At 37.7% G+C, this 144,179-nt stretch overlaps 2 protein-coding genes and 1 pseudogene across 2 annotated transcripts; 2 read left to right on the forward strand and 1 right to left on the reverse strand.

Annotated features, from left to right (window-relative positions):
* Positions 1-5,924: 5,924 nt before the first annotated feature.
* Positions 5,925-7,116, forward strand: LOC136123241 (periodic tryptophan protein 1 homolog pseudogene; annotated as a pseudogene).
* A 5,650-nt stretch (positions 7,117-12,766) lies between these two features.
* ZGRF1 (zinc finger GRF-type containing 1) lies at positions 12,767-78,295 on the reverse strand. Its single transcript, XM_065877273.1, has 27 exons — positions 78,275-78,295; positions 77,069-77,149; positions 70,674-70,733; positions 68,131-68,316; positions 65,607-67,818; positions 56,092-56,165; positions 54,285-54,335; positions 52,409-52,492; positions 50,107-50,292; positions 37,412-37,556; positions 36,134-36,789; positions 35,276-35,414; positions 34,604-34,788; positions 32,773-32,969; positions 31,433-31,572; positions 29,533-29,676; positions 28,144-28,258; positions 26,463-26,722; positions 24,603-24,762; positions 21,270-21,347; positions 20,926-21,073; positions 19,176-19,303; positions 17,167-17,290; positions 14,329-14,505; positions 14,061-14,195; positions 13,088-13,349; positions 12,767-12,912 (listed from the first exon to the last, which is right to left on the reverse strand). Exons 1-27 carry the CDS (start codon positions 78,293-78,295, stop codon positions 12,767-12,769), a joined length of 6,294 nt encoding a protein of 2,097 aa, XP_065733345.1.
* Positions 78,296-82,117: 3,822 nt separating this feature from the next.
* On the forward strand, positions 82,118-101,918 carry LARP7 (La ribonucleoprotein 7, transcriptional regulator). The gene is made up of 13 exons (XM_065877547.1): positions 82,118-82,267; positions 88,248-88,451; positions 88,939-89,039; positions 89,112-89,195; positions 89,329-89,493; positions 89,572-89,665; positions 89,740-90,087; positions 90,171-90,315; positions 92,198-92,349; positions 93,147-93,265; positions 96,615-96,774; positions 97,022-97,113; positions 101,255-101,918. The coding sequence occupies exons 2-13, from the start codon at positions 88,250-88,252 to the stop codon at positions 101,333-101,335; spliced, it is 1,743 nt and encodes a 580-aa protein (XP_065733619.1). The 5' UTR covers positions 82,118-82,267; positions 88,248-88,249; the 3' UTR covers positions 101,336-101,918.
* The last annotated feature ends 42,261 nt before the right edge of the window (positions 101,919-144,179 follow it).

Consider the following 144,179-nt stretch of genomic DNA (forward strand, 5'->3'; position numbering starts at 1 on the left):
AGATGAATGGCTAAAGAAGATGTGGTACATGTATACAATGGAATATTACTCAGCCATAAAAAAGAAGTAAGTAATGACATTTGCAGCAACGTGGATGGACCTAGAGATTGTCATACTGAGTGAAGTAAGTCAGAAAAGGACAAATATCACTTATATGTGAAATCGAAAAAAATGGTACAAATGAACTTATTTACAAAACAGAAATAGAGTCACCACAGTCTTATGGTTACCAGGGGGGAAAGGGCAGAGGGATAATTGGGAGATTGGGATTGACATATACACGTTACTATATATAAAATAGACAACTAATAAGGACCTACTGTATAGCACAGGGAACTCTACTCAATACTCCATAAAGACATGGGAAAAGAATCTTAAAGAGCATATATAGGTATATGTATAACTGATTCACTTTGCTGTACAGCAGAAGGTAACACAACGTTGAAATCAACTATACTCCAATAAAAATTTTTATAAAAGAATTAAACACAAATCTCTGGCAGAGGCAAGGTTATTGCATTGTAGTGTTGAATAAAATTATTTAAAAAATAAAGTATATGGTAGGATGTACATAGGTTATATGCAGTACTACACAATTTTATAGAAGAGACTTGAGCATCCATGGATTTGTAATCCAGTGGGAGTTTTGGAACCAGCCTCCCTCGGATACCAAAGGATGACTGTGTATATACAATGGAATATTATTCAGCCATTAAAAAAAAAGGAAATCTTGCCATTTACGACACCATCAATGAACCCTGAGGACATTATGCTAACTGAAACAAGTCAGACAGAGAAAGACAAATACCATATTGTCTCTCTTATATGTGGAATCTAAAAAACAAAAATAACAAAGCAAAAAATCTCATAGAACAGAGAACAGATCAGTGTTGAGATGGGGGGCTGGGGTGGGAGAAATGGGTGAAGGGGGTCAAGAGGTAAAAAGAAAAAAAAATGGAATGTCAACTTATCAAAAAAAAAGTATTGCCATTAAGGAAAAAAATATATATATATACTATAAATTAGAGAAAAAATTAGGTATGTAATTATAAGATATAGCTACCCCTTAGCAAAAGTAGAATACCGTATACTATACTATCAATCTCTTAACCACCTACTATACCTATTAACATTTATACCTATTATTATGTTCTATATAAGAATATTGCTAAATGAATCGGAAGTTCTTCTAAAGATTTTGATGTGCTCCTGTTTAAAAGGTTTCAGTAGTCTCTGTCACATTAAAATAACTGTGAAGACACATAAGATAAGTATTTGACACTCATAGCTGACCTAATCTCAGAAGTTGGGAGGAAGAGTCATGAGCTATAAGGATGACAGCACTGGACTGGGAACATGCCTGGTGGACTACCTATATAATGTCATTAGAAATGGGCAGGCACGCCTACCTAAAAATAAAAAGATTCTCCGCTCTCCTTTATTAACTGTTGCCTGGATCAAAAATACAAGAGGGACACCAACCAGGAAATGGGGCAGCCATACTTCTAAGTGCAGCTTCCTCTTTCGGAGACAGCTGGGATGCTGGGCCCACTCTACATCAGGATATTTGGCAATGGCTGGAGACTTTTTTAGTTGTCACAGCGTGTGGGGAAGGTGGAACTGGCATCTAAGGGGCAGGGGCCAGAGATGCTGCCAAACATCCTATGAGGCACAGGACAGCCCCCCACAGCAAAGAATTATCTACCCCCGCATGTCAAGAGCGCCAAAGTTGAGAGATCCTGCTGTACACCATCAAGACCTCTTTCTACATCGTTGCAGAAATCAAAATTTCTTGAAAACTGACAAAATGAGACTGGATGTGGGAACTAATGGTAGCATGAGCACAGGTGGGGAAGACTGTATCAAAGTCTTTGAGTAGTATTAGATGAAAACCAGTAGGAATTAGACTACGAGCTGTGTGACATCAACCTGCCATCTAGGTGTAGATCTGAGATGGAAAGTCAACTGTCATCCAAATGAATAGGAAGTGAGTCCAAGGGCAATTCCCATGGTGTTTAGATAGCTCTCATAAGTATATGTAACAAAAATATATCCTCAGGTATACCATGCCTCAAAAGTTATGTCATTTATACACTCTTCTCGGAAAAAAAAATTACTTGAGACCTAGCTCCAGATGGCCAAGAATGGATTGACTCAAGAAATGAAAAATAGGGCTTCTCTGCTGGTGCAGTGGTTGAGAGTCCGCCTGCCGATGCAGGGGACACGGGTTCGTGCCCCTGTCCGGGAAGATCCTACATGCCGCAGAGCGGCTGGGCCCCGTGAGCCATGGCCGCTGAGCCTGCGCGTCCGGAGCCTCTGCACCGCAATGGGAGAGGCCGTGTACCGCAACCAAAAAAAAAAAAAAAAAAGAAAGAAATGAAAAATAGGGGAAGTTTGGGTAGCAAAACTCAGGAATAAAGTTTAAATATGTGTTGTCAAATTGTACAGCTCAGAGGTAAAGCGTGGCTCTGTAATACTTCCTTTAACTATTCCTTACCCAATGTAAGGAACTGTTGAGAATCACATCTCCCTCCCTCCCTCCCTCCCTCCCTTCCTTCCTTTGTATAGTTCATTTACAATGTTGTGTTAGTTTCAGGACAGCAAAGTGATTCAGTTATACATACATAAATATCTATTTTTTTCAGGTTCTTTTTCCTTATAGGTTATTACAAAACATTGAGTATAGTTCCCTGTGCTATACAGTAGGTTCTTGTTGGTTATCTATTTTATATATAGTAGTGTGTATATGTTAATCCCAAACTCCTAATTTGTCCCTCCTCCCCCTTTTCCCCTTTGGTAACCATAAGTTTGTTTTCTGTGTCTGTGGGTCTATTTCTGTTTTGTATATAAGTTCATTTGTATCATTTTTTAATATAGATTCCACATATAAGCGATATGATATTTGTCTTTCTTTGTCTGGTTTACTTCACTTAGGATGATAATCTTTAGGTCCATCTGTGTTGCTGCAAATGACATTATTTCATTCTCTTTTATGGCTGAGTAATACCCATTATATAAATATACCACATCTTCTTTATCCATTCCTCTGGCAATGACATTTAGGTTGTTCCCACATCTTGGCTATTGTAAATAGTGATACTATGAACATTGGGGTGCACATATCTCTTTGAATTATGGCTTTCTCTGAGTATATGTCCAGGAGTGGGATTGCAGGATCATATGGTAACTCTGTTAGTTTTTTCAGGAACATCTATAGTGTTCTCCATAGTGGTGTACCAATTTACATTCCCACCAACAGTGTAGGAGGGTTCCTTTTTCTCCACACCCTCTCCAGCAATTATTATTTGTAGATGTTCTCATGATGGCCATTCTGACCGGTGTGACGTGATACCTCGTTGTAGTTTTGAGTTGCATTTCTCTAATAATCAGCAATGTTGAACATTTTTTCATGTGCCTGTGGGCCATCTGTATGTCTTCTTTGGAGAAATGTGTATCTAGATCCTCTGCCCATTTTTTGATTGGGTTGTTTGTATTTTTGATATTGAGTTGTATTCTTTTTTTGGTATATTTTGGAGATTAATCTCTTGTCAGTCACATCATTTGCAAATATTTTCTCCCATTCTGTATGTTGTCTTTTTGTTTTACGGTTTCCTTTGCTGTGCAAAAGCTCTTAAGTTTATTAGGTCCCATTTGTTTATTTTTGTTTTTATTCCCATTACTCTAGGTGACACATCCAAAAAGACATTGCTGTGATTTATGTCAAAGAATGTTCTGCCTATGTTTTCCTCTAGGAGTTTTATAGTATGTGGTCTTACATTTAGGACTTTAATCCATTTTGAGTTTGTTTTGTATGTGGTGTTAGAGAATGTTCTAATTTCATTCTTTTACATGTAGCTGTCCAATTTTCCCAGCACCACCTATTGAAGAGACTGTCTTTTCTTCACTGTATACTCTTGCCACCTTTGTCATAGATTAATTGACCATAGGTGTATGGATTTATTTCTGGGCTTTCTATGCTATTCCATTAATCTGTATTTCTGTTTTTGTGCAAGTACTATATTGTTTTGATGACTATGGCTTTGTAGTATAGTCTGAAGTCAGGGAGCCTGATTCCTCCAGCTCTTTTTTTGTTTCTCAAGATTGCTTTGACTATTTGGGGTCTTTCGTGTTTCCATACAAATTTAAAAAGTATTTGTTCTAGTTCTGTGAAAAATGCCATTGGTAATTTGATAGGGATTGCCTTGAATCTGTAGATTGCTCTGGGTACTATTGTCATTTTGACAACATTGATTGTTCCAGTCCAAGAACACGGTACATCTTTCCATCTGTTTGTGTCATCTTCAGTTTCTTTTATTAGCTTCTTATAGTTTTCAGAGTACAGGTCTTCTGCCTCCTTAGGTAGGTTTATTCCTAGGTATTTTATTCTTTTTGATGTGATGGTAAATGGGATTGTTTCCCTAATTTCCCTTTTCTGATCTTTCATTGTTAGTGTATAGAAATGCAACAGATTTCTGTGTATTAATTTTGTATCCTGCGACTTACTGAATTCATGGATGAGCTCTAGTAGTTTTCTGGTAGCGTCTGTAGGATTTTCTATGTGTATTACCATGTCATCTGCAAACAGTGACAGTTTTACTACTTCTTTTCCAATTTGGATTCCTTTTATTTCTTTTTCTTCTCTGATTGCCATGGCTAGGACTTCCAGAAATGTGTTGAATAAAAGTCACAAGAGTGGACATCCTTGTCTTGTTCCTGGTCTTAGAGGAAATGGTTTCAGCTTTTCACCACTGAGTATGATGTTAGTTGTGGGTTTGTCATATATGGCCTTTATTATGTTGAGGTAGGTTCCCTGTATGCCCACTTTCTGGAGAGTATTTATCATAAATGGGTGTTGAATTTTATCAAAAGCTTTTTCTGCGTCTATTTAGATGATCTTATGGTTTTTATTCTTCAATTTGTTAATGTGGTGCCTCACACTGATTGATTTGCAGATATTGAAAAGTCCTTGCTCTGTACTTCCACTGCAGGGGGCACAGGTTCAATCCCTGGTCAGGGAACTAAGATCCCTCAAGCTGGGCAGCATGGCCAAAAAAAATTAAAAATAAAAATAAATAAATTTTAAAAGTCCTTGCATCCCTGGGATAAATCCCACTCAGCATGGTGCATGACTCTTTTAATGTATTGTTGAATTCGGTTTGCTAGTATTTTGTTGAGGATTTTTGCGTCTATGTTCATCAGTGATATTGGCCTGTAATTTTCTTTTTTGGGATATCTTTGTCTGATTTGGTATCAGGGTGACTGACGCTGGCCTCGTAGAATGAGTTCAGAAGTGTTCCTTCCTCTGCCATTTTTTGGAATAGTTTCAGAAGGATAGGTGTTAACTGTTGTCTAAATGTTTGGTAGAATTCGTTTGTGAAGCTGTCTGGTCCTGGATTTTCATTTGCTGGGAGTTTTTAAATCACAGATTCAATTTCAGTACTTGTAATTAGTCTGTTCATATTTTCTATTTCTTCCTGGTTAAGTCTCGGGAGATTGTACCTCTCTAAGAATCTTTCCATTTCTTTTTTTTTTTTTTTTAATTATTACTAGGTTACTTTACACTCTTTTCTTACTAAGATTTTTTTTTTTTGGCTGTGTCGTGTCTTTGTTGCTGCACAGGGGCTTTCTCTAGTTGTGGCGAGTGGGGACTGCTCTTTGTTCTGGTGTGCGGGCTTCTCACTGCGGTGTCCTCTCCTGCTGCAGAGCATCGGCTCTAGGCCCGCGAGCTTCAGTAGTTGTGGCCTGCGGGCTTCAGAGTGCAGGCTCAGTAGTTGTGGCGCGTGGGCTTAGTTGCTCCGTGGCATGTGGGATCCTCCCGGACTGGGGCTCAAACCCGTGTCCCCTGGATTGGCAGGCAAATTCTTAACCACTGTGGCACCAGGGAAGCCCCTGTCCATTTCTTCTACCTAGAATAATCTGTAGAGCTTAGTGAAAAGGAAGTGAAACGTCTTATTCCTGAAGCAAAGGAAAAATTACAAGAAAAAGGTGGCAGTGATGAAGAGGAGACAGGTGATCCTTCAGAAGATGGCATGCAGGGTGCCTGTACCCAGGCCCGACCTCGGGAGCCCCTGGAGGATGGTGACCCAGAGGATGACAGGACGCTGGATGATGATGAGCTGGCTGAGTATGACTTAGATAAATATAATGAAGAAGGTGACCCAGATACTGAAACTCTTGGTGAATCTCTTTTGGGTCTTACAGTCTATGGGAGTAATGATCAAGATCCTTATGTTACTCTGAAAGATACAGAGCAGTACGAATGTGAAGTTTTCTTGATTAAGCCCAATGACATTCTCATAGTTTGTGGCAGAGCCGAACAGGACCAATGCAATTTAGAGGTACATGTTTATAATCAATAAGAAGATTCTTTTTATGTCCACCATGATATCCTGTTGTCTGCATACCCTTTGAGTGTGGAATGGCTGAATTTTGATCCTAGCCCAGATGATTCAACTGGAAATTACATTGCTGTGGGAAACATGACCCCCATCATTGAAGTGTGGGATTTCGATATAGTGGAACTCTTTAGAGCCAGTCTTTACATTTAGAAATAAGCTATCAAAAAAGAAGAAAAAGAAAGGAAAGATGAATTCTTCAGCAGATGGGCATACCGATGCTGTCCTTGACCTTTCTTGGAATAAGCTGATCAGAAATGTGCTGGCCAGGCCAGTGCATCAGCTGATAACACTGTTATTCTGTGGGATACATCCTTGGGGAAACCAGCAGCCAGCCTTGCCATACATACAGACAAGATCCAGACTCTCCAGTTTCATCCATTTGAAACACAGACTCTGATTTCTGGATCATATGATAAGTCAGTGGCTTTGTATGACTGCCGAAGTCCAGAGGAAAGCCATCAAATGTGGCGATTCAGTGGGCAGATTGAGAGTGACTTGGAATCACTTTTCACCTTGTCATTTTTTGGCCAGTACAGATGACGGTTTTGTATATAATTTGGATGCACACTCAGATAAGCCAGTTTTTACACTTAATGCACACAATGATGAAATTTCTCGTCTTGATCTAAGCAGTCAAATCAAGGGCTGTCTTGTGACTGCATCAGCAGACAAGTATGTGAAAAATCTGTCCATTTTATTGGAATATAGTTTTTCGTAGTAGACTCTTATGATCCTTGGTATTTCTGTAGTGCCGGTCGTGACTTCTCCTTTTTCATTTCTGATTCAGGCCCTCTCCCTTTTTTTCTTGATGAGTTTGGCTTAAGGTTTATCAATTTTGTTTATCTTTTCAAGGAATCAGTTTTCGTTTCATTGATCTTTTCTATGGTGCTCTTCATCTCTATTTCACTTATTTCTGCTCTGATCTTTATGATTTCTTTCCTTTAACTAACTTTGGGTTTTGTTTGTTCTTCTTTCTCTAGTTGCTTTAGGTGTAAGGTTGTTTGAGATTTTTCTTGTTTCCTGAGGTAAGCTTGTATTGCTATACACATCCCTCTTAGAACTGCTTTTAGAATTGCTGCATCCCATAGGTTTTGGATCACTGTGTTTTCATTTTCATTTATCTCTAGATATTTTTTGAGTTCTTTGATTTCTTCAATGATCCATGGGTTGTGTAGTAGCATATTGTTTAGCCTCCATGTGTTTGTTTTCTGCAGTTTTTTTCTTGTAGTTGATTTCTAATTTCATAGTGTTGTGGTCAGAAAAGATGCTTGATATGATTTCAGTTTTCTTAAATTTACCGAGGCTTACTTTGTGGCCCAGCATGTGATCTATCCTGGAGAATGTTCCACCTGCACTTTAAAAGAATGTATATTCTGCTGCTTTTGGATGGAATGCTCTATAGATATCAATTAAGTCCATCTGGTCTAATGTGTCATTTAAGGCCTGTGTTTTCTTATTGATTTTCTGTCTTGATGATCTGTCCATTGATGAAAATGGGTTGTTAAAGTTCCCCACTATTATTGTATAAGTGTCAATTTCTCCTTTTATGTCTGTTAACATTTGCCTTATATATTGAGGTGCTCCTATGTTGAGTGCATGTTATTTGGAATTGTTATATCTTCTTGGATTGATCCCTTGATCATTATGTAGTGTCCTTCTTTGTCTCTTGTAACAGTCTTTATTTTAAAGTCTGTCTGATATGAGTATTGCTACTCCAGGTGTCTTTTGATTTCTATTTGCATGGAATACCTTTTTTTATCCCCTCATTTTCAGTCTGTATGTGTGTCTCTAGATCTGAAGTGCCTCTCTTGTAGACAGCATATATACAGGTCTTGTTTTTGTATCCATTCAGCCGGTCTTTGTCTTTTGGTTGGAGCATTTAATCCATTTACATTTGAGGTAATTATCGATATGTATATTCTTATTGCCATTTTGTTAATTGTTTTGGATTTGTTTTTGTAGGTCTTTTTTATTCCTTTCCTCTTTTATTCTCTTATCCTGTGATTTGATGACTATCTTTAGTATTGTGTTTGGATTCCTTTTTCTTTTGTGTGTGGTGGTATATCTATTATAGATTTTTGGTTTGTGGTCACCATGAGGTTTTGATATAGAAGTCTGTATATATATATGATTGTTTTAAGTTGCCGGTCTCTTTTTCTTAACATTTATTTATTTATTTGGCTGCGCCAAGTCTTAGTTGTGGCACACAGCATCTTCGTTGCGGCATGCAGGATCTTTAGTCACAGCATGTGGGATCTTTATTTGCAGCATGCGGGCTCTTAGTTGCAGCATGTGGGATCTAGTTCCCTGACCAGGGATTGAACCTGGGCCCTCCTGCATTGGGAGCATGGAGTCTTAACTACTGGACCACCAGGGAGGTCCCAAATTGCTGGTCTCTTAATTTCAGATATCCTGCATTTGCACTCTTCTCCTCATGATTACTGGTTTAGATGTTATATTTGTATGTGAATGATTTCCTACCTTTACTATATGTTTGCCTTTACTAGTTACCTTTCCCAATTTGTAGGTTTTGTGTTTCTAGTTGTGGCCTTTTCTGCCTAGAGAAGTTCTTTTAGCATTTGTTATATAGCTGGTTTGGTGGTGCTGAATTCTTTTAGCTTCTGCTTATCTGTAAAGCTTTTGATTTCTCCATCAAATCTGAGAACCTTGCTGGGTAGAGTATTCTTGGTTGTAGGTTTTTCCCTTTCATCACTTTAAATGTTTTGTGCCATCCCCTCTGGCCTGCAGAGTTTCTGCTGAAAAATTAGCTGATAACCTTATGGGGATTCCATTACATGTTATCTGCTGGTTTCCCTGGCTGCTTTTAATATTTTCTCTTTATCTTTAATTTTCATCAGTTTGATTACTATGTGTCTCAGCATGTCCCTCCTTGGGTTAATCCTATATGAGACTCTCTGCACTTCCTGGACTTGGGTGACTGTTTCCTTTCTGTTGTTAGGGAAGTTTTCAGCTATTATCTCAGGCTCTTTCTTTCTCTTCTCCTTCTGGGACCCCTATAATGTGAATGTTGGTGCATTTGATGTTGTCCCAGAGGTCTCTTAAACTGTCCTCATTTCTTTTTCTTTATTCTGTTCCATGGCAGTGATTACCACCATTCTGTCTTCCAGCTCACTTATCCATTCTTCTGCCTCATATATTCTGCTATTGATTCCTTCTAGTGTGTTTTTCATTGCAGTTATTGTATTCTTCAACTCTGGCTGTTCTTTATGTTTTCTAACTCTTTGTTAAAAACTTCTTGTAGCTTATCGCTCTGTGCATCCATTCTTTCCCTGAGTTCTTGGATCATCATTATGATCACTACTCTGAACTCTTCCTCAGGTAGATAGCCTATCTCTATGCCACTTAGTTGTTCTTCTGGGGTTTTGACTTGTTCTTTTGTCTGGAACATATTCCTTTGCTATCTCATTTTGTCTACATTTATATTTTTATATATATGGAAGGTTAGTTATGTTTCTCAACCTTGGATAAGGGGCCCTCTATGGGAGGTGTCCTATGAGTCCCAGCAGTACACTTGCCTCTTGTCACCCAAGGGCCAGGGACCAGGTGGTCCCAGGGTAGGTTATGATCTGTGTCTGCTGACTTGGTTCCACAGGCTGCCGGATCTTAGTTTTCGTGCTTCTGGTGTCTGCCCCTGGTGGATGAGGCCGGTCTAGAGGCTTGTGCAGGCTTCCTGGTGGGAGGGGCCAGTGCCTGGGCACTGGTGGGTGGAGCTGGGTCTTGGCCCTCTGGTGGGTGGGGCCATGTCTAGGGGCGTGTCAAGAGGTGGCTGTGGGCCCAGGACGTTGTTAGGCAGCCTGTCTGCTGATGGGTGGGGCTGTGTTCCTGCCCTATTGTTTGGCCTGAGGCGTCCCAGCACTGGAGTCCACAGGCTTTTGGGGTGGGCCAGGTCTTGGTCCCAAAATGGCAGTCTCCAGGACAGTTCACACTGATGGATGCTCCCCAGTAGGCCCACCACTGGTGTCCTTATCCTCACAGTGAGCCACAGCTGCCCTCCACCTTCCCAGGAGACCCTCTAAGACCAGCAGGTAGGTCTGGCCCAGGCTCCTATGAAGTCACTGCTTTTGCCCTGGGTCCTGGTGCGCATGAGACCTTGTGTGTACCCTCCCAGAGTGGAGTCTGTTTCCCCCAGTCCTGTGGAGCTCCTGCACTCAAGTGCTGCTGGCCTTCAAAGCCAAATGCTCTGGGGGCTCCTCCTCCTGATGCCAGACCCCCAGGCTGAGGAGCCCGACGACGGGCTCAGAACTCTCCTGTGGTAGAACTTTTGTCATATAATTGTTCCCCAGTTTGTGGGTTGCCGACCCAGGAGTTATGAGATTTGATTATATCGTGTGTGTCCCTCCTACCATCTTGTTGGGTTTCTTCTTTATGTCTTTGGATGTAGAACATCTTTTTTGGTAGGTTCCAGTCTTTTTAATTTTTTTTTTCAGTCTTTTTCATTTTTAATCTCCTCGTAAGAGAAGATGAGCTCAAGGTCCTTCTGTTCTGCCATCTTGTGTTTTGTGAAATTGTGGCTCCTTTCTTGTCCATGTAATTGACATAAGGTGGCACTCAAGTTTGCATTCTCAGTAGAGTTGGGAAGTAAACTGGTCCATTAAGGTTACTCCTTTTCTTCTGGTTGTAAGACACACAATTCCAGGGTAGAAAAGTAACTTCCAACTAAGCAAGGCCTCTTTGGGGTAATGGCAGATTGTTAAAGGCTTCTCTCCCCTCCTGCTTCCCCAGATGGTGATGCAGAGCTCAGCTGGGGCACCCACCCTGTCTAGACTACAGGTGGCATCTCACATCAGGCCTGGGTCTCTGTCCTAGTGAATCTACTGAGGATGTGCTGGGCTCAAGGGGCTTTTGGACCCCACCAGGGTCCCCAAGGGGCAATGAGTAATTTCTGAGGTGTCTCCTATTCAGTCAGGCATTGCCTGGAACTCGAGAGTCACATTTTTCACTTACATTAAAAGAGCAAATGCTGTCGCAATCACTAACACATTGTGGACAAGGCTTGGAGAATTACAACTTTTGTTTCTTCATTAAATTTATTTTTCTCCCAAACAAAAGAAGAGTTTCATAGAGGTAGACTGGTCATTTTTTACAGTGAAGTAATTCAAGTAAGCAATTTTCTGCATCTTTAAAATAAATGTCGGGCTTCCCTGGTGGCGCAGTGGTTGAGAGTCCGCCTGCCGATGCAGGGGACACGGGTTCATGCCCCGGTCTGGGAGGATCCCACATGCCACAGAGCGGCTGGGCCCGTGGGCCATGGCTGCTGGGCCTGCGCATCTGGAGCCTGTGCTCCGTGGCGGGAGAGGCCACAGCAGTGAGAGGCCCGTGTACCGCAAAAAAAAAAAGAAAAAAAAAATTGACTCGAATCACTCATAAAAAATATGAGTTTTTAATTGGTAAAGACAAATATTTCATTGGTATTAATTATAATCAAGCCCTTGCCATTTTTCCATGTAGGATAAGTAAATGTTCCTTTGTTAATAATGGCTAAAAATCATACAACAAATGGTTTATTTACATATGGAATATAAGGATAGAAAAAAGACTGAAGCAATATGTTAGCAATTATTATCTCTGGGTAGTGAATCTCCAGGTGCTTTTTATTTTCTATTGTATACTCTTCTGTATTTTGCAGATTTTCTATAAGGGGAATGTATTCTTTTTATAATATTTTAAAATCCATTATATACTATATATACCAATAACTACTATGCAAATAAATGCACAGGAAAAAGACTATAGAATGAAATGAGCCAAAGGAAGTCTTTCATCCATCCATTCATTCATTCATCCAACAGATACTTATTGAGCACCTACTATACCAGGGTCATGGCAAGTTTTGAGCACTGCTGTCTTCAGGAATGAACTTTTAGTTCATTTCTCTTCTTTCTTTTGTACTGCTTAAAAGTTTTATTGTGAATATGTTTTTACTTATAAAATGACAGGGCATTATAATTATTTTTAAAAGATTCAGCTAGAGCTGTAGTTCAGAAAGGAGTGTGTTGGTATAACTGTGTAGACATGTTTTCACAGATGAGCTTTTGAGATATTCACTTATTTTTGAAGTAACATTGGTATTCCCCATAAAGGCTTTTTCTTGCTCCTTGTAAAATTAATTTCTTTAGCAAACAGAAGCCATAATTTTTAGAAAAAAATTATTTTTATTAGTGAGATTTTATATTACTTTCAACATCTGCCTATCTTAATATAAGTAACTATACTTTTTCTGAAGAGCAAAATTTTACATGTTTATTTACTTTTGTTTAAATGTCTTTTTTATTTCAATAATGGGTTTGGGGTAATAAAAATATACAAATGTATAATGTAAAATGAATTTGAAATTATATAAATACAAACTATATCATGTCTTTTTGCAAATAAGATTTATCTTTTTCATTCTTTTTCTTCTGTTTTTCTTCTGCTTGTTTTTCAAAATAATCTTTAAGGAGATGGTTCAGCTGTGGTTCATACTGGCTTGCGTGTTGCAATCCATCTTCCCTCCCTTAGAAAGATACAAAACATGAGACAACTATACTTTACAGTAGTTTCCATATTATCATTTCACTCATCTCCCATAGTGGCAAATTCAGAGCTGTTCCTACCAGAACCACCCCAAGCACTAACCCAAAAGTCTGTTTTAATTCAAAATGCTTGAATTAAATACATTTTTATTTTACCTTCACAGTGTTGGATCACACGCCCCCATAGTCGATTTTTCCTCAGACAGGCTAAATTTCCGACAATCAACAAATGCCTCCTTCCTCTGGTCAATGCAACATTCATTCTTTTTTCTGAATCAATAAATCCTACTTGTCTGGTCCTTACGCAGGACAGAATAATGATCTCCTTTTCAGCTCCCTGAAAAGCATCTACTGTGGACACCTGCACAGCTTTCATATCAGGATGGTCAAAGTCCACAGCACTGAGTAAATGACAGAGCTGTGGAGGAAAGAAGACAAGGTTCATGCGGTGCAGACGTCATGAAGAACCTACGCCTCTCAACCTACCCACAGCAGCTGTCATCATTTAACTAATGGTGGGTAATTTTCATTTTCTTTTTTATTACAGAGATTTGGCTAATTTCTGAAATGATAAATAACTAATGATAATGTAAGTTATGAAACAAAATCAAAGTGATGATTTATCTTTTGCTAGGAAACGTATTTAGATATGCTAATTTAGGGCTGATAAACTAAATGAAACATGAAAAATACTAAAAATAAATATAAATGAAAACTAGTTAGAAGTAACTGGCTTGTGTGTAGATTAATATCTGGTATCTATCTTTGATTTACTGATAAAATGTAATAATAATGAAAGAACATTTTGGAAAACAGACTCAATCCCATCTGTCCCAAAACACAAAGCATATACCATATTTCCTTCCCTCTAATTTGTTTATTTGCATTTTTGCCCCAACAGCTGTAAACTGAATTTAATTAACCCTTGTTAGGTTTACATTTAATTATACAGAAAAAAAGCCAGACTAGACAAAAGTCTGAATGCTGTTTTAATATAGTAACTACAGTCCCCAAAGTTTTTCTAGCACCAAACCAACACAAACCAAACTACTACAAATGTAATATAAAATATTATAATATGAAATTATAATATTTAATAATGGTAAATATCATAATAGGTAATACAAACCTTGTACATTTGGGATTTGTATAATGTTATCACCCCAATCATAGAGCCCGCTATTCCACTTGCAATCAGTGACTGGATGAGCTTGAGTGTGAAAGCAGCTTCTGCCACATTATGAAAGCTGTTATCTCTTTCAATCTGGAATAAGAAACAGAACCTAAATTACATTTCCCAGAAACACTACGGAAAGACCATGAAAAGCATGCAAACAACAACAATAAAATTAAAACAGGAAACTGTGTTGACTCTTATCAACACTAATGTCATTTACCTGTTCCAGTCCTTTAACATTATAGAAACACAGCGTTGGGAGCCATTCCAGTAAAGGGCTCCTCTCTGTTTCTGAAACACCATTCATGAGGTTTCCTTCATAAAACAGATCATTAGCAATAGCACTGATTGTAGGGTGACAACGGTACTGGGTTCTCAATAGAACTGGTTTGTGACCCTAAGAAATTTAAATGCAGAAAAATAAAGAATTAAAACAGCATTTTTTTTCTTAGTGGAAAAAAAAATCCACAATAATATTTTAAAGTTTAAAAATACTGCCATATTGTGCTCTTAGTAAATTACAGCCATGATAAAATGAATAAAAAGAATTTTTTTGAATTTACTAAAAATATTTTTATAGTAAACTTTTTATACCAGAAAATTATAAAATATAAACAAACCTTAGACTATCTAATAAGTATGGTACCTAACATCATGCTTTCATAATCTATATGGAATTGGCCTAACACTAAATTGAAAATAAATCTTTAAAAAAATTAGAAACTGTTGTTGATAACTCATTAACTATCCTCCTTAGGTACAAGCCATTTTTCATTTTGAATCTTCAAAGACGTTTCCAATTTTCTTTTTTTTTTTTTTTTTTTTTGCGGTACGCGGGCCTCTCACTGTTGTGGCCTCTCCCGTTGCGGAGCAACAGGCTCCGGATGCGCAGGCTCAGCGGCCATGGCTCACGGGCCTAGCCACTCCGCGGCATGTGGGATCTTCCCGGACCGGGGCACGAACCCGTGTCCCCTGCATCAGCAGGCGGACTCTCAACCACTGCGCCACCAGGGAAGCCCCCTCCAATTTTCTTAATACATCATAAACCAACTCCCATCTACTTCAGGGCTTTCCTTGAGTATGTTCTTTATTTGCAAAATGTTCTGTAATATTGTTTGAACATTTTGAATAGTTACAAGGCACTCTAATAATATGTAATAAAATGCAGGATTAGTGATCACATGGACAAAGGATCTTCTATGAGGGAGAAATATGTGAGGAAAAAAATCAATCCCCAATACTCTTTTAGGGCATAAATATGTGAAAAGACAACCCACCAAATGGAAGAAAATATTTGCAAATCATATCTGATAAGGGATTAATATCCAAAATATATAAAGAACTCCTACAACTCAACAACACAACAAACAATCCAATTCAAAAATAGGCAAAGGGCGTGAATAGGCATTTTTCCAAAGATAAGTGCATGAAAAGATGCTCAACATGATTAGACATTAGGGAAACCACAATGAGATACCACTTTATACCCATTAAGATAGCTGTTATTTTAAAAAATGAAAAATAACAAGTGTTGGTGAAGATGTGGAGAAATTAGAACCCTTGTACATTGCTGTTGGGAATGTAAAATGGAGCAGCAGCGATGGAAAAGAGTTTGGCAGTTTCTCAAAAGTTAAACATAGAATTACCATCAGATCCAGCAGTTGCACTTCTGGGTGTGTACTCAAAACAACTGAAAGCAGAGACTTGAACAGATAATTGATACCAATTTTCCTAACAGCATTATTCACAATAGCTGAAGGGCGGAAAGAACCCCAATGTCCATCAACAGATGAGTGGATAAATAAAATGTGGTGTACACATAAAACGATGGACTACTAGTTAGCCTTAACAAGGAATAAAATTCTGACACATACTGAAACATGGACAAACTGAAAACATTATGCTCAGTAAATAAAGCCAGACACAAAAGGGAAAATATTGTATGATTCTACTTACTTGAAGCACCTGTAAAAGGCAAATATAGAGACCAAAAGTAGAATAGGGGTCACCAGGGGCTCAGGGGAGAGGGGAGTGAGGAATTATTGTTTAATAGGTACAAAGTTTCTGTTGGGTTGATGAAAATGTTCTGGAAAAGGATGGGGTAATGGTTGCACTACACTGTAAATGTACTTAAAAAAAAAGTAAAAGTACTGTTACATGCCGCCAGTGTGGATAAACCTCAAAAATGTCGTGCTAAGTGAAAGAAGCCAGACACAAAAGGTCACATATTGTATGATTTCAAGCTGAATGATACGAAAATTGTTAAGACCGTATGATATGAAATACAGAAAAGATAAATCCATACAGACTGAAAGCAGACTGGTGCTTGCCAGGGGCTGGAGGGAGGGAATAGAGAGTGACTGCTAAATGGGTACAGTTTTATTTTGGGGGGATGAAAATGTTTTGGAACTAGACAGAGGTAGTGGTTGCACAGCACTGTGGATGTACTAAAGTGCCACTGAATTATTCATTTAAAATGGTTAATTTGGGGGGGGGATGATTTGTGAAATTTATTGTTATGATTGCTTTCCACATTTAAATATATATTCACTTTTGAATTTTAATTTTTGCATCATTGAAAGTGAACTTCCAAAATGTATAAACCCAGGCCCCCCAAATCTGCATCCATCCCAGTGAAAAAAAAATGGAAGAATGAGCCTCCAAATGACAGCAATTATAAAATGGTTGATTTTACGTTACGTGAATGTCACCTCAGCTTAGGGCTATATTAATCATTTTTAAATTAAAAAAAATGTGAAGTAGAGCTCTACAACAGCTCTACAATAGGGGACATGGATAACAGAGACATATAGATTTTTTTTTATTTTACAGCAAAATCAATATACTTACTACCCACTACGAAAGTACACAGGGAAAAGATTCATTTCATTCTTAAATTATTAGGGTTCAACTTATCTTTAAGATGAGTACTTTCTAAATAATTCCAATTAACGTAATTTTAGGGCAAGGACTTGTTCTTCTAATGTTTTCACTTTCTATCAACCTACACAGTGTATAATCAACAAATGATAGTTCTGTATGAACTTGGCAGTAGTACCATTAAGCAAAGTCGATCAAAAAGCGTTTGTTCCAATCCATTTTCATGAGCTGCATCAGAACCCTGAATAGTAGGAGGGAGCTGTTTGGGATCTCCAACCAGAATCAGCTTTTCACACTCAAACCTAAAAACAGAATTCTAAAAATTAATCTAAGCAATGAGAGAAACATGCATTAACATCATTTACTGCACTATTTTCTAAAATGTATTTCAAAGAATTTGAATACCATGACACGTTCTCAGAACTAACAAGGCTTAACAGTGATAAGTGTATTAAAAGGCTTTAAAAAGTTGTGCAGTAAAGAATCCTTGGGCTTCCCTGGTGGCGCAGTGGTTGAGAGTCCGCCTGCCGATGCAGGGGACACGGGTTCGTGCCCCGGTCTGGGAGGATCCCACATGCCGCGGAGCGGCTGGGCCCATGAGCCATGGCCCCTGAGCCTGCGCATCCGGAGCCTGTGCTCCACGGCGGGGTAGGCCACAGTGGCGAGAGGCCCGTGTACCGCAAAAAAAAAAAAAAAAAAGAGTCCTTTACATAACTTTACTTTTTTCCACATAAAACCTAGTAAGTGTCCCCTGCCTCTGCAAGGACTTAGTATTTCACAGAACACACTTTGAGAAACAATGATTTTTAGAATCTACAAACTTAGAAACATTCTTAGAAGTCATCTGCCTTAAACTCTTGTTTTAGAGATGAAGCAAATTAGGCTCTCAGGGGTAAAATGTCTTTCTAAATAGGAATAGAATATAGTGGGGAAAAGTCCAAGTTTTGAAGAAAAACCTATATCCAAATTTTAGCTCTGTTATATTGTGTGGACACAGCAAGTTATTTAATCTCTACAGCTTCACTATTCTTATCAGTAATCCTGATATAATAATACCATGCATGGCTGTTGTAAGGACTTTATAAAGTATGTAATGTGTTTAGTAGACAGTAGGTGCTCCACAGTATTAACCCTCCACCCTCTCATGCAGGGCGTTACTTTCTCCATCCCTGGCTCCTGAGTAGGGTGACCAACTCATTCTGGTTTGCCCAGGACTGTCCCAGTTTAAACACTGAAGACCCCATGATGCCGGAACCTCCCAAGTCCCAGGCAGATCGTGACAGTTGATGCCCTACTCCCTCATCCTTACACCTGGGAAAAAAGAACTGTAAATTCACCAAAATAATTGTGTGCTTTATTTTACAGTGGTTGTTAATGTTACATCCCCATTTTTTAAGGGGAAGAAAACATACTTTTGGTTATGACGTGTGGAGATTTATTGCCATATATATTGAATCAAAATATATTAACATAAAAGTACTTGTGAAGTAAAATCTTTCTTGTGCGTTTTCAACACTTACAAACTGGAAATCAGAAGATTAAATATTTACTATAAAAAAGAAAGAAAACGAAACAACAAGGGGGACAGAACAAGGCCTAGGACTGAAGCCTACTGAGTCTGGTCTAGTACTCCTTCCACTACCTTTAGGATTCCTCAGTAAGAGATGCTTTGAAAGCACAGTGTTTCAATTGGCTGAGACAGCTTAGAAGATTTCATAGTTTCCTAAATTTTAGTAGACAAATTTTCATTTTCAACTTATTTTTCTTTATCTACTTTCATAATCTAAAAAATATTTTTGGAACCTAAACACTGGAATTATATCAAGGTAAGGAACTAAAGAACATTCTTCAGTAGAGTTAGGTTCTTAAACTATGACTAAAGAGGCACCTTTAGTCTGGTTGAGAAGCCTGCAACGTTCTAGTAGAATCCTAGCACTTGAACGTTCAAGGCTTTAAGAATGTCTAAACTGTGATCCAAGTAGTGATCCAACTGCCTCAACGGTGATCTAACAAAATTTTGATACATTAACCCCTCCCTCAAATTTCCCTCTGGATTCTTTCAAAAAATCAGTTTAGTACTTGCGTTGCTAGGAATTTTCACAAAAGTCTGGGAAGAGTTTGAACTGAGGAAATGTTTGAAATAATTGTAACATCTGAGCATCTTTGGAAAAGAACTTTTTAGGTTACCTTGCAATGGGAAGGAGGGAAGCCGGTTCTGTGATTTGACTACACTCATCCAGGACAGCCACAGGAAATTTAAGATCATTCATGCATGGGAATGGGCAGGCTGCACAGGTAGCTCCAACTACTCGGACCTTTATTACAGGAAGAATGTTATTCATTAATAACTATTAAACAAATTAAGAGAATATATTTACCAAAGAACTTACAGGCTAAAATCAGAAATGAGCAGGTCCTAATTTAATCACTGGCAATCAGAAATCATAGGCCACTTTATATTCTCATTATTCCCACATAAGAAATGGAAATTCCTCTAAGAGTTTTATTTATGAACAGGTGATACCAATGAGCAATAGTTTATAGTAAACCGGGCTTTCACTTGGAAAGGTATCAAAGAAACCATTAATAATTATTCTTACATATCAATATGCTGGATAAGGATGTAAAACGGTAAGTAGTTTACATAAATGACTCATTTGCATTCATTGAATGTAGTCAAACTAAGCCCCTCTGGATTTGGTTGGGGAGAAGGGAGGAAACGTAAGTCTATAACTCAGATAATAAAAAGCTGGTCTGAAGGCTTCTGAGGACTTCTAGAACCCAAACTTGTTGTAGATTGATTATTATTTACCATTCCCTCCTTCCCCGTGACAGTATTACTCATCCACACCCTTTGCTGCGTGCCTCTGCAGTGTCTCCCACCAGAGAAGTAGGTGGAGTATACTTCCCTGCCCCCTGATGTCGGGCTTGGCCATATGACCTGTTATAGCAATGGAATGTTAGCTGACATGCTGGGAACAGAAGCTTTACACGTATTTGTACGATCTTGCCTGCCCTCTTGCACTTCTGCAGTCTGTCAGGAGAGGGGCATCATGCCACAGACAACTGTTCTCAGAACGAGAGGCTTGACCCACACCAAATGACCTGTAGAGTTGTTAAGTTTGTTGTCTTAAATTACTGAGATTCTGTTTAAGCAACATGATTTCAGCAATAGCTGACCAAAACAGGGTCCCAAACAGGTTGACTGTCCCAAATCTCTCGCAGAAAAAGTGGACCCATGTCCACATTGTCCAACAAGCCAACAACCCTCTTTTCCTCCACTCCCTTTTCTTCCCCCCAGCCTCTCCTTTCACAGGAGAAAGCTACTAAATGACTTCTTTCTCTCCTCCCAGCTGACACCCAGACTGGCCTGGATCAGAACTTGATGAAGGAGATGATGCTACTTGTTGCAGCCGGAGACCCTATGTGTCCAGTGTTGGTTCCCAATACCTGGGATTAAGTGTCTGAGCCTCCTAGATTCTTAGGATAGATTTCAGACAGACCCTGCAAGGACTGGTTTGGTTTCTAAGAAAGCACCAAAGATAAAAATGAACTTGGATATTTTGCCTAGTGTCAGACTTTCTCTTCCTCTGTTTCTCCTAGAAAAAAGCCACGTTTCGTTTAACTTCCCAGGAATCTATTCCCACCTCTTCACTTTCCCCTTACGCCTATAAAAAGATATACATATAGGGAGAAAGAGAAAAGATGACTCTGTCATGGAGAGTTGGATGTGTTCACAAATTTGAAGAATGCTTTGCAATAAAACGTGCACTGGATAGACAGGCACACTTCAGTTGGATCCGAGCTATCACAGTCATTTGTTTTATTTAAGGGAAATAAATAGGAATAATACTCCTATCAACAGGAATAAAAGGGATCTGAATCGTATATATAAATTAAATAAACAAACAGACAAACTGAAGCTGTTTCCCCTCACCTGCTTCAGCAAGGTTTTATTGGTCCCCAGTTTATGCTGCTCAATACTTTTCCTCACATAGACTCTTTCCACAGGAGTCAGGTCTTCCTTCATGAGTGCATGTAGTTCTTTCAATTGTTCACTTTCATTTTCTGAGCCAGCATGCAAACTTAAAAAAGAATTACATAAAAGAATACCCTTTGATTCCATTTTCACAGCATCACAAAAAAGTAAAATACAGATTTCCTAAAATAACACCAAGAAAAAGATACAGCTTTCTCTCCAGAAACCAGATTTAAGGTAAGACTTATATAAAATTATACTTCTGTGAACATCCTGTGACTTTTGGAATTTAGCGTTCTTACCTGTAAGGTAAAACTGGCTTGGCAATCTTCCTGACACTCCCAACCCTGACAAACTTTTCAAATCCAAGACTAAGAAGCCTTTAAAGAAAACAGGGTAAAATAGATTCTGATTATTTAGAAAATGGAATCTTAAAGTTTCACATAATATTTACATTATTAAAATTAACTTTGCATAACAGTATATTTTATATTATGTAGTTCAATGTGAAATGGCTAACCTCAAAGTAAATATAATGTAGTTGAAAGACTTTTTTATAAAATGTGTTTCAGAGAATTTAAAAAAATGTATTATCTTTTTTTTTAAAGCATGCCTTTATTTTCTTTTATTTTAACTTTATTTATTTATTTTTGTCTGCATTGGGTCTTCATTGCTGCGCACGGGCCCTCCTCAGCTGCGGCGAGCAGGGGCCACTCCTTGCCGCAGTGCGCGGGCCTCTCACTGTGGTGGCCTCGCCCATAGCGGAGCACGGGCTCTAGGCGTGCGGGCTTCAGCAGTTGTGGCATGTGGGCTCAGTAGTTATGGCTCGCGGGATCCAGAACACCAGCTCAGTAGTTGTGGCCCATGGGCCCATTTGCTCCACAGCATGTGGAATCTTCCCGGACCAGGGCTCGAACCTGTATCCCCTGTATTGGTAGGTGGATTCCTAACCGCTGCACCACCAGGGAAGCCCAAAAATATGTATCATCTTATGTTGAGGGCTCATGAAACGTTCATAAAATATTTATGTTAGAATTTATCACAAGTAAAATTGCCCTGGGAATTCCCTGGTGGTCCTGTGATTAGGACTTGGCTCACTGCTGTGGCCCAGGTTCAATCCCTGGTCAGGGAACTAAGATCCCAAAAGCCACGCGGCCAAAAAGAAAAACAAAATCTACAAAAAAACAGGGCTTCCCTGGTGGCGCAGTGGTTGGGAGTCTACTTATTAGCTATGTGGCCTCAGCAAAATACCTGACTTGAGTTTCAGTTCCTCATCTCTAACATAAGATATTGTGCAGAGCTGTAATGAGTATTAAACAAGATAAGGTATGTTAAAAAGCTAACACTCTTCCTACTAAATCTCGATGCTAAATATATGGTAGCTATTGCTTTCCATAGTATTATGTCTTTAGGGGCAACTTTGTTTTTTTGTAGTTTTTTTTTTTTTGCAGTACGCAGGCTTCTCACTGTTGTGGCCTCTCCCGTTGCGGAGCACAGGCTCCGGACGCGCAGGCTCAGCGGCCATGGCTCACGGGCCTAGCCTCTCTGCGGCACATGGGATCTTCCCGGACCGGGGCACAAACCTGTGTCCCCTGCATCGGCAGGTGGACTCTCAACCACTGCGCCACCAGGGAAGCCCTAAAGAATCTCTTCTACATGTTTTCTGTTACTTTTCAGTAGTTAGTACTTACTCTTCTAGCTTCTTGATTTTTCTTTTATAACAGTCTACAGTTAAATTTTAATCTTAGGCTAAGCAATCTGAAGTTCTTTGCTGTTTAGTCTCCAGGTAACTTGTCATTATCTTGAATCAGAAAATGTCCTCAGCCACTGTTTTCGATTACTCAGGAGAAAGAGTACACACAGGTAGAACCTTCCTGGAGGGCAATCTTGCAAAGTATATTAAGAAGCTTAAAAATGTTCATATCTTTTATTCTAGGCCTAGGACATTTTCTTCAGGAAAGAATAAGAAATGGATACCAAGATTTATGTTTAAGGAACTTGGTTGCAATATTATTTATAATGGCAAAAATCTGGTAAGAACTTACTGATCAAAAATTGCTTATCGTATAAGAAAATCATTGCATTTAATAGAGCTATGAAAAATTTTGGTTTCTAAGCTTTAATACCATAGAGAAATAATCACTGAGTAAAAAAAAGCAGGACAGGGCTTCCCTGGTGGCGCAGTGGTTGAGAGTCCGCCTGCCGATGCAGGGGACACAGGTTCGTGCCCCGGTCCAGGAAGATCCCACATGCCGCAGAGCATCTGGGCCCGTGAGCTATAACCACTGAGCCTGTGTGTCCGGAGCCTGCGCTCTGCAACAGGAGAGGCCACAACAGTGAGAGGCCCACGTACCGCAAAAAAAAAAAAAAAAGCAGGACCCAAAACAATATATACTGTTGAATCCTAAGTTTGGAAAACAAAATGAGTGTGTGTATATGTATTAAAAGTCTGTAAAGAAATACAATAAAATATTATCTGTACTGTCTTGCATATTTTCTGCCATAAGCATTAACTTATATAATTATAAAAGTTAATTTTTAAAAAGTCTACACTTACAAATAACGGATTATTTCTCCTAATCAAACTTTATCATTTGTGTGAAATTCAGATCATTAAACATTGGAATATTGGTAAAACATTACATAATACTTTCTTTGCTTTTGTCTTTGGCCACACTGCGGCATGAAGAATCTTAGTTCCCCAACCAGGGATCAAACCCGCCCCATGCAGTGGAAGCATCAAGTCTTAACCACTGGACCACCAAGAAAGTCCCAATTTTTAATAAAATTTACACAAAAATTTTACACCTGTAAAACAGATTGTGCTATTGCCTTCCATGAAACAGCAACCGGCTAACTTATTAGTCTGTAAGTAGGATAAAATCAAATACAAAACCTGACAATTTTGGTACAGGGATGGGATAAAGGTAAAACTAAAGGTAGATCTCTCTTATTGAAACCAAAAACATAGTTTAATCAAACTGTTCAGCTATTTTACTATTATTTGTTCATATAGGCAGGTGGATAAGAGAATAACGCATGACTTGGTTTTGCAAGTTTAGCCTACTTCCAAGGTAACAACCCAAAGCTCCTGGGTCAGAGACAAAGGACTTTTACTTATGGCACAGGAAGCAGCATAAGCACCAACATATCTTCTATGGTTTCCCTTGGTCCCCTTGTCCTATGAGGAGACACAGAGAATCCAAATGGATGCCTGCACTGCAGTGGATTGAGTTGTAGGAAAGGAACACTGAGCTTGGGAATCCACTATTTTTATAACAAGCAGTAAGTAACCCTGCTCTTTGTCTGGGAGGGAGATACTACCTCATCAGTCAAGGTTGCTCACTGCAGACACAACCCTACGAAATGTGCTGAGTAAGAGTGGTCAGGGCCTTGCACGGTAGATTCCTCCCCCAACAATACACGTTCTGGGCTGGACTCAAATTTTTACACGAGCAACTAATAAGTTAGCCTGTTACTGTTTCATGGATGCTGGTTCTTGAGTCAGAGATAAAGGCCTTGCATGTCTGGCATACCCAGGAAAAATGTGCATGGACACTCAGGGCCTATGGTGATCTACCTCTCTCAACAATAACCTAAAACATTAGGTACTGAAATATACCTGTGATACCTACCCAAGAAGTACTCTGTCAACAGCTACATTAGTAGAAGAAGAAATCAAAACTTTCCATGGTCTTGCATTTCCAACGGTAAGAGCTTCACTCTTTTCAAATAGCTGCACAAAAAACAAAATCACCACTGCCAGCAAATAACTCTTTCCTGCTCCAAAAACACCTAATTATTTTGAAAGGGAAAAAAATAAAGGCAATATCATAAATAAATTTCTGAAAAGCACAAGAAATATTTCATCCATCTCCCTCTCTCCTTCATTTAAGTAATTTATTGAAAAATATTAACTGAGTGCTCACTATGTGCTTAATTAGGACAAGGGATAAATACATAGATAATTATTCAAAAGACCTCCATATTTAATGAGACCATAGTCTACTTAGGAAGACAGACAAGCAAAGAACAATGATAAAACAATATGGTAAGTAACATTGTTGGTATCAGAGAAAGAACATCTCTCTTTGCTTTGGTGGAGTTGGGAATGCTTCCTAAAAATAAAAAGAGTAACAGAACTAAATCTTCCAGGATAAGATATCCTGTTAAAGAGAGGGTCATTCTAGGCAGAGGCATGACAAAGCACACAGCTGACAAGTATTTCCATACAGCCTACAGCAAATAGGCAAGAGATGAGGCTGTCTGACAAGGTAGGCAAGGGGATAAATCACAAGAGTTCTGCTTGCTATGGCTAAAAGTTTGAATTTTATCTTAAAGACCAGGGGAAATCAACGAAGGATTTTAAGTAATGGAACTAAATCAGATTTTTTTTTTTAGAAAAACTACTTGAGGGAAAATATGAAGAAGGGTAAAACTAAAGGTAGGTCAATTAGAAAGCTGTGTGAGGTGATCATAACAATAATACATGCCAACTTTACTAAGTGCTTCCCATGTGCCAGACACCACTCTAAGCCCTTTATTTATGTTAACTCATTTAATCCTCCAAACCTATGAGACAGATGCTATTATCAAACTCCATTTTACAAGGTAGTCTCACCAACTAGGCTATACGGAGGCATGATGAAGGCTTGGATTGAGGAGGTGCAAATGAACTGGCGAGGAGAGAATCAATATGAAAAGTGGGTACAAACAAGAAGGGACATCTCAGTGACTGATCTGATGAGGGGAGAGAAACAGCAAGATGGAGGAGTGTTAAGAGAAAGTCACTTAATCTAGGGAGAAAAATAATCTAGGATGACTCCCAAGTGTCTAGCTTGGTCAACAGAGTGGATGTGAAGCAAATCCTCAAAATAGGACGAAAAGTAGCATCAGCTTCAGGGAAAAGGTCTGTGAGAGGAAATGAGTTAAAGATGGAACAGATTCCAGATAAAAGTAGTAGCTCTGAAGAGGAGAAAGTAAAGCTCCTTCACTGAGACAGAACCAGAAGAGTAAGAATAGGTCCATACTTAGGTAAGTTGGAAAAGGAAGGCAGGACATTGAAAGGAGTTTCTGTTATGACCTCCATTTCCTATTTTAGAAGCAAAATCAATTTCAGAGAGAGAGAGTGGGGCAGGGGCAAGGATGGTATTATGGGAAGGATGAAGGTTTGGAATAGCTACTATGAAGGATGAAGGGTGAGCGGACTAGGAATTAATTAATAGAGAGCAACACGTAGATGTCTAGATCAAATCTGGATACTTTGATAATGAGAGTATAATGCTACCCACTCATCAGATATGCTGCCTATTCTCCCTTTTAGGGTGGTCAGTTCTGCTCTCATCTAATAGTTTACTAAAATGGGTCCAGATTTGAAAAATGTAGAGTTATTCTGGAATCTTGTCTGACTAGGAAATTACAAGCGAGCTGATTGAGTTACAAAAGCTTATATGACAATGCATTTACTAGAACCGTTTTCTTTTCTTGCTTCTTACCATGTATGATCGTGATAGGGAGGGTATGAATTCCCAGTTCCTTCACTTCACCACTTTCACGTGATGCCATCATTTGAGCTATCTGAATTAGAGCTGTAGCTTGATCCTTGTTTAACTTGTGTGCCTGAATTAACTCACTAGCTAACTGCAATGTTGCTCCTATACTGAGTAGTTCCAATTTTGTGCTGATATTCGAGAAGGCTGGTGCGATAAATTTTCTCTTATTGACTCTTTTGTTGCTCATTGTAGTTGATGAAGACCTATGCAAATGAAAATTTTTTTAAATGAGAGGCTTTTGAAATAGGTGAGTAGACCTAGTCATAACTTAGCCTTCACTTTATAAGCATCACAGCGAACATTTTTTTGGAGACACAAATAAACATATACCCCAATTTGGAGGAGGGTGGAAGAGAACTAACATTTGTTGAAAACCTACTATGTGCTGGCATTATACTAAGCATTTTACATGTTACTTGATGCAATCTTCACAACAGTACTATGTAGTTAATTATCCCAAATAGAGATACAGAAATATTAACATTTTTCCCCCAAAGCACACAGCTAATAAGTCATATACTGACTTAAAAGCCCATGTTCTATTAAATAAAACCGACTTAGGTAATTAATATAGCCTCCGTTTAAGGTAAAACTGCAATAAACTGGTTTTATTTCTATTAAGACTGAATTCCTGGGCTTTGCTGGTGGCGCGGTGGTTAAGAATCCACCTGCCAATGCAGGGAACAAGGGTTCGAGCCCTGGTCTGGGAAGATCCCACATGCCGCGGAGCAACTAAGCCCATGCGCCACAACTACTGAGCCTGCACTCTAGAGCCCGCGAACCACAACCACTGAGCCCGTGAGCCACAACCACTGAAGCCCGCGTGCCTAGAGCCCGTGCTCTGCAACAAGAGAAGCCACTGCGATGAGATGCCCACACACCGCAACAAAGAGTAGCCCCCGCTTACGCAACTAGAGAAAGCCCGCACACAGCAATGAAGACCCAAAGCAGCCAAAAATAAAATTAATTAAAAAAAAAATACATTCCTTTCAAAGTAGATAAATGACATAATGGATAAGGATATTTATTTTTCTTACCTAGGACTTTATTATGGTGAAAAAAATGAAATACCACAAGTTAGATCATAATATTACAAATTAGAAACTAGACTTTTTCTATCATTTTAGTGAATTCAATATAATGTCGCTCCCAATTTTTAAAAAAGGGGCACGGTGCTTGAGAAATTAAAAATGAGATATAGGTTATGTCAAGAATAAAATTAGTATCAATATATATACTGGATTCAAGCTGTAAAATGTTACATAATTTAAATGTTTTAAATGTTAAATAATTTGTAGCATAAAAGTACAGATAAATAAATAAAAACACTCAAAAGATCCTCAGGAAATTATTCCTTGACCAAGGAAAAAGATTTGCAGTAACCCTTACTAGACTCTACCACAATAAATAAATAAACAGATAGATGAATGGGTGGATTGTTGGGAAATGATGTGTATTCCCCTTTCTCTTTTGAACCACTGACAAACAGTAACCTCATAATCACTGAAAGAAAATTAACACTTTGTTGGCAAAAATTTATGTAATGTACTTTTATAACATTTTCATATTTACAATTAGTCATCATTTTTTAATACCAATGACCCAAAGGTAAACAATGACTTACATTGTTAACAGGTACTGTGTTAGAGGTAGAGTAGCTGGATTAAAGTTGTCCTGAATATTTTTCAAAGTGGTCAGCTCTGTGCTAGCATTACAAGCCAATAATGCATGGACCACTGCTGTAGACAGAATGCAGAAAATTAACATTAATGTAAATGAAATGAACCATTAAAAAAACTCTATTAAATGTACACATAACTCAGAGTTCAGCTACTGAATTAATCACACAACATAAACGCTTAAGTACATGCAGAGGTCCTTTTATCCATTAAACTACTATACTACATGCTCATTCATACTTTATAAATTGCATAACTTAACATCAAATTTGGACTTCCATATGTCAGTTAATGAGTAAGAATAACTGTTTTGAGTTCGGGTGTGGTGACACTGCTTAACAGCCAGTTCGATTTAATCAGCATACATTGTACAGTAGTGTTTATGGAATTTGTTAACATTTTCTTGCATTTCTTCCTCAATTATTTTATAGGAATATATGGAAAGCAGAAAATTAGAATGCTTTTATTGGTGAGGAAACAACTGCAACAAATATGAAAATATGCATTCAAAAAATGACAAACGTTCACTTAATTAGGCTCTTATTGAACTCAAGCTGGTTGACTAGGTTTATTCAGTTCTAAAAGAAAAAAAATCAAGTTAAAAATGTCTATGAAATATTTGAAATGGGTCGTTAAATGCTGTGTCTTAATTAGATATGGACCAAATTCGACCATCAGAAATTACTCCAGAGATCAAAATGTATAGAGAAGTATACAGATTCATAGAACTGGATAGGGATTCAGCTTACTAAAGCTTCCTTTATTAAAAGAAAAGTAAGGCTCAGAGCCTACTGTCTTATTAAGAATTTCTCAAGGCAGATGATAAAATAGCCTCAAATGAAAATCATACCCTCTTGCTCAACTGCTCACGAAATCTCTTGCAAAATCTACAAGACCTTCTCAATGTAAAAATAAATGATTTGTTTACTAAATGTATACTACTAGAATAATAAACCAAGAGGATTAAATAAATCAAGAACTGGAACTTGATATAAGAAATTATTTAAGAAAATTCTTATTTATATGTTTAATATTTATATTTTTAGAAATCAGGTATATACCATGTAAAATTCAACTTTAACAAAATACTTAAGTGAGGGGTCAAGATTTTATTATATTGTTAGCCCTCTAGGACTTGAGCTGCAGAAATATTTAGATATTCAACTTTCATACACATTTCAAGAATACTGTACACAATAATAGGTAGTAGAGGTGGATGCTTTTTGTTGGCTTTAATCAAACAATCCCACACAAAGTTAGCATTCTTGCTCACAGTCATCACATGTCTTCCATTCTTTTTTAATACAAATTAATATGGGCATAATAATACTTACTGTTAGTGGGCCAATTCGAAGGGAAATAACCTTTCAAAGGTAGTAGCTCTACCTCATTGATAGATGATGGACCAAAGAAAGCACTACATGCAATAAAAGTATCCAATTCAAAGTCTAGGGTTTTTGAAACCACCCAAAGATCATCTGAAAAGACAAACACTTTTAAAGGATTCAGAACTATGCTCCATCCAAAGCTACCTTGGATTTCTTTGATGCTTAGTCCTACATTATTTCTCAAAAAAACAAACTTGGTTATTATCACCAACAAGATTCCACCCAGACACATAACATTTCATTCCCATGTTTTTAACTCAATTAGTTTAATGTTTTTAAAGTTACTTTATAATTTAAAAAAAAATGTAAATAAAGCAAAGATAACATCTAACTCATTTTTCTCTTATAGCTACATTTGATTTTCCCAAGGTAGGGTATTAGTCTAAAAAGATGCTCCACCATGTAAAGGTTTCTATGCTCAAATAAAGTTGGCAATCCATGGATAGAATACAAGTTCTCTTAACAGACTTCCACTTAACATATGTTCCAGATTAATTAACGTTCTCCTTTCTTCTCCATAGTACACTGAGCACTCATAGCTAGTAGGCTGCTTTCCAGAATATCTATGCACTATTTCTACCATCAGTGGAGTTTACAAAGAGTCAACTGCATTTATTCTAAAACTTATTTATACTAGTTGTATTTGCTATTATAATTATATAACTTAATCACATATTATTTGACCCATTATGAGTATGAAGGAAAAAACTTGTTGTTTAAAGAAAACTACATTCCGGCCTTACCTGGTGGCACAGTGGTTAAGAATCCACCTGCCAATGCAGGGGACACAGGTTCAAGCCCTGGTCCAGGAAGATCCCATATGCTGTGGAGCAACTTAAGCCTGTTTGCCACAACTACTGAGCCCATGCGCCTAGAGCCTGTGCTCCGCAACAAGAGAAGCCACCGCAGTGAGAAGCCCGTGCACTGCAACTAAGACCCAATGCAGCCATAAATAAATAAATAAATGTATTTTTTTTAAAATGTAGGTAGCTATAAGGTACTAGATTTAGCTTTGCTTTGTTGATTCAAAGTTTCTTATATCATTTAAAATAACTAATCAAATAACAAAAGCAAGCTAGGTTAGGATCAATGACAAGCGTAGGTCATGAAACCAAAGATAAAAATTAACCCAACTTAGGGACTTCCCTGGTGGCGTGGTGGTTAAGAATCTGCCTGCCAAGGCAGGGGACAAGGGTTTGAGCCCTGGTTCAGGAAGATCCCACATGCTGCAGAACAACTAAGCCCGAGCACCACAGCTACTGGAGCCTGCGCACCTAGAGCCCGTGCTCTGCAACAAGAGAAGCCACCGCAATGAGAAGCCCGCACACTGCAATGAAGACTAGCCCCCACTCACTGCAACTAGAGAAAGCCCGTGCGCAGCAACAAAGACCAAACGCAGCCAAAAAAAGAAAAAAATTTTTAAGGATTTTATTTCCAAATATACAAAATTTGGGGTCCAGGGTTGTCATATTGTGCAGCAATGACAGAAGTATCAATAAACTCATTACATTTTCAGCTTATTTTTTATATTAGGTTCAGGATACAGTTCATTCAGTATACTTACGATGCCAAGAGCTTGGTGTGACTCTTTAACCAAAATTAAACAGTTTTTGGTAGCCTATAATAAAGCTTTTAAAAAAACTAAAATTTAAAATATGCTTTTTAGGGGTGGGGGAATAAAATAAAATATGCTTTTTAGAAATGGTCTAATTTATTGTACAATAATTCACAATATGTACTATGAAACTGTACTCTTAAAAATCTCTTTAATATAAAGAATTTACAGGGCTGTATGTAAGTGAGATACAAGGCTAGACGCAGCCACAACATAATCAGATCAACTTACCTTTGCTGTAAGTCGAAGAACTTTCCTTCCGACTCAGCTTAAGATAAAGTTTGCTCTTAGGTTCATTATAAAATTCAGGATCTACAGTAGTAAACTTCTTTAGTTTACCATACTGTTTTCTTTGAAAATCAAACCCTTTTCTGCAAAATGAGTAAAAGACAAAAGTGAATTTGAATATTAAGGTATGATTTTTTTTTTGAGATATAACTGACATATAACATTATATTAGTTTCAGGTGTACAACATAATGATTTGATATATGTATATACTGTGAAATTATCAGCATAAGTCTGGTTAACATCCATTGCCACACAAAGTTTTTTTCTTGTGAAGAAAATGGATGAAGTTTTTATTTTTAAATAAATTGAATTTTTTAAAAAAGCACTGAAGAACTCATTGCGTGTATAAAATTTTTTTCAAATAAAAATTTTTTCTTGTAATGAGCTCTTACTCTCTCACCACTTTTCAAATACACAGTAAAGTAATATTAACTATAGTCACCATGCTATACATTACATCTGCAGGACTTATTTATTTTATAACTGGAAGTTTGAAGGTACAAATTTTTTTTAAAAATCTTTAAAATACAGTATGAAGAGGCAAGAACCAGGGATGTGTATGTTTATATACTTTCATACATATATACACAATAAAAATACATTGTGTCAAAGGAAGAAAATAGCAAGCCTCACAGAAACATCATTAGTTTTAAAAGATTGAGATAGGAATAGTATCTAAAAGACAGGGTACTTCAGTTTCTATAACTGTAAAAATGGAATAATAAATTATCAAATTACTATTTCTTATAAATTATGATGATTAAATGAAATAATACATGCAAAGTGCTTAGAAGAGTGCCTGGCATGTACAAACTCCCAATAAATGCTGTTATTATTAAATTACCATGCAAATGCTCATTATATTTACTTTTTGGGTAATCCAACTTTTGTAAGACATGTTTCCAAAAAGTAGCATTCTATCATCCTATAAACTATGTAGTTCAGGCTTGTGAATGACCAATATGTATTATCCTGTGATGATAAAAATTATTCTTGTGATTTTTTTGATAGGGTTTCCCTTAGAATTATGATTATATGTAAAAATGCTTAGAAAAATGGCATTCCCGCCAGTAATCCTGATATTGCTGACACTGCTCAATGTTTAGAGGGGGCCAAAAATAGCTTTAGGGAATTATTGCCATTTTATAGTCATAAAAAATGAGGTACTCTATCTTTTAGACATTCTTCCTATCTCAATCTCTTTGAAAACTGATCATAATTCTGTGAGGTTACTATTTTCTGATATAATTAGAGGCAATTACTTGGCACCATAAAACATACCTCACCAAAAGCTGGCATTCCTCATAGAGGGGTATCTTTTGACTTCTTAAGTACAAGCCAATACTTTTTATATCATTTAAAACCATGCTAGGTAGAGATTTTTCCTGTGTTAAATATCCTGGGGTCACTTCTTCAAGCCACTTGAAAAATTTACATCGGTCAGCTCTGGGTCCATCGCAGGTATAAAAGAGACGACCCTAAGGGGAAAAAGATATTGAAACTTTAGTGAGAAAAATAATGTTTTTATTTTTATTTTTTTTACTGTTTTTGTACTATGTTTGTCAAGACTTTTATAAAGACTGCTTGGCATTAATGTACTCCAATAAATTAGCCGCTATACAACTTAATCTTTTTATTAATTTAAACAATAAATTAAAACTTAAAACCACCTACTTTTCATTTATTACTTTTTATCAAAAATTACACTATTCTGAAAACTCAATCTTATTTGAAAAATAATATTTATTGATCTCTGACTTAACATGTTCACTATAGAAAACCTGAAAGCTGCCCCAAAACAACTATAGGGAACATCTTGTGCATTTCTTCTTTTTCTTTTTATCATTTACTCTTTTTTTAAAAATTTTATTTAGTTTTGGCTGCATTGGGTCTCTGTCGCTATGCGTGGACTCTCTCCAGCTGCGGTGAGTGGGGGCTACTCTTCACTGCAGTGTGCGGGCCCCTCATTGCCGTGGCCTCTCTTGTTGCGGAGCACCGGCTCTAGGCGCCCGGGCTTCAGGAGTTGTGGCTCGCGGGCTCTGGAGCGCAGGCTCAGCAGTTGTGGCGCACAGGCCTAGCTGCTCCGTGGCATGTGGGAATCCTCCCGGACCAGGGCTCGAACCCACGTCCCCTGCATTGGCAGGCGGACTCCCAACCACTGCACCACCAGGGAAGCCCCTCGTGCATTTCTTTCCAGACTTTTTTCTCACTCACGTAAGTGCAAGCATGCACACACACACACAAGGATACACACATGTATATTGTTTTAATAAAACTCAGATAACAACACATTTTCTAGTCTATAACCTAACTCTTATACCCAACAACATACTATGAGCATGACAACCATGTCATCAAATAATCTTAAAAAGAAAAAAAAAAAACACTTTTAGTGGCTCTATAATATTTTATTCTATGGTTATAATATTTTTATGAATCCTTGCTTTTGAAAACTAAATTTAAAACCAAATTTACATACTCAACTAATGATGAAGTGGAATATGCAAGCAATGGAGGAAAGTTGTATTATTATGAGTGAAAGCACAGTCTTATGAGTACAGAACATCGGTCAATATTACAAACATTTTACTAACTTAACTTCTTCCATAATAATGTTATCAGCAGTATAAATTAAATCAATATGCTTTTCTATTCCCCTGGCCTTATCAGTTACGTTACTCATACTAGGGATCACATAGTAGACCAGCTTTAACCTTTACTTCCTTCAGGCTCATCTCTGCATTCTCTAAGCCCTCAGGTTGGGACATATTCCCTTCTCAGTGCTCTCACTGTAATTTGGGCATATCCCTCCTACTTTATCAATTACAGTATTATATAAAATTTCCTTTTATATATCTCTCTCCATCCACTACTGTGCAACAAGTTCCTAAGCAACTTGAAGGTTGATTTTAACTCATATTTTTGTATCGTCGAATGCAAATCATCTTTCAGGAAAAATGTATTGAGAGTTTACTATATGTTCGTTACTAATGTCTCAAGCAGAAGGCTCCCAGTCAAGACTTACTCTTTAAGCTTGTTGTAAAGCAATAGGTACCTAAGCCTTTTATGAGACTTACTTGTCTCATAAAAGGAGGGGAAGAGGGAACAATACCTTATTTGGACCTTCCTTTTTAACCATGACAAGTTTTGCAGGCTGATGATGATGGCAGGATGGCACATTATTTTCTACATTTTTCAGTTTGTCTCTGTTTGATGATGTGTAAAACGATATGTCAACTTTTGAAAGAGCTCTGTGCAACCTTTGTGCCAACCCAAACAGCAATATATTTAAATGTTCTACAAAAAAATTTTTCAAGATAATTTTAAAAAATACATAGGTACAGATGAAAATTAAATACAAAATAATTTCACATTTGTATCAGATATGTATTAGCTAAACTTGAAAATAGCCTTTTGACAGTAAACTATAACCTAATACTAACATCCATTTTTTAAGTCCAGTTTTACTCTTGAACGAAACAAACTATGCACCATACTTAAAATTTCCTACATAACAAAACCATCTGTAACAGTTCCAGTTAAAAAAAATTTTTTAAACTACACCTTGAAAAAGATAATGCTGTCATTTCCCACTCAAAACTCAACTTTGATCTGAAATTAAAATACAACTTGCTGTCAAAAACTGGATTAAATATATAGAAAATAACAAATCTCAAGGAGACGATTTAATGTAAAAATTCATAAAAGATACACTTTCTTACAGCTAAACTATTTACATTAAGCAGCAATCAATCATAATAAAATAAAAAGATAACAGTCATACCTATGAGACAAGATGTAAAAATTTGCTTATAATGAGCAGGAGACTGAAAAACAGCTGGTATGTGAATTTGCCTTTGGGGAAGATATGCAGATTTTATTTTCTGCCCACTTGGGAAGCATAGCTCGGAGTCATTTATCTCCTGAAATGGAATAATTCAAGTTATTATAACAACTCCAGAAAAATACTGTTTACTAATAAGCAAATTCCATAGATATGTTAAAGGAAATAAACAAATTTTTCTTTTGACTTCCAGAATCCATGAAAACCATTTTCTAATTTTAAATGAGAAACTAAGTATAGCAAGAAAGGCTATGCCATGGCACTTTTAATGATAAATAAGACTAACTTTTCTTGTCTGCCCCTTAATAAGTTTTTAAATATTTTTGCTAGGAAAAACTTAACTGATGTGAGTGAATCATTATGTATCTCTATTTCTGGTTACAACTATAGTAAGAATTGTTCGTAACCAATGTATAATAAGATGTATCTTTACCCTAATAATGATCTGATCAGCAAAACTGAGCTGAGAGTGAAAAATGAAAACAATCATAGTAACTGTAGTAGTGGAAGCGATGGTAGAAACAGAGCTATAATTTAGTAAGTATCTATTACGTGCCAGATACTGCACCAGATACTTTCAAATATATAATTTCATTTAACGTCCACAAACTCTAGGAAAGATCTTAAGTCAAAGAAAATGCGAGTGTAGCAAGAGTTTTGGAAAACTCTAAAAAATAAACAAAGCCATTGGCTCCGAGACTAAAATCATTGCACCTACATGATTTTGGTAATTCTTTTGTTGAAATTCAGATAATAACTACTGGAAAAAAGATGCAAAACACGGGTACATTTCCTCACCTGAAAATCTCCTGTTACACTGCAGTTGTAGCAGGCATACTCTCTTAACACATTTTGAATTTCCTCAGTCTTAGAAGTCTGCTTTAAATTCAAAGAAAACGCTTTCTTTCTGGAAACCAAATCTTGACTGCTAAAATCCTGCTGCTGTTGCTGAAGCATGTGTTTCATGATTTGCAAATGCCCAGAGTCTACAGAACTTTCATTCACAGCACCACTCTGTCCTTCACCCGTGTCACTAACATGCATCCCAGAAACAGCCTCAGCAAAGAAGCCATCTGTTACTTTCTGATCAACTCTGTCTGGAGTAGTCAAGTTGCACTGGAGTATGTTTTGATATTTCAGCCACTTGCTTTGAGTAGATATATTATCAAAAAGTGAAACGTCCCTCGGAGTCACTTCCTTAGATTCTTTAGAGATAGAAGTTTCGCTCTGGTCCTCTGACCCAAAGCTAAAAGAAGGAACTTCTGACTCTTCACAAAAGTTGAATATTGGAGAACCAGAAGACCCTTGCCTGTCACAGTCGATCACATATGAACAAGAATCTACATCAGGTGGCCCACTGGCAGGTGGCAAAGTAATAAGTGGAACTCGGGTTCCACTTACTAATGAAAGCCTTTGAAGGTTCTTATCCTCCAGAGAACTCGATTTTTTCATTACTAAAGAAAAAAAAAGCTAGTTAAATAAAAATGTATTACGGACATCACCCAATCTCTAGAAAACAGTGGGTATCCATACAAAAAAGCAAAAAGTACCAACATGCCTTGTACCAAAACAAACAAAAATATCACATTTCCTTTAAAAAACTTTAATGGTTTTAGTCTCCAAAAAATAAAGAAACTTTTCCAAGGTTGATAAACTTGAAATCTTTCTCTTTTTCTTTTCCCTCTTAGCTAAGGATTTCCACTCACCAGCGCCCCACCAATTACTACATTATATTTACATAACACTGAAGTTTTCAAAGTATTTTACAGCCGAGAAGGGATTCATCATTCTCATTTTATAGATAAGATTGCAACAAGGCCTAGAGGTAACATGACTACCAATTGGCAGAGTTAAGACAAGAACCCAGAACTAGTTTTTTGTTCTCAACTTTATATTCTCCAGAGACTGAAGTTCAAGGTTTATTTATCGATGTGTTGCAACTTCCTTTATATATTTATTACATTCACAGACTTTACAAGTCTGTGAATGAAAGATTATTTTTAGTTTAGTAACAGTCTCTCAAATAAAAAACTTCACTTTACATGGACAGACAGATTACAGCCATATGGTAGCAACTGTCTAAGTTGAGAAAGTGAAAATCACCAGGTAAAGTTCTTGCTTTCAGGGACTCCTCAGAGAATTCCAGTGTGAAGTCTTCTGAGTTCAAAGGTAAAGTAGAAACAGGGCTTAATGTGGAGATCTTTTGTTCTGGTGACGTCACCTATCCAGAAAGAAGAGACAAAACTACAGATCAAAATCTTTTCCCCTATAGTTTGAATGAATTCTAATAACTATTGTAAAAATAATGCTTTCAAGCACATTGTGTAGAGCTATAGTGGGGCAAAGCTTCCTCCAAAAGGGGCAGGACAGAATAAACTCACTACAATAAACAAGAATAATAGAAAGTGAAATACAGAACATAAAACCTGTTGGATTTACTTGAAATGGGTCAGATTCTGATTTGGATTGATCTGGGTTATGGGGATTTGGTTGTGAAGATCAGTTTCCAGTCTAAGGGTCTCAGGCTTAATCAGATCTTATGTTTGGAGCTGTGAAGGTAAAACTTCCTGAAAACCCAAGGACAGCTTTCTCTTAGGTCCTCAGGTCTAGGAGGACTTTTTTGATATATTCCACATCTGAACAGTCATATTATTCTCTATGTTATTCTCCTTAGAACAGTATTTAATTTTGTTGCTGCTTCCAGAAATTAATCACCCTAAAAATCTAATACTAATTGAACAGACAAAACTGGGGCTTGGGCCTCACAGGCAGCTGGAATCAGGGCTTACACTGCTGTCACTAACTCCGTCTCTTTCTCTGAAAGTCTGCTTCTCTTTCCCTGTAGACCAGATTCCTCCACATGGCAGGAAGCACAGCCCACTGAAAACTTCCTAAACTTTACACCATTAACCACTGTAGCAGACGCTGCTGCTGTCCTGGCCATGTCTCCTTGGCCCATCTATGAGGTCATCTACAGTTGGGGAATTGCTCCCCTACCTGTCCCAGGCTTCCTACCTCTAGCATCTGCATCATTCTGCCTGAGGACAGTGGCTGGGGGAGTGCGCTGGGACAGCAGGTAGGGCAGACCAGAAGTGCCAGGTGGTTAATATGCCCAGGAGTAATCTTCAGCCAAAGAGGGGTGGGAATTGGTGCATAAATACCTTACTTTCCTCATTCTTTGGGAGGACAATTCTGAGTTTTGTTTTATAGGTCTTAGAGGGTTCCCAGCTGGACTCAACACCTTTTATTATTGCTTTCTTCCTTTCCCTGTCCCCCAGTGTGACTGTATTTGGAGACAGGGCCTTTAAGAGGTAATAAAGGCTAAATGAGGTCATGAGAGTGATGCCCTAACCTGACAGAATTAGCGTCCTTATAACAAGAGAGTTCTCACTCGCTGTGCTCTCTCTTGCTCTCTCTCTCTCTCTATGTGCACATACCAAGGAAGGACATGTGAGGACATAGTGAGAGGGCATAGTGAAAAGTAGCCATCTGTAAGCCAGGAATAGTTCTCACCAGAAACTTGATCTTGAACTTCTACCTTCCAGAACTGTTACAAAATAAATTTCTGTTGTTTAAGCCACTTATCCTGTGGTATTTTGTTACAGCAACCCTAGCCAACTAAGAGTCCTGCATCTTACTCCACTCAGTAAAGCCCACCTCAGTCCACGCTGTTAAGTCAAAAAAGCCAGGAGTCTTTCTCCTGCCCTTCCTTCATCCTACTCTCTACATCCAATCCAGCAACAACCATGCTTCTAACTCAAAAATTTATCTTAAATCTCTTTATCAACTGCTCTACACTTTCACTGCCACAATCTCTACTTCAAGTCACTATCGTCTACGGCTCCTCTTGACTGGTTCCCTGGCTTCCACCACAGTGCCCATCACATGCATCTTCCACCCAGCAGCCAGCAAGATCTCTTAAAAATGTAAATGTAATGGGTGTTCTGCTGAAAACCCTTCAGTGATTTCCCCGGGGAACACAGAGCAATATCAAAGTTCTTAACCTGACCTGCAAGGCTTTGTATGTCTGGTCCTGCTCCCTTTCCCAATTTCATTTAATTACCACTTTCCCTGTCACTTTCCACAATCCAGCTACTTTGATCCCCTTTCACATTCTTGAACCCACCCAACTCTTTTCAATCGCAGGGTATGTACACTTGCTGTTTCTGTACGTGGTATGTTCTTCCCCCTACTGCTGCCCCAGCTGGAGAAGCCTTCCTAATCATCTATAAAGTAGATTCCCCTATAATTTCAGAGTATCTTCATAACTTTTCTGTATAGCGGTTATCTCAGTTTGTTTGTTCTCTTGAGTAACATCTCTCTCCCCTGCTGGCCTTTAAAATCAGACATCATTCCTGTTTTGTCCACCACTCTATATCCAAGTCTTACAAGTTCCTGACCTACAGAAGGCATTCAGTAAACACTGCTGACTTCCTATTTATTCATGAATTGTATATTTCACAGTAAAATTTCAGTGCTCATTTCACACGTGTTCCACACATTTCCAATTAAGATCATGCCTAGGCACTTCATTGCATATCATTTGTTACTACTCTTGGGACTCTTTTTCTGGTATATTTTCTACTTGGTTTAAGAAAGCTATTAACTTTTCAAGTTTATCTTATCTTCAGCTCCTTTACAAAATTATTTTTAAACCTCTCTTTTTTTTTTTTTGTGGTACGCGGGCCTCTCACTATTGTGACCTCTCCCGCTGCGGAGCTCCGGACGCGCAGGCTCAGCGGCCATGGCTCATGGGCCCAGCCGCTTCGCGGCACGTGGAATCCTCCTGGACCAGGGCACGAACCCATGTCCCCTGAATCAGCAGGTGGACTCTCAACCACTGCGCCACCAGGGAAGCACTCATTTTTAATTGATTCATCTAATTCTATTTTTTCCTTTCTAATTATGTATGCCTCGCATTTCATGTCACATTGCAAAAAATAAAACATCTGAATAACAAAGAAGATAGCAGTAATCCACATTTTGTTATTTATTCTAACAAAAATTATACTGTGCTGTTTCATTACTAAAATAATCATGGTTGGTTGTTCATAAACTTTCTTGATCATGTTAAAAAAATCATCTAGTCTTAAGATTTTTATCATTTTAGTTTTTAGTAGAGTCATTTCTTATAAGACCACAAACATTTTTTACTCACAACTGTTAAAACTTTGTTTAGGGAATTCCCTGGTGGGCCAATGGTTAGGACTCAGCACTTTCACTGTTGGGGTCTGGGTTCAATCCCTGGTCAGGGAACGAAGATCCCATAATCCGCAGGGTGCAGGCAACAAAATCAACAAAAAAACCTTTGTTTACATTATACCTTATTTGCTTCCCACGAAGTCCTCTCTGTTGATTTAAAATTATAATCCAAATAATTATATAAATGTTCTGAATCTTTAGGAGGGAAATCTAAAATTGCTGTGGGGGGAAAAAAAAGCATGGATCTTTATATAGTTTGTTCAATGTCAAATAACTTCTTAATGTTACATTTTATTTATAATTTACTTACAATCATTTTCAACTGAGTCCTTATTAGACTCAGCTGTCACTTGAAAATTCTCTTCAATATTAAAGCTAGTACCTCCTTTTGGAAAGTTTTCTTCATCTGGGAACTAGAAAATAGAGATCTACTTATCAGTTCAGAAAAAATGTGTGTGCATATCCATATATTTACCTATCTCTCTCTACACATATAGTTTATAGTTATAACTTGAGACATAGACAAACAGAAAGAAATATGTTATAAAGCCAGTTCCATTCCGGAAAAGCAGGGTACATTATATTTCATCAATTCTTATGACTCAAGTTTCTTACATCTTAACAACTTTGAAATAGGGATGCACCTCAAAAATGACATTTTTACATCTCTAATAGCACAGGCAACATCTGTGACATAGTTGTCTTTGCCTGTGCAAGTGCAACTATATGCAAAGTAGTAATACTATTCAAATAATGATGACTTAAATATGACTTTGTGCATTGTTAACATTAGACATATTAAGCAATTCTGCTGTTTAAATGCCTTCAGAAAGATCACACTAGGATTTAGCATTGAAAAAAATGTACTGTGGGGACTTCCCTGGTGACACAGTGGTTAGGAATCCACCTGCTAACGCAGGGGACATGGGTTTGAGCCCTGGTCTGGGAAGATCACACATGCTATGGAGCGACTAAGCCTGTGCGTCACAACTACTGAGCCTGCTCTCTAGAGCTCACGAGCCACAACTGTTGAAGCCCACGAGCCACAACTACAGAGCCCGTGTGCCACAACTACTGAAGCCCGGTGCCTAGAGCCCATGCTCTGCAAAGAGAAGCCACAACGAGAAGCCTGGGCATCGCAACGAAGAGTAGCCCCCACTGACCGCAACTAGAGAAAGCCCATGTGCGGCAAGGGAGACCCAATAAAGCCAAAAATAAAGATTAATAAAGAGCAGAAACTAACACAACATTGTAAAGCAACTATACTCCAATTAAAAACAAAAAAAGGTATTCATGGATAGCTTCTATTTGTCAGGCACAGAGTGAGGCACTGGAAATACAACAAACAAGAAGCCACTGACGGTGCCTTCACAAAAGCTGATACTTTTGGTGGGAGAAAATTAAGGATGAAGCAAAATTTGCGGCCCTGAACCAAGATGGCGGAGTAGAAGGACGTGCTCTCACTCCCTCTTGTGAGAACACCAGAATCACAACTAGCTGCTGGACAATCATCGACAGGAAGACACGGGAACTCACCAAAAAAGATACCCCACATCCAAAGACAAAGGAGACGCCACAATGAGATGGTAGGAAGGGCGCAATCACAGTAAAATCAAATCCCATAACTGCTGGGTGGGTGACTCACAGACTGGAGAACACTTATACCACAGAAGTCCACCCACTGGAGTGAAGGTTCTGAGGCCCACGTCAGGTTCCCAACTTGGGGGTCCGGCAACAGGAGGAGGAATTCCTAGAGAATCAGACTTTGAAGGCTAGTGGGATTTGATTGCAGGACTTCGACAGGACTGGGGGAAACAGAGACTCCACTCTTGGAGGGCACACACAAAGTAGTGTGAGCATCGGGACCCAGGGGAAGGAGCAGTGACCCCAGGGGAGACTGAACCAGACCTACCTGCTAGTGTTGGAGGGTCTCCTGCAGAGGCGGGTGGTGGCTGTGGCTCACCGTGGGGACAAGGACACTGGCAGCAGAAGTTCTGGGAAGTACTCCTCGGCATGAGCCCTCCCAGAGTCAGCCATTAGCCCCACCAAAGAGCCCGGGTAGGCTCCAGGGTTGGGTTGCCTCAGGCCAAACAACCAACAGGGATGGAACCCAGCCCCACCCATCAGCAGTCAAGCAGATTGAAGTTTTACTGAGCTCTGCCCACCAGAGCAACAGTCAGCTCTACCCACCACCAGTGCCTCCCATCAGGAAACTTGCACAAATCTCTTAGTTACCCTCATCCACCAGAGGGCAGACAGCAGAAGCAAGAAGAACTACAATCCTGCAGCCTGTGGAACAAAACCCACATTCACAGAAAGATGAACAAGATGAAAAGGCAGAGGGCTATGTACCAGATAAATGAATAAAATAAAACCCCAGAAAAACAACTAAATGAAGTGGAGATAGGCAACCTTCCAGAAAAAGAATTCAGAAAAATGATAGGGAAGATGATCCAGGACCTCGGACAAAGAATGGAGGCAAAGATCAAGAAGATGCAAAAATGTTTTAAAAAGACCTAGAAGAATTAAAGAACAAACAAACAGAGATGCACGATACAATAACTGAAATGAAAACTACACTAGAAGGAATTAATAGCAGAATAACTGAGGCAGAAGAATGGATAAGTGAACTGGAAGACAGAATGGTGGAATTCACTTCTGCAGAACAGAATAAAAAAAGAATGAAAAGAAATGATGATAGCCTAAGACACCTCTGGGACAACATTAAACACAACAACATTTGCATTATATAGGTCCTAGAAGGAGAAGAGAGAGAGAAAGGACCTGAGAAAATATTTGAAGAGATTATAGTCGAAAACTTCCCTCACATGCGAAAGGAAATAGCCACCCAAGCCCAGGAAGCACAGCGAGTCCAATACAGGATAAACCCAAGGAGAAACAAGCCGAGACACATAGTAATCAAACAGGCAAAAATTAAAGACAAAGAAAAATTCTTGAAAGCAGCAAGGGAAAAACAACAAATAACATACAAGAGAACTCCCATAAGGTTAACAGCTGATTTCTCAGCAGAAACTCTACAAGCCAGAAGGGAGTGGCATGATATACTTAAAGTGATGAAAGGGAAGAACCTACAACCAAGACTACTCTACCTAGCAAGGATCTCATTCAGATTCGATGGAGAAATCAAAAGCTTTACAGACAAGCAAAGCTAAGAGAATTCAGCACCACCAAACCAGCTCTACAACAAATGCTAAAGGAAGTTCTCTAAGGGGGAAACACAAGAGAAGAAAAGGGCCTACAAAAACAAATCCAAAACAATTAACAAAATGGTAATAGGAACATACATATCGATAATTACCTTAAACATGAATGGATTAAGTGTTCCAACCAAAAGACACAGGCTTGCTGAATGGATACAATAACAAGACCCATATATATGCTGTCTACAAGAGACCCACTTCAGACCTAGGGACACATACAGACTGAAAGTGAGGGGATGGAAAAATATATTCCATGCAAATGGGAACCAAAAGAAATCTGGAGTAGCAATACTCATATCAGATAAAATAGACATTAAAATAAAGAATGTTATGAGACAAGGAAGGACACTACACAATGATCATGGGATCAATCCAAAAAGAAGATATAACAATTATAAATATATATGCACCCAACATAGGAGCACCTCAATATATAAGGCAACTGTTAACAGCTCTAAAAGAGGAAATCGACAGTAACACAATAATAGTGGGGGACTTTAACACCTCACTTACATGGACAGATCATCCAAACAGAAAATTAATAAGGAAACACAAGCTTTAAATGACACAATAGACCAGATAGATTGAATTGATATTTAAAGGACATTCCAACCAGAATCAGCAGATTACACTTTCTTCTCAGGTGTGCACGGATCATTCTCCAGGATAGATCACATCTTGGATCATAAATCAAGCCTCAGTAAAATTAAGAAAATTGAAATCATATCAAGCTTCTTTTTTGACCCCAACACTTTGACATTAGAAATGAATAACAGGGAAAAAAACGTAAAAGACAGAAACACATGGAGGCTAAACAATACGTTACTAAATAATCAAGAGATCACTGAAGAAATAAAAGAGGAAATCAAAAAATACCTAGAGACAAATGACAATGAAAACACGATGATCCAAAACCTATGGCAGGAAGCAAAAGCAGTTCTAAGAGGGAAGTTTATAGCTATACAAGCCTACCTCAAGAAACAAGAAAAATCGCAAGTAAACAATCTAACCTTACACCTAAAGGAACTAGAGAAAGAAGAACAAACAAAACCCAAAGTTAGCAGAAGGAAAAAAATCATATAAAGATGAGAGCAGAAATAAATGAAATAGAAACAAAAAAAACAATAGTAAAGATCAATAAAACTAAAAGCTGGTTCTTTGAGAAGATAAACAAAATTGATAAACCATCAGCCAGACTCATCAAGAAAAAGAGGGAGAGGACTCAAATCAATAAAATGAGAAAGGAAAAAGGAGAAGTTACAACAGACACCACAGAAATGCAAAGCATCCGAAGAGACTACTACAAGCAACTCTATGCCAATAAAATGGACAATCTGGAAGAAATGGACAAATTCTTAGAAAGGTATAAGCTTCAAAGACTGAACCAGGAAGAAATAGAAAATATGAACAGACCAATCACAAGGAATGAAATTGAAACTGTGATTAAAAATCTTCCAACAAACCAAAGTCCAAGACCAGATGGCTTCACAGGTGAATACTATCAAACATTTAGAGAAGAGCTAACACCCAACCTTCTCAAACTCTTCCAAAAATTGCAGAGGAAGGAACACTCCCAAACTCATTCTATGAGGCCACCATCACCCTGATACCAAAACCAGACAAAGATACTACAAATAAAGAAAATTACAGACCAATATCACTGATGAATATAGATGCAAAAATCCTCAACAAAGTACTAGCAAACAGAATCCAACAGCACATTAAAAGCATCATACACCATGATTATGTGGGATTTATCCCAGGGATATGAGGATTGTTCAATAGATGGAAATCAATCAATGTGATATACCATATTAACAAACTGAAAAATAAAAACCATTATGACCATCTCAATAGATGCAGAAAAAGCTTTTGACAAAATTCAACACCATTTATGATAAAAACTCTCCAGAAAGTGGGCATAGAGGGAACCTACCTCAACATAATAAAGGTCATATATGACAAACCCATAGCAAACATCATTCTCAATGGTGAAAAACTGAAAGCATTTCCTCTCAGATCAGGAATGAGACAAGGATGTCCACTATCACCACCAGTATTCAACATAGTTTTAGAAGTCCTAGCCACGGCAATCACAGAAGAAAAAGAAATAAAAGGAATACAAATTGGAAAAGAAGAAGTAAAACTGTCACTGTTTCCAGATGACATGATACTATACATAGAGAATCCTAAAGATGCCACAAGAAAACCACTAGAGCTAATCAATGAATCTGGTAAAGTTGCAGGATACAAAATGAATGCACAGAAATCTCTTGCATTCCTATACACTAATGATAAAAAATCTGAAAAGAGAAATTAAGGAAACACTCCCATTTACCATTGCAACAAAAATAATAAAATACCTATGAATAAACCTACCTAGGGAGACAAAAGACCTGTATGCAGAAAACTGTAAGACACTGATGTAAGAAATTAAAGATGATACCAACACATGGAGAGATATACCATGTTCTTGGATTGGAAGAATCAATATTGTGAAAATGACTATACTACCCAAAGCAATCTACAGATTCAATGCAATTCCTATCAAATTACCAATGGCATTTTTTACAGAGCTAGAACAAAAAATCTTAAAATTTGTATGGAGACACAAAAGACTCCAAAGAGCCAAAGCAGTCTTGAAGGAAAAAAACAGAGCTGGAGGAATCAGACTCCCTGACTTCAGACTATACTACAAAGCTACAGTAATCAAGACAATATGGTACTGGCACAAAAACAGAAACATAGATCAATGGAACAAGATAGAAAGCCCAGAGATAAACCCACACACCTATGGTCAACTAATCTATCACAAAGGAGGCAAGGATATACAATGGAGAAAAGACAGTCTCTTCAGTAAGTGGTGCTGGGAAAACTGGACAGCAACATGTAAAAGAATGAAATCAGAACACTCCCTAACACCATACACAAAAATAAACTCAAAATGGATTCGAGACCTAAATGTAAGACCGGGTCCTATAAAACTCTTAGAGGAAAACATAGGAAGAACACTCTTTGACATAAATTACAGCAGGATCTTTTTTGATCCACCTCCTAGAGTAATGGAAATAAAAATAAACAAATGGGACCTAATGAAACTTCAAAGCTTTTGCACAGCAAAGGAAACCATAAACAGGATGAAAAGACAACCCTCAGAATGGGAGAAAATATTTGAAAACGAATCAACAGACAAAGGATTAATATCCAAAATATATAAACAGCTCAGGCAGCTCAATATTAAAAAAACAAACAACCCAATCTAAAAATGGGCAGAAGACCTAAATAGACATTTCTCCAAAGAAGACATACAGATGGCCACGAAGCACATGAAAAGCTGCTCAACATCACTAATTATTAGAGAAATGCAAATCAAAACTACAATGAGGTTATCACCTCACACCAGTTAGAATGGGCATCATCAGAAAATCTACAAAGAACAAATGCTGGAGAGGGTGTGGAGTAGAGGGAACCCTCTTGCACTGTTGGTGGGAATGAAAATTGATACAGCCACTATGGAGAACAGTATGGAAGTTCCTTAAAAAACTAAAAATAGAATTACCATATGATCCAGCAATCCCACTACTGGGCTTATATCTAGAGAAAATCATAGTTTAAAAAGACACATGCACCCCAATGTTCATTGCAGCACTATTTACAATAGCCAGGACATGGAAGCAACCTAAATGCCCATCAACAGATGAATGGATAAAGAAGATGTGGTACATATATGCAATGGAATATTACTGAGCCATAAAAAGGAACGAAATTGGATCATTTGTTGAGACGTGGATGGATCTACAGACTGTCATACAGCGTGAAGTAAGTCAGAAAGAGAAAAACAAATATTGTATATTAACGCATATACGTGGAACCTAGAAAAATGGTACAGATGAACCGGTTTGCAGGGCATAAGTTGAGACACAGATGTAGAGAACAAATGTATGGACACCAAGAGGGGAATGCCATGGGGGGGCTGGGGTGGGATGAATTAGGCGATTGGGATTGACATGTACATACTGATGTGTATAAAATTGATGACTAATAAGAACCTGCTGTATAAAAAAATTAAATTAAATTAAAAAATTTAAAAAGGTTAACAAAAAGTATTGTGTTCACAGAAAGACAAGAAAACAAAACAGTATGATATACAATAAAACACTATGCTCAAATAAATATAAAAGAATATTCCACTAAACATAACATTAAAAATCCAAGTGAAGGGCTTCCCTGGTGGTGCAGTGGTTAGGAGTCCGCCTGCCAATGCAGGGGACATGGGTTCATGCCCTGGTCCGGGAAGATCCCACATGCCGCAGAGCGGCTGGGCCCGTGAGCCATGGCCGCTGAGCCTGCACGTCCAGAGCCTGTGCTCCGCAACGGAAGAGGCCACAACAGTGAGAGGCCCGCGTACCGCAAAAAAAAAAAAAAAAAAAAAATCAATTATAGGTGAATTACAGATCAAAATGTGAAAGGCAAAATAATAAAGCTTCTACAAGATAACAGAGTATCTTTATGACCTTAGGGTAGAGAAAGACTTCTAAAATAAGACAAAAAAGCAATAATCAGAAAGGAAACAACAGATAAACTGTATTGTATTGAAAATTATAAACTTCCATTCATCAAAGGCATCATTAAGAATGAAAGATAAGTCAGAGTCAGGGAAGGTAAGCACGCCAATTAAAAACTGAGGAAGAAAGCTTAACAAACACTTCATGAGAGAGGATACAGAGAAGGCTAATAATATACAAAAAGGTCCTAACCTCATTATTAGGCAGGAAAATGCAAATTAAAACCACAATGAAATAACACTACATACCCACCAGAATAGCTAAAATTCAAAACAAAAAACTGTCAGCACCAAGTGTTAATGAAGATATAGAGTGATGGGGACCCTCATACATTCCTGATAGAAAATATAAACTCTAATAACCATTTTGGAAAGCAGTTTGGCATTACCTACTAAAAGTAAAGACATGCATATCTAGTGACTCAATAATCACACTTCTAGGTAGTGTAAATAAAAGAAGCATGTCATGTGTATACACATTCATGATATATCACAGCAGTACATGATTATTCACAGCAGTATTACCTGTGATAACCTCCAAAGGCAAACGACCTAAACAACTGAAGAATGTATTGGGGTGTATTTACACAGTGGAATCCTACACCAGCAACGAAAATGAATACACTACAGCGACAAGCAACAACATGGATGAATTTCAAAACTGCAATGCTGAACAAAACAAGGCAGACACACACAAAAAACACTGTGTATTACTCTATTTAAAGTTTTAAAAGCGAAACTAATATATGGTATTATAAGTCAAAATGGTGGTTATCTTTGGGGAGAATGGAAGGGGTAGTGATTGAAAGGGGGCAGAAGGGGTACTTCTGAGATGCTGGTAATGCTCTATTTCTTAAGGGTGGAGGTTACATGGGTGTGTTCACTTAGTGGTAATTATTGGGCTGAGCACTTACAATCTGTGCACTTATTTTGTATGTGCATTATGCTTTAATAAAAAAGGGAAAAGTTTAAAAAAGTCTCTTTAACAGTTACTGTTTCAAATATATGCATACATCCTTTCTCCATAACCTTTTCTATTTGGGTAGCAATGAGAGGTACTTGGTGTCCTACTTAGTGGGGAGAGGGGTGGATATTAGAAGGAAAAAAAAATCTGCTAGCTGTTAAATATATTTTCTATATGTAATCTGCCTATCTGTTCTTGTCATAAATTTCTACTATTGTCTGAAGTGAAAAGTAATCCTTCAAATTCCTGATCCTAAAAAGGCAGTAAATCTTTCAAATATTTTTGTCTTATTTAGTTTGATTTAAGATATGATATTTCTTGTCAATTTACTAAACTTTTTTTTAACTTACAACTGTACAAAGATTTAAATATACTCTCTTTACAAAATTTAGTATTGACATAAAGAAAATGATTTGGCAAGATGCAGCTATAAAAATATTTTTAAGGGCTTCCCTGGTGGTGCAGTGGTTAAGAATCCACCTGCCAGTGCAGGGGACACAGGTTCGAGCCCTGGTCCGGGAAGATCCCACATGCCACGGAGCAACTAAGCCCGTGTGCCACAACTACTGAGCCTGCGCTCTACAGCCCGTGAGTCACAGCTACTGAGCCCACGTGCCACAACTACTGAAACCCGCGTGCCTAGAGCTCATGCTCCGCAACAAGGGAAGCCACCACAATGAGAAGCCCACGCACTGCAACGAACAGTAGCCCCCACTCGCTGCAACTAGAGAAAGCCCATGCATAGCAACTGAAGACCCAATGCAGCCAAAAATAAATAAATAAAATAAATTTTAAATATATATATATATATTTTTTTTACCTGAAAGAAGTCAATCTGCATACAAGTGCTAGGCAACTCTGGTGTCAAAAAACAACTGTTTGTCGTGCAGTTTTCATACACAATGCTATCTGGAAACTGACTGCATTCAAGCTGTGAGCTGTGTCCTCTCACTATCACAGCACTAGCAGCTGATCCTTTCACTTGATGCCCTTGAAATTCAACAGGCTATAGTAAATTATTAAAAATGAGTATTACATAAGTATACATATTTACAATACACACATACAAAGAAAATAATGCATAATTCGGCTTTCTATTGAATATTAGTTAATGTAAATAATTGCTAAGAGACTAATACTGAAAACCAGGAAATATTCCTATTATCCTAAAATATGTTAAAGGTAGACTAATTTAAAGTGCAGTGATTGGGGCTTCTCTGGTGGCACAGTGATTAAGAATCCGCCTGCCAATGCAGAGGACATGGGTTTCAGTCCTGGTCCGGGAAAATCCCACATGCTGCGGAGCAACTAAGCCCATGTGCCACAACTACTGAGCCTGTGCGCTAAAGCCCACAAGCCACAACTACTGAGCCTGCATGCCACAACTACAGAAGCCCACGCGCCTAGAGCCCATGCTCTGCAATAAGAGAAGCCACTGCAATGAGAAGCCAGAGCACCACAGCGAAGAGCAGCCCCTGCTAGTGGCAACTAGAAGAAAGCCCGCGCACAGCAACACAAAGATAAATAAATAAAAATAAATAAAACATTAAAAAATAAATAAAGTGCAGTGATTTAACTGCATTCAAGGTCAACATTAATAAGTATGATTTTTTTTTGTCTTTTTACAAACACAAGGAGTGTATTGATAATGGGTTGATTAAGCCAGAAAGACACAGGTGCTCCTTCCTCTATGCTTCCACTATACATCACACAACATTTTTGGTTTTTTATTTTTGTTTTGGCCACACTGCATGGCTTGTGGAGTCTTAGTTCCCTGACCAGGGATCAAACCCGGGCCCTTCGCAGTGAAAGCGTGGAGTCCTAACCACTGGACTGCCAGGGAATTCCCCACAACTTTCCATTATAGACATCACATTACACTACAATGAAGTTTCTTCTTATCTGTATACTAACTGTACTGCAAGCTCCTTGAGGGCAAAGACTCTTCTGCTTGCTTCATCAGGATATCACCTGCATTTAATACCATGCTTGGAATACAGGAGGCAATCAATAAACACATGATAATAGGAAGGGAAGAGAGAAGGAACAGAGGAAGCATTTTCCTTTAAGCGTTTTGTAAACTATCAGGCTATTAGCAAGAGGGATGCTGGGTTCCCAGCTTCCCAGATGATCTGATCCTATAGCTCTGAGAACAAAGGCCTAAGAGTACCAAGACAGACATGTACCTCAGAGGGGTGTTTTCACCCCCTCAGAGACTTGGTCTGCTTTCAGACTTCAGATGGCTTTCTCTGCTGCCCCATTGAGGGTTCTAGGATTTTTACTCTGTGCAGGGTGACAAAGCCTACCCAGCATGTGGAAAAATAAGAGTATGTAGAGTCAAAGGAATGTACATAAAGAATGAATTTATTTCTAACTGATAAATTAATAGAATGACAAAAATACATAATCTGAATATTCTCTTATTTAAAAATGAGGATTCTAAATCACACATTTGAAAGGAACTAAATTGCCTCTGAAACAAGAGTTTTGTTGAAAACATTATTCTGAATTTTAAAACATAACATATATCAATAAAAAAAGTCTAAACCTTTAAAGACTGTATATTTCTGCTTTGTTTCATGTGGAATACAAATTCTCTACAAGCAAACAGGTGCCTTGCTTTCTTTGATGCTATGTAGATCCTTTCCAGAGATCTGTTGAGTTTTAAGAATAGAATCACTATTTACAAAACCCAACCATTTATATGCTGTTGTCTCTATCAATTTTTGCTGTGGAGTGGGTAGCATTACTCAGAGCTTGGGTTATATATACTTCTATCCCTTCAGCCTGAAGTAAAAGTGGTGGAGTAAACTATAATGAATTAAAAGTTATAAACATCTTCACTTTGTTCTACACAGAACATTCATTAACTGTACTTTACATATCTTTGTGCCCAATCCCTAGGATATCCTATGCATACATAATGCATTATTAGTTCATTAGTAACAGAGAGAGGGCTCAAGACCAAAAAAAGGGGTAGGAGTCATTAGTGTCTCTTGTTCTTAAAACCAGGTTAATTCATTTTGCTCACTAATCTTCTGCTTATGAAAACTCTGATAGTTGTGTAAAAAAACAGCAGGAAAACACTGTGGCTTAGAAAATCAATTCTTCACAAATTTTACCTTGGGGTCAGAGGTTTCTCTCTCCATTTGTTTAGGAATAACAGCTAGAAAAGCAGTCTCTTCTTCACTGCCCAAGGAAAAGAACTAGGATAAAATATCAATAAGTATGTTAGCTAAAATAGTTTTGTAGGTGTTTATGAGTTTGATGGGAAAATATTGCTCAAACTTAAAGTTAAGTCTGCCCTTTCAAAATGATGATACTTGTCATCTCCATCTTGCTTCTCTATATACATACATACAATAAGCAACCCCTGGCAAAGGAGTGCTCTAGCAGAGAAAGTACTATACTAGTTAATTTAAAAACTCAGCATATTAGAAAATTGGAATTCTAAACTTTTAATTGAATTCTTTTTTAACATTGCTGGGTATGTTATAAATCCCATACTAATATTTATGTTAATGTAGATTATTTAATTCAAAAATTAGTGTAAAATTAAAGAAGTGTAATAGTTTATTTAAAGAGAGAATCATCTTCTAGCCACCATAAAACACAAGATACAGACAACAGCAACTAGTCATTTTTAGTTCATCAAGTAACTATATAAAATAGCCATAATTTCTAATATGAACTACAGACTCAGAAAATGAACTCAACTGTAGAAGTAATTTCTTTATGTTTAACAAATATGGAGAAAAAATTTGCCACTAAAAGAGGTAAAATAGTGTATTTATTCAAATAATAGTCACTTTCCTTTTATAACAATATACATAAGCACAACTGCCAATCAGGTAGATCTTAAAAACATTCAACTCATATTTTAGAACTAGCATTTTTGAATATAGTGAGTTTAAAAAATTAGTTAGCATATTGTATCTTCTAACTCCTTTGCTTTGTGTGACTAATCACACTTACAGAAATAAGGTGAAGGTGGCATTAAATATTAAGAGCACCCTAATTTTAAGTTTTGAAAGTTCCTTCTATCACTAGGTGTGTATGAAGAGTTTGATTCAGAGAGTTGTAGCAAGAAAGCTATTATAAAAACACAAATGTACTTTGATATTAATGCTAAAAAGATTAAATTTTTTTTTTGCAAAAAATTCTAAGACCTTTTTCATTATTGTGAGATTATAAAATATTTTGCTTTAAAAATATATGACATTTATTTAAATGGCAACTCATCCTGGGGGGAAAACAGTGATAGTGTTAATTTGCAATTTATACTTTGTGATAATTATACTTGAAAAAGTTTAAAACGTTTTCTTTTGTTTTTCTGTTTTTGTTTTTGTTTTTTGCGGTACACGGGCCTCTCACCGTTGTGGCCTCTCCTGCTGCGGAGCAGAGGCTCCGGACGCGCAGGCTCAGTGGCCATGGCTCACGGGCCCAGCCGCTCCACAGCATGTGGGATCCTCCCAGACCGGGGCACGAACCCATGTCCCCTGCATCAGCAGGCGGACTCTCAACCACTGCACCACCAGGGAAGCCCTAAACCGTATTTTTTTCAAGTGAAAAAAACCCAGTAAGAATGTGATCATTTGTAAGCAGCTGCTGACTGTTCATTATTTTATACTTGATCTTGTAATATAAGGGTGAAAAATGATTGAGTCACCACAATGGATTTTGTTTTATTTTGTACTGTTCTAGGCAACAGAGCCTGCAGATGCAGTTGTAATTGTCAATGACAATTCTTGGATTAGGTAATGCTTGCAAGTTTGAAAAATTAGCTTTATGATAAAATATTTGTTATTTACCCAAATTCTACTGACTACACAGGACACTTATACAAGACAGTAGACTCATCTAAATGAGTATAAAAGGGTAACTAATTACAAATAAATTTGAAAACTGGCAATATAGAATACAAACGTATAACTACATGCCATACCTATATATATGAATACAATTTCTGGCTATGTTACATTTTAAAAGTTAACTCACCTGCAAAGACTGAAGTGATTTACTTGGTTCAACTTCATTTTCTTTTATCATCTTAGGAATAGAACATTAATATAAGATAAGCTAAAAGGTAATAGTAACTTAGAAAATAAAATACAGATTTTTTTAGACATAATAAATATAAGGTCACCATTACTAATAATCAAAGAAATAAAAACTAAGTGTCGATTAAATACTATTTCACTTAGGAAGAATTTAAAAAGATCTCCGTACTGGTAAATATGAAATGAAACAAATATCCATATTGTAAAACATTGAGATATTTTGATTTGACTTATATCAACAATCTAAGAAAGTTGTTCTTGGCCTCTCAAATTATCAGTTCCATTTCTAAGAATCAAATCTAAGGAAATAACTAAACGTAAACAATAATTTATGTGCAAAAACATCTACTAAAGTTTTATTTACAAAAGCAAAATGCTGGAAATGATCTAAATGTCCAAAATAGGGAACTGTTTGTCCAAAGCATAGGATATCCACGAGATGAAATGATAAGTAACCTTTAAAAGGTATGTGTAAGTGTTCTTAATAATGTGAGAAAATACAATATGATATTAAGGAGAAAGGATATAAAACTATTTGTACCCATCAATCTGACCATATTTTTAAAATTAGGCCAAAAATGCTGGAAATGTTAATAGTAATTATCTCCAGGTGGTGTGGTAAGTTTTATTTTTTCTTTACCTTTTTCTGTATTTAAAAAAAAAAGGAGGAAAAAATTGATATTATTAAAAAAACAGTAACATGGAAAATAGAATATGATACAAACTGGGGGTAAATGAAACAAGGAAAGAACCGTCTTTTCAAAAGTGCTAAAAGCATCTTCACTGAGAAACACTAATCTAGATAACTTGTTGTAGAATTTCATTTCATCCTAATTAGTACTATTATTTTTTATATTATTTCCATGGTTCCCAAACTGCTGTAACAAGGTACTTTGGGGTGCCACAGTGAACTCAACAGAGGCTCCACAAGATATTTTAAATTTGAGGGAAACACAGTGTCATTAGACATCTGTCAGAAATGGAACAAACTGCAAACTCAAGGTAGTTCAGTTTCAACATCAGATTTCACGTCATTTCTGTCAGTGACATCATATCTTTGTGACTGGGTTTTAGGAAATGGCTATGATAAAAATCAACTGCCATACAAAAATCAATGTGGACCCAGAAACTGAATCTATTCCAAGCTTTGAGAAGTTGCACAGTACCCAACAAGTGCATGCATTCCATTAGTAACTGTGTTTATTTAAAAATAAAATGCTTAGGGCTTCCCTGGTGGCGCAGTGGTTGAGAGCCTGCCTGCCGATGCAGGGGACACGGGTTCGTGCCCCGGTCTGGGAAGATCCCACATCCCACATGCCGCGGAGCGGCTGAGCCTGCGCGTCTGGAGCCTGTGCTCCGCAACAGTGAGAGGCCCGCGTACCGCAAAAAAAAAATAAAATAAAATAAAATGCTTATCATAACCATTTCACAGTATATGCATATATCAAATCATTATGTTGTACATCTTAAACTAATACAATGTTATATGGTCAATTATATCTCAATAACACTGGAAAAAAAAGACAAAATGCTTACCAAATTACTAAGTTTTTAATACTACTAACTAAATAAATGGAACTGCTAGGTTTCTTTTGGCCAAGCAATGCAATAAAAAAAAAATCACTAAGATACAGGAGAGGTCATGAACCAACATAGCTTCAGACCCCTGTATTTCTATAGTATCATTACAAATTACAGAACATTCTATATCAAAATAATAAATATACTGACAGAAAAAAATGTACCTGTTGAGGATCCTGGTTCAGATGAGGAGACTTTGGTATAGCTTGTGAAACTACTGCAGTCAATGGTTTCCTAGCTAGAATGGACAAAATCCAATGATCTTATTCATCATAAATATAGTAGTGCTCTAAAGATTTTAAAAACTTATTTCTAAAACTGAGTGAAACAAGGAATATAACAATTATTTTCAAAATACAGTATGCCAGGCACTGGGGAAACAGCAGTGAACAAAACAAACATGATCCCTTGAAAATAAAGGGACACAGAAGATAAATAAATTCAGATCGTGATACAAAAAGGTTTCATAACACAGGGTGAAATGAGAGAGTAACGTTAGCAGGATGACCTGAAGAGATCTCTCACAGGAAGTAACATTTATGCTGAAACCTGAAGACAAGAAAAAAGCAGCTATGCAGGGGTAAAGGTGTTCAGGCGAAAGGCAGAACAAGTGTAAAGACTCTGAGACAGAAAAAGCTGGCAAGCCTGCAGAATGGAAAGGAGGATGGGGGGATCTCAGCCGGCTTGAGAACGAAGAAGAGCGTTCTGAGAAAGGTCTCAGAAAATATTGGGAGATTAGTCGAAAACTTCCCGAACATGGGAAACGAAATAGTCAATCAAGTCCAGGAAGCAGAGAGTACCACCCACAGGATACACCCAAAGAGAAACACACCGAGACACATATTAATGAAACTATCAAAAATTAAATACAAAGAAAAAATATTAAAAGCAGAAAGGGAAAAGCAACAAATAACATACAGGAATCCCCATAAGATTAACAGCTGATCTTTCAGCAGAAACTCTGCAAGCCAGAAGGGACTGGCAGGACATATTTAAAGTGATGAAGGAGAAAAACCTGCAACCAAGCTTACTCTACCCAGCAAGGATCTCATTCAGAGAAATTAAAACTTTTACAGATAAGCAAAAGTTATTAGAATTCAGCACCACCAAACCAGCTTTACAACAAATGCTAAAGGAACTTCTCTAGGCAGGAAATACAAGAGAAGGAAAAGATCTACAAAAACAAACCCAAAACAATTAAGAAAATGGTAATAGGAACATACATATCAATAATTACCTTAAATGTAAATGGATTAAATGCTCCAACCAAAAGACATAGATTGGCTGGATGGACACAGAAACAAGACCCATATATATGCTTGTCTACAAAAGACCCACTTCAGACCTAGGGACACATACTGACTGAAAGTGAGGGGATGGAAAAAGATATTCCATGCAAATGGGAATCAAAAGAAAGCTGGAGTAGCAATACTCATATCAGATAAAATAGACTTTAAAATAAAGAATGTTACAAGAGACAAGGAAGGACACTACACAATGATCAGGGGATCAATCCAAGAAGAAGATATAACAATTATAAATATATATGCACCCAACATAGGAGTACCTCAATACATAAGGCAAATGCTAACAGCCATAAAAGGGGAAATCGACTGTGACACAATAATAGTAGGGGACTTTCACACCTCACTTTCACGAATGGACAGATCATCCAAAATGAAAATAAATAAGGAAACACAAGCTTTAAATGACACATTAAACAAGATGGATGTAATTGATATTTATAGGACATTCCATCCAAAAACAACAGAATACACTTTCTTCTCAAGTGCTCATGGAACATTCTCCAGGACAGACCATATTCTGGGTCACAAATCAAGCCTTACTAAATTTAAGAAAACTGAAATCATATTAAGTATCTTTCCCAACCACATCGCTATGAGACTAGATATCAATTACAGGAAAAAAAACTGTAAAAAATACAAACACATGAAGGCTAAACAATACACTCCTAAATAACCAAGAGATCACTGAAGAAATCAAAGAGGAAATCAGAAAATACCTAGAAACAAATGACAATGAAAACACAACAACCCAAAATCTATGGTATGCAGCAAAAGCAGTTCTAAGAGGGAAGTTTACAGCAATAAAATCCTACCTCAAGAAACTACTCAAATAAACAACCTAACCTTATACCTAACGCAATTAGAGAAAGAACAAAAAAACCCCAAAGTTAGCAGAAGGAAAAAAATCATAAAGATCAGATCAGAAACAGATGAAAAAGAAATGAAGGAAACAACATCAAGGATCAATAAAACTAAAAGCTTGTTCTTTGAAAAGATAAACAAAATTGATAAACCATTAGCCAGACTCATCACGAAAAAATGTGAGAAGACTCAAATCAACAGAATTGGAAATGAAAAAGGAGAAGTAACAACTGACACTGCAGAAATACAAAGGATCGTGAGAGATTACTACAAGCAACTATATGCCAATAAAATGGACAACCTGAAGAAATGGACAAATTCTTAGAAAAGCACAACCTTCTGAGACTGAACCAGGAAGAAACTGAAAATATAAATAGACCAATCACAAGCACTGAAATTGAAACTGTGATTAAAAATCTTCCAACAGGGGGCTTCCGTGGTGGCGCAGTGGTTGCGAGTCCGTCTGCCGATGCAGGGGATGCGGGTTCGTGCCCCAGTCCGGAAGGATCCCACATGCCGCAGAGCGGCTGGGCTCATGAGCCATGGCCGCTGAGCCTGCGCGTCCGGAGCCTGTGCTCCACAATGGGAGAGGCCACAACAGTGAGAGGCCTGCGTACTCCAAAAAATAAATAAATAAATAAATAAATAAAAATCTTCCAACAAACAAAAGCCCAGGACCAGATGGCTTCACAGGCAAATTCTATCAAACATTTAGAGAAGAGCTAACACCCATCCTTCTCAAACTCTTCCAAAATATAGCAGAGGGAGGAACACTCTCAAACTCATTCTACTACGCCACCATCACCCTGATACCAAAACCAGACAAAAATGTCACAAAAATAGAAAACTACAGGCCAATATCTCTGATGAACACAGATGCAAAAATCCTCAACAAAATATTAGCAAACAGAATCCAACAGCACATTAAAGGATAGTACACCATGATCAAATGGGGTTTATCCCAGAAATGCAAGGATTCTTCAATATATGCAAATCAATCAATGTGATACACCATATTAACAAAATGAAGTATAAAAACCACATGATCATCTCAATAGATGCAGAAAAAGTTTTTGACAAAATTCAACACCCATTTATGATAAAAACTCTCCAAAACTAGGCACAGAGGGAACCTACCTCAACATAATAAAGGCCATATATGACAAACCCACAGCCAACATCATTCTCAATGGTGAATAACTGAAAGCATTTCCACTAAGATCAGGCACAAGACAAGGTTGCCCACTCTCACCATTATTATACAACATAGTTTCGGAAGTTTTAGCCACAGCAATCAGAGAAGAAAAATAAAAGGAATCCAGTTCAGAAAAGAAGAAGTAAAACTGTCACTGTTGCAGATGACATGATACTATACATAGAGAATCCTAAAGATACTACCAGAAAAGTACTAGAGCTAATCAATGAATTTGGTAAAGCAGCAGGATACAAAATTAAGGCACAGAAATCTCTTGCATTCCTATACACTAATGATGAAAAATCTGAAAGAGAAATTAAGGAAACACTCCCATTTACCACTGCAACAAAAAGAATAAAATACCTAGGAATAAACCTACTCAAGGAGACAAAAGACCTGTATGCAGAAAACTATAAGACACTGATGTAAGAAATTGAAGATGATACCAACAGATGGAGAGATATACCATGTTCTTGGATTGGAAGAATCAACATTGTGAAAATGACTATACTACCCAAAGCAATCTACATATCCAATGCAATCCCTATCAAACTACCAATGGCATTTTTTACAGAACTAGAACAAAAAATTTCACAATTTGTATGGAAACACAAAAGACCCCGAATAGCCAAAGCAATCTTAAGAAAAGTGGAGCTGGAGGAATCAGGCTCCCAGACTTCAGACTATACTACAAAGCTACAGTAATCAGGGCAGTATGGTACTGACACAAAACAGAAATAGAGATCAATGGAACAGGATAGAAAGCCCAGAGATAAACCCACACACATATGGTCACCTTATCTTTGATAAAGGAGGCAAGAGTATACGATGGAGGAAAGATTGCCTCTTCAATAAGTGGTGCTGGGAAAACTGGACAGCTACATGTAAAAGAATGAAATTAGACCACTTCCTAACACCATACACAAAAATAAACTCAAAATGGATTAAAGACCTAAATGTAAGGCCAGACCCTATAAAAACTCTTAAAGGAAAATGTAGGCAGGACACTCTATGACATAAAACATAACGGGGGGCTTCCCTGGTGGCGCAGTGGTTGAGAGTCTGCCTGCCAGTGCCGGGGACATGGGTTCGTGCCCCAGTCCGGGAGGATCCCACATGCCGTGGAGCGGCTGGGCCCGTGAGCCATGGCCACTGAGCCCGCGCGTCTGGAGCCTGTGCTCCACAACGGGAGAGGCCACAACAGTGAGAGGCCCGCATACCGCCAAAAGAAAAAAAACAAACCAATTCAAAAATGGGCAGAAGACCTAAATAGACATTTCTCCAAAGAAGATATAGATTGCCAACAAACACATGAAAGGATGCTCAACATCACTAATCACTAGAGAAATGCAAATCAAAACTACAATGAGATATCATCTCACACCAGTCAGAATGGCCATCATCAAAAAATCTACAAATGATAAATGCTGGAGAGGGTGCGGAGAAAAGGGAACCCTCTTGCACTGTTGGTGGGAATGTAAATTGATATAGCCACTAAGGAGAACAGTATGGAGTTTCCTTAAAAAACTAAAAATAGAACTACCATACGACCCAGCAATCCCACTACTGGGCATAATATCCTAAGAAAACCGTAATTCAAAAAGAGTCATATACCACAATATTCATTGCAGCACTATTTACAACAGCCTGGACATGGAAGCAACCTAAATGTCCATCAACAGATGAATGGATAAAGAAGATGTGGCACATATATACAATGGAATATTACTCAGCCATAAAAGGAAGCAAAATTGAGTTACTTGTAGTGAGGTGGATGGACCTAGAGTTGGTTATACAGAGTGAAGTAAGTCAGAAAGGGAAAAACAAATATGGTATGCTAACGCATATGTATAGAATCTAGAAAAAAAATGGTTCTGATGAACCTAGGGGCAGGACAGAAATAAAGATGCAGACGTAGAGAATGGACTTGAGGACACGGGGAGGGGGAAGGGTAAGCTGGGACGAAGTGAGAGAGTAACAATGACATATATACACTACCAAATGTAAAATAGCTAGCTAGTGGGAAGCAGCTGCATAGCACAGGTAGATCAGCTCGGTGCTGTGCGACCACCTAGAGGGGTGGGATAAGGAGGTGGGAGGGAGACGCAAGAGGGAAGGGATATGGGGATATACGTATGCATATAGCTGATTCACTGTGTTATACAGCAGAAGCTAACACAACACTGTAAAGCAATTATACTCCAATAAAGATGTTAAAGGAAAAAAGGGGGAAAAAAAGAAAGGAAAGTGCAAAAGGAAAAAAAAAAGGAGGACAGGGTGGCTACGCCAAACCACCTTATCAGGTATCTGTTTAAAATGGGATTTTTCCCTTAAAAGAAATTCAATAATCTCAGTTTCTTGCAAAGTCACCAATAAGACTATAATTTTAGTGATAACTACCATTAAAAAGTATAGCCATGGGGCTTCCCTGGTGGCGCACTGGATAAGAATCTGCCTGCCAATGCAGGGGACACGGGTTCAAGCCCTGGTCCGGGAAGATCCCACATGCCGTGGAGCAACTAAGCCCGTGTGCCACAACTACTGAGCCTGCACTCTAGAGCCCGCGAGCCACAACTACTGAGCCCGTGTGCTGCAACTACTAAAGCCCGTGTGCCTAGAGCCCATGCTCCGCAACAGGAGAAGCCACTGCAATGAGAAGCCCATGCACCGCGACGAAGAGTAGCCCCCGCTCACCACAACTAGAGAAAAGCCCTCGCACAGTAACGAAGACCAAACGCAGCCAAAAATAATTAATTAATTTTTTTAAAAAGACATTCAATAACTAAAAAAAAAAAAATAGCCATATCCAGTGCAAACTTCACTTTTTGCCAATTGTTACTTTTGGTTTCATTATTTTCCTGTAAACATTCAGACTATACCAAATGAAACAAAAATAAGTGGATTTTGGAACTTGAGGTTATTTATAAAAGGAATTTTAAGAAGACACTGGATGAAAATTATTTTTCCCTTTACTGCCTTCACTCAAGAATAAAATTCTAAATTAACGTTTATAAAATATATCCAGTCATCTCACAAAAACTTGAAGATAATGGAGAAAATGTTTTTTAACACTTTCACACATTCTAAAATGGTGGTAAAACAGATTCTTCTCTAATTCTGTATTAAAATCCATGAAGTCATTTGCTATATTCCAATAAAAAAAATTCCAATTCTCAAATTGTCTCAAGAAAACCAACTTAATCATTTTTAGAGAAATATATTTATATCAGAAAATACAGTCAATCCTCACTATTCACAGATTCTGCCTATTTGCTAAAATTTATTTGTAACCCCCAAATCAATACTGTGTTTCTGAGGTCATCTGCAGACATGCAGAGCTACAAAAAGTGAGTTGCTTGACATGCACATTCCCAGCTGAGGTAGAACAAGGCGACGTTCTGCCTTCTAATTCCAGCCCTCATGCTACAAACAAGTGTCCTTTCTGTGATCTATTTAGTACATTTTTCATATTTGGGGGCTTTTTATTGGTGACTTTGCTATTTAAAATGTTCTCTAAGCATAGTGCTGCCTAGTGTTCCTAAGTGCAAGAAGGCTCTGATGTCCCTTATGTAGGAAACACGTGGTAAGTTTCATTCAGGCATGAGTCAGTTACAGTGCTATTGGTCATAAGTTCAGTCAATCACCAATATATGTTAAATAAGGCATCTTTAAATGAAAACATACATAAAACAAGGTTTTGTACTGATCAGTTGATGAAAATGTTCTGACCAGAGGTTTGAAGGAACCTAACCCTGCATTTCTCCAAAAAGCAATGGCCTATTTTTCACTAATCCACTGTTTGGTAACTTTATAGAACACAACCACCACAAATAATGAGAATCAACTGTAATCCTCTTTTCCAACTTGGTAAGAAAAAAGAATAAATTTCCCAAAACTGAATTCTGTAATTTCTAAACCTTCATATTAGGAATTTATCTCCTTATATGACATTGCATAACTACATCTACCCATATTTATTTTTCAATAGGTTTCTTCTTATTTTTAATTTTTTAGAAAATAAACTGTAGGGACTTCCCTGGTGGCACAATGGTTAAGAATCCTCCTGCCAATGCAAGGGACACAGGTTCCAGCCCCAGTCCGGGAAGATCCCACATGCCGCGGAGCAACTAAGCCCATGCATCACAACTACCGAGCCTGCACTCTAGAGCCCGTGATCCACAACTACTGAGCCTGCATGCCACAACTACTGAAGCCTGCGTGCTTAGAACCCGTGCTCCGCAACAGAAGAAACCACAATGAGAAGCCCGCGCACCACAACGAAGAGTAGCCCCCCACTTGCCACAGCTAGAGAAAGCCCACAAGCAGCAACGAAGACCTGACGCAGCCAAAAATAAATAAATAAAATTTATTTTTTTTTAAAAGAAAATAAACTGTAATAATAGTCATCATATTTAACTACATTTGAAAGAAACATTTTACAAGGTACAATAATTTATTCCTATTTTTCTCAGGGATTCCTTGAGATATTCAAAGAAGAGTTCAATTTTAACTTTTGAGTACACTGTTCATTCACATTCATGTGTACATAATATTTATGTCCTATAATATTATTTTTCTTAAAAAAAAAATGTTATTGGCAACGTACCACAAGCCAAGTCAAAAGACCAATCAATGACATACTGAAAGAAAATATCTGCAACATAGATAAAGGGCTGCTATTTCTAATATATAAAGAGCTCTTCCAAGTAAAAGAGAATAAAAGACCAACAACCATTAAAAGACTGGACAAAAGAGTAGAGCAGACTATTCATGAAAAAAGACATACAAATGATGCTTAAACATATGAAAAGCTCAATTTCACTTGTGATAGAAATACAAATTTAAAATACACTCTCATTTCTCATCTATTAGATTGGTAAAAATTCAAAAGCTTGGCAAAATACTCTACTGGCAATGCTATGGAGAAACAGGCACTCTCATACATTATTGGTGGGAATGAGAAATGGTATGATTCAAGAGAATTTTGAAGTATCTAACAAAGACACAACTTTACCCAACAACCTTACTGCTAGGAATTTGCCCTGAAGACATACCTGCAGTAACATGCAAAAAGTCCATATAGTTATATAGATACAGATATATAAAGTTACTTATTGTCGCATTATTTGCAATAGCAAAATACTGGAGACTGGTTGCAAAAATGATGGTTCATCCACACAGTAAAATATTATATAGCTATAAACAAATAAAATGAGGATGAGTCCTATGATGTGATAGGTAGTGATTTCCAGGATATATTATTAAGTGAAAAGAATGAAGGTGCTAAAGAATACAGAGCACAGTATCTTATGTTGAATAAAGGGAAACAAGAATTTATACCGGGAGGTGTTTATTTTTGCAAAAAAGTAAAAAATAAAAACCAGACCACAAGTATGATATATTGGTTACCTACAGCAGGTAGGAATAGGATGGAAGGCATAAGGAAGGAATCTGAGTATATGTCTTTATACAGTTTTGATTTTTATACTCAGTTAATATTCTACATAGTCAGAAAAAAAATTTTTTTAAAGAATAAATCAGCTATATCCTCATACGAAATATAGACGATGAACTTAACTATATATCAAATGATAACATAATCACGGTAAAGAAAAAAAAGTACCCAATAACTTTGGAACATAATACTCCAACTCTATATTCTCAGGATATACTCTAAACACAAACAAAGAACCAAAACACAACCAGTTTAAAAAAAAATGCAAACAAAGAAAAACTCCAAGAAATTTGTAAGCTTTACAATTTTTTTTGCCAGTAGTGATATTGGTTTAACAATTTGGAAACCATTTGGTGCGCACCATAGAATTGAGGAAGTAAATATACTGATGCTGCTGGGCACCAGGACCCTTTCCACTCTGAGAATAAAGAAACACAATTATGTAATGAAGGGAAGAAAGGAAGAACCCTGTGGTTTAGAACTGGAGTTAGAGATATCAATATGAGCTCATGACTTTTTTCTTAAAAAAGTATCTCCTAGCACATGACCAAAAATGTATAACGACAGGAATGGATTATAACACACACACATATTTGCTTATATGTGCCTATATATGCTTATATACACATAACATATTTTTGAAAGGATACTCTGGAAGAAGACTGCTAATTCTGAGTGGACTGAAGGGCTGTGGTAGGAAGGAGACTTACTTTTCACTATATTATCCTCTATTACAGTTGATTTTATCAAGTACATGTAGTACCTATTTAAATACCATGTAATTCTTAATGTAGCCTCCAGAGCAAATATCTCATCCTTTGAACTATAAAGAACAATCCAAAACAGACATGACATTCTAACCTTCAGGATTGCTATCTGGCTCATTGGTCTGCCGAGTTCCTTGTTGTTTAAAAGCGGTATTCCTCTTTTTCAATACTTCCAAGCCTTCCAAAGCCGTACTGTGTTCAGACAATGATTTTAATAGGGAAATGCTATTTACTAATCTGGAAAGTTCTGAAGAATGTCTAGGATTATTCCAGTATTGTTTGCTTTCTCCAGCAGTTTCTACGTCAATACGGTCCTGGGGTAAACTTCTAGTCCTTCCCAAGTCTTCAGATTCAGGAACATGTGATTCTGTGTCTTTGGAAATAGGATGTTTTTTTCCCAAAGGGCAAAACAAAGAATTGGAAACTTGGGTATGTGATTTATCAAGTGCAATACATTCTTCAGAGTGAATCTGACTGGCATTTAATAGCTGGATACTGTTGTCACTGCTAGAGGTTAATGGTAAAACCTGTTTGGTATTTTTGTCCAAGTCACTTCCCATAATAAAAGGCCGAGGCTGAGCCTGTTCTGAAAATAGGTTTTTTTCAGGATTCTGATGAGTGGCTATGTTTAAAAAATGAGGAATATGTAAATTCGTGTTTATACTTTCAGATTTATTTGGGAATGAAGCACTAATAGATTTATTACTGCCTTCATTATTTTCTGCATATACATCATCAGTCCACTCTAAGGATGAGTCAAAATTGCTTAATGTGTCACTCCACTCCTCCTCTATTTCTTTCTCAGTGTTTCCAGCTTTCCAAGGTCCTCTGTCAAAACCTACACACGTTTTATCACAAAACTGTGATGGCAGAATCTCTTTCATGGGAAATGTCTCTGATAGTTTGCCCCCAGTAGACGTTAAGAGAGGCAAGTGTTCACTGCCAACTTCTTTACAGCTTATATTCTCACATCTTGAATTGCCATCATTAACCAAAGTTTCTTTCACCCAACCCTTTGAATCCTGGGAAATTCTGTTGCTTTCCTCTGATTCCTCCTCAGTGTCACTGGTTTCAAAATTCTTTAGATTAAATGTGACCTCCACAAGTGGCTGTGTTACATTACTCATAGGTTCATGAATATTATTAAGGAGTTCATTATTAGTACTACTTTTAGAAAATATGTCCATATTATCATCAGAGATACCAGAATTGTTACTTAGTGAAGATTCAATTTGTAGATGTTTATACTCCTTTTCTGGTGTTCCACGTATATCTATCTCCTGAGCTTTTTTTCTAATGAGAATTGACCCTTTTATGCCCATCTGGTCATTTTGATTAAGAAGTCTTTTATTATTTTTTTGAATGTCAGATTCTGATAACAAGCCATCATTTTCTGCGTTACTACAGGAAACTGGTAAGCTGCTGCTTTCACATAATGAAGGAATTTCTAATTTTCCTTCTTGATCCCAGGTCTGATCATTATCATCTACTGGCTTGTCTTCATTACAGTTTTTTCCATTTTCAGCACCTGTTTCAAAGACCTGTATCCTTTTTTGCACCAAAAGGTCTTTCAAGTTTAAATTAACAACTTGGGCCTTGGGTTTTTTTTCTATATGATTTCCATCTACCGCAGAGGAATGTATAGGCGAACTCTGTGAGGATAAATACATGGCCCACCGGCTTTTATTTTTCATGGTATTTTCTGATTGATGCTGGTAGTGTAAACTTTCTGTGCTCTTCACCTCAGCATACTCTTCTTGTTCAATCAAGCACTTTGGTTTAGTAGGAATTTTTAAACTTCCTTGTGGTTGCATCTGAGGGAAATGTCCTGTAATCTCAGAATTTAGTTCCTTAGACGGACTAGTTGATTTGGACTTCAGAAGAGCTAATATTTGGGCTTTGCTTCTAATATTTTGTGAAACTCCTAAACAGTGAGATACCAAACTATCTCTTTTCACAGGCTCATTGGTCAGTAAAGAATCTGAATGCTTATTTACAAAACTGACAGGAGAGCAAAAATAATTTTCTTCACATAGCATTTCTGGGTTAACCTTGAAGGACGAAGTAGAAACAAGTGAAGAAAAAGGTATGCCATTTCTCTCTCTGTTCTTGTAAGTGACAATGTTCTCAGGGTCTGTTGGTATATTATTTATATCTTTCTTGCCAACTGTAGAAAACAAAGGAGGTGTGCTGTAGAATGGAGAAAGAAAAATAGGACCAGGCTTCTTAGCTTCAAATGAAGCAGCCGATTCATTATTTTCTGTAATAACCATTTTCTTCGGCACTTGACGCGGTCCTTGAAAACCCTAAAAATATTAAACAATTATTAGCTGTTCTATATCCTATAAAGAAAATGTAAAATGAACTGACTAAAAAAAAAAAGAAAAAGGAATGTGGATGTTTCACAAGGTAATAATTAAGATATAAAGTTTGCTAAGCTAAAATGCAAACACTCATTTGTATTAAGATTAAGGTTTACTTCCTTTCTACCTAGGCATATACTATGAAGCACTGTTTTAATCATACACTGTTTTAATTTAATAGCTTCACAATTCACTACTTCTTAAAACAATTTTATAAATATATATTGATTTATTATTTTCAACAGAGAAACTTACAGCAAACTTCCTTTTTAAACCAGCAGGCTGACACCCAAGGGATCGGCCAGAAGATATAAACCTCTTTGAATTCAATGCTGGTGCTTCTTTAACAACATCCTGTTTGACAGCTGTGCTTCCAGTAACTTTAACCTCCTCAACTGTGATTAAGTATCGATCACTTTCTAAATCATCTCCAGGTTTCACCTAAATTTTAAAGAATTAACATCAAGATCATATACATCTAATTATTTGATTACTTATGTGTTCCAATAAGCTTCTAGCACAAGCAAAGACACAATGGATATTCAATAAATAGTTGTTGAATGAATGAATCGATAACTAAATTATTGATTACTATGCACTAGTTAACTATCAACAAGAACAAAAAAAGTAATACAACAAAAAAAATTCACTAATTTGTTTATTCAACAATATATATTAGGGGGACTTCCCTGGTGGTGCGGTGGTTAAGAATCTGCCTGGACATGCAGGGGACACGGGTTCAAGCCCTGGTCCGGGAAGATCCCATATGCCGCAGAGCAACTAAGCCCGTGCGCCACAACTACTGAGCCGGCTCTCTAGAGCCCGCGAGCCACAACTACTGAAGCCCTCATGCCTAGAGCCCGTGCTCTGCAACAAGAGAAGCCACCTCAACGAGAAGTTCGTGCACCGCAACAAAGAGTAGCCCCTGTTCGCCGCAACTAGAGAAAGCCCGCACGCAGCAACGAAGACCCAACACAGCCAAAAATAAATAAATAAATTTATACTAAAAAAAATACATATTAGGGACCTATGTGAGAACTTTTGTTACATGCTGAGGATACAAAGACAAGCAAGGAAAAGATGCCTCCTCTCAATTCACCTAGAATTCATAAATCTAAATGTAATTTTTAAATTAGAGCTATTAGGGACTTCCCTGGTGGTGCAGTGGTTAAGAATCTGCCTGCCAATGCAGGGGACACGGGTTTGAGCCCTGGTCCGGGAAGATCCCACATGCCACAGAGCAAGTAAGCCCATGCGCCACAACTACTGAGCCTGCGCTCTAGAGCCCGTGAGCCACAACTACTGAGCCTGCGCTCTAGAGCCCGTGAGCCACAACTACTGAGCCTGCGCACCTAGAGCCTGTGCTTCGCAACAAGAGAAGCCACTGCAATGAGAAGCCCGCGCACCGCAACGAAGAGTAGCCCCCGCTCACCACAACTAGAGAAACCCTGTACGCAGCAACAAAGACCCAATGCAGCTAAAAAAAATTAATTAAAAAACAATGAAAAAAAAAAAAAAAAAACAATGAAAGCTATTAAATAATCAGTTATATATATATCTTTATAAATTAATGTGAATTAGATACATACTCATAATTATCACAAATTATTCTTAGTTCTTAATCATATTCCCAAGAAAGCATTTTTAATCACTTTAATTAACAAATACAGCACTTGCCACCACTTCTGACTGCAGCATAAACATAAGATTATCAACCTAGTTGATAATATACAAAATCTGTGTATTATCACAGATAATGTGCTCAATCTTTACTCATGAAATAATAACAACAGTCATTACCATCACTAAGTATCTACTAAAACAGTGCTTCTCCAAGACCCTCTTTTGGTAAGTATAAAAATTCCACAACCACTACTGTCATAAAATTTAAAAACAGGTTAAGTACCATGGCCAAAATCAACACAGTGATAATAAGAATATGCATGCATTTTAGCACTTTGAAAATCACTGTACTAAACTGCTAGGCACTTTGCCTAAGCTATTTCTAACTTTCCCACCAACCGAGTAGGCTGTCTCCGGTCTACATTTGACAGCCGAGAAGCTGAACACAGAGAGGTTAGGTTACCTAGGAAGTATGTGAAAGTGGGAAATAAACCAAGAACAAACAAATTCTAATATCCTTATTCTTTACACTAAAATATTCCCTTCCATTTTCCAACAGAGGAAAACATGGAATAAATATTTGAGAAAATATTTTAAATAGGAATAATTTCACAAAATATATCCCACTGTAGGTCTCTGCTTATCAAAACCATATATAGATTTAGAGTCACTTTCTGGGTTCAAATCTCAGCCTTACCACTTTAACTCTATAAGCATGGGCAAGTTATTTAAACTTTCAGTACTATACTCCTAATCTATAAAAATCACAGGGTCCAGGCTTCCCTGGTGGTGCAGTGGTTGAGAGTCCGCCTGCCGATGCAGGGGACACGGTTTCATGCCCCGTTCCGGGAAGATCCCACATGCCGCGGAGCGGCTGGGCCTGTGAGCCATGGCCACTGAGCCTGCGCGTCTGGAGCCTGTGCTCCGCAATGGGAGAGGCCACAACAGTGAGAGGCCTGCGTACCGCAAAAAAAAAAAAAACAAAAAACCCCAGGGTTGTATAAAGGTTAAATGAAAAAGTACCTAAAAGCTTTTAGCAGAGTCTGGCTAATAATAAATGTTCAATAAATACTAGCTATAATTACTAGTATTAGTACCATTACTATACTATTTAACAATATTCACAAAGGAATTAAGATTTAACAATAACTTAAAAATAAGATAAATTAAAATACCTCAAGGCACTTAAGAAATAAACTCTCCAAACATTCTCCTTTGTCATCGTATAGAATTGCCTATATTAAAACAAAAAAAGTGTTAAAAATGTTAAAAAGGGACACAACACAATTCCACTTTTCTTAAACATCTTCAAAGCAAATCAAAAATTGTTATATAAGCAAATCATGTAATGAAAGGATTACCCACTTTGTAAACCTGGATTAGAAAGTGCATCTATCTCAAATGTTTTCTAAGCATCCATTCAGTGTGTGCAAAAGAGCAAAGGCATACACATAAATTCAACAACTTATTCCCTACCAGGAGAATCTTGGAATGGAATCAGGGAGAAGACAGAATTGGAATGAGTTACAGGAGGCAAAACAGGAAACACGATCAGTAAAGAGATTATTGTAATGGTGTGATATGAAGGATCAAGGAGATAATTAGAGTTTGAAATAAGTCATTAGCACTGGGATAAGACAATTGTATAAGAGGCATAAAGAGTAAAACTTATGGAACATGCAGGATATGGGAGAAAAAGGAAACCAAGGTGATTGTCATTTTCTGGCTTTCTCCTCGTGTCTCTCTAGCTCTCTAGCCATTTTTCATAGCGGCTTCTCTACTAGCCCCTTAAACATTGCTGTTTCCATCACTTTGGATAATAGTTAGCAGTTCCTTAAAAGATTGAACACAGAGTTACCACATGATCCAGCAATTCCAGTCCTAAGTACGATATACGTACAGAGAAATGAAAACATGTTTTCAGAAAAACTTGCATACAAATGTTCAGAGCAGCATTGTTCATAATACCCAAAAGTAGGAACAACTCAAAAAAGTTCATCAATTGATGAATGGATAAACAAAGTGGGATATATCCATAAAGTAGAATATTATTCAGCAATAAAAAGGAATAAAGTATTGGTACATGCTTCAACATGGATGAACCTTGAAAACATGCTAAATGAAAGAAGTCATTTGCAAAAGACCACTTATTGTATCATTCCATTCATGTGAATAGTCCAGGATACACAACTGTGTCGAGACAGTAAGCAGATTAGGACTGAGTAGTGCCTTTATGGTATTTCTTCCTGGGGTGACAAAAATATTCTAAAATTAGACTGCAGTAATAGTTGCAAAACTCTGTGAATATATCGAGTTGTATACTTTAAATGGGTGTAATGAAAAATGTGTGAATTATATCTCAATAAAGCAGTTAAAAATTCTGGTATTTCTAAGGTCTCCTACCTTTTCTTCTCTACTCTTTACATTCTATTCTCCATCCCTGAGCATATTATTCACAAAATTCATGTCACACTTCTGCTCAAATGTCTCCACAGCTCCCAAAGAATAAGACAAAAGTCCCTACATTAGCCAATAAGGCCTACATAGTCCCCTTTATCTTCATTCTTACCCTTGCTCACTCTACTTGTTGTTTGCCTAACTCACTAGACATACATCTTCATTTAGTTTACTGGTCTGTCTCCTCCATGTTATTTCCACAAAGCCAGGGATTTAACTGTTTTGTTACCTGCTGCATCTGCTAGAACAGTGTGTAACTCCTAACAGGTGCTCAAAAAGTATTTGTTAAATAAATGAATGAATGAATCCACTCCAGGAGCTTCAAATATCATCTAAATGCCAAGTACGCCCAATCTGCATCAGTAGCCCAAAACTGTTTCCTGAGTTCCAGGTCCCTATCGCCATATTACTTGAGTGTTTTGATGACACTGAAAATTCGGTATGTTCAAAATGAAACTGTAAATCTTCATTGTTCCCCCTAAACTTGCTTTTCTTTTTCAGATATCCTATCTCACTCAATACCATAATCATAATACAGAAACCTGAAGTCATTCTGGATTCTCTTCACCTTCCATATCCAAGACCTTAAGATTCTATAATATTTTCACAATTTCTCTCTAATCATCCTTTCTCTCCATTGTCAGTGCTAAGGCCTCCTTAGTCAGACCCCCATCACTTTTCATCTACATTATTTTATAGCCTCTTTATTATAACTGTCTTCCAAAATCCAATCTTTCATCCTACATAACTTAAAAGGTATGTTAGACATTGCTGCCAGAGTGATCTTTCTAAAATAGAGACATGATTATGTCATTCTTCTACTCCTAATTCTTCACTGGCTCCTCAAGCTGAGCACACAAAGTCCTTCATGATATGACTCCTGCCTACCTCTTTAGCTGTGTATTCTACAGTTTGCCCACATGGGACCTTCATTCCAGCCAGAGTCAATTGTTCATAATTCCCCAGAAATATTTCACACTGTTCCACACCTCAACACTGTTACAGCAATGACACAATCTTCAATCTTCAGCTCCCCTCCTTCCGACCTATCAATTTTGTTTACAAAACAAAACAAATACTCAAAAAAATACTCTTCATCTGGAAAGACTTCTCTGAACCAGAGTCCAATTTTGATGTCTCTCATTTGTAATCTCATAGACCCTTAAGCATATCTCTGTATATACTCTAATCCTTAGGCGCTTAGATAAAATTCCCTTGAAGACAAAAACTATAACAGTTACTATTTATTGCATGCTTAAAATGTGCCAGGTACTTCGTTAAGAGGTTTATTTGTTATCTTATTTAACCCTCAAGAAAACTTTATGAAGTATCATTTTCCCCACTTTACAAAGAAGAGACTATACGCCTTGAGGGACTAAATAACTTGCTAAGATTACACATCTAGTAAGTGAAGAGAAGGATTCAGGCTAATGTCTATTTGACATTAACTGCTCTTCTACACTGCTTCCATACGTCTTATTTGAATTTTCCCACTGCCCAGCAGCAACATATGTTTACTGAATGATGACTCAGTTAATGGAAGATGAATAACCCTGACAGTAAGAATCTGAATACATAGAGAAAAGGCATTACTATCAAGAAAAATACTGTAAACAATAACTTGGATTTGGGAACAAGGGTTAGGATATGAGATTATTAATTTTCCTGGATCATAGAAAAACTCTCTGGGACTAACTTGTATTTATCTTGCTTTTCTGTAACCTATCAGTGTGAGGTATATAATGGACACTCAATAAATATAAGCTATAGTTGAAGATAAAGTTGGATAATACCACTAGTATAACCTTAATACTTATGATTTTGTACCAGAAGAAGACATGAAAGACAGGCAGAATCCAATCATATGTCTTTTTAACATAACACAAACTATAAGATTTTAAAGACTTGGCCTTAACTGAATAGGAAGAACACCCAAAAAAAACCCCCAGAGTTTTACAGAACAGCATTGGACAGTGAATGGATTAATTAGTTTAAAAGTATCTAGCCTGTTTGACTTAAGTTGACTGAATATTAAGCTAGGACTCAACTAAAAGTTAAACTAAACTAGGTTTATAAACTGAATAGGATCTGTAAGCTGAAATTCACGGCTTAAGGCAAAACTAAGTTTTCTTTTACTTTTCTGGTTTTTTGTTGTTGTTGTTTTTGTTTTTGTTTTTAAAGAATAGTGCTCACTTCCTTCCCTACCATCTCTTTTATTTTATTTTCTTTGGCCACACCGCACAGCTTGTGGGATCTTAATTCCCCAACCAGGGGTTGAACCTGAGTGAAAGCGCAGAGGCCTAACCACTAGACCACCAGGGAATTCCTACTTTTCTGTTTTAATAAATCAAATGTTAATTTAAAAAATGATAAGTAGTCTTTCTACATTAAAAATTTTCTCTTAGTGATAATTTCAGAGTGATAGATATGTAGAATAAGGACAGAATATGGAGATCTTTAACTGCTGGCTTCATTCAGGAGGCCACAATCTTGTCAATGTGTCCTATAGGTTATCAACTCATTTATAATAAAGTTCTTCTTTTAAATTAGTAATATTAAAAGAAACAATAGAATGGTTAGGGCATGGGCTCTGGAGCCAAAAAATCTAAATTAATAAATGACTCCTCCACTTTCTAGCTGTGAGATCTATGGGCTTCATCTCTCTGAGCCTTAGCTTCATCATCAATAAAATAAAGATAAAAATAGTACCTAACTAATAGGGGACTTATAAAGACTAAGTAAGTTGATACATTTAAAGCATTATGCCTGGTACACAGTAAGCACTTGATAAGTTTTTTTTAAAGAAATCAAAACAGGGTGATGGGCCAAATGGGTGAAGGGGGTCAAAAGATACAAATATCCACTACAAAATAAATAAGTCATGGGGATATAATGTACAGTATGGTGACTATAGTTAATAACACTGTATTGTATATTTGAAAGTTGCTGAGAGTAAATCTTAAAAGCCCTCATCACAAGAAAAGAAAAAGAATTTTTCTAACTATGGATGGTGATGGATGGTAAGTAGACTTATTATGATCATTCTTCAATGTATATAAATATCAAATCATTATGTTGTACACCTGAAACTTAAATGTCAAAACTATACCTCAATAAAATAAATGACTACAGCAGATTGCTCTGTGGCTGGGCCTCATCCCATCCGTGGAGGGCCTATATAGAACACAACGGCCAAGTAAGAGAAAACTCCTCCTGCCTGACTGTCTTTGAGCTGAGACAACAGTTTTTTCCTACCTTCTGACTCATACTGAAATACTGGCTCTTCCTGGGTCTCAAGCCTGTTGGCATAAACACTAAAACCACATTATTAGTTCTCCTGGGTCTCCAGCTTGCCAACTACAGATGGTGGGACTCGTCAGCCTCCATGATCACATAAGCCAATTCCTTACAATAAATCTCTGTCTTCTCCATAGAGAGAGTGACAAAGAGAGAGAGACAGAGATAATTTATATATCTTTACATATAAGAGCATGTAATCCTGAGTCCTGACTAAAATTTTAAGTATGGGAAGAGAATGAGCCCACAGAAAATACTCAGAAGTGGGCAGTAAGCAACATCAGGAGAGCATGGTGTCACAGAAGTCAAATGAAGAAGTGTTGTGAAGAATGGAAGAGACAAGGGTGTTAAATAAGGTCACGAGAACTGATAAGAGAAGAACATGAAAATTTGACAGATGGAGATAATCAGGATGGGAAACCCAAGGAAGGATCACCATATCTAGCAGGGTTGACGATTATCCTAGTAAATAATTTTCTCAGGACTGATAGGATCATATCATAAAATAACAGATTCAAAGAAAATCCAAAAATAGAAGAATTCTATACATAATTTCAGAAATTGGCAGCTTTTCTAAAATGGTATGTCAACTCTATGTACCATTACACTGTGAGCATTATTGTGTTAGAAATATATATTTTTTTGTTTGTTTGTTTTTTTCTTTTTTGCAGTACACGGGCCTCTCACTGTTGTGGCCTCTCCCGTTGCGGAGCACAGGCTCCGGACGCGCAGGCTCAGCAGCCATGGCTCACAGGCCCAGCCGCTCCGCGTTATGTGGGATCTTCCCGGAGCGGGGCACGAACCCGTGTCCCCTGCATCGGCAGGCGGACTCTCAACCACTGCGCCACCAGGGAAGCCCTAGAAATATATTTTAATAGTAGTTTTTTCTGTATAGTTAAACTCTTATTACCTGCAAAGAGAAAAAGTGTGCCAGGACTTCCCTGGTGGCACAGTGGTTAAGAATCTGCCTGCCAATGCAGGGTACATGGGTTCAAGCCCTGGTCCAGGAAGATCCCACATGGCACAGAGCAACTAAGACTGTGTGCCACAACTACTGAGTCTGCACATTCTAGAGCCCGTGAACCACAACTACTGAGCCCACGTACCACAACTACTGAAGCCCGTGTGCCTAGAGCCCATGCTCCACAACAAGAGAAGCCACTGCAGTAAGAAGCCCACACACTGCAGTGAAGAGTAGCCCCCCACCCCGCTCAACGCATTAGAGAAAGCCCACACGCAGCAACAAAGACCCAACACAGCCATAAATAAATAAATAAACAAACAAACAAATTTAAAAAAACAAAAGAAAAAAGTGTGCTAAAATTCCTGAAAAGTTTCATAGAAAATCTAATTTTAAAAAAATCAGAAGAAAAAAAAAAAAAAAAAATCAGAAGAAATTAAATAGTTTTTTTTTTTTTTTTTTTTGCGGTACGCGGGCCTCTCACTGTTGTGGCCTCTCCCGCTGCGGAGCACAGGCTCCGGACGCGCAGGCTCAGCGGACATGGCTCACGGGCCCAGCCACTCCATGGCATGTAGGATCCTCCCAGACTGGGGCACGAACCCGCGTCCCCTGCATCGGCAGGCGGACCCTCAACCACTGTGCCACCAGGGAAGCCCAATTAAATAGTATTAACTGAACTTTTATAATGCACAAATGAATCACTGTGGTATGGGAATCATTTGACAACTTCTGTTTTCATATCACATCAGCTTATGGACATATCTAAGATTTTATCATCTACAGAGTTTTCTTAATATTCAATCAAAAGGCAAGAACCCAACTCTTAGACTCTGTAGTCAACTGCTATGCACTTACTTTGTTTCCTAAGTGAGTGATCTTCAGAATTCCATCTTGCCACACTTTTGACTTCTTCATCTTTTGATGAGTATATAGTACCTTATTTCCAAAAGTACAAAGGAAAGAAATGGTTTCTATTTACATGTATTAAATGTTATATATTTTTATACCCTTCCTACCTACAAAAAATATTGAAGACATCTTTTATCAAAATAAAAGCACAGATATAACAATAACAACAAACACCAACAACAAAAAATACCTGGTAGCAAAAGGCAAGGGAGGGGAGAAAGGAGAGGTAAAACCTAAGGAAGAAACTGAAAAGTTAACTGAGCAACAAAAACTATTTTGAGCTTCCTAGTCATTTGTGGGATGGAAAAAATTGTACAGTTATCAAAGTCCAGGAGTACAGAGACTCCTAGAGGTGTCCCCCTCAAGACTTTTTCAGGGGTCTGTGAAGTCAGAACTATTTTCATGATGTTGTATGTATCTCAATCTCACTCCTTTGGTCATGTACTTAGTAGAAGCTCCCAAGGTTATATATATGCAATATTGCAAGATTCAATTTCCGAATGAATGCAGAAGCAGATCTGAGAATCTAACTGCTTCTATTAAGTCAAATATTAAAGGGATTTGCAAAAAATGCACAGCACTGCTACTCTTTACGTTTCTGTTGTTATTGGACCATAAACTTTTCATTAAAAATGTAATCTATGTTAAATGTAATGGGCTTATTATTTTTAATGAATTAATAAACATTTAAAAAATTTCCATTATAATTTCTAATATGAAAGACAGCACTAGATATAAGGCCCATAATCAAAAATTCTTTGGGGTCCTCAATAATTTTTAAGAGTATAAAAGGGTCCTTAGACCAAACAGGTTAACAACCACTAATCTAGAAGAGGCATGCCAGTCCTTCAAGAGAAAGAAATTATTTCCTGGTCCCAAACTTCCAAAGAATTTGTTCCAAAGGATTTTGTATAACCAATGTGTAGGGTTGCCAGACACAATATAGGGCAATATTTGGGACATACATACTTATACTAAAAAATTATTCACTGTTTATCTGAAATTCAAATTTAACTGAGTGTCCTTCTTTTAGGTTTGGGTTTTTGTTTTTTTTTAATTTATTTTAGGTTTTTTTGCTAAATCTGGCAAGACATTTGGGAAACATGGAAAGAAGGAAGAAAAAAGGAAATAGTGAAAACTGGTAAGACTTACAATAAATTCTTGGCTTTCCATTGTTTCTTCTGAAATTATATAGTCAGGTCCAGAAAATAATCAGTGGTCATTCAACAATTTATATCACCTAAAATGAAAAATGACAAAGAATATTCAACCCTGATGAACAGAGTAAGTATCAAATACAATTTTTCCCCCACAATCTCTTGACCAGAGAGAGGCATCTAAGCGTCCTGAGACTACGTAACTATCAAGGCAAACACAGGTATAGGGAATTCCCTGACGCTCCACTGGTTAGGACTCCACGCTTTCACTGACGAGGGCCCGGGTTCAATCCCTGGTCAGGGAACTAAGATCCCACAAGCCATGTAGCACGGCCAAAAAAAAAAAAAAAAAAAACCCACAGGTGTAATCAAATTATCTGCCACTGAGGACACGATAGAATAGTGACACTACACCGTGGAAAAAGAATTTGCCAAGTAAAGAGAAAATCAAGTAAAATATATAAAATAATTAGTAGGCTGCAAACATTTTTCCAGCTGCCATAATATGTATCAGAAAATATGATTCTTCCCTTCCCCCCAAGCTTGATTCTTTACAGAAAAAGCTTCAATTTTTAAAACTTTCTGAGTTGCTACGATCACCACAAGATGGCCCTCTTGCATTTCAAATTTTTCATTTTACATTTTAAAGTCAATATCACACAGTATCTAAGACCAAATATACATTATAATACCTCTCCAAGGAAAAACCTTTCCAATATCATTGCAGTGAGTACTGTAGTTATCCTACGCTATTGGATAAAATTATTACTGTGGACAAATTTGGAAATCTAAAATCTGAGGGTGAATTGAAGAAGTAAGTAGAGATGCCAAAGAAAATTATTATCATTATTATTTTTTTTGGCGGTACGCGGGCCTCTCACTGTTGTGGCCTCTCCGGTTGCGGAGCACAGGCTCCGGACGCGCAGGCTCAGCGGCCATGGCTCACGGGCCCAGTCCCTCCGCGTTATGTGGGATCTTCCCGGACCGGGGCACGAACCTGTGTCCCCTGCATCGGCAGGCGGACTCTCAACCACTGCGCCACCAAGGAAACCCCAAGAAAGTTATTTTTAACCACTGCCTTAGGTCCCTGGGCCAACAGCATTAGCATCACATGGGAACAAGTTAGAAATTCAAATTTTTGGGTCTTGACCTATTAAATTATAAAGTCTGGGGTTGGGGCTGGATGGCCTGTAATTTAACAAGCCCTGCAGGTTTTAGTGATACATGCTCAAATTTGAAACCCAGACGGATTCAATAAAGCTATAATTTGCAATTCTGGATTAAATTCATCCTATATACATATAATATATATAAAAACAGGCCACCTACATATTATTTATAAATCACATATATTTGTACTTACTGCGTGCCAGACATTGTGCTAGGCCGAGATACTAAATTGAACACAATACTATTCCTAGTCTCAAGGAATTTTCAGTATAGCAGGGTAATAAACGGTAATTACAATAAAATGTGGCAGGAATAAGCACAGGAGGGGCACCCAACTCGGTTTAGGGCATGAAACAAGGTTCCCTGAAAGACATAATATCTAAGCTGTAAACTGAAATAATCATTAACCAAGGAAAAATGCCAGGGAAGGTATTTCCAAATAGGAATCAACATGTCCAAAACCCTGTGGAAGACACAGCAAAGCATAATCAAGGAACTCTAGTACAATCAAGTGTAAGATAGTGAGTTGTGAGAGATAACACTGAAAAAGTGAGCAATAACAGGATTCAAGGGGCCTTCTGTTTTATGCTAAGTTGTCTGGACTTTCTATAAAGACAGTAGGAGGCCAAGGCAGGATTTTAAGAATAAGATTACATAATGTGACTTGGGTTTTACAAAGATTGCTCTGGCTGCCAAATGGAGAAAGGGTGTCGCAAGGGGTACGCAAATGAGATGTGAATACTTGCCCCACGACACAGTGCACAGGACAGGACCCAGACCTACAGAGGCACTGCGATTCAGAAATATAACTCCCATATCCGATATCCCTCCCCTGCAGCCCACGGGATTGCTAGATGTCCAATGAATGCCAAGAAGATAACAGAGAGGTCCAGAGAAATACATCATTCACTGCTGCTTTTATAGCAACTTGCTTCTAGCCACTGAATGGGTTAAGACATCCTATATATGTAGGTAAGACTACATGGTGTCAAAACAATGCCTGGCATGTGGCAGGTGTTAACATTAAGCCCCTTTAATAACAGCTATTATTTACTCAGTGCAATTATATGCTAGACACTGTTAAAATGCTTTAAATGTTCACACCTTATGGTATAGATACTATTTTTTATATTCATTTTACAAAAAAGGAAACTGAAGTGCATAATAGGTATGTAATCTGCCTAAGATCATGAAGTAAATAAATGGCAGACTCAGAATTCAAAATTAAGTAGTCTAAACTCTGGTGCTCATATTCACAAAAACTACATTATGTGACTATTTGTTGAACGCCTACTGTATCAGGCAGGAATGGGACTAGATACCTTACATATAATATTTATCATCTCATAATCCTGAAAAGTAGTTATTACCATCACAATTTACATATTAGAAATCCAGTATTTACTAATTTAGGATTGCTTATATGCCATTTACAAACTGCAAAATAAAATTTCCCATTGTTTTCCTAAATTAGAAATATTACTTGTTTAAAATTTAAAAGGAACTGAGAAGGTCCAAACTCATATATGTGGTAAGTTAGTTTATAGGACTAGACATCGAAAAAAAAGACTAACTGGATCTTAAAATATTTAGAAGCCCTAATTCCCACATTCAAAGGTGAGTCAACACCCCTTTCTTACCATTAAACAGGAAAAACGTTTTTAGCGAAAAGCATCATATATTTCAGTGAGGTGCAAAGATAAAAAGCTTTCTGAAAGTATTCATCTACCCATATCTCTAAAACAATTCAAGTGTTGACCCACCTCTAGTGGGTGAAACCTTAATGTGCAAATAAGTTTTTGGCATGGAGACCCTAGCTGTTCTGTGATACTTAAGTACAGAAATACATACATATCTTCACACATACATTATTGTGCTGCTTTATAGATTTATGTATAAAATTCTGTGTTATCACTAAAATGAGATGTTTTCTGTTAAGTACGACGAGATGTTTTTGGTTCTTTTGTTTTGGAACAAGCAGGATCTTTCGAATCCCTAAATGATTCAGAGATTTAAGAGTCACGAACCCGATAGCTTATTAAGAAAGCATCCAGTCCAGATAACCAAAAGACGCTCACATTTCATTTGCCAAAGTTTAATTACCATGATCCTGTGTAACCAAATGACAGTGGAGAATTGACCCTTTGTCAGTCCCCAAAACAAAGAGCAAAACCATCTCTGGTTCTCACACGTATGTGGGAACTGCAAAGTAAGGGCTGGGAAAGGAGATGGAGACACCAGTTCTTACAAGTTGTCCGAGAACCCTGTGATCCAATCCTGGTTCCACACGGCTTCCTTACCGGTCCGCTTCTGGCGGAGCAAATTCCTTCGTCCAGTCGCGCCAAAATCAGTGACACCACCTCTCGCTCAAAACTCCAGCCTAACCCTCCTTACTCCCCGGAAACCCCGTGAAACAGTTCACTTCACCCATCTATTGCACAAAATACATTTTCGAACGTCTCCCGCGAAAAGCCGTGACGTCATCCACTCGCGACCACACCAGATCAATCTCCAATATTTAGCCCGCCCAAACCGCCCAGGCGAAAACCGCCGTTTTCAAACTGCCAATCAAATTCTTCATCGTCTGCGAGCCTCCGCAGCGGCCGCCTTCTCCGATGCCCCGCCCCGCACGCTGAGGCAGCCCACGCCTGTGACGTAAACGACAATCGCACAGTCGCTGGGCCTGTCTTTTCCGAGGCGTACGGAAGAACGCTGTCGCTCCTCCTATGACGCGAAAACAACTACGACTTTAAGGATCGGGAGACGGGAAGAACTGGAGGACGCAGTCTCTGGCCCTGTATTTTGGGAGTTGGACGGAGTAAGTTCTAAGTGGATTATAGGGTCGCCCAGGTTAGGTGAGGTCTGAATTTCTCTCAGTCCTTTTTTATGCAGCCCATTCTAACATCTGTCCTTCTCACCCCGCCCCCTCCCATCAACCGTCAGTTTGCTCGTCGTAGTGCTCTGTGCGCACGCGCAAAAGTCCTCCGGCAGCCCTTGTAGTTCCCAATTTTCAGTGATTGGGGGCGCGTGTTGTCCGGTGTTGGAAGGTTCGGGGCCGTCCAGCGTTTGGCGGCGTCCGTGCCGGAAGGACGGGTACCGAGAGAGGCAGTAGTCGAAAGTGAAATTGCTTTACTTCACAGGTTCGAGTTTTGCTGGCTAAAAGATAACGAATGTGAGGACTTGTATTTTAAAATTAAGTCATTTTCTTTCTCAGAACTTTAGTCCTTGTCATTCAGAGAGCTGAAAATCCAGTTATGGAAGGAACAAATAATAAGCGTTAAATAGTGTACCGAGTACGTTAATAAACTTACTTAAGAGAAAACAGATGAGGAGGCAGTTGATTACGGGAGACGTGGTAGTGGAAGGCTAGAAAGAGTAAGATACCATTTAACCTGGGCCTTGAAAATTGTATAGAAGTTTATAAGGCAAGGAAGACGAGAAGACTCATTTAAAGCGAAGGCCCAAGAGACAAGAAAGTGGGTACTGCTGAATAGTCAGCTGTGACTAGAACAATGGTTCTTAACCTTTTGGGCACACCATTTCCTTTTAAAACATGATTTTAAAGCTATGGATGAGCCTCCCAGGAAAATGCATGTACATGTGAAAACATTTTGCTACAAATTTTTCTAAGAAAAATTGTGGAAGACGTTGAAATGGCCCATAATATATGTATGTGTGTGTATATATATATATATATATATATATATTCACACACACATATATGTGGTGTCTTGTCTAGCTCACTGTTCCAGGTTATCTCTGCCTTTCATCGTCATTGAGCTATTTTACAATTGTGTAAGTTGTAGAAAACAATAATGGAAATCATTCTTGCAATTATTGCCTTGATTAGTATTGCAGTCTATTTTAACAAATTCATTTCAACATTCCTGATTGCTTGTACTTGTCTAATTTTTGAGTTCTCCTTTGAAAAGGAGTTTTTGAGTAACTCCTTTTAACCAGGAGTTAAAAACTCCTGGTTTTTAACACTTGGCTAGTTCCCTAGTTAATTGCTTAAATAAAATCTTTGACATGTGATCATTTTATATTTGTAGAAGAGTCATGATTTCACCTTTTCTTTAAAATTTATCTTTTGAAAATTTCATGGGATTCACAAGAATTCTTGAAATCCATCACAAATTCCAGGGACTTCAGATTAAGGATTTCTGAGTCAGAACATAGAGCACATGGTAACAGGTTGCAAGAAGGTCTACTAAAAAGTAGGCAGTGTGGGAGTCAAGCATACCTGAGCTTACTTACCCAGCTAGCTTTAGCCAAGTCACTTAATCTTTGAGCCTTTGTAAAAAGAAGTTAAAAGAACCTAGAGGGATTATGAGGATTTAAAACAACGTATGTAAAGTAACTGACATTGTTACACGGTAACTTTTATTTGTTTAAAGCCCATGAAACCAGTTCATTCATTTAACAATTTTTTAAAACTACAGATTATGTTACTAGAAGGTGCTGAGGAGTTTCTAATGTTGGAAGTTTTAATGTCAGAGTCAGAAAATTAGATCTGTGTTTTAGACAAGTTACACAGCTTCTGTGAAGGATGGATGACTTCTAGAACAATTTATAAACTAGTTCCATACTGTTGTGATAGTAGTTGTGGAAAACACTGGATGGAGATAAGGGCCATTCCAAAGGTTGAATTGGTAGTACTTAATAACAGATTGGTAAATGATAATAAATAATAATGCTTACATATTATTGAGTGTGTGCTATATAGCAGCAATGGGAAGTGGTTTATTTATTTTGATTAATTCTTACAACTCTATTATGGAGGTATAATTTTTATTCACATTTTATAGACCACGGAAAGGTAACTTGGTCAAAATCCATACAGCTAGTAAATAGCTTGATTGGTTAACTAAATGGAATATGTCATCCTTAAATAAAATGAGGATGGTGAGAAGAGCAGTCATGGGTAGGAAAGATAATAAGTTTGATTTTGAATGTATGGAATGACAACACACATATTTGTTATCATAGGACATTGAGAAAGTAAACTGAAGATCAAAATTGTAACAAAAATACTGCCATGTAACTTCCTGATCTTCTGCACCCATTGTGTAGGGAAACTAACTTGTACCATAGCTTGTTATTTCCTGTTTAATTCATGTCTTCCCCTAAAGTGAAGGTATATTTGATTATCTATAGAATATATATATATATTTTTTATTTTAGAATATATTTTTAAGATTAAAATTTGCAGATGAGTGTTATTCACACTAGGCAAGATTTTCTGAACTTAATTCTCCAAGCCACAAAAAATTCTTTAGGAGAAGGAAAGAAGGAGAGTATCTGGGCTGAGATATGAGAATGATGGGAAAAGTCTGATTTCTGGGAGAATTGTGACTTTCTGTGCTTATGCAGTTCTGTCCGCTATTTCCTTAGATGGTGGCTTTGAGGATGCAAAGAAGTGGAGAGCTGGTAGTCTGCCCTCTATAATTTGTAGTTTTTTTAGAAGGGAAAGTTAGCTTGGACCCTGCTGTAGTGACAGTCATACCCTAAATTTGACCCCCTAACAAAATAACTTGAAATGCTTAACACTTTACAGTTTATTAGATCCTTTTAGTCTCTACCTTCATAGTGTTTATATTCTAGTGAGGCAGACAGGCAATAGAATTATAATTCCACTTAGGGATAAGAGGATACAAGTGTAGAAAGTGGTGACTGAGGGGGCGGGTAGGGTTAAGGTTGGCTGGGAGGGGATATTTTAGATTGGGTGAAAGAGAAAGCCTCTTTGAGAAAGTGACATTTGCAGAGACCTGAATGAACAAGGAAGTAATCCCTGCAGGTGTGGCAGGGAAGCTAGAGAGCAACGGGAGCCTTGATGGGAATGGCCTTAGCTTGTTTAAAAAGGAACAGAAAGGTGGTGTGTTGTGGTTGGAATGAGCACTCTGGAAGAAGTTGCGAGTGATGAAGTTAGAGCGAGATCCCCAGGCCAGATGGAATAGGGCCTGTAGGCCACAGTAAGGGTTTTGGATTCTATTCTGAGTGTGATAAGAAACCTGTGGAGGATTTTGTTCAAGAGATTGACATTTTATTTACGTATTTAAATGATTATTCCAGCTGCTATCTGGAAAATTGATGATAATGGAAGAAGAGTAGAAGCAAGCAAATGTTAGGATGTGTTTGCAGAAGTTCAGGCAAGACACCGTGATAGCTTGGAACAGGTGGTTGTGATGGAAGAAATGAGAAAGATTCATATTCAGTATGTATTTCGAAAAGGTAGAGCTAACAGAAATGCTAATGAATTGGCTGTGGGGTGTGAGGAAAGAAGAATTAAGAAGGATTTCAGTGTTTTTGCCCTCTCAGCAATTTTGTCTCTGGTGTTTTCTGAGGTGGGGAAAACTAGGCAAAAAATAGGTTTGTTAAAATTAGAGAGTTCAATTTCTGCCAATTTAAGCTTGAGATATGCAAGAAATAAACAAGTGAAGAGGTCAAATGGACAGTTCCATGTTGGAATGGGGAGCTAATGGGAAAAGTCAGGGAGAAGATAGATTTATGAAACATCAGCATAGAGCCAAGGAGCTTCAAGCCAGACGCCCTCTGAAAGGAGGTCTGTGTAGATAAGAAGGGGGCTCAGGACTGAATGCAATCCTAGGCAGCATGTAAAGGTAGAGCGGAGTAGGAGGGTCCAGAAAAGGAAATAGAAGAAGACGCCTGGAAGCTAAAGGGAGAATATGTTTTCAGTGAGGGAGTTACCCACTGCGGATGCTGCTGAGAGGTCCGGTAGACAGCGGAGATAATTGTTTTCAGTTTCATTAGAAAGGTGGAAAGGAAAGCCTGACAGGATGGGTTGGAGTGGGAGTGCGAGGTGAGGACTGTGGTTATGCAACACTGAATGACATCTGATTGTCTTTCTAATGATAAATTCTGACATATTCCTCCTTTTTTTTTTTTTTTTTTTTGCGTTACGAGGGCCTCTCACTGTTGTGGCCTCTCCTGTTGCGGAGCACAGGCTCCGGACGCGCAGGCTCAGCGGCCATGGCTCACGGGCCCAGCCGCTCCGCGGCATGTGGGATCCTCCCGGTCCGGGGCACGAACCCGTGTCCCCTGCATCGGCAGGCAGACTCTCAACCACTGCGCCACCAGGGAAGCCCCATATGCTAGTTATGCTAGCATCATCTAAGTAAATACTTAATTACTTGTATATTTAAAAAATTGGTGCTTAGCCAATCAGCGGAAGCGTATTCTAAAAATACCAGAATACTCTTCTATTGACTTTGGTGAGAATGCACATTTAGTTGGAGATTGAAGTGAAATGCATTAATGGCTTTGTACTCTCTTACTGGATGTCACTTTGAAACACTATTTCTGGTACTGTCTGCAGCATCACTGCTGCAGTGACAGATTCTAGTTGACAGTCAGACTCAGGAGACACAAATAGGCTTTAATCTAATACTGTGTTTACTGAGCTTTAAAGGATGCAAGGCAGAAGATACAGTAGGGACAGAATCTTCATCTCATCTGGAGTCCTAGCCCCAGCATTTACTCAAATCCACTGCTTCCCCTGCCCCCAGCCCCCCCATCTACAGTAGACAAGTATGGCTTCCACAGATAAAGGCAAACGGTGTTTTGGGTCACCTTGATATGTAAAAGCTTTAGCCCTTTTGCCCACCAATCTACTGTGTCATTCTGGTCACAGCCTTAAGGACTGCACACCAGCTAATAGCAGCACCCAACCCAGTGCGACAGAGGAGACAGATGACTCTCCCCATTTGTCTTAATGCTCCCGTTTCCAAAAAAACCATGTTATGGGAGACCGACGTTATTCTTAGGCAAGGCTGCATCACCCCAGGCCTCATGTTAAGCCTTTGCTCATCTACTCATTTTTGTGTGCATACCTTTAGTGATTCAACTAAGATGACACAATTCATTCAGCAAATTTTTGAATGAGTACTGTGTACCAGGGACTGGGGATTCACCAGTAAGCAAAAGAGACAAAAATCTGATTTCATCAATCTTACATTCTAGGAAGGATAAAGAATAAACAAATGTATAGTAATAGGGTTATGGGAGATCTCACTGAAGTGACATTTGAACAAGACTTAAGCAAGTGAGGAAGGAAGCCATGTTATCTAGGGGATAATTTTAGAGAGAATAGCAAGTTCAAAAATCCCTCAGTTCAGTTTGCCAGTTGAGTTGTAGCTACAGCTAGAAAAGCAGCATGGCTGGAGCGGAGGGAGCAAAGAGGCATGCACAGTGACTTGAGGAATGAAGGGGTTGAAAGTTGCTGACCAAGAAATAAACACTGGGACAGGAAGGTCACCTGAAAAAGAGATGGTGGATTCTGTGACTTGTCAGTTGAATTCTGCTTCTAGTAAACAAATTAACATGTTTAAAAATCAAGAATCAATTTTTATTTCATTAGAAGTTGTATTTTAAAATGCAAATAACTTTTGAGGTTTTTCAAAATGAAGAATGTTTCAGTTCCTAATGTTATACTTTAAGATATAAATGTAGACATAAATTATACTAGGATAATCTGGTTCTGCAGTTTAAGACATAAAATACTGAAGCTGTGCTCCGTAACATAGGAGGTAAATTATTTTAAAAGTAAAAACAAGGCCAAATGAGAAGTGAACGAGAAAGAACTAAAAAAAAAAACCACTCAAGAAGGCCAATGAAAGTTTCCTCAGCTGATGTGAAAAATGAAAAGTGTTCCCCTGAAGTTTGTTCTCTGGCAGTCAAATTTGAGTCCATTTCCCTTCAGACAAAGGCTAAACTAAACATTTTTTCTGTATTACTAATTACTTGTACTGAGTTGATATTTACCTTTTTCCAGTTGACAGGAATGGAAACTGGAAGTGGAAATCAAGAAAAAGCACTGGAAGAGGAAAGCACTGAAAAGAAAAAAGAAGTAGAAAAAAAGAAACGGTCTCGGGTAAAACAGGTGCTTGCAGATATTGCAAAGCAGGTGGACTTCTGGTTTGGAGATGCAAATCTTCACAAGGATAGATTTCTTCGAGAGCAGATAGAAAAATCTAGAGATGGATGTAAGTTTGCTTCAGTGTATAATTGAACTAGTTTTAAGAGGTGTATCTACTTCTAAGATAGTGTATGTAATGTAGTGTATATAGCATCAAATCCACCACGCTTGTGTAATGTGTATAATTTTACAAGAACTATTGTAGGCCACTTTTTATAGCCTTTATATTTTTACAGTTAAAGACTCACTAGGCCTCTAGCAAGTTAAAAGCAGATGAACATTTACCACGCATGTTTATTTGAGAATACATAGAGGTATATGCAGGATTCAGACAGAAAGGCATTTTACCTAGTCTGCATTTCAAAACACCTTTGACTAGTTTTGAAGGGAAGTTGTATCAGTTTTCTGTTATGAATGTATAACCGTGACCAGTAGGGCTGTGTCTAACTTAAGGGGCAGATTTAATTCATCCCAAGTACCATTTATCCTGCCGGTTTATCTTTTTAATGTTTTCTTTTTAATTATATTTATTCACTTTAACTTGTTTTCATTAGATGTCGATATATCACTTCTTGTGTCATTCAACAAAATGAAAAAATTGACCACTGATGGAAAGTTAATAGCCAGAGCACTGAAAAATTCAGCTGTTGTAGAGGTAAGAATTGTTACAACTTATTATGTCACATAGTATTGTATTAGTGTATTAACCTTATGTACTGTTTTAAAGCTGGATTTAGAAGGCACCAGAATCAGGAGAAAAAAGCCTCTGGGTGAAAGACCAAAGGATGAGGATGAGCGGACTGTGTATGTGGTGAGCCATTTTTCTGGAAAAGCGCAGAAGTGTTGTCCCCAAAAAAACAACAGAAACATTTTAATATTCAGTTAAGTAAAACTTTATTCTAAGATTTAACATTTTATTTAATATTGCTTCTAATTTATCATAGGAATTACTTCCCAAAAATGTTAATCACAGCTGGATTGAAAAAGTATTTGGGAAATGTGGCAATGTTGTTTATATAAGTATACCACATTATAAGTCTACTGGAGATCCAAAGGGATTTGCCTTTGTGGAATTTGAGACAAAAGAACAAGCAGCAAAAGCTATTGAGGTAGGTCCAGAACCTAAAACAAAGGAAAAGAAAATAACCAACTGTTTTAAATAGTAACAAAATTTTATTTCATTTCAGTTTCTTAATAACCCACCAGAGGAAGCACCAAGAAAACCTGGTGTATTTCCCAAGACAGTGAAAAACAAGCCCATTCCTGCCCTTAGAGTAGCTGGTGAGTTATTAAATATTTTTAAAGTAGATGTAGTTGAAGTAAAATAATAAATAATAAAAAGAAAATTGTTACAGAAGAAAAGAAAAAGAAAAAAAAGAAGAAAGGCCGAATGAAGAAAGAAGACAGTATCCAGACCAAAGAGTCAAATATGGACCCAAGCAAGGAAAGCGTCTGTAAAAAAAGATCGAGGACCACATCTGAGGGCTCTGAAGTAGAGGTTACTGAACCCCAAAAACCACCCACCAAGAAGAAGAAAAAACGAGAAAGAACTGAAGTATCCAGCTTACCTTTAGGCAAAACAGGGAAGAGAAAGAGAAGTAGCTCTGAAGATGCAGATTACTTAACTCCCAAATCAAAACTTAAAAAAGTGGCTCAGAAAGACAACATTAAAAAAGCTTCAGAAGTTTGTAAAGAAAACAAAGGTATTTCTAACTTTAAGCTTACGATTAGATAAATAAGGTTTTCTTTTTTTCTTAACTCACGTCTTTATTGTTTTTTAATTTAGAATTAGAAGTCTCTACTGAAGAGGAAAAAGACACTGGAGATATAAAAGATGGATCCCTCTTGAAAGCAAAAAGAAAGCATAAGAAAAAGCATAAAGAGAGGCATAAAATGGGAGAAGAGGTTATACCATTACGGGTACTATCAAAGTAAGTCAGCGGTACAAATTATATTGTTGGCGTTTGACACACTCCATCACCATTGCTAAAGTGCAATTCCAATTTGTATTGAACAGAGTTGCATATTAGCAACAGTAATGGCCTGAAGCCATGATCTGCAGACAAGTTGCTTTAATACGATTGGGGTTTAAAAAGGAACCACCACACTAAAACATGGAAGCACTTATTTTTTATCAAGTCACAGCAAGTGCCTCCATGTTAAAGTAGAGGGTGTTCCTTAATAAATTTAGAAGTAGAGCTTTAATGTATCATAGACCGGCCATTGAGTTAAGTACTCCTGAAGTTTTCTTGAAGTTAAAATGAAAAAGGAAGACTTACCATCACTAAAACATGGAAGCACTTACTTTTTTAGTTTCAAAGCAAGTACATCCACGTTTAAGTGGTGGGGAGCCCAGTCTTGGGAAGAAAAATAAAAATCATGAATGTCCTTTGACCTGTAAAGAAAATTTAGAAAATAATCTGGGATCAGAACAAACGCGTCAGTTTGGACCTGTCCGACAAAGATATCTTAAGTTAAATTAAGTAAAATTTCATTGTAAGGATTATATATTTTTACCCTTTATTCAAAATTTAACAAGCAATGCTGTATTTTCATTATTTTCAGAGCTTCATTAGTAGCCAGCTTCAACAGCTTATCCTATAAAAATAGATCTGAATCCTTGAAAGTGTCGGTTTGGGGACACCTCCACTGAAACATGGAAGCACTTACTTTTGTTTTACACAGCAGGTACCCCCATGTTAAAGCAAAGGGGATCCCCTTGGCTTCTGTAAATTAGAAAGGTTGATATCTCGAATCCGGAGGCATAATTTGGATTCACTTCTACTAAAACATGGAAGCACTTACTATTTTAAAAGTCACAGAAAGTACTTCCATGTTAAAGTTAAAGGGAGTCCATCTACTCAAGGGGTGAGAGATAAGTAGAAGAAAGCAAATGGCATACCTTTTAGAAGAGAGTTTTTCTTAACCTTCCTGGATTACTTTCCAAAGAATCCAGTTTTCCTCTTGGAGGGTTAAAAGGCAAGGACTTTGGGTACTTCTATTTATACTATTCTTAACTCCTGAATTCCTTTTGCCTTTTTATCTCAGAGAATCATTACAAGAGCCCTTTGTTATTCTAATGTATCAGCTCTCAGGGAATGTATGGTCCTGGGTGGGTCTGGATACTTTTTTTTTTTTGAAGTATACAGATGTCAATGTTAACAGCTAAAACCATTACCACAGATATTCTCCTCTTTTAAAAAAAAAAAAAAAAATCCCCTATCTGCTTGTTTGATGGCATAGATTAGGGTAACAATGAGTGCTCCTGCAGAGCCAGGCGAGGCATTGTGTTTCTATCTGGAGGAGCTCTAGCTGTTTGAAGAAACATCTTACACGTTAAATGTATGTAAATAAATAAATTGCTTCCATGGGGTGTTTTTTTCTTCTTAGAAATTCCTTTTGACTCAAGTAAATACTAAGGAATGTTGTCTCTCAAATTGGAAGCAGTTTAACAAATCTTTAAATTTTAATTTCTCATTTTTTCCCCAGAGTTGACTGACTTTTCTAGTAAATGTTACTAGTTAATTAATTCAATACTTTTAGTTTCATCAATTCAAATATTTGAAACATACTCAAGAATTGAATCATCAAATATAAAACATTTAATCTGAATGTTGGGGCAAAGGGAACTCCCCTTTGCTTGTTTGCCAGATGGACTTAGAGCCCAGGAAATAATTTGAGTGTAAGTGTTTAAAGAAAGAAAGGTTGGGAGGAGGAGTGATTGTAAGTCACTGAATGTCTGTATTAGATACTTACTTTTTATTTAATGATCTATTGTCACTATTTTAAAAGTACAGTGTTTTTTCATTATAGGACCCAATGGCTGGATTTGAAAAAAGAGTATTTAGCACTGCAAAAAGCTAGCATGGCTTCTTTAAAAAAAACAATATCCCAGATAAAATTAGAGTCAGAAATGGAAACAAACCATGGAGTACCTACTAAGTCCGAAATGAAAAATGACAAAAGTAAGCATCACTATGATAGTTTTTGTAGCATTCTATTGTACTTACACTAAATGTACTTTCTGAGTTATTACATGATCAACTTTAGTTTTAAAAACTTGATTATACAATGGTTGTTATTAGAAAAATTACTGATTTGTCAAGTTGTCCAGACGTGTGATTTATTCTTAACATAAGAATATTTGAAGGGTTCATTTTAAACAGAATCTTTTTTAATCATATAAGTTTTCTCTACAGTTTTCATTATTAATCAAATTTAATAATGAGTACCTAGTTTGAGTTGAGCAGGTTTTTAGAAACAAAGCTGATAATTTCTCACCTGACATGTTATTCCTTGGTATTAACCACAAGCAGGAACAAATTAAAACAAGATTTTTGTGAAATCTTCAATATTAGGATATATTTTAAATTCCAGTAAGTTGAAAATATAAATTTCACATTTGAATTGTAATTTATATACAATATTCTTATATATTTTCCTATGCCTGTTTATTTCTTCACTGAGTAAAGCACTTTGTTACTTGGTTCATTGAAAAGGAGCTTTTTTTTTTTTTTAAGGTTTTACAAGTGCTCTTCTAATGGTAAAAGTTTGCATTTACAATAATAAAGGTTTTTGTATTTTACTTCATGGTGATCTGCAATAAATAGTATAACTTACAACATAATGACTTTATGAGTAAATTTAAATTAATTATTTAAATCATGCTGAGAAATCATTATTGTTATTCTAAAGTGGGCCTCCTAAGGGTTAAATTATTAAGTGTAAGAGATTTATTTCTGGTCTTCTTCTTTTCAAACAGCAGACAGTGAAGAGGGTGGTCCCCAGGAGAAGGTTAATACAGAAGGACCACAGTTTGTGAGTGGTGTGATTGTGAAGATCATTAGCACTGAGCCTTTACCTGGCAGGAAACAAGTCAGGGTAATGCTTTTGTATCCCCAGGATAGTTGTTTCTCTTTCCTCTAAAAAACTCCCCCATGTGAAGGTGTTTTGAATGTGGAAAATGAAGCAAATCAAATTAGAATTTGTTCTCTTGTGGTAAACTGATTACTGGTTTTGATTCCATAATAACCCTTAAGTTTGACTTGAAGCTAATTCTAAAGACTGAAATTCCTCACTGGATCAAATTTACAGTGAACATGGTTTAATCCATTTATAGGAAAAGTGCAATTTGTACTTATTTTTATTGGTGCCCTTAATGGTGGTTGTATAGTTGGACGAGGAAACCATACTATAGTTATAACTAATAGGGTAGATAAAGTAAAATGTTTTCCAGTATTCATTTTTTAGGGGACTTCCTCTGTTTTCAGGAAAACCTAGAGAAACTAGATTTTAGGAAAATACTTAGTGCTAAAACTTTTTAAAATATTTAATCAACATTAGAGTTGGTTTGAAATTATTTTTAAAATAAAATTGTAATTATCTGCCGTTGTCTGGTTTGGAGCAAACTAGAGAATTTGTAATTTGTTTTCATTAGAGCTCTTAGCTTTCAATAGATTCCTAAAAGATTTTGTGACTTAAAACAAGTCAGAACGATTTTGGAATAAAAGGGTTAATGTGCATATTTTTCACTTTCCATGGACTTAGTTTATTTTTGTCTTAATGAATCCTCTTGGGAATAGAAATTTTTTTCCTGAAAGGCAGTTTTTTTTGGAGAAAAGAGCCTTTAAAATTTTTATTTTTAAAAATTTTTGGTATTTTTAATCCATGCTGATTATTTTAAAAATTTGAAACAATTACAGAAAAGTGTAAACTATTTTCCAAAGCTCCAAAAATTTTACATGCATATGCAAATAAATCTTTATTTCTACACAATTTACACTTTAAATTGCTATTCATACGGTACTAGTCTTCTTTTTTCACTTTATAAAGTTATCTTCTACAGCATTTTGTACCAGCACAGCAATATTCCTTTCTTATTCACATATTCCTTTGAGTGAGAGTACCGTATTTTATTTACTTTTAAACCTTGTCACCCATTTAGGTAAGACGCTTTCTTTTTAAACTATATAACATGTTCTGTAACATAGCAAATATATTTAAAATTCTTATACTGACATCAGCACCATGTAGTATATTGTTTTGCTTTTGCATAGACTCTTAGCAGTCACATTTTTTGACTTGCATAACCATTAAGGTTGCTCATTGTAACCATCTGTAAGCACTCTTCATCTGAAACTCTATCCCCTAAAATCCTGTAGCTGTCACTAACACAAAATTTAGATTCTCATTACAGTATTAAACCTGGTCAATCCCAAATTGGTATTACCAGCTTGCATTTCAAGTTTGGTCACAGTATAGACTTTCAAATAAGAAGGATAAAAAATTGAGGATGTAAACGCTGCTGTGGTTAGTCAGATTGAAAAAGATTTAACAGAAAAATTACACAAAGTTTGTTATTTGGAATGACTGACGTAGGTTTAATTATATTTATCAAATAGCTTTTATTATCTAAATGGTAATTATGTCAATTATAGATTCTTCATTTATGATCACCAAAATCGTAAAATAACTGCATTAACCAAGTTAGTAATTACTTACATTTTGCTGGAACAAAAACTGAGCTAGGATTGTTACTGCTGTCTGTGACTTGCCCATGTGATTACCAGGTTAATTTGTCATTCTAAGAAGGGTTTTAAATCCGGAGATTAGCCTGACATTATAATGGATATTTAGTAAATATCTTTTGAATTGTAGTAATCTAATCTGTCTGATAAATCAATTATAAAACTCTCACTACTACCAATGAACACATTAAAATTTCATCACTTCATACCATAGTTTCTTGCTTTGTGTCTAAATTTAATACTGATTAGATAAAGAAATGGGAAGAATTAGCAGGTGTATTTCTCTCCAGTTCTCTTAATTTTTTTTTCATTGAATTAGCATACATTTATTAAGAGCCTATTTTGTGATAGGCAGTGTTTTAAGTGTTGGGATGAATTAAGATATAGTCCCTGGCTTGTACATAAGCACAGGTTTTTACTACTTTATAAACTTTTCTTATGAAAATATATTTCCAGGTATTGCTCAGTTCTTTTTGTAATTCATACTTTAAAAATCCAATGTCTAAAAGTAATCTAGGGAATCCTCTGGCGATTCACTAGTTAGGACTCCGCGCTCTCACTGCCGAGGGCCCGGGTTCAATCCCTAGTCGGGGAACTAAGATCCCACAAGCTGCATGGCAGGGCCAAAGAAAATAATAAATGTTTTAAAATAAATAAATAAAAGTAATCTAAATTAGTTGTGCCTTGAAATTTTGGGTTAAAACTAAAGGAGGTGAGGTAGGTAAGGCTTTTTTCCCCCAGTTGGGAACCTTCAGTTATTTCTTTTAGCTTTATGAATGGAAGTTGATGAATTAAGAATTAGTGTAACATTCCTGCATAATTGCATTGCGTACACTCTAGAACATGCTGTGAAAAAAAAAAAAGACTAGGAATGCAGGAATCTTGTTAATTTGCCCTCACAGCAGGCCGTATAGGTAAAACTTTTCCTTGCTGTGTGACTCAACTTGTTTAGAAGAGGTTGCTTAGGTGTTTTTATCACAGAATAAAAGCTCTTGAACTATCTGTAGTCCCATAGACTACTTGGGAACTACTTTGTATGTTCCTTGAAATGTTTTTCACAAGTGGTTATAAAAAGTTTACATATATTTTAAGTCATAAGTGATTTGGTACAGGTAAGTGGAAACACACCTTCCTTCATCCCTTTTCGATTTTGTTTGTTTTTAATTTTACTCTTTAACTACACCCAGACTTGGAAACCTTCTTCTGAATTTGGAGTTGTATTTGTACATTCTGCTCTACAAATCTCTTTTCCTTATGCAATATTCCCATGCCAGTTAAGATTTTAAGGATGCCGTTGAAGGAAGGAAAGTTATTATTAGAGTTGATGTTAAATTGGTTCTCAGCTTTGTCCAAGTCACTTTTTAAGAGCATTCGTTTTGGGGGCTTTTATTCTTTCTCTTTTTCTGTTTTTTTTTTTGGTTTTTGGCGGCACTGTGTGGCTTATGGGATCTTAGCTCTCCGACCAGGGATTGAACCTGGGCCCTCAGCAGAGAGAGCACAGAGTCCTAACCACTGGACCTCCAGGAAATTCCCCATTTGTATATATTTTAGAAGAAATGTTTGATATAGGATAGTTTCTCCTCATTTTAAATGACATATGGCTCAATTTTATAATAGATTCCAGTACAGCCATTGGAATAATTTTAGAATTATATTGAAACATTTTTGTTATTTACTTTAAGCCTTTCTAAACTCTAACGCAGGATACTTTGGCAGTAATCTCAGAAGTTGTTTATGTTGATTTGCTGGAAGGAGATACAGAATGCCATGCTAGATTTAAAACTCCTGAGGATGCTCAAGCAGTAATAAATGCATATACGGAAATTAAAAAGAAACACTGCTGGAAACTAGAGATTCTTTCTGGTAAAACTTTATAGAACATTCTTTTTCAACAATTCTTATTGTGGGGTGATTATTTTATAATTTCTGAGTTTGGCTAATGAAACTACGTTGTTGGGGTTTTTTGGTACTATAATATGCATGAAGTAGCATTAATAAAATGAGACTATTCCGGTTCGGTTGTTGACAATATAAAGCCTTGAATATGTTTCTTCATCTGTATCCTTATGATCAGCATTTTCGTGGGGTTTTTTGTTCTGTTTTTTTTAAGGTGACCATGAACAGAGGTATTGGCAGAAGATTTTGGTAGATAGGCAGGCCAAACTTAATCAGCCTCGTGAAAAGAAAAGAGGCACTGAGAAGGTAATCATATTTGTTTTTTTTATTTCTCTAGATTTTGAAATATACGAAATTAGAATTATTTTCCACACAAGCATACATAAGTTTATCTTTTTTAAAAAAGAAAATAGTGATGTAATTTAAATTTCTGGCTGCTTTCATTTATGGCTTTGTGGTGAATGATTATTTAAAGATTGTCTTAATGGTAAAAAACACAATGTATTTAGATTGTACTTTTTAAAAATATGAGCCTCCACAGATAAGATTGAGAGACTATGCATAACATTCCCTGTAGCAATGGTAAGCTTTATTCCTTTTTCTCTAGGCTAGCTGACAAGTGAAAGAAACAAACTTAAATAAGTACATTAAATAATTTAAAGCAAGCCTCTCTTTCAATAATTTTATTTTAAATGACACTAAATTTATCAGATATTTATTGTTGCTAGTAAGCTGTCTAGTTTATTCTTTTAAAACATTATTGTACATGTAAAGGTTAGAACATCTTAAAGTGCTTAGAATAAAATAGGGCACATAATAACTGTGCCTTATTATGTGCACATAATAATAGTAATAAAAAAAAATAATAGTAATATTACTAGTATAAATTTTTTAATGTATATTGTAAAAATCGGTAAAATACGGAAAGATGTACGTACATCCTTTTATGATTGATTAGCACTTGAAAGGTCATACTTCCTGTATTCTAGGTTTGTTGCTTTAGGGTCCTATTTATAAAATTCTTTGTTGTTTTTTTTTTAATTGGAAAATTAAGTTTTTTCATCAGCATTAGATAGCCTAGGATTCATTGGAATTTCAGATGATTTAGGAGGAGGTTTTCTACTGGTCTTTGTTAATTCTGTGAATGTGGACTGAATTTGCTGAGATGGGGAGGCCTCCCTTCTTAAGGACTCTTTCAGGTTCATGAGGTGTTAATTTCAAAGCCTGCTTGAGAGTATTTAAATGTTAAAATCATTAATCCAGAACTGACAACTGAAATGAAATCATTTTGTTAAATAATGCTTATCCTTCTAATTGGTGTGAAATTTCATTTAAATTGTATATATTTTTAAAACTAGAAATCAGAAAGTTTATTTTTCAGAAAAATTCCATCTCCACAAATTAAATTTGAGACAAGGAAATAAACACTGACTTAGGGAATTTTATAAATTGGGTTGGAAAGCAGTGAGTAGTTCTATCATTGGGAGAGTTCTCATTTACCTGTTACACCATCAGGTTTATCATACACATGATTTGTGTGATAAACCTCTGAAAGTATAGACTCCTAGCTAAAGCTATGGATGTAACTAGTTTGCTCATTTCATGAAATGAAAAAAAGGTACCACACAGAGAAGCTTCTCAGAGGAGAGGGGGTTAGACTGTAATTTAGTTTACTTCTTTCTTAATTCATTTAGTTAATATTTTTGGTGCCAGTTTGTGTTAGCCACTGTTCTAGGAACTGAGTATATAGCTGTGAGTAACAAAGTCCCCTTCTTTGTTGAGGCTTAGAGGTAATATATTAATAAGTCAGATGATGACATGTGCTGTACAGAAAACTCAAAAGTATAATGGGATACATGAGATGAGATTGTCTGGGAAGTTCTATCTACAAAGGTGACAGTAGAGGAGACCTTAGGGAAGTGAGCAAGCAAGTCAGGAAAATTTAGATGCACAGGGCTTCCCTGGTGGCGCAGTGGTTGAGAGTCCACCTGCCGATGCAGGGGACACGGGTTCGTGCCCTGGTCTGGGAAGATCCCAGATGCCGCGGAGCGGCTAGGCCCGTGAGCCGTGGCTGCTGAGCCTGCACGTCCGGAGCCTGTGCTTCGCAGCGGGAGAGGCCACAACAGTGAGAGGCCCATGTACGGCCAAAAAAAAAAAATTAGATGCACAGCTTTCCAGTAGGAGGCAACAGAAAGTGCAGAGGCCTTGGGACTTCCCTGGTGGTCCAGTGGTAAAGAATCTGCCTTCCAATGCAGGGGACAAAGGTTTGATCCCTGGTCGGAGAACTAAGATCGCACATGCCATGGGGCAACTAAGCCGGTGTGCCACAACCACTGAGCCCGCCGCCTCAACTAGAGGGCCCAAGTACCACAGACTACAGAGCCCATGCGCTGTGGAGCCTGCATGCCACAACTAGAGAGAAAAAAAACCCACATGCCACAACTAGAGAGAAGCCCGCGTGCCGCAACTAAGAACCGACACAGCCAAAATTATAAATAAAAATATTTTTAAAAAAAAAAGAAGAAGAAAGTGCAGAGGTCTTGAAAGGAGATTGTGAGACTAGGACAGTGTAGCTGGAGTACTGGAAGCAAGCATGTTAGTAATGGAAATTAAGTATTTTAGAAAAAATTAGCAGCCAAAAGTATAGCATAAATACCTCACTGACATGCCAGCCTACCATTTCCACAGTAACATTATACTTGGTCCATAATTGAGTGAAAAAAAAGCACTAAAAAAAATCCTGGTTCTTATTTTCACATTGTGGAGGAGAAGGCTACTGGGGACACTTTCCTGAGCTCTGGTCAGTTTACACAGAATTAAAAGAGAAAAGAATTGGTAGAAATATTTTATTTTCTATGTATGATATTTTTACCCATAAAAATCAAGTACAGATAAGTTAAATTAAGACCTCTGACAAAAGATCAGTAAGATGAAGGAAAGATCTGCCAAAAGGGGTCTGATTCATTCTACCCAGACCAAATCTTTGTAGTGTACCCTATCACTTTGAGCACACTGGTAAAATTAGATAACAGGTACTGGAGACACAGTAAGGTTTTTCTCATTTCTCTTTAGCTTTTAAAACATATTTGAATTTTTTTAATGTTTTTATCAAAATGTTCTTTCCTTTACAAAGTACTGATGGTTAGATATTAAGCAGGTATAGGTGGAATTCATAAAATTTGTGAAGAGCATATCGGTGTGACAGTTTTAAACACTTACATTTTGACTCACTTCACTGATAAAAAGGCTTTTACTTTAATCTGAAAGTGATTTCCTGCCAGTGGCCACTTATCACCAGTTTAAATAAACTATTTTAATGAATACTCATTAGAATATGTGTTTTCAAGAGAATAAAATTTTCATTTCCTCCAAAGCTAAATAAGATACCTTAAGTTTTTTTATCAAGAAATCTTCTGGAATATATGGATATTTTAAATGTTCTTCTGCATTCCACATAATTTCATTTGCTTTCTTTAAAATTTTCAAGTATTTATGTAAGAGTGTAATTAATAAGTACTCTTAATAGCAGTTTCTTATTTGGAATATTTTTTAAATTTGTAAGCAAACCTTTGTGTAGCACTCAGCCCAAAGTATGCTGTCTCATTCAAATAATATATAAATTTTCAAGCACAATATAATTATTAAAGACCACACATCATTTAAGAAGTGTCTTGATAATTAATACTCAAACCCAAAGGGCTATGAAACAACAAATGTTGGTCCTTAAGCCTCCTAAAATGTCAAAAAAATTACCAGCATGGAATGTTTTTTTTTTGTAATTTTATATTGTAGCATAATTGATTAACAATGTTGTGTTACTTTCAGGTGTAGAGCAAAGTGATTCAGTTATACATATACATGTATCTATTCTTTTTTCAAATTCTTTTCCCATTTAGTTTATTACAGAATATTGAGGAGTGTTCCCTGTGCTTTATAGTAGGTCCTTGTTGGTGGAATGATTATTTTTAATTGAAAATTTTTTTAGTAATCTGGAACTAAAATGAGAGGATCTTAGGTAATTCAAAGATTTAATATCTATTTAATAAGCCATAATCTAGACACTTCTCTCTGTAACTGATTTGATGTAAGCTTAATTATCTCATTTGTTTTCTTCTTCCCCTTTTTAAGAAGTTTTTTTTTTTTTTTTTACGGTACCCGGGCCTCTCACTGTTGTGGCCTCTCCCGTTGTGGAGCACAGGCTCCGGACACGCAGGCTCAGCGGCCATGGCTCACGGGCCCAGCCGCTCCACGGCATGTGGGATCTTCCCGGACTGGGGCACGAACCTGTGTCCCCTGCATTGGCAGGCAGACTCTCAACCACTGCGCCACCAGGGAAGCCCTTAAGAAGTTTTATTCAAGCTAATTGTTATGAGATTTTTCTAGTCATAATTATCTTTCTCTTTCTACGTATCCAGTACATTCTAATTTCTGATTTCTTTCTCTGTAGTTAATCACCAAAGCCGAAAAGATCAGACTCGAAAAGACTCAACAAGCAAGTAAACACATTAGATTTTCTGAATATGATTGAAAAAACCATTTTGGTTCACCTCTTAAGATTTCACTGGATGCTAGAGCTATTCTTAGGGAATTCTTTTTTTTTTTTTTTACGGTAGTAATGTGTAATGAATGTTTTTCTAAAACCTACATTTAATTAAAAGAAATAGTTTTGTTCCTTAACTTGTAAACAAGACGTTTGTCCAGAGACAATTACACTGTATACCACAGTTTTTTCATTAAACATTGTATTTGTTGAAATTATCTGATATAAATTAACCTCAAAGTGATTTAGAAAATAAATGTGTTTTGAACATTATATTTTTTTCCAAACATTATCATTAATTTTGCTGTTTTGTATTACAAAAACATTTTTGCAAAAATAATAGTACTACATAAATAAATAGTTTAGGAAATAACGTTTAACAGAGAACTCTCCCTGTAGTTATTATTTTGAAGCTTGCTTTTTCCATTTGAAACATCTTAAATACTTTTTCATGTTGATTTATGCAGAGACGTATGTGTGATATTTCATTCTGCTTATTGCACTTTGCCTATCTGAGCTTCCACTGAACAGACCATATGAACTGTTTCCAATTAAAATGTTAAGTGAGTTTGTTTTCATAAATGAAGCTAATAAACATTTTATTTTGGTTAGACAAAATAAAATGTACCAGATGCTGTGAACACAGAAAAAAAAAAAAAAAATCTAGGAATCAGCCTTAGGCATAACCGAAGTCTGTCATTTTATTCGGGAAAATCACAGAATGATATGTTGAAGGCCTTCCCAGAACTGAACCTGAAGGGCATGTACGTGACTGGCATCTTAATCTCTCACCAGGTATCAGGAAAGTACTCTGGACAGCCCTGGTGTTCATTTTCTTGGGCTACAAACCCATTTTTAGTTCCATCAGCATTGTCCAGCAGTGAAGGACTAATTTGGCTGTCCCTTCTATGCATTGTGGGAAGCAAAGGATCAAGAATCTATTCATTCCTATGGGCCAGAAATTTGAGGAAATTGGCTGCATCATTGGTTGGGATGGCAACAGCTTATCAGTACCAAAAATAGGTATGCTGGGGCTTCCTTGGTGGCGCAGTGGTTAAGAATCTGCCTGCCAATGCAGGGGACACGGGTTCAAGCCCTGGTCCGGGAAGATCCCACATGCCGTGGAGCAACTAAGCCCATGCGCCACAACTACTGAGCCTGTGCTCTAGAGCCCGCAAGCCACAACTACTGAGCCCACGCGCCACAACTGCTGAAGCCTGTGTGCCTGGAGCCTGTGCTCTGCAACAAGAGAAGCCACGACAATGAGAAGCCCACGCACTGCAACGAAGAGTAGCCCCTGTTTGCCGCAACTAGAGAAACCCCGCACGCAGCAACAAAGACCCAATGCAGCCAAAAGTAAAGACAAACAAATTTATCAAAAAAAAAAAAAAAAAAAGGTATACTGACAGGTTGCCACTGACTCACTAGTTTTTCTCTCGCCATGAAGGAAAACTAGCATACACACTCATGAAGGAAAAGAATGATCAATTAATAGTTGCTAAACCCTTTTGTGAGGATTGTGACTAAATAATGCTCCAGTTGATCTAGAATAATCAAAAGTAGGTGTGTGTATGTCTCAAGAATTGAGTTAATCTCAAGGAGGACCGTCATAAGGTGACTTCCAAGAGGTTATCAGATAAAATTTCAAAACTTCTCCTCTTGGCAGTCTTTAAAACAAGAGAAGCAATCATTCAACAAATATCTGTGTTTAGACACTCTTGCTCTCGTGGTGCTTATGTTTCAGCAGTAGATAGAGAAAATAAACAAAAATAAGTAAAAATCACACAGTTGGTTAGATAAGTCCTAGGGACAAAGGGAAAAATGTGGAGAAGGAGAAAACCCTATTCATTCATTCTTTCATTTATTCTTTTTTTTTTTTTTTTGCAGTACGCAGGCTTCTCACTGCTGTGGCCTCTCCCGTCGCGGAGCACAGGCTCTGGACGTGCAGGCTCAGCGGCCATGGCTCACAGGCCCAGCCGCTCCGCGGCACGTGGGATCCTCCCGGACCGGGGCACGAACCCGCGTCCCCTGCGTCGGCAGGTGGACTCCCAACCACTGTGCCACCAGGGAAGCCCTCATTTATTCTATAATTCACTTAACTAAAGGAATACTTATTTAGCCCCTGCTATATATCAGACACTGACACTATAGACATTAGAGATACAAAGAAGAAGTAAGGAAGGTCCCCTGCCCTTGAGGAATTTACAGCCTTGGGGAAGACAGGCAAGTCAACATAAAGTTGCAATACAATGTAAGTGACAGGACAAGTTACTCCAGATATGGGATGGGTTCCTGAAAGCAAAGTCATAATTCTGCATGACCTTTCAAGGTCTCTAACCTTTGATCCTTTGGGTAAGTGTATTCCCTTCATTATCCAACACTTAGTACCTAGTAATTGCTTAGTAAGTATTTGTTTAATTGAATGTGTGCTTCAGGATGTTCCCCAAGATCAGATGCTGATTTAGTTGCATAAAGGATATTTTCTCTTTCAAGTTGCTGATTCTCAGTACTCATGTTCCTTTTTTTTTTTTTAAAAGTGCCTACTACATACCTGGCTTTGTGCATGTCAGTGGGGTTTCCTTCCTTAACTGCGATGCTAATTTTATTTAAGCACCTTGCAGTAGCTCAGTACCACTGTCACAAAGAAAACCTCCATGGTCATTGTCTTTTGTTAACCTGTTTACTGTGTTACTTCAGTGAAGTAGGTGCCACTATTATCACCACTTCAAAACTGAAACTGAAGCACTTGCCCAAGGTCAAAATAGCTAGCCAGTCTAGGATTTAAACTCAGTTTCTCCTACTGTAAAGACCACATATTTAAATGATTAGAACACCTCCTTTTCTCCCGACCTCTTCCCACTTCCTTTCTTATTTCCTTCTTTTCAACCAATGCTTTGCCTCTCGTAGTAGAGATGTACTGCAATTTCTTGTAGTTATCTGCTTTATTTTACTACTAAAAGCAATGCTGTGTGTCCTCCACATTTGTTGACATGTGTGTGTGTCTGCAGTACAGATTTCTGGAATAGGAATTGCCAGGGCAGAAATATATTTTACATAGCATGACTGAAATAGTCCAAAAACACTGTACAAATTTTCACTGCCAGCAACAGTTAACTACATTCTTGTAAATATTTTCTCCCATTCAATCTCTTGCCTTTCAACTTGGTTTACGGAACATTTATTGTACAGATATTTTATATCTTTACAGTGATATCTTTTTTTTTTTTTTTTTGTCTAAACCACATGGTCTGTGGGATGTTAGTTTCCCTACCAGGGAACCCAGGCCCGTGGCAGTGAAAGCACCGAGTCTTAACAACTGGACAGACAGGGAATTCCCAGCGCCATATCTTTTAATCTGCTGTTAATAGAACATGATTTCCCAGTCTGAAACCTGTGAATCCTGTCTTTACCTCATTTTTTGGTTTTGATATCCAGAAGATAGAGACATAAGCAGAGATCTTTCTTGAGTTAGCATGAGTGAGTCCATTCTTTGCAGCCAGTACAACCTTAATTAAAAGGAATATCATTCTTTAAAAAATAAAGCACACTTTTTTTTAGTCTAGGTTCATGAGTTTTTAGACAGCAGTAATTTCTCAAGAACTCAGTAGACTTCCTTGATTCCAGAGAATTCCACATGCTAATAACCACATCCTTGGTCTTTTTAAAGACATATTTCTATGCTATCTTGCTTCCTTACCTCTCTCTGGATTTAAGAGAGCTGCTGTGACCAAGTTATACTATTCATCTAAAATTTTTTTCCCCAAATTTCCATAGTTTTTTTTTAACCTTTTTTTTAAATTGAAGTATAATTTACAATGTTGTGTTAGTTTCAGGTGTACAGCAAAGTGATTTATATGTACATACTATATATACTTTTTCACATTCTTTTCCATTATAGGTTATTACAAGATACTGAATATAGTTCCCTGTGCTATACAGTAGGTCCCTGTTGGTTTTAAATCACATGTTTTTGAAAATGCCTTAGGAAGTTTATAATACAGAAAAGCAATTGGAATGAAAGACTAGAAAGGAGTCACGCTAGGAAAGAGTCGACACTATCACTTGTACTTAGTCCCCACTTGTCTGTTGATCTTCTTAATGATACCACACAAACGGCTGCTTTTTTCATATTGAGGCACAAGTCATGCACTGATGGCAGCATTTGCATAGGTTACAATGTGAACCTATGTTCTTGGATTTAGTGTTCTTGGATTTGTGCAGTGCACAATCTGCCCACCATACGTGTCAGCCCAGTGCACAAGGATGTTCAGCTTTTTGTATTTTGTATTTGAGAATATTCTTCCACTGCTGAAGGAAACAGAACAAAAAACTAACATTCTTATAAATCATCACAAGTAGTCCAGGTCTGGGGTGATCCAAACCTAGAGGCATGATTTGTAATACAGACCAAATCATCATCTAAGTAGAGACTTCAGGGACAAGAATTAAAATAGGGATCTCTAAAGGTAGTCCATCGCCATGAGATTTTGAACTACTATAGGACAATATTAGTTTTTCATTATTATTCTTTCTGTAGCAAATACTTAGAGCTATAATCATAACTATATTCCAAGGGTATGGAATATAATTTATGTTTCTGGAAGGTTTTAGATTTGTTTTATCTTGAGTAAACAAGGCTTGGTCTTAAGAAAAGTGTTTTTGTTTTTAATCCTACAAACCAATGAGGAAAGATTAAACTTAATAGAAAAATGGATGAGGATAAGGAAGTACAAATGGCCAATAAACATAATGAACAGACCCATGAACTCACTAGTAATCAAGAAAATGAAAAGGAAAATAAAATGAGGCACCCTGCCTTTTATGGGTCGATTAGATTGACAAAATAAAAAAGATTAGGGCTTCCCTGGTGGCACAGTGGTTAAGAACCCGCCTGCCAATGCAGGGGACATGGGTTCGAGCCGTAGCCCAGGAAGTTCCCACATGCTGCGGAGCAACTAAGCCGGGGAGCCACAACTACTGAGCTGCGTGCCGCAACTACCAAAGCTCACGCTCCTAGAGCCCGTGCTCTGCAACAAGAGAAACCACCGCATTGATAAGCCCGTGCACTGCAACTAGAGAAAGCCTGTGGGTAGCAACGAAGACCCAATGCAACCAAAAACAAATAAATAAAATTTGTACAAAAAGAAAGATTAGTATTATCCTGTATGGTCAGGGATAGGGGTAAAGGGGTAATATTATATACTGTATTGTGAATTGATAGAACTTTACCACCATGCAACTGGAATCCACGGTATTATTTAGAATAATAGCTTATACCAATGAACAGTTATTTGAAAGAATCAACTGACAATATCAGCATCCTTATATCCCTACAATAGGCTTAGCTGATGCGGGGGCGGCGGGGGGGGGGGGGGGGGGGGGGAAGAAGGCTTTTATGTGCCTTGAGTCCATTTGATAAGCCTCTTGCTCTGTTATCTTTTAACTAGAATAGATCTGAATTTGTATTTCCGAGAGTCTTTAGTGGCATGAGTAAATAAAAATTGTTGCAATTTAAGGAGTTTATTTTCCTGTACTTAAAAGAACATTTATTTCATGGAATTACTTATAAAGTAACCTTTCAAACAAACTCCTGCCAAATCCTTATTTTAATATAAAGTGAAGTGTACAAAAATAGGATGGCTATTTAAAAATTAATCTTCATATCTCGTGGGTTAACTAGTGAATTCATTATTCAATTGATAAATTACATTCTGAACCAATGAATATGGAAAATAATAATGTACATCTTTACCTAAAATATTACAAAACCATTATTTCTGTTGCAATAGAAATCAGCCCACAAACGAAGGTGTGCAAGAAATATAACTTTATTTTCCCATAATACAACTTTATTTCAAGCCCCACATCCCACAAATATTCTTTTTTTTTTTTTTTTTTTTTTTTGCAGTACGCGGGCCTCTCACTGTTGTGGCCTCTCCCGCTGCGGAGCACAGGCTCCGGACACGCAGGCTCAGCAGCCATGGCTCACGGGCCTAGCCGCTCCGCGGCACGTGGGATCCTCCCGGACCGGGGCACGAACCCATGTCCCCTGCATCGTCAGGCGGACTCTTAACCACTGCGCCACCAGGGAAGCCCTATTCTTTTTTTTTTTAATATATCTTTATTGGAGTACAATTGCTTCACAATACTGTGTTAGTTTCTGTTGTACACCGAAGTGAATCAACCATATGCATACATATGTCCCCATATCCCCTCCCTCTTGAGCCTCCCTCCCACCCTCCCTGTCCCACCCCTCTAGGTCATCGCAAAGCACAGAGCTGATCTCCCTGTGCCATGCTGCTGCTTCCCACTAGCTAACTGTTTTACATTCGGTAGTGTATATAGTCGATGCTACTCTCACTTCGCCCCAGCTTCCCCCTCCCACCCTGTGTCCTCAAGTCCATTCTCTATGTCTACATCTTTATTCCTGCCCTGCAACTAGGTTCATCAGTACCTCTTTTTTTTTGGATTCCATGTATGTGTGTTACAATATGGTATTTGTTTTTCTCTTTCTGACTTATTTGCAAATGAAACAACAGACAAAGTATTAATCTCCAAAATATATAAACAGCTCATGGAGTTCAATATCAGAAAAACAACCAATCCAATTAAAAAATGGGTGGAAAATCGAAAGACATTTCACCGAGGAAGACATACGGATGGTCAAGAGGCACATGAAAAGATGCTCAACATCACTAATTATTAGAGAAATGCAAATCAAGACTACAATGAGGTATCATCTCACACTAGTCAGAATGGCTATTATCAAAAAATCTAGAAACAATAAATGCTGGAAAGAGTGTAGTGAAAAGGGAACACTCCTGCACTGTTGGTGGGAATGTAAATTGATACACCCACAAATGTTCTTAATCTCAGTCAATTTAGGGTTCTCTCCCTTTCACTTAGTGTTGGATCAAAATTCTCAAGGCTATGCAATATGAAGTTTGAGGGGACCATTTATCTCCAGAAATATATCTGAGAAGGCCACTGTTCCATTTATGAAGTTACAAATCTTGAATTCACTCCAGCTGCAAAGGTATTCTTGTATACTTGGCTCAATAGTTCTCATGGTACTTCTGGGCCATGCATAGGACACAAGAATAACTCCAGAGCTTTTGTGCTGTGCTGGAACTTGCCCGGCTCATGAAATAAATACTCAGTGATTGTTGATTTTCTTCACCTGTCAATCAGAGTAAGAATAGGTCAATACGGGGCCCAGCAACATATTTACAGAATAAGTGTGCAAGAATGAGTGAGAAAGAAATTGTATTATTTACAGTTTTTTTTGGTTGCAAGAAACAGAAAATAACTCCATTAAATTAAGCAAAGGAAAAAAATTATTGTCAGAATACAAGGGAGGCCCATGAACTCTTGTAGAAGAGATAGATGAATAATAAAGCCTCAAGAAGTGGAGGACCCCGGGCAGCTCTGGACCTCTTGACAATAGGAGTTTTTAGAGAGCCTACTTCAGCTGTTCACTTGACTCAGTGCTCTCCAGGCTTGTAACTCTCAATTCCAAATGTCCAGTTCCCAGAAGACAGACTCTGACAGACCAAGCCCGGGTCAGGTGCATTCTTAGATCAATCAGTTGTGGCCAGAGGAGTAGATTTTCTGAATAGTCACACTAGGATTGATTACAGGTTTGGAAGTATTTCTTAGAGAGGGCAAAGGTTGTTAGCTGAATATTTACCTAACTAATTCTATTATAGTAGTAAAGTTGAGAGAACAGCATATGTAAAAATAATAAATTTGGAACTTGTCTGGCATGTTTGGGACACAGCAAAGAATCTAAGCAGCTGAAAAGATTGATAAAAAGAAAGTAGGAAAAGATAAAGAATGGGATAAGTTGATAAGGATCAGTCTATAGAAATTTTTTGAATGGCAGACTCAGGGGTATGACTTGTAGGCAGCTGAAGATTCTAAACACGGGAAAGATATTGTGAAATATCAGTCTAATAAAACCAACATCAATATGTAACTCTTTGAAGTGATGAAGGAAAAAACAGATATCAGTGAAACTAAATTAGAAAGCCACTAGAATATCTCTGTCATGAAGAAGTGGAGTTCAGTGAAAATGGAAAGGGTATTATTGAGGAAGAGCTGACAATCATTGGTGACTGATCAGATATAAATGTTGATGGAAGTTGAAGGGCCAAAGCCTGAGATTTTAGGCTGGATGGCGGAACACAGCAGTTGATTTAAAAAAAAAAAGAAAGGTTAAGATGAGAGTTGATTTTTCAAGAGGCAGACCAGTGAGGTGGAGGTGTGATTGTTAGCTTTTTAGTATGTGCTAATTTGGGGGTAGAATTCTAAGTGGAGATATACTACAGTTTGTTGGACAAATAGGAACCACGATTAGATAATAGCAAGAGGCCAAATACAGGGACTTGGGTTTCTCCCACATAGCTATGCTACTGAGGCTGTGATGCTAGAGCAGTATTTTGGAAAAGAGGGTATAAGGTCACATATCAATCATTTATTTGTAATTATTATATATTTAGTCATTTAAATATGCAAAAGCACAGAGGTAAAACTTAAAAGTAACCTAAGTAATTGCTGTGCTGCAAAAAGCACCAGTGTTTAAGTCTTATAAATAGCAATTACAGTAACAACTCTCTTTTCAACTTCTTATTGAAGTGTAACATGTATACTGAAAACTGTATGTTAAAGCTTAGTAAAGATCAATGAAATTTTACAAAAGGACTACACTTGGGTAAGCAGAACACCCAAATCGAGAAACAGATAAGCATCCTAGAAAAACCCCTGCTTCCAGTCACCCCGACTCCCTTCACCAAGGGAGGGCTCAGCATAGATTAGTTTCAGCTGATTTTGTGCTTGATCCAAACAGAATCAAACATTTAGATGTTCTTTTCAGGTCACTGGTTTGCTCATTCCAGGATTGTTTCTAAAAGAAAAATCCTAAGTCATCAAAAAGAGACTGGTTGTTTTCATTATGGTACAATTTATACAATTGAATGCTCTGTAGCAGTTAAGATTGAAGTGGAGAAAAGATGTTACAAACCAATAATACTATATGAGCCCATCTGGGTAAAATATTAAAGAGAATATATCTCCTTTAGAAAAGCATGTATCATATATGTACTATTATATACATTAAACACATTTTAGAATAATACACAGGAAATTTGATAATAGTGATACCTTTGGTGAAGAAGAACTGAAGTAATGACAAAGACTTTAATTTTTATGTCTTTCTGTCCTGTTTCCATATTCTAGTAAACATACATTACTTGTATTTAATTTTAAAAATATGAATAGAAAGTTGAAGAATCCTCTGAATACAATCCTTACATTTAATATGAGAATCCTTCTTGCCATCTGTGCAATAAGACATTGGCCCTTGAACTTAAATTGTAGTATTGGAAAGTGTCTGAAAATTCTAGGAGGAAATGGTGACCCACTTAAACTTGTTTATTTAAGCTGTTAAAATTGTTGGTTTAAACTTTGAATCAGGCCATTTTCACAGTCATCATTTTCAAACCCCTAGAATAAAATCAGACTGATAATTAGTATGCATATCTATTACTCAGGAAATCCAAACAGTTTTAAAAGAAAGTAATGGGGAAAACAAAAAGAAAGAATGTTTGGAAGCTTTAGCTGCTATTACTAAGGAAACCAACTTTATTTGCCCTTTCTCTAGATTTAAAAAAAAAAAAAAGCAAAAATGTTTGATAAAGGGTAAGGAAGGAAGACTAAATATAGGAATGAAAATATATTTATTTTTAAATTATCTCAAGTACTGAAAATAACTTTAAATTTTTTATTAAAAAGTTCTTCCCCTGTTGTTATAATTCAAATACATAAATAACACAAATTCTGAGGAAAAATATATATGGAAAGAAGAAAAGGAAGTCATCAGAATTCTATACATATTATTACACTGTTTCATAACTTCCTATGTTTACTGAGTAGTATACTGTAAAGATTTTTCTGTCAATAAATATTACTTTCAGGTCAGGTTTTTTAATCTGAAAAATAGAGATAGTAATATTATCTACCATCTAGCACATACATGGCATATGGTAAGCACTCATCAAATCTCTTAAAAATAGCATCCTTATTTTTAATAGCTATCTGGTGTGCCATTATGTCATCTGCCATAATTTATTAATCAATCCATCATTACTTGACATTTAGTTTTCTATTTTTTGATTATTATAAGTTTTTGTGTATGCTTAGGCTAAATTCCTGGAAGTGTTGACGGCAGGTAGCTGGTGGAGTACAGAGGAGGTTGGGCCATGCAGTCCTAAGTAAGGGCCTGCTAAATATTTCTAAAAGCCTTTTTTGCCCCTCCAGCAAAGTTAATATGGTTTGTGCCATGCATGTCAAAAACCTACTTCGCTACTGTGACCATAACTGACTAGACCAGAGCCAAAGGCACACGTGTATGCTGACCTGATGGAATCCAGTCCACTTCTGGAAGCAGGGGTTTTTCTAGGATGCTTATCTGTTTCTCGATTTGGGTGCTCTGCTTACCCAAGTGTAGTCCTTTTGTAAAATTTCATTGATCTTTACTAAGCTTTAACATACAGTTTTCAGTATACATGTTACACTTCAATAAGAAGTTGGACTTTCCACTGAAGGGGGCACGGGTTTGATCCCTGGTTGGGGAACTAAGATCCCACGTGCAATGTGGTGTGACCAAAAGCAAACAAAACAAAATGAAACAACACAAAACAAAAGAAACTCAACAGAGCCATTTTTCTACCACTATTAGAAGCAGTCCCTGTTCCTTCAGGTGGACACCAGTGAACATGAGGGTCATGTCATATGACAAATGAATATTTATTTATTCAATTTTCTTAAATTTACCGAGGCTTGATTTGTGACCCAAGATGTGATCTGTCCTGGAGAATGTTCCGTGCCCACTTGAGAAGAAAGTGTAATCTGCTGTTTTTGGTTGGAATGTCCTATAAATATCAATTCAATCTATCTGGCCTATTGTGTCATTTAAAGCTTGTGTTTCCTTATTAATTTTCTCTTTGGCTGATCTGTCCATTGGTGTAACTGAGGTGTTAAAGCCCCCCACTATTATTGTGTTACTGTCAATTTCCTCTTTTATAGCTGTTAGCAGTTGCCTTATGTATTGAGTTGCTCCTGTGTTGGGAGCATATATATTTATAATTGTTATATCTTCTTCTTGGATTGATCCCTTGATCATTATGTAGTGTCCTTCCTTGTCTCTTATAACATTATTTATTTTAAAGTGTTTTTTACCTGATATGAGTATTGCTACTCCAGCTTTCTTTTGATTTCTATTTGCAAGGAATATCTTTTTCCATCCCCTTTCTTTCAGTCTGTATGTGTCCCTAGGTTTGAAGTGGGTCTCTTGTAGACAGAATATATATGGGTCTTGTTTTTGTATCCATTCAGCGAGCCTGTGTCTTTTGGTTGGAGCATTTAATCCATTCACGTTTAAGGTAATTATCGATATATGTGTTCCTATGACCATTTTCTTAATTGTTTTGGGTTTGTTTTTGTAGGTCCTTTTCTTCTCTTTTGTTTCCCACTTAGAGAAGTTCCGTTAGCATTTGTTGTAGAGCTGGTTTGGTGGTGCTGAATTCCCTTAGCTTTTGCTTGTCTGTAAAGCTTTTGATTTTCTGTGTAATCTGAATGAGGTCCTTGCCAGGTAGAGTAATCTTGGTTGTAGGTTCTTCCCTTTCATCACTTTAAATATATCATGCCACTCCCTTCTGGCTTGTAGAGTTTCTGCTGAGAAATCAGCTGTTAACCTTATGGGAGTTCCCTTGTATGTTATTTGTCATTTTTCCCTTGCTGCTTTCAAGAATTTTTCTCTGTCTTTAATTTTTCCCAGTTTGATTACTATGTGTCTCGGCATGTTTCTCCTTGGGTTTATTCTGTATGCGACTCTCTGTACTTCCTGGACTTGGGTGGCTATTTCCTTTCCCATGTTAGGGAAGTTTTTGACTATAATCTCTTCAAATATTTTCTCTCGTCCTTTCTCTCTCTCTTCTCCTTCTGGGACCCCTATAATGTGAATGTTGTTGCAGTTAATATTGTCCCAGAGGTCTCTTAGGCTGTCTTCATTTCTTTTCATTCTTTCTTCTTTATTCTGTTCTGCAGCAGTGAATTCCACCATTCTGTCTTCCAGGTCACTTATCCGTTCTTCCACCTCAGTTATTCTGCTATTGATTCCTTCTAGTGTAGTTTTCATTTCAGTTATTGTATTGTTCATCTCTGTTTTTTTTTTCTTTAATTCTTCTAGGTCTTTGTTAAACATTTCTTTCATCTTCTCGATCTTTGCCTCCATTCTTTATCCGAGGTCCTGGATCATCTTCACTATCATTATTCTGAATTCTTTTTCTGGAAGGTTGCCTATCTCCACTTCATTTAGTTGTTTTCTGGGGGTTTTATCTTGTTCCTTCATCTGGTACATAGACCTCTGCCTTTTCATTCTTGTCTATCTTTCTGTGAATGTGGTTTTTATTCCACAGACTGCAGGATTATAGTTCTTGCTTCTGCTGTCTGCCCTCTCAACAAATGAATCTTTAAATGCTAAGTGTAGCTTCATGCCCACACTCAGAGAGGAATGTGAGGAGAAAAGACAGGGGAAAAAAAAATGTCAGGGAACAGGATCCCCTGGTGGTGCAGTGGTTAAGAATCCACCTGCCAATGCAGGGGCCGCGGTTTTGAACCCTGGTCCAGGAAGATCCCACATGCTGCAGAGAAACTAAGCCCATGTGCCACAACTACTGAGCCTGCACTCTAGACTCCATGAGTCACAACTACTGATCCCATGCACCACAACTACTGAAGCCCATGCACCTAGAATCCGTGCTCCATAACAAGAGAAACCACCACGATGAGAAGCCCGCACACCGCAGTAGAGTAGCCCCCACTCCCCACAACTAGAGAAAGCCCACACGCAGGAACGAAGAACTAACTGAGCCAGAAATAAAATAAATAAATTTATTTTAAAAAACTCAGGGAAGAGCATATTCCCATTTCCCAATTAAGGAGACGTTTCCGTACTAATTACATCGTTGTCACATTCTCAATCCCCTCCCTCTCCTTCCTTTTCTTCACTCTCTCCCTCATTTTCTCCCTATCTTCTTTCTAAGTGTGTATGGTTTGCTATTTAAGGTCAATGTACATATTTTCTGACTCTACCATAGTTGATGGGCCCATAGAACCACAAGAGGAACTGAAATAGTGGGAACAGAGAAGAAAATACAAGAATGATGTGCATCTGCTGGTGAGGAAACTACCTAGTGATTTTCTTTGGTTTATATCAAGTAGGAAATCCTTACACATTTTTTCTCGCCATCCCAATGACTTGCTCTCCCAAAATGCAAAACTCATTTCTCTATACTTTTGGCCAAAAGTTAGTGTTGACCCTTAACACATGTTGAATGAAATCTACAGGTTCTGCTTTTCAATACTTCGCTCTCCCTAGCTCTTAGAGTCCTAGACAGGTTTGGAAAAGTTTCTCTTTGACATCATCACTTCCAGGCTATCAAGTCTTGGCAAAATTCCTACACTGATTTGTTATTCATCAAATCTGCTCTTGATTTAAATTCTCCACAGTATCCTTTAGTTGTGTGGACCCCAGAGTGAACAATTAGAGCTCAATTATAGATGAATTCTTATGCATGTAGAATATCAAAATTAAAAAGAACAGTAAAACTCAGGATTAGTACTAGACAGTATAGCATCACATTTTCCCTTTTATTTAATATCTTTGACATATTTAAAAATATCAAGATTTTTAAGAGCTATTTTCAGCCTTGTTACTGCTCCAGTTAAAGATGGTGAAATTCAAGTCTAGATGCAGTTGCCTTAAATGAAGCTGACATTGTACGCAAACCATATAGCAAGCAGAGACTTCACTGGTTTGACCAAGGTTAAGTGGTACAGCCTTTACAGCTCAAGGCAAGTGGAGGTTCAGAAATGTAGTTCAGAAATACAGTGTTAGGATTGGTTCAAAAAAACCTGAACTCCTTTTTCATGCTAGAAATTTGGTGTATTAAAAGTTATTTTTTTCCAGCACAAATTTACATTAGAATTATTGTACATTGTTTGATGCTTGGGTGGGGGGGGAATAGGGCAGGGAATTGTTAAAGCAGATTAAGTATACAAACAGGAGAAAGACATAATAGTGCAAATAATTATTATGTGTCTTATTCACAACAATTCTTGCTTTAAATGGCTTATAGTGCCAACAATATAAACCCACGGATTTTACTTCTATATCAGTATTCATTTTGGATGTGAACCTTTTTTAATTGTTTTTATCACATCACTACCTCATTGTAAATCTATCAGAATTCTCTGTTTACTGGTTACCGTATCTCTGAGTTTAGCATTCTGGGCTCACTGTCAACTCTCCAACCTCAACTTTTGTTATTCCCTAACATGACCTTCTTCTTGAGCCAAGTTAATTGGCAGATAGCACCCAGCATATGACTTGCTAGTTCCTCTCTTTTGGACCTTGGAAAGGCCATTCTTTAAATCTGGAATGGCTTTCCCACTCTCTGCCAATCATATCCATCACTTCCTCTCAGTGCTGATTCAAAACTTAACTTTCTTCTGGAAGCCTTCCCATTCTGATCACTTCTTTATTGCACGTTCTCTAATCACTTAAGTACTGTGGTGCTTCTCACTTATTTCCTTAAATTACTTCACTGACTGTTGTCTCTACAGAACAGGGACTGATTCTTTGTTTCTCTGTTACTGGAGTTGAATTTAGCACTCAATGCTGTTTTCTGCAGGAGATTCAAATGCTATTGCCACTGTTGGTCGTAAAAATCAGAGTTAGTTATTTTCTATTTTTAAGCCACTGAAAAGGAAACACACAGAAAGACTGTAAAGCATAACAATAAAAAGCATATTGGCTAAACTGATACATGGAAGTGTGTACATAAAACACGTGAAAAAGAAGCGGTAGCCTCAAATCCTTAATAGATAAACACAAAGCAGAAATAAAAAAATTAAAATCATATTGCAAAACTAGTACATATACACTGATTTCAACTCAGGTAAAATATTGTGTGTACTTCATACAATGTAAATGGTGTTAAAGATTAATATTTTCTGTAAATTTTTTTTTAATTGAGGTATAGTTGACTTATAATATTTTATTAGTTTCAGATATACAACATAGTCAATATTTGTGTAGACTATACTCCATTTAAAGTCACTGTAAACTAATGGCCATATTTCCCTGTGCTGTACAATATGTCCTTATTACTTATTTATTATACATAGTAGTTTGTATCTCTTTGTAAATTTGCTTGAGTATAACAAAATCCAAAACATGAGAGATGAGTGATGGAAGCTGATAAGTTCTTCTTCTTTGATATATGTGAATATGTTCCTCCTTTCCCACCTTTCCTTTCGTCCACAAGCCCACAAGAATTGATGAAGAGCCTCTTCTGGGCAGGGCATTAGAGGCTGTGATCTATCACCAGGTGATGATCCTAATGTTCATTAAGGTTGCGGAACTACTGCACCAGGGCTTGAGATTCACTAGTTCAATCGTTCTCAGACGTTACTGTGCAGGAGAGTCCTTGGGGGGCTGGGTAAGCTTGCTGCACTCTACCCGCAGGCTTTCTGATTCAGTAAGTCTGGGGTGGGACTGACACTTTGCATCTTGAACAAGTTCCCAGGTGATGCTGATGCAGCTGGTCCAGGGACCACACTTTAGGACCACTGTTCTCGAGATTATCTCATGATTATACATGGAAGTGTATTACTATCCCATACAATACATTTTTGCATATCATTTGGCTGCTTCTACTTGCTTAAACCCCACATCGTATTCCCTTGTGAGGTAACCTATTGTCTGCTTCCAACATAACCCCTCTTCATTTATACTTAATTTTTCTTCCCCTAAACCCTCTAAGTAAAAAAGACTACCATCCTCTAAATAGCGTTTCTTTCCATCACTGCTTCCTAACTTACCTATGCCAAGAAAGAAAGAGCTATAATTAAAAGTTTTCCAGAGCAAGTTTTGGATGACTCTGATTTAGTTGGCATCCAAAGCTGATGTTTAATCCTAGAGTTGTGAGACCCTGCACAGGGCCAAAGAAGTGTTTGGTTTCACTACACCTCTGGCCCCAAACTGCATATCATTGAAATGTAGTCTCTACTGACTTCATTCTTAATTTTGAAACGGTTTGAAAAAGTAGTAGGGGACTTAAGACCTTTCTTACATTGTTCTAATCTGAAACAGTTATTGAAAATTGACTTCACAAAGACTAGAAGAGGCCATGAGTACTGGTTTGAGAGTGTGCGTGCTATCAGAAGTGAGAAGAATGCTGTCACCACATGACAAATGTTCTTGCAGCTGCTGGGAAGGCATACATGGCTCCCAATATGATACAGAGTATTTTTGTCTGGAGTCACGTAGCCCCTGCCTTTAAATATCTAGTTTGCGCTTGGAAAAGATGGTCCAAATACCAGATCATTTAAATTTCTAATTATTATATGAAAATAGAGAATTGCAAATCTTAGTTTCTTAAACTTTCCTATCTCAAGGTTGAAACCAGGAATAACATAATGTGTTCCTTGTTGATAGGATCTAATTTTGGCAGAACTTAGTCTTTCTTTCTTTTTTTAACATCTTTATAGGAGTATAATTGCTTTACAATGGTGTGTTAGTTTCTCCTTTATAACAAAGTGAATCAGTTATACATATACATATGTTCCCATATCTCTTCCCTCTTGCGTCTCCCTCCCTCCCACCCTCCCCATCCCACCCCTCCAGGCGGTCACAAAGCACCGAGCCTATATCCCTGTGCTATGCGGCTGCTTCCCACTAGCTATCTACCTTACGTTTGGTAGTGTATATATGTCCATGCCTCTCTCCCGCTTCGTCACAGCTTACCCTTCCCCCTCCCCATATCCTCAAGTCCATTCTGTAGTAGGTCTGTGTCTTTATTCCTGTATTACCCCTAGGTTCTTCATAACACTTTTTCCTTTCTTAAATTCCATATATATGTGTTAGCGTATGGTATTTGTCTTTCTCTTTCTGATTCACTTCACTCTGTATGACCAACTCTAGGTCCACCCACCTCACTACAAATAACTCAATTTTGCTTCCTTTTATGGCTGAGTAATATCTCATTGTATATATGTGCCACATCTTCTTTATCCATTCATCCAATGATGGACATTTAGGTTGTTTCCATTGCCGGGCTACTGTAAATAGAGCAGCAATGAACATTTTGGTACATGACACTTTTTGAACTATGGTTTTCTCAAGGTATATGCCCAGTAGTGGATTGCTGGGTCATATGGTAGTTCTATTTGTAGTTTTTTAAGGAACCTCCATACTGTTCTCCACCATGGCTGTATCAATTTACATTCCCACCAACAGTGCAAGAGGGTTCCCTTTTCTCCACACCCTCTCCAGCATTTATTGTTTCTAGATTTTTTGATGATGGCCATTCTGACTGGTGTGAGATGATATCTCATTGTAGTTTTGATTTGCATTTCTCTAATGATTAATGATGTTGAGCATTCTTTCATGTGTTTGTTGGCAGTCTGTATATCTTCTTTGGAGAAATGTCTGTTTAGGTCTTCTGCCCATTTTTGGATTGGGTTTTTTGTTTTTTTGTTATTCAGCTGCATGAGCTGCTTAAAAATTTTGGAGATTAATCCTTTGTCAGTTGCTTCATTTGCAAATATTTTCTCAAATTCTGAGGGTTGTCTTTTGGTCTTGTTTATGGTTTCCTTTGCTGTGCAAAAGCTTTGAAGTTTCATTAGGTCCCATTTGTTTATTTCTGTTTTTATTTCCATTTCTCTAGGAGGTGGTCAAAAAGGATCTTGCTGTGATTTAGGTCATAGAGTATTCTGCCTATGTTTTCCTCTAAGAGTTTGATAGTTTCTGGCCTTACATTTAGGTCTTTAATCCATTTTGAGCTTATTTTTGTGTATGATGTTAGGGAGTGATCTAATCTCATACTTTTACATGTACCTGTCCAGTTTTCCCAGCACCACTTATTGAAGAGGCCGTCCTTTCTCCACTGTACATTCCTGCCTCCTTTATCAAAGATAAGGTGACCATATGTGCGTGGATTTATCTCTGGGCTTTCTATCCTATTCCATTGATCTATCTTTCTGTTTTTGTGCAAGTACCATACTGTCTTGATTACTGTAGCTTTGTAGTATAGTCTGAAGCCAGGGAGCCTGATTCCTCCAGGTCCGTTTTTCGTTCTCAAGATTGCTTTGGCTATTCGGGCTCTTTTGTGTTTCCATACAAATTGTGAAATTTTTTGTTCTAGTTCTGTGAAAAATGCCAGTGGTAGTTTGATAGGGATTGCATTGAATCTGTAGATTGCTTTGGATAGTAGAGTCATTTTCACAATGTTGATTCTTCCAATCCAAGAACATGGTATATCTCCCCATCTATTTGTATCATCTTTAATTTCTTTCATCAGTGTTTTATAATTTTCTGCATACAGGTCTTCTGTCACCTTAGGTAGGTTTATTCATAGATATTTTATTCTTTTTGTTGCAATGGTAAATGGGAATGTTTACTTAATTTTAATTTCAGATTTTTCATCATTAGTGTATAAGAATGCCAGAGATTTCTGTGCATTAATTTTGTATCCTGCTACTTTACCGAATTCATTGATTAGCTCTAGTAGTTTTCTGGTAGCATCTTTAGGATTCTCTATGTATAGTATCATGTCATCTGCAAACAGTGACAGCTTTACTTCTTCTCTTCCGATTTGGATCCCTTTTATTTCCTTTTCTTCTCTGATTGCTGTGGCTAAAACTTCCAAAACTGTGTTGAATAAGAGTGGTGAGAGTGGGCAACCTTGTCTTGTTCCTGATCTTAGTGGAAATGCTTTCAGTTTTTCACCATTGAGTATGATGTTGGCTGTGGGTTTGTCATATATGGCCTTTATTATGTTGAGGAAAGTTCCCTCTAAGCCTACTTTCTGCAGGGTTTTTATCATAAATGGGTGTTGAATTTTGTCAAAAGCTTTCTCTGCATCTATTGAGATGATCATATGGTTTTTCTCCTTCAATTTGTTAATATGGTGTATCACGTTGATTGATTTGTGTATATTGAAGAATCCTTCCATTCCTGGAATAAACCCCATTTGATCATGATGTATTGATCCATTTAATGTGCTGTTGGATTCTCTTTGCTAGTATTTTGTTGAGGATTTTTGCATCCATGTTCATCAGTGATATTGGCCTGTAGTTTTCTTTCTTTGTGACATCCTTGTCTGGTTTTGGTATCAGGGTGATGGTGGCCTCGTAGAATAAGTTTGGGAGTATTCCTCCCTCTGCTATATTCTGGAAGAGTTTGAGAAGGATAGGTGTTAGCTCTTCTCTAAATGTTGGATAGAATTCGCCTGTGAAGCCATCTGGTCCTGGGCTTTTGTTTGTTGGAAGATTTTTAATCACAGTTTGAATTTCAGTGCTTGTGATTGGTCTGTTCATCTTTTCTGTTTCTTCCTGATTCAGTCTTGGCAGGTTGTGCATTTCTAAGAATGTGTCCATTTCTTCCAGGTTGTCCATTTTATTGGCATAGAGTTGTTTGTAGTAATCTCTCATGATCTTTTGTATTTCTGCAGTGTCATTTGTTACTTCTCCTTTTTCATTTCTAATTCTATTGATCTGAGTCTTCTCCCTTGTTTTCTTGATGAGTCTGGATAATGGTTTATCAATTTTGTTTCTCTTCTCAAAGATCCAGCTTTTAGTTTTATTGATCTTTGCTATCGTTTCCTTCATTTCTTTTTCATTTATTTCTGATCTGATTTTTATGATTTCTTTTCTTCTGCTAACTTTGGGATTTTTTTTTTCTTCTTTCTCTAATTGCTTTAGGTGCAAGGTTAGGTTGTTTATTCGAGATGTTTCCTGTTTCTTAAGGTAGGATTGTATTGCTATAAACTTCCCTCTCAGAATTGCTTTTGCTGCATCCCATAGATTTTGGGTCGTCGTGTCTCCATTGTCATTTGTTTCTAGGTATTTTTTGATTTCCTCTTTGAGTTCTTCAGTGATCACTTTGTTACTAAGTAGTGTATTGTTTAGCCTCCATGTGTTTGTATTTTTTACAGATCTTTTCCTGTAATTGATATCTAGTCTCATAGCGTTGTGGTCGGAAAAGATACTTGATACAATTTCAAATTTCTTAAATTTTCCAAGGCTTGATTTGTGACCCAAGATATGATCTATCCTGGAGAATGTTCCATGAGCACTTGAGAAAAATGTGTATTCTGTTGTTTTTGGATGGAATGTCCTATAAATATCAATTAAGTCCATCTTGTTTAATGTATCATTTAAAGCTTGTGTTTCCTTATTTATTTTTATTTTGGCTGATCTGTCCATTGGTGAAAGTGAGGTGTTAAAGTCCCCTACTATGAATGTGTTACTGTCGATTTCCCCTTTTATGGTTGTTAGTATTTGCCTTATCTATTGAGGTGCTCCTGTGTTGGGTGCATAAATATTTACCATTGTTATATCTTCTTCTTGGATCGATCCCTTTATCATTATGTAGTGTCCTTCTTTGTCTCTTGTAATAGTCTTTATTTTAAAGTCTATTTTCTCTGATATGAGAATTGCTACTCTAGCTTTCTTTTGCTTTCCATTTGCATGAAATATCTTTTTCCATCCCCTTACTTTCAGTCTGTATGTGTCTCTAGGTCTGAAGTGGGTCTCTTGTAGACAGCAAACATATGGGTGTTGTTTTTGTATCCATTCAGCCAATCTGTGTCTTTTGGAGGGAACATTTAGTCCATTTACATTTAAGGTAATTATCGATATGTATGTTCCTATTTGCATTTCCTTAATTGTTTTGGGTTCGTTATTGTAGGTCTTTTCCTTCTCTTGTGTTTCTTGCCTAGAGAAGTTTCTTTAGCATTTGTTGTAAAGCTGGTTTGGTGATGCTGAACTCTCTCAGCTTTTGCTTGTCTGTAAAGGTTTTAATTTATCCATCAAATCTGAATGAGATCCTTGTTGGGTAGAGTAATCTTGGTTTCAGGTTTTTCTCCTTCATCACTTTAAATATGTCCTGCCAGTCCCTTCTGGCTTGCAGAATTTCTGCTGGAAGATCAGCTGTTAACCTTATGGGGATTCCCTTGTGTGTTATTTGTTGTTTTTCCCTTGCTGCTTTTCATATGTTTTCTTTGTATTTAATTTTTGACAGTTTGATTAATATGTGTCTTGGCGTGTTTCTGCTTGGATTTATCCTGTATGGGACTCTCTGTGCTTCCTGGACTTGATTAACTATTTCCTTTGCCATATTAGGGAAGTTTTCAACTATAATCTCTTCAAATATTTTCTCAGTCCCTTTCTTTTTCTCTTCTTCTTCTGGAACCCCTATAATTTGAATGTTGGTGCATTTAATGTCCCAGAAGTCTCTGAGACTGTCCTCAGTTCTTTTCATTCTTTTTTCTTTATTCTGCTCTGCAGTAGTTATTTCCACTATTTTATCTTCCAGGTCACTTATCTGTTCTTCTGCCTCAGTTATTCTGCTATTGATCCCATCTAGAGTATTTTTCATTTCATTTATTGTGGTGTCCATCATTGTTTGTTTCATTTTTAGTTCTTCTAGGTCCTTGTTAAATGTTTCTTGCATTTTGTCTATTCTATTTCCAAGATTTTGGATCATCTTTACTATCATTATTCTGAATTCTTTTTCAGGTAGACTGCCTATTTCCTCTTCATTTGTTAGGTCTGGTGGGTTTTTATCTTGCTCCTTCATCTGCTGTGTGTTTTTGTCTTCTCATTTTGCTTATCTTACTGTGTTTGTGGTCTTCTTTTTGCAGGCTGCAGGTTCGTAGTTCCCGTTGTTTTTGGTGTCTGTCCCCAGTGGCTAAGGTTGGTTCAATGGGTTGTGTAGGCTTCCTGGTGGAGGGGACTAGTGCCTGTGTTCTGGTGGATGAGGCTGGATCTTGTCTTTCTGGTGGGCAGGTCCACGTCTGGTGGTGTGTTTTGGGGTGTCTGTGGACTTATTATGATTTTAGGCAGCCTCTCTGCTAATGGGTGGGGTTGTGTTCCTGTCTTGCTAGTTGTTTGGCATAGGATGTCCAGCACTGTAGCTTGCTGGTCGTTGAGTGAAGCTGGGTGCTGGTTTTGAGATGGAGGTCTCTGGGAGATTTTCGCCATTTGATATTATGTGGAGCTGGGAGGTCTCTTGTGGACCAGTGTCCTGAAGTTGGCTCTCCCACCTCAGAGGCACAGCACTGACTCCTGGCTGCAGCTCCAGGAGCCTTTCATCCACACAGCCAGGTACATGGGGGGTTTCTTGCCTTTTGGGAGGTCTGAGGTCTTCTGCCAGCGTTCAGTAGGTGTTCTGTAGGAGTTGTTCCACATGTAGATGTATTTCTGGTGTATTGTTCTTTAGGAGTTCTCGGGTATTTTGTTCTTTGTTTTCTTTCTTGGTATTTTTTTTCCTTACTTTGTTGCAATGAAATTTCCAGGAATGAAGCAATAGGCAGGTGAATGGTCTCCAGTTCAAAGCCAGGCGTTTGTCAAGCTCTTGCTAGTTCTTGTTTTCCTGGTTTCCCAGGAGGGAGAACCAGGAGGTGGTGCCGGGCTCCATCCCTACTGCTTCCCCGTGCGGACCGGTGCCTAGTCTTTATTTCTTACAGTACGATGTGGCTATATTTAGTTAAGTCATTCCCTTCCGATCCCTTGAAGTGAATTTTTTTTTTCCTCTACTGCTCTTAGAGGAAAAGGAGAGATCTATTAACATGAATGAGAAATGGCCACAAAAGAGTTTTAATACGGTGGAATTTCTGAGATGAGGTTTGGGTTTTCTTCAATTGCCTGGATTAATGCAATATTGTTTCTGGCCCACCAAAAAGGCTTGGCTTTCTGCAAAATGATCAGGTAGACGAGTTTATTTTCAGACCTCCAAGACTGTCCTGTTCCATGCCTTTTACCTCCATGTGTGTCCCATCTGATTCTCATGCTTCCTCTCATGATTGTACTTTTAGAAAATATTTTCTTAGCTAATCCATTTCAAATGGCAAGGTATATGACTTATTCACTTATTCTTTCAGCAAACATTTATTGTGTAGCTGTTAATGGCTAAGCATCAGCAATAAAATATATATCTGCCCTTGTTGAGCTTATGCTCTGGAGAGAGCATAAGTGGACAGAGATAACAATCAATATATAAATGCATATGTGCTATTTTGGATTTTGACACATCTATGGAGAAAAATAAAGCCAGGAAGGGTTGATCTCATTGTGAAGATGATATCTGAGCAAAGAACCTGAAGGATGTGAGATAGGGGGAGTCTAGGTTTTAAGTCCAGTAATATCAAATGCAAAGTCGCTGAGGTGGGAGTGTGCCTTGGATATTGAGGTACAAAAAGAAGGCCAGCAGAGCAGCTGCAGAGTAGGTAAGAGTGGTAGAATATGAGGGTAAGCATGGAGCTGGAGATCAGATGATGTAGGGCCTTGGTGGGGTGGTCACTGTAAAAATTTTTTATTTTGATTCTAAGGGAGATGAGAAGCCACTGGAGGGTTTTGAGGAGAATGATGTGATCTAAAACATCTTAGACTACTGTCCCTTCCAAGACTACAAAACTGTAGAGATAAAGTAAAAATAGGGAATTCCCTGGTGGTTCAGTGGTTAGGAATCTGCGCTTCCACTGAGGGGGCCCAGGTTGGATCCCTGGTCAGAGAAGTAAGATTCCCACATGCCACGCAACATGGCCAAAAAAAAAAAAAAGTAAAGATAATATGTAATATTATATATATATTATATAGTAATAGAAATAGCCATCATATATTGAACAATTAATAAATATGTGCTGGCACTGTGATAGGCATTTTACAAGGAGATTCTGAAATAGAATTTCAGGGGTAGGAAGATATTTTTGGGCAAGGGATATCTTCTTTCTGAAATCACCTCATTTTCTCTCTTCCCCTATCTATAGACAGGACCAACAAGGTAGTACCCTGAACTTCGTTAGCGATGTGAGAATGAAGGTCTTCTTTTAGTGACAAGAGGTAAAATAAGAAATAAAGAGAAAAGTATCAAATTACATTGTTCCAGAAATATTATTCTTAGTAGGAACCCATCATTAGATGGGGACCCATCATTGCTAACTCATCATAAAAATATGCTGACCAACTCTTAGCATTTCATATTCTCTCTCCTGTTGGATCCTAAGTTCTTTCTAGGATGAGGCAGGACCATTATTTCTCTCGTCTTCCTTTTCTAAATTCTCTGCCTGAACCAGATTTATATTGAGAGTCCCTGAAGTTGATGGCTAATGCAAAGTCCTGTGTGGCTCTGCTGTCAATTCAGTAGTGCAGGCTCTATGGCAACACAGCAGAAAATTCCTGGATCTGTGTCCCACTGGCCACTCTTAAATTCTCACCCCCTTTCTTTTCTTTGACATGGAGCCAAGTAGACTTCATAGCCTGCGGTATGTACATATGAGGGGCAATGCTGGGCACCATTTTGTGACATTGAAGGGCCAAGGAGATTTCTCTCTCCCTTGCAAAACTTCTCAGATGTCTATGCTGGCAAAGAATTAAACTCATGTATATACGTGCTCATCTATTTAATTCAGTTGCAACGAATATACATGAGACACCATTCTAGCTGTGCTAAGAAATAAAGGTTTAAAAAAACTATCTGCCTGGCACTCTATTAGTCTTTTTGAATATATTATTTCATTTAGCACTTAAATTTGCAGTTGGGTACTATTAGCTTCAATTCGTCTAAAGAAATTGAACTTTAGAGAATTAAAAATTGCTTAATGAAGTTCCCATAATTAATAAGTGGCAAAGTCAGGAGTAAGATTTCAAGTTTTATCTGACATCAAAGCCCACGTTTTACCAGAACAAATGATAACATTTTGTAAAATAGCATATGAATATCAAGCATACAGTCCACATATAGTTTCATTATTTCGTGGAACATTAAACATAAGTAAACTCTTTAAATTGTGTATCCCTATGGCAAGACAGATCTCTTTGATCTTTTTTTTTTTTTTTTTGCGGTACGCGGGCCTCTCACTGTTTTGACCTCTCTGGTTGCAGAGCACAGGCTCCAGATGCGCAGGCTCAGCAGCCATGGCTCACGGGCCCCGCCGCTCTGCGGCATGTGGGATCTTCCCGGACTGGGGCATGAACCCGTGTCCCCTGCATCAGCAGGCGTACTCTCAACCACTGCGCCACCAGGGAAGCCCCTCTTTGATCTTTTATTGAGGTGAGAATGTTGCCCAAACCCAGGGAGGTTGCCTAAAGCAATGCTGATCATTAGGAACCCTAAGGGATCACTCAGTACCAGCCTAAATGTCATGGGCATTTGCATTATGCAGTTAGAACAGGAGAGTGGGAGTTTAGGCTTACCATGTCTTAATGTGTGTCTCCTCAAGGGCAGGATGGAGGAGGAGGGTTAAGGGCAGGCACTGGTGTCCGGCAGGAGGCCAGGTGCAAAATGAGAAGCAACAGCAGCTGAGGATCCAGGGCCTCTGAAACCCATCCTTCCTCTTTGACCTTGACTTATTTTTTCCACTTTCTTTTATATCCAGCATCAACCTTCTCTCACTTTGTGTTTTCTGTTCCCTGAAATGAATAGGTGAGGCTTCCTAAATCCCTCTGAGAAAAACATTACAACAATATGAAACTTCAGCTCAAGGAGGCAGCTTTTATTCCTCCAAGATGAAAAATTAGGTTATTCTCCATTGTTGATGATAAATAACACAGACAAGTGCAGGTGAAGTGCAAGGGGTATATATACATACATTAAAAAAAAAAAAAGATGTAGTACGGTATATGCCAGGAATTAACGTTGTTGCTTGGAATACATCTCTTGGATTTCTTTTTCCTTTTTTTTCCTTGTATATTTTATGATGCTCTTTAGTAAACAGGTATTGCTTCTTTAATAAAGGAGATGAAGATTACATTTCATTTTAAAATATGCATATATGATGACTTACCAATATATTTAAAAGTGGAAAACAATATATAAATTGGAAAGGCTATATAAGGACAGATGTAGCACCAAGATAGAATTAAAGAAACTAAAAATAATAGGTGAAGAGTTAAGGAAAATCTGTAGAGGGTCTAGCATGGAGATGTCTATAAGCCTACTTTTGGGAAAATTTGTTCAGTGGACCCTAATGGTGTGCTAAGGAAGGGCTAAAACCACCACTTAGCTTGACGGGTCAACCTGATTAAACTCTGATGGTTGGGTTAACAATAGTCAAAGATAGATCGTACTAATATCCAAGTAAATTCCACAGAACATTACAGTCATTAAGAAAGTATGTTGGGGCTTCCTTGGTGGCGCAGTGGTTGAGAGTCCGCCTGCCGATGCAGGGGACATGGGTTCGTTCCCTGGTCCGGGAGGATCCCACACGCCGCGGAGCAGCTGGGCCCGTGAGCCACGGCCGCTGAGCCTGTGCGTCCGGAGCCTGTGCTCCGCAACGGGAGAGGCCACAACAGTGAGAGGCCCGTTTACCACAAAATAAATAAATAAAATAAAAAAGTATGTTGCGATGGGAATTCCCTGGTGGTCCAGTGGTTAGGACTTGGTGCTTTCACTGCTGGGGCCCAGGTTCAATCCCTAGTCAGGAAACTAAGATCCCACAAGCCGCATGGCCAAAATAAATAAATAAATAAACATTTTTTAAAAAGTATATTTATGCAAAGCGAGAGAGAGGCATGGACATATATACACTACCAAACGTAAGGTAGATACCCAGTGGGAAGCAGCCGCATAGCACAGGGATATCAGCTCCGTGCTTTGTGACTGCCTGGAGGGGTGGGATAGGGAGGGTGGGAGGGAGGGAGACGCAAGAGGGAAGAGATATGGGAACATATGTATATGTATAACTGATTCACTTTGTTGTAAAGCAGAAACTAACACACCATTGTAAAGCAATTATACCCCAATAAAGATGTTAAAAAATAAAATAAAATAAAATAATCTAAAAAAAAAGTATATTTATGAAAACTTTAATTATGTGGAAAAATGTTGAATAAATTGGAATGTGAAATTGTATTTATAGTAGGAGTACAAATAAGTTTTTTAAAAAATAAAAATAGGGCTTCCCTGGTGGCGCAGTGGTTGAGAGTCCGCCTGCCGATGCAGGGGACACGGGTTCGTGCCCCGGTCCGGGAAGATCCCACATGCCGCAGAACGGCTGGGCCCGTGAGCCATGGCCGCTGAGCCTGCGCGTCCGGAGCCTGTGCTCCGCAACGGGAGAGGCCACAACAGTGAGAGGCCCGCGTACCACAAAAAATAAATAAATAAATAAATAAATAAATAAATAAATAAATAAATAAAAATAATCTAAGCATTAAAAAAAGACTGGAAGGAAAACCATTAATAGTCTATCAGTGACTTTGAGGATGGGACATGAGTAAAGTGTTTTTCCTACTTCTATCTTTCAGCATTTCTAAAAATTTTAAAGTAAGTATGTTACATTTGAAATAAACAGAAAAGCCATAGTAATACAAATTTAAAAGTAACTCCTTTTCATATATTAATCAATTTGAGAAAGATTGGGATCTTTCACTGAAAATTTAGAAGCTTTTTAAAATTTTTATGTTCACCAAGTTCAGTTTAATTTTGGTCTTATACAGATACTGAATAGAGAGATAAATGTTAAATGAATTTTAATATATTAGACAAAATATTCATTATTTTTGACCTAGCAATCCAAATCTGAAAACTTGACCTAATATTATAATCCCAAAATAGGAACGTTCCTTCAGGGCTATTTATAATAAGGAAGAATTAGAAGAAACTGTAAGTGAAATAGTGACTGAAATAGTAATATATATACTCTGCATTATACAACAATTATAAATGCTACTTTTGAATACCATGTAGACAAAAGGCAAAGTTGAATATGCAATACAGATGATAGGTTATTCCCAATAATGTCATTATGTAAAAATATGTGGGCATTTTGCAAAGTACTAGGAAAAGAATATACAAAATATTAAAATTAGATTTAGGGAGATGAAATTAGGTTGATTTTCCCCCTATATTCAAAAATAATTTTTTTTATAGATGTAGTTTGCTTTTAAGTTTTTTTTTTTTTTTTTTTTCGCAGGCCTCTCATTTTGTGGCTTCTCCCGTTGTGGAGCACAGGCTTCTGGACACGCAGGCTCAGCAGCCATGGCTCACGGGCCCAGCCTGTTCGTGGCATGTGGGATCTTCCCGGACTGGGGCACGAGCCCATGTCCCCTGCGTTGGCAGGCGGACTCTCAACCACTGAGCCACCAGGGAAGCCCTGTAGTTTGCTTTTAAAAGGGAAAAATTATCTAAAAAAAAAAAAAAGAACACTCAAAAAACAACCCAAGAGGCCTTCCCTGGTGGCACAGTGGTTAAGAATCCGCCTGTCAATGCAGGGGACACGGGTTCGAGCACTGGTCTGGGAAGATCCCACATGCCGCGGAGCAACTAAGCCTGTGCGCCACAACTACTGAGCCTGCACTCTAGAGCCCGCGAGCCACAACTACTGAAGCCCATGCACCTAGAGCCCGTGCTCCGCAACAAGAGAAGCCACCGCAATGAGAAGCCCGTGCACGGTGAGGAAGAGTAGCCCCCGCTCACCACAACTAGAGAAAGCCCGGGCGCAGCCACGAAGACCCAAAGCAGCCAAAAATAAATAAAAAACAAAACAAAACAAAAACCCAAGAGCAAGAGGGGTTACTCTGTATGAGCACGAGTTTGGGTTTGGGCACAGGACAAGTGGCAGAGTTCAGAGCCTATGAAAGGACGAGTGAATGAATGAATGAAAGAAAACAAAGTCCTATGCATTCAGGACAGTTTAACTGCTATCTTTTTCCCACATCTCACATCCAACCAGATTTTGTCGGCCTTACCTCCATAAATAACCCACATCTGACCTTTTTCATCACCTACACTGGTACCATCCTAGTCTAAGCTACCAAACTTGCACAACTAGGCAATTGCAATAGCCTCTTAACGGACACCCCTACTTTCATTTTTGCTGCCTACAATCTATTCTCCATAAAACAGTAAAAGTGTGACTCAGAATTTCTCACTCTTCTGCTCTAAAACCTCCAATGACTTTCAGTGTCAATCAAAATGAAGTCAAAAGTCCTTACAGCGGCCTGTCAGACTCTGCATCTGCCCCCACTCCACATCTCTCTAACCTCATGATCTACCCTTGTTCACTCCGTTCTAGCCATACTAGCTTTTTGCTCCTACCTTAGGTCCTCTGCCCCTGCCTTTCCCTCTGCCTGGAATTCTTTCCCCAGAATAACTGCAAAGCGTGCATCACTTCATTTAGGCCCCTGTGTAAATGTCAGCATATCAAAGAGGACTTCCCAGATTCTCCTACTAAAAATAGCACCATTTCCATCCATCACTCTCCTGTCATTCTCTGTGCCTTTACTCTGCTTTGTTTTTCTTCATAGCCCCTTTAACCACCTGAAATAATACATATTCATTTGTAACATCTATCTCCCCTCCTATCCCCCGGCTAGAATGTAAGCTCCATTGACGCAAGGGATTTTCTTGTTGTTTTTTTTACTGCTAGACACAAAATTAATTTTTTGAAAATTAAAACACAATTACTAACTGTTAAAAGATTATTGATGGGCTTCCCTGGTGGCGCAGTGGTTGAGAGTCCGCCTGCTGATGCAGGGGACACGGGTTCGTGCCCCGGTCCGGGAAGATCCCACGTGCCGCGGAGCGGCTGGGCCCGTGAGCCACGGTCGCTGAGCCTGCGCGTCCGGAGCCTGTGCTCCGGAACGGGAGAGGCCACAACAGTGAGAGGCCCGCATAACGGGAAATAAATAAATAAAAATTAACATATTGGTTAGCATTAATTCATACTGAAAATGATGTATAGCTTATGACAGAAGAAATGTGGCAGCAGCTATTGCTTGATACTTTTCTGAGGTTGTGTCTCTGTGAATATGACTACCGGGGACTTGAAACTTGATTTCAACCTCCTGATAGCAGATTGCCTTAACAATTACCTAGAAATACTGGTTCCACAGAGCATGCTCCATACAGTTGTCTCAGGCAGTTCAGATGGACTGAATATTATGATCCTTGTTAATGTACATATTCTGAGATAGTTTAACTCCTCATTGGCTTTGTGATCTTGGCCAAGGGACTTAACCTCTCTCAACTGCAATATCCTTGTCTATAAAATGGGGATAATGATAGCAGGCAATTAATAGGCTTATTATAGAAATTAAATCATATACTATCTTTTAAGTACTTTAGAAGGAAGCAGAGGTGCAGGAAAAGGGATATGTCATTAGCGAACATAGAAGGAAACCTGCATTCACTGAATTTGTGCTACCAGTATATGCCCGGGAGCACTAAGTGCTGTGTGCATATTTAGAGCCCAGCGATGAAGAGCTCTTGCTCTGGAACCAGACCACCTGGTTCTAACCCTGCCTCTGACACCACCAGGGTGATCTGGGGCAACTTGCTTAAACCAGAGTTGTCCCATAGAAGCATAATAGGAGACACAGAAGCAATTTAAAATTTTCTAGTAGCCATGTTAAAGAAAGTAAAAGAAACAAATGAAATCAACTTTAATAACGGATTTCACTTATGCCAATATACACGAAATGTTACTTCAACATGCAATCAATGTAAACTTTTACATTTATTTGTTTATTTATTGGCCGCACTGTGTGGCTTGCAGGATCTTAGTTCCCTGAAGAGGGCTCGAACCCATGCCCTCTGCAGTGGAAGTGCAGATTCCTAATCACTGGACCGCCAGGGAATTCCCTAATGTAAACTAATATTAATGAGATAGTTTACAATCGTTTAATTTGTGCTAAGTCTTTGAAATCTTATATGTGCTTCACCCCTACATCTCAGTTGACACAAGCTACATTTCAAGTGCTCAGATGTTACATGGGCTAGTGGCTACTGTGTTGAACAACTCAGGCTTAAACTTCTGCCTCAGTTTTCCTAGCTGTAAAGTGTGTGTAAGAACGGTAAGGTCTGGAGGGTGGGGAGGTGGGTGAAATGGGTAAAGGGAGGTCAAAAGGTACAAACTTCCAGTTATAAAATAAATAAGTGCTGGGGATGTAATGGATAGCATGGTGACTATAGTTAATAATACTGTATTGCATATTTGAAAGTTGCTAAGAGATTTGATCTTAAAAGTTCTCACAAGAAAAAGAAATTTTGTAACTATGTATGGTGGTGGATGTTAACTAGACTTGTGATCATTTTGCAGTAATACAAATACTGAAAGCATGTTGTATACCTCAAATTAATACAATGTTGTCAATTATACCTCACTAAAAAAATAAAGATAACATTAAAAAAAAGACCTGTCTCGTGTGATTAAATGTTATTAGTTATGAAGTGCTTAGCACAGCTTCAGAGTTTATAAAACAAAACCCTCTCCAAGAAGGGCCTGGTGGTCTGTAGGGGAAGAGGAGCTTGTTGCCACTCCGAGTAGAGGAGGGGAGATCTCCTGACAGGAGGCTAAGGCTGTAATCATGAGTTAGCAAAGGTCACAAGGTTGCTTGAAAGAGGCACTGAGAGCATACATTTGCAAGGAGTTACAAGATGTTTTACAGTAAAACATTAATGATCTATCATTTTGCTGAGACTTTAGCTTCCTTTTTCTAATTACCGATGTTACCACTATCTTATTTTGAAGGCGCTCATTTTTGCAAAAGGAAATGCCAAATAGGTAACTGCTCTTAAATATTATCTTTTAAAAACTTTTTTATTTTACTGTTAAGTCCACTTAACATGAGAGCTACTCTCTCAACAAATTTTTAAATGTACATTGCTGTTGACTATTTAAATTATTATCTTAATCTATTTGCTACCAACTCAGTAAGAAGAGTGTTTTTAATCACCATTTTCCAGCCTAGGGATCTTATAGATGAAATCAAGGGAGAATAGCTAAGTCATCCAAAGAATGAACAAGGATTTGGGCCTGAATTTATCTGTTTCCAAAGCCCATGCTCTTTTCAGTTCACCATATATTGAAGAGAACATAGACTGTGTCAGATATTTAAATCAAATTGATTTTGTGATATGTCTTTTTAAAATACCATATCTTACCACTATTTCCTAATTTGGTATATGTTCAAATATTTATTTCTATTTGGTAGATTTTTGTTTCTTTTCTTCTCTTTTAATTTTTGGCTGCACCCTGCGGCATGTGGGACCTTAGTTCGCCAACCAGGGATCGAACCAGTGCCCCCTGTATTGGAAAGCAGAGTCTTAACCACTGGACTGCTGGGGAAGTCCCAGATTTAGTTTCTGAAACGGTACTAAATCTTATACATTAATACCATTCCTATCCAGAGCCCAAAGAATCATGAAGTAAGGAAAGTATTCTGTTAGGCAAATATAATTGTCATTAAGACTACTGCCCTAGAATTCATGACCATTCTTATAAGACAGTGTCCAGGACCTCATTCTGAATCTACTTGTGTTTTGCATACAGTTAGAGCAATTTTCATGATGTGTCTCCCAAACTTGTAACAGATCAGAATCGTATTAGAGGAAGAACAGCTGACTCAGGTGGCATATGGACAACAGTAATAAGCGACAAGTGATTTCATGTCAGCAAGGAAGCGAACAGAAAAATATAGAAAAAAACTACTTCAAAGAATAGTAATAAGGAGTCATTTAGAAGAGTCAAGCAGTCAGTAATTTTTTAGAAGGCAGGGAGGTTATAATATGTCTTAGAAATTTTTCTACATAAAATGATTAATATAAAAATATTTTTGTTGCTTATAAGGAATACTGTCAGCCATCCTTAAATATCTCCATCCATCCATCCACCCATCCACCCACTAGACACTGTATTCAAATTGAACCCAGTATCCAAGGAGTTTACATTCAAGCCAGGAGGAGAGACATAAATCATCACCACATTGTGACAATATAATATAATGCCTGGCACATGGTAGACACTCAAATATTTGTTGAATTAATGAAGGAGTAACACAGGTAAAATGAGAGCATAAGACAGAGGAATTTATTTATCTTTTTTAAAATTATTTATTTATTTCTCTATTTGGCTGTGCCAGGTCTTAGTTGCAGCATTCAGGCTCTAGTTCCCCAGCCAGGGATTGAACCCAGGTCCCCTGCATTGGGAGCACAGAGTCCTAACTGCTGGACCACCAGGGAAGTCCCCAAGACAGAGGAATTTAAATTAAACTGATGGTGGAGTAGGGGTAGCAGAACCCAAAAAAGGACCTTAAGCTGTGTTTTAAAGAGGGGAAGAGCATTTGAGTTACTGGGGGCAGGATGTCTGAAGGCAAGATGGTGAAAAATGTGTGCAGTGTGCAGTGTGTAGTGTGTAGGAATGGTAGATGATAATGCAAGAGCCACAGGCAGGGGCCAGATTGTGAAGAGCTTTGTGCATTGAACTAAGGAGTTTAGAGTTTATCCTGAATACTATGCAGAACCTTTGAAGAAGTGGAAGCAGATGTGCCCCCTGATTAAACATTCATTTTAGAAAGATCATTCCAGGATAGATCACAGGATTGAAGTGGGAGAGACCAGTCAAGAAATCCCTGCAGTAGGGCTTCCCTGGTGGCGCAATGGTTGAGAGTCCGCCTCCCGATGCAGGGGACACAGGCTCGTGCCCCGGTCCGGGAAGATCCCACATGCTGCAGAGCGTCTGGGCCCATGAGCCATGGCCGCTGAGCCTGTGCGTCCGGAGCCTGTGCTCTGCAACGGGAGAGGCTACAACAGTGAGAGGCCCGCGTACCACAAAAAAAAAAAAAAAAAGAAATCCCTGCAGTAAAACAGGGAAAAAAAAAAGCAGTGAGAGCCTGAATTGAGATTATGGCAACTGTGAAGAAAGAGAAGGGAACTGATACAAAATAAATTGGTATAAAGGGAATTTACTATCTGATGTGGGGATGATTAGACAAAAAGAGGAAGGAGATTGGGATAATCCCTGAATCTCTGCGATTTCACTATGAGAACACAGAGAAGCAGCCAAGGTGGTTGTGGACATGCTGAGTTAGAGATGCTTACTGGGCCTGAATAGTTGACCTATAAAGGATGTTTTATCCTCATTCTAGTCTTTCATTATTATTCTCCATATCCCCTTTTGCACTGTTAAAAAAAAAAAGGATGTAGGGAGTTCCCTGGCCAACCAGTGGTTAGGACTCCTTGCTTTCACTGCCAAGGGCCCAGGTACAATCCCTGGTAGGGAAACTAAGATCCCACAAGCCAAAAGGCCTAGCAAAAAAAAAAAAAGATGCATATAAGTGAAGAAAGTATTTCAAGGACACAAACTGAAATTTGCTTGCGTGTCAAATTGAAAAAATAGAGGTATTTATCTTAAAAGCTAACATATAAGCATTTTTGCAGAAATAGGAAAATAATTGTTTAGTTTGGAGATCCACACATTATTTTCTTTGTCACTGAAATAAACTACTCTCCATTTCTCTCCCGTTCTTTCTGATTTATTTTAACAGTCATATTTACGTGCCATCTGCAAACCAATGAAATTTGCTATTCAAATTTTCCTAGTTGCCTATGAACATTCTACTTCTATTTACAGATCCTTAGATCACATTTTAATTGATAAAAAGAAAATAAAAGGTCAAATGCACATTGTCCCATCTATAAACCTATGTCTAACTTGATTTCCTGTGCTTGTATTCCCTCCTAAGAACTAACATTGCTAAGGAAAAAAATTCTATTATATGGAAAAATTCTTTTTTTAAAAAAAATAAATTTATTTATTTTATTTAATTTTATTTATTGTTTTTGGCTGCGTTGGGTCTTCGCTGCTACACGCGGGTTTTTCTCTAGTTGCGGCGAGCGGGAGCTACTCCTTGCTGCCTTGTGCGGGCTTCTCGTTGCGGTGGCTTCTCTTGTTGCGAAGCATGGGCTCTAGGCACGCGGGCTTCCGCAGTTGTGGTGCACGGCCTCAGTAGTGTGGCTCGCGGGCTCTAAAGCACAGGCTCAGTAGTTGTGGCACATGGACTTAGTTGCTCCACGGCATGTGGGATCTTCCTGGACCAAGGCTAAAACCTGTGTCCCCTGCATTGGCAGGCAGATTCCCAACCACTGTGCCACCAGGAAAGCCCCGATATGGAAGAATTCTTTTTTTTTTTATAAATTTATTTTATTTTATTTATTTTTGGCTGTGTTGGGTCTCCGTTGCTGTGCGCGGGCTTTCTCTAGTTGCGGTGAGCAGGGGCCTACTCTTTATCGCAGTGCGTGGGCTTCTCATTGCAGTGGCTTCTCTTGTTGCGGAGCACGGGTTCTAGGCATACTGGCTTCAGTAGTTGCGGCATGTGGGCCCAATAGTTGTGGCTCGCAGGCTCTAGAGCTCAGGCTCAGTACTTGTGGCGCACAGGCTTAGTTGCTTCGCGGCATGTGGGGTCTTCCCGGACCAGGGCTCGAACCCGTGTCTTCTGCATTGGCAGGCGGATTCTTAACCACTGCGCCACCAGGGAAGCCCCGTTATGGAAGAATTCTTATATATTTGTAAATTTTTTTTCTATTCTAGTTTCCTCTTTTAGAACAGTGCTTTTTGACAGCATATTATTTCACATTTTCTGAAACACATTATATAGCTGTTTCAGAAATTGTGAGGTTAAATGTGTCCTAAATTTGTAGTTTTCCTCAGTCTTCCTTTTCTTTTACAGTTTGGTAACTGCTCCGAAGGGGCAATATTATCTTAATACACTAAGATACTCCCTGTCCTTAAACAGGAAGTTGTTTCAAACACTAGAGCGAGTCCATAAAAGGGTGCTTACCCATTTGACCTACTCAGATAGCTGATTTTCACATTGGCTCTTCATATACCAGGCATTCTGCCCTGGGTGAGCTGGAGGATATCCCAGTAGAGAAGAAGGTCAGAAGTCTTCTGGGTTTCCTTCAACCTAAGGTTGCTGTTTTTGTCTCTTAAGTTCAAATTAAATCATGTTACCAAATGATTAAACACGTACAAATGGAATGGTATTTTTGAACTTTATACATTTCCTACTGGAAAGACTGTCCTGGCCCTCACCCAGGACCATATTCATAAAGTTCCCATTACACTCCTGAAAACAAGCTGGGCCTGTATTAATTTCATAACACAATCCTTGACTTTTAGAGTCACTTCGATTTGATTTCTTGAAACATGTTGTGATAGAAGATGCTGTGGCATCTGATAATACCTTGCTGCTTATAGTATTAAGATTCTAACTTAGACCACTCTGCAATAAAAGGGATGAACCATTGATGCATGCAACAACTTGACCGGGAATTTAACAAAAAGTTAATCTCAAAAGGTAACATACTATATGATTCCCCTTATATAACACTGGGGAAATCTGAATTGGTAGATTGTATCAAAGTCAATATCCTGGTTGTGATATTATGCTATAACTGTAAAATGTTACCATGGAGGATGACTGGGCAATGTGTACAGGGAATCTTGCTGTATTATTTCTTACAACTACAAGTGAATCTACAATTATCTCAAATAGGCTCATATTTTGCTTTAATTATTATATATTTGTTACATAAGTTGTTTGTAGGTATCAAGTATTATATTAAAGTTAAAGAAACAAAGTAGATTTATGTGTACTGATATGGAAACACACTATATTGTAAAGTGAAAAAAAAGTAGGCTGTATAACACGATCCCTAAATTATACTTATATCTGTAGATATGTGTGCTAAGAATTCTGGAAGGACAAATAAGAAACAGTTTATGGTAGTTTACTGCTGGGTCATGGGACTAGAATAATGGGGAATGGAGGACTCATTTTTCACTTTATATAGTTTTGTAATGTTTGTGTGTTGTTTATCATGAGCATTTATCACCTTTTTTTTTTTTGCGGTACGCGGGCCTCTCACTGTTGTGGCCTCTCCCGTCGCGGCTCCGGACGCGCAGGCTCAGCGGCCATGGCTCACAGGCCCAGCTGCTCCACGGCATGTGGGATCTTCCCAGACCGGGGCACGAACCCGCATCCCCTGCATCAGCAGGCAGACTCCCAACCACTGTGCCACCAGGGAAGCCCTCAGTCTACATTTAATATGAAAATAGAACTTGGATCAAGATCTATATAAGATAGAATATCTGAATTTCAGCCTATTGATTTGTTTTGTGTAACTAAAACTCCTGTCCTTTTAGTTGGTCAGCTTTAAGACTGTTTTGGACCTTTGCATATTGGTTTAGTATGTTTATTTGGAAAAGGCCCAATTCTCTTTAGAGATTTATTACCCTCTCAATTTTGTCTGGAAGCTGGAGAGAGACTTTTTAAACCTTTGCTAGGGTATAGTGTGGAAAGCAAGGTCTAGGGTTTTATTTTTTTTTATATATATATGTTTTATAAATTTATTTTTGTCTGTGTTGGGTCTTTGCTGCTGTGTGCGTCTTTCTCTAGCTGTGGCAAGTGGGGGCTGCTCTTCTTGTGGCACGCGAGCTTCTCACTGCAGTGGCTTGTCTGTGTTGCGGAGCATGGACTCTAGGTGCATGGGTTTCAGTAGTTGTGGCATGTGGGCTCAGTAGTTGTGGCACATGGGCTTTGTTGCTCCGCGGCACGTGGGATCTTCCTGGACGAGGGGTCGAACCTGTGACCCCTGCATCAGCAGGCGGATTCTTAACCACTGTGTCACCAGGGAAGTTCCAACGTCTAGGGTTTTAGATTAAAAATCTGAGCTAAAGTATCAATTATACTGTATTAAAACTATATTCTCTTATGAGTAAGATGGGTCCTTAGCTTCTTTTCCAGTTATATATGGAGGTAGAGGAGGAGGAAATACCTGTAAGCTAATTACAAATGCTGTGGCCAGGTGGTGTGCTGCAGGTAATGATCCTTGACATTTGTATGCCATGGCCCTTATCATTTACAGTGTGCTATGACATATATTTGATCCTCGGGAGTGCAGCCTGTGATAAACATCAGAAGGGGTAGAGTAATGGCACATTAGTGGCAGACCCATAACTTCCTAGGAATTTAATTCAGCATTTCACATGATCTAGTCTGGTTACACATTGAAGCATTTATTTCATGTTATTCATGGTCTTCAGTTCATCTGAGCAAACGAGTAAAAGCAGGTGGAGGGAAATCAAGCTCCAGAGTCAGAAAAGAAAAGGAAAGAAAAGAGTGCTTTTTAGTCAGAATTAGAAAACACCTGGGAATTTTAATAAAGTTCCACAGTAGTATAATTCAGCAGAAAGTGCTTGACAAGGGCTCTGAAAACGTTGATTACTAGCCACGTGACCAGGGTCATAGAACTAAACTTCTCTGGGTCTTATTTTCCTTAACTGTAACATAGGTGTAATGTGGTCTTGCTGCTCCACGTTGTATTTGTGAAGATCAAATGTGTGATAGGTATAAAAGCCTACAAATGAAAAAGTAATCCTAATGGGAATTTCAGATTAAGGAAAAAATAATACCCAATATTGTTTCTCACTCATTTAGTTCCCAGACCCAGTAATGAGTGTTTTATACTGCATTTAGAGCCTCTACCCCACTAGACACACACATACACACACAAAACAACCCATGAGGTTTGGAGAGGTAACTTGCCTAATGTCACAGATTATAAGAGACAGAATCCAAACTCAAAGCCAAGTTTGTCACACCAAAATACATACCTTTACTTTTTTAGACCTGCACAAATATCTATGTGTTCTGGCAATGAGGGTAATGAGTCTCTGTTATGAAATAGAGATCAGGAGCTAATGGGAAACATTTGAGAGGTTGGGGGCCCTGTGTGTTTTGAAGCTTGATTGAAGTACTTATTAATATGTATTTAAAATATATTATTAACATATATATTACATTATATATAATACTATTTGAGGAGTTTTGTGAATCTAAGAAAATACAAGATAATAAATTTATTTTGATTTTTTAAAATTTTATACGTACATTTCTATTACTCTGTAAGAAGTTATAATCTCTTAGAGGAAACAAAGCATCGACCTTTGAGAGGACTTCTGAGAACTGTAAGTTAAGAATTGTGTGGTTATGTTTCTTTGCTTCATATTTGATACAATGATCTCTCCAAATTATTTATACAAACACACACACACACACACACTTTCTTTCACACACACGGTTTGGTGGAACCTCAGTGCAATCAGCTATCTCTAGTTATAGGTTATGATTCAATACTGTTTCAAGTTGTGCTTTTTTAAATCACAAGCTTTACTGAGTATTTATTAAATGTGAAGAACTATGCTAGGCACTGGGAATTCAGAAAAAAATAAAACCCAGTCTTAACCCTTGGGAGCTCATAGTCTGGTTGGGGAGATAACTGTGTAGACAGACAATTTACAGACGTCAAGTATTAAAATAGAACTAGGAAAAATTGCTTGTGGGACCCAGAGAACAAAACTCTAATCGGTCTGAGGGAGTCAGGATGGCTTTCTCTTGATCTAGGTGTTGCAAGGTACACAGATGTTAGTCAGATGAAGAAGAGAGGTGAAGGCATTCTGGGCAGAGAGAACCCAGCATGTGTGAGGCCCCGGTCACAGGCAAGGCTGGCTTTTAGAACTGAGGAGTGGCAGGAAAAGAACATGAATGAGAAACAGAAGGAGACAGGCTCAAAGGCCAGCTGTGGAAAGATTGGGAAGGACAGGCACTAAAGGGAAAAAACCCCCAACCAACTAATAACTTGAAACAATTTTATTATGACAACAACTATACCTGAAATAGTTGCCTAAAGTATTATGTGAATGGCCTGAATAGCATTCCATTATACATCCCAATATGCGGAATTTATATAATTTATGCACTCAATTTTTCCTTTAGAATATTTAGGTGATTTCCAGGTTGTTATTGTTTATTTGTTTTACTATTATAAAGACTGCTGCAGTAGAAAAAAATCTTTACTCTTGTTCATGATTATTTTCGAAGCCAAAAGTTATGTACAGGGCTTCCCTGGTGGTGCAGTGGCTGAGAATCCGCCTGCCGATGCAGGGGACACGGGTTCGTGCCCTGGTCCGGGAGGATCCCACGTGCCGCGGAGCGGCTGGGCCCGTGAGCCATGGCCGCTGAGCCTGCGCGTCCGGAGCTTGTGCTCTGCAACAGGAGAGGCCACAGCAGTGAGATGCCAGCGTACAGCAAAAAAAAAAAAAGTTATGTATATTTTTAGGGCTTTTTTTGTACAGAGTGACAAAGTACCCTTCAAAGAGTTTGTACCAATTTATAGCTCTATCAACAATGCCTGAATATTCTTTCTGAAGCTCTGGGGGAATTTTCTTTACTAGAAATCGCTTCTCTGACAGTTTATAAGTGAAAATAGTATTTTGTCATTTGAATTTGCATTCCTTTAATTTTAATAAGTCTAAACATTTTTTTTCATCTGCTCATTGGAAGTCACTATTCTTTTGTGAGTTTTCCTAAAACCCCTCCTCCCTTTTTATAAAGTGATTGTCTTTTCCACATATTAAGGATATTAACTCCATCTGTCCATAAAAACTGTATAAATGCTTTTGCTTGGGGTCATTTAACTGTTAATTTTTTTCTTTTCATACACACAAATACATACATTTATGTGTATTATTCATTTTCATACCCAAATTATAATAAAATGAGCTTTAACATAAAGAAATTTTATATAGAAAAAAATCCAGCAATCTTTTTCTTATTTATTATTTTATAGCTATCATTCTTTTTGTTAAATTAATTAATTTATTTATTATTTTTAGCTGTGTTGGGTCTTCGTTTCTGTGCGAGGGCTTTCTCTAGTTGCGGTGAGCGGGGGCCACTCTTCATTGTGTTGCATGGACCTCTCACTATCGCGGCCTCTCTTGTTGCGGAGCACAGGCTCCGGATGTGCAGGCTCAGTTTTGGCTCACGGGCCCAGTTGCTCTGTGGCATGTGGGATCTTCCCAGACCAGGGCTCAAACCCATGTCCCCTGAATTGGCAGGCAGATTCTCAACCACTGCGCCACCAGGGAAGCCCCATAGGTATCATTCTTGAAAAATCTCCCTCAACACAAAAAGTATATTAATATTAAGAAGGGCTTTTACGTCAAAGCAAAGGGATGTAGATTTCATCCTGAGGGCAACAGAAAGCCATCAGGGCTTTTGAAATGAGAGAATATTTTTTTTAAGGAAGGTAACAAGATGTTCCAGGATAGAAGAAGCTCTGCAGGGTCATTATTAAGAAACTACAATACACTAGGTGTAGCTGCAAGCCTAGAATAAAGCCATGGGTATGGAAAAAAAGAAGCAGGACATTACCATATGAGAATTCTCGGGGTTTGGTGAGAGATTATTATAGAGTGTGAAAGATGTAGAGAGGCCTAGAGTGACAGTACAGTTTCTTGTTGGAGTCACTCAGTTTATGCTGAGAATTTTCATCCAGATTAGGAATGGAGGATGGAGCAGGTTTTTTTGAGTATTCGTGTATATGGATGGATAGAGGAGATGGATAAGAAAAAAGGGATGTGTTTTACTTCGTCTCATATTCTAGGGACTGAATAATGCCATTACTTAATGCATTGGAGCAAACACTTTCCTGGAGTACTCTTCACTGCTGTGGCAGGTGCAAGTGATACCAAGATGTATGAAAGTAAAAATGGGACTCTTTTCCCACTCACAAGATTACATTATAAATCTATTTATCCATATCGATCAATCTCAATATCTACCTATTACTTACCTATCTGTCTACTTTAAACCTTAACATTATTTATTGATATATTCCTTTCTTGTTAATTTTGAATTAAGTACCCCAGGCCACTAGAGACTGAAGAACCTGATTTGGATTTCTATGTGCCCAGTCATGATACAGAAGAGCTGGAAGTCATAGCCAAGTTACTGTCACTTAACTTGCCTCACTAAGTTTCCCCTGATTCCCTGAAATGGTTTCTTTTTAACCACCTTTATCCTCAGCCTCCTATTATTTTTTCTTTTTCTTTTTTTTTAAATTGAAGTATAGCTGATTTACAATATTGTGTTAGTTTCAGGGGTACAGAAAAGTGATTCAGTTATATATATTTTTTCAGATTATTTTCCATTATAGGTTATTACAAGATGTTGAACATAGTTCCCTGTGCTAGTAAATCCTTGTTGCTTATCTATTTTACATATACTAGTGTGTATCTATTAGTCCCATACTCCCAATTTATCCCTCCCCCGACTCAGCCTCCTATTTTTTAGGTAGCTATCATTACATAAATAAATAGCAATAACTATATTATTGAGTGTTTACATTATGTGTTTATAATGTTTATGAACATTATCTCATTTAATAGTCACAATAACCCTGTAAAGTTAGTACTGTTATTATTTCCATTTCATAGATAAGGAAACTAAAGTATAGAAATGTTAATTAACTAGAATTTAAACTGAAAAGGAAGTTCACCATCTTAAAGCCTACTACACTGCCACCATAAAAATTTTCACATTGATTGACTTGAGGAAATGCTTGTAAAGGAAAAAAGAAAACAGTTTTTATGATGTAGCTTCATAACGAGTTTTCCATATTTGAATATGAATGTAATTCTTATCCACACATTTGAGAAACCATAGTATAGTGTTTGAGTTATAGTATAGAGTTTGGGTTTTAAGATTTGAACTAGAGTTCAAATCATGACTCTCCAGTCTTCGAAATAAACTTGACAGAAATATTTAATTCATTCAACAAATACTTATTGAACATCAATGTGTCAGGCACTGTTCAAGGTACTGGAGGTTCTACATGTTAATTGTTTGCTTGGTTTTTGTTTGTTTGTTTTTGTCTTTTTTTTTTTTTGGCCATGCTACGCGGCTTGCAGGATCTCAGTTCCCCAACCAGGGATTGAACCCAGGTCACAGCAGTGAAAGCCAGAATCCTAACCACTAGGCCACCAAGGAACTCCCTTAGGTGTTTTTTTTTTTGTTTGTTTGTTTGTTTTTTGCAGTACGCGGGCCTCTCACTGTTGTGGCCTCTCCCAATGCGGAGCACAGGCTC

This window comes from Phocoena phocoena, chromosome 5 (genome assembly GCF_963924675.1).
Source record: "Phocoena phocoena chromosome 5, mPhoPho1.1, whole genome shotgun sequence".
Lineage (NCBI taxonomy): Eukaryota > Metazoa > Chordata > Mammalia > Artiodactyla > Phocoenidae > Phocoena > Phocoena phocoena.

What these genes read in the sequence shown, in the direction of transcription:
- ZGRF1 (XM_065877273.1), bottom strand. Translation starts at nt 78,295, where the DNA reads ATGGAAAGCCAAGAATTTATT. An exon ending in TGGAAAGCCAAGAATTTATT is followed by an intron (nt 77,150 to 78,274) that starts GTAAGTCTTACC and finishes TTTGGAAATAAG; the next exon opens with GTACTATATACTCATCAAAA. An exon ending in AATCACTTCAGTCTTTGCAG is followed by an intron (nt 52,493 to 54,284) that starts GTGAGTTAACTT and finishes ATTTTATCCTAG; the next exon opens with TTCTTTTCCTTGGGCAGTGA.
- LARP7 (XM_065877547.1), top strand. Translation starts at nt 88,250, where the DNA reads ATGGAAACTGGAAGTGGAAATCAAGAAAAAGCACTGGAAGAGGAAAGC. An exon ending in ATGAGCGGACTGTGTATGTG is followed by an intron (nt 89,196 to 89,328) that starts GTGAGCCATTTT and finishes AATTTATCATAG; the next exon opens with GAATTACTTCCCAAAAATGT. An exon ending in AGTTTGTAAAGAAAACAAAG is followed by an intron (nt 90,088 to 90,170) that starts GTATTTCTAACT and finishes TTTTTAATTTAG; the next exon opens with AATTAGAAGTCTCTACTGAA.